Source organism: Magnolia sinica, chromosome 4 (assembly GCF_029962835.1).
Source record: "Magnolia sinica isolate HGM2019 chromosome 4, MsV1, whole genome shotgun sequence".
Classification (NCBI taxonomy): Eukaryota; Viridiplantae; Streptophyta; class Magnoliopsida; order Magnoliales; family Magnoliaceae; genus Magnolia; species Magnolia sinica.
Genome location: NC_080576.1, coordinates 14,218,632 through 14,341,319, shown reverse-complemented (window position 1 = coordinate 14,341,319; position 122,688 = coordinate 14,218,632). Strand labels below are relative to the sequence as shown.

At 40.3% G+C, this 122,688-nt stretch overlaps 2 protein-coding genes and 1 long non-coding RNA gene across 7 annotated transcripts; 2 read left to right on the top strand and 1 right to left on the bottom strand.

Moving 5' to 3' along the window:
- Positions 1-25,982: 25,982 nt before the first annotated feature.
- On the top strand, positions 25,983-34,159 carry LOC131242525 (beta-1,3-galactosyltransferase 7-like). The gene is made up of 11 exons (XM_058241223.1): positions 25,983-26,299; positions 26,704-26,800; positions 26,918-26,976; positions 27,071-27,276; positions 29,195-29,258; positions 32,345-32,417; positions 32,513-32,633; positions 32,793-32,880; positions 32,962-33,087; positions 33,184-33,293; positions 33,383-34,159. The coding sequence occupies exons 1-11, from the start codon at positions 26,208-26,210 to the stop codon at positions 33,529-33,531; spliced, it is 1,185 nt and encodes a 394-aa protein (XP_058097206.1). The 5' UTR covers positions 25,983-26,207; the 3' UTR covers positions 33,532-34,159.
- A 16,345-nt stretch (positions 34,160-50,504) lies between these two features.
- Positions 50,505-54,004, top strand: LOC131242524 (uncharacterized). Its single transcript, XR_009169652.1, has 2 exons — positions 50,505-51,351; positions 53,622-54,004. It is a non-coding gene; the product is annotated as an uncharacterized LOC131242524 (long non-coding RNA).
- A 7,346-nt stretch (positions 54,005-61,350) lies between these two features.
- Positions 61,351-105,360, bottom strand: LOC131242522 (phosphatidylinositol 4-phosphate 5-kinase 8). Of its 5 annotated transcripts, XM_058241220.1 has the most exons (11): positions 105,173-105,359; positions 92,287-92,401; positions 91,804-91,944; positions 90,552-91,637; positions 82,883-83,050; positions 72,709-72,874; positions 71,958-72,068; positions 71,689-71,876; positions 66,131-66,285; positions 62,783-62,951; positions 61,351-61,828 (listed from the first exon to the last, which is right to left on the bottom strand). In XM_058241220.1, exons 3-11 carry the CDS (start codon positions 91,818-91,820, stop codon positions 61,549-61,551), a joined length of 2,340 nt encoding a protein of 779 aa, XP_058097203.1. In that variant the 5' UTR covers positions 91,821-91,944; positions 92,287-92,401; positions 105,173-105,359; the 3' UTR covers positions 61,351-61,548. The 5 variants fall into 5 exon arrangements, 4 of the variants coding, with proteins under 4 accessions (XP_058097203.1, XP_058097202.1, XP_058097204.1 ...); XM_058241219.1 differs by lacking the exon at positions 92,287-92,401; XM_058241221.1 differs by lacking the exon at positions 92,287-92,401 and having other exon boundaries at positions 91,804-91,847.
- Between the last annotated feature and the right edge of the window lie 17,328 nt (positions 105,361-122,688).

Genomic DNA, 122,688 nt, shown 5'->3' with positions numbered 1-122,688 from the left:
GGCTTGTCTTCCAATACGACCTGTCTCAACCACTATTTGCAATAATGAATAGGCTTCGCGTTTACATGCTTGGAATGCTCATCTGATATTGATATGGACCAGCAGTAACGATTGAGGAATTTTAGGAATTATATACTTTCATGATTTTCCAGCAACAAAAAACATAAGATTAGCTTACCAGAAATAGATTAAGGTTTCCAGAAAGTCAATCAAGTTTCATGGCAATTGCCACAAGATATCTAGCTCTAGACTCTTTTGATTAGTGCTTTTTGCAATTTTCAGATATCTTGAGGAAATAAAACTAACTTTTCATAGGAATCCATGATAAAGAGATTCAGCACCCCACTTTTCAAGATATCATGAGGAAATAAAACCAACTTTAAGGTGTATTTTATGTAAATTACATATCTTGTTTGATAAACACAGTAGGGTTGGACATCTAACCCCACTAGTCTCTCCTTTCCTTCAAAGCTTTTCTACTTACACAGAAAATAGGAGCTTTTAATGAACATCCAATCCCACTCAATTTCCAGTTTGGCCCACTCATTTCCTCGTTTGCCCCGCTCAATATCCAGTTTGAACCGCTCGTTTCCTAGTTTGGCCCGCTCAATATCCAGTTTGTCCCGCTCATTTTCCAATTTGGCCCGCTCATTTTCTTGTTTGGCCCGCTCATTTTTCAGTTTGTCCCGCTCAATTTTCAGTTTGGCCCGCTCATTTTCGAGTTTATCCTGCTTAATTTCCAATCTGGCCAGCTCAATTTCCAGTTTGGCCCGCTCAATTCCCGGTCACTTCACGGTCATTTCCATGCATTTCACGGTCATTCCCGGCGATTCCGTGTTGATTCACGATCATTTCCATGCATTTCATGGTGAATTCCCTTCACTTCATGGTCATTTCCATGCATTTCACGGTCAATTCGCTCCACTTCACAGTCATTTCCATGCATTTCACGGTCAATTCGCTCCACTTCATAGTCATTTCCATGCATTTCACGGTCAATCCCGTCGATTCCGTGTTGATTCACGGCCATTTCAATGCACTTCACGGTCATTTCCCTTCACTTCACGGTCATTTCCATGCATTTCACGGTCAATTCCCTTCACTTCACCATCATTTCCATGCATTTTTTTCTAAACAAACAAACTGAAGTATAGGACTACTCCATTACAAGTTGTATTTTCTATCAAGCAATTTATTTGGGAGAGGGAAATCCAGCATATCTTGTTAGCTTGAGGGGAGGCATTGGAATTTCCTTTGCCTTCAACACAGATGATCTGCACTCAATTATAATTAATTTATAAGAAACTTATATATTAATCGAGTTTGTGTTGGGTCAGGCAACCCAAGACCTCAATCCGAGCTCAACCCAAGTTTTATTAGGTTGGTGTTTGTATGGCCCAACCCCAAGACCAAACTCGATACATCCTGCCCAAGCCCAACCCAATGTTGGGTCGGCCACAGGTTAGTCGGGTTGAGCCCGCCTAACTTCTAGCCCTATAATCATATACGGTATGTTAAGTAACTAATTTTGGTTTAGAAGATATTCTTGTTATATGAATAAAGAAAGAAATTTTAAAAAAAAAGTGATAAATTTTTTTTTTTTTGCATATGCTTATATATACATATTTATATAAATGTTATCTCAGCATCCTCTACCAAAACCCCAATCAACTCAAGGCAGCAAGGATTATGTACAATAGCTAAGATCTGCACATCTTTCTATTGGTCAGAAAGGAATGAAGACTAATCGAGCAAAAACAATGTATTTTAAATTCGCTTCACTTCACGGTCATTCCCGGCAATTCCATGTTGATTCACGATCATTTCCAGTTTGTCCCGCTCATTTTCCAGTTTGTCCCGCTCATTTTCTAGTTTGGCCCGCTTATTTTCAAGTTAGGCCAGTTTGGCCCGCTTAATGTTTAGTTCGCTCAATTTCTAGTTTGGCCCGCTCATTTTCCAGTTTGGCCTGCTTAATTTCCAGTTTGGCCCGCTCAATTCCTGCTAAATTCGCTTCACTTCACGGTCATTCCCGGCAATTCCGTGTTGATTCACGATCATTTCCATGCATTTCACGGTCAATCCCGGCGATTCCGTGTTGATTCACGGTCATTTTCATACACTTCACAGTCATTTCCTTGCATTTCATCATTTCACGGTCAATTTCCTTCACTTCACCCTCATTTCACGGTCATTTCCCTTCACTAATTTTGGTTTAGAATGTATTCTTGCTATATGAATAAAGAAAGAAATGAGACAAAGTATAACCGTAAATTTTTTTTAATATGCTTATATATATATACATATTTATATAAAATACGTGTTAGAGAAAAATTGTAGGTAGAATAAAATTTTACATGTCAAAACAGGAATACGACTATAGCTACGGTTATAATCCGTAGCCATAGATTCGGCGATCAATCGCGAATCCTACGATTCCGCCCCAACTCGCTGTCCCATTCGGGGATCAATCGTAGATCCCACGATTCCACCGCCTAACCCGGCTCCGCCCCGCCTCCTCAGGTGCTGCCCTCCTCTTTCCCATGAGGGAAATGATCAACGAAGAAGAGAAGAATGAGGCGATAGCTCCAAGAAGGGTCATTTTCTTACAAACTCAAAGGTGAATGATGCAAGGGTTGAAGCTTGGATAGAGGGATTCCACCGCGATTTGACGATTTGGGGACTTGAGGATTTCGAAGTCAGTAGGATTTGGGGATTGGAAGATTTCAAAAGTAGTAGGATTTGGGGATTTAAAGATTTCAGAATTTTTGTAGGAGTTGGGGATGTGAGGATTTCAAAATTTGTAGGGTTTAGGGATTCGAAATGAAAAGAGGGTGAAAGAAGAAGATACGATGGATGTTGAAGTGGGAATGATGTAAGGGATAATGAGATGAAAGGTGAAATGGATGAAGGCCTGGGGATTCCGATTTGAGAGGGTTGAGGGAAGCAAAGAGGGTGAGAGTAGTGAGGAAAAGGAGAGATTTGAGTGAGTGAGTGAAGTAGTGAGACGCCCCACTCACGTACTGACTTAAATGGGGGGTGGCCTGATCGGCGATTAATCGCGGATCCCGCGATTCCGCCCCCACTCCCTGTCCCATTCGGGGATTAATCGCGGATCCCGCGATTCCGCCCCCACTCCCTGTCCCATTCGGGGATCAATCCCGGATCCCGCGATTCCGCCCCCACTCCCTGTCCCATTCGGTCCCATTCGGGGATCAATCCCGGATCCCGCGATTCCGCCCCCACTCCCTGTCCCATTCGGGGATCAATCCCGGATCCGGCGATTCCGCCCCAAATCGCTGCCTCGATCAGCGATCAATCGCGGTGGGCCCCACTTTGGTGACCATGGGGGGAAATAGGATTGTGTACTGAGTTACTCAGTACGCTTTTATCGTACTGAGTAAACTCAGTTGGGCCTAAGTATGAATGTATGTGGGTTATCCACGCCGTCCATCCGTTTTTCAAGATAATTTCAGTGCTTGAGTCTAAAATAAAAGTATTCCCAAAGCTCAAGTGGACCACACTATAAGAAACAATGGGACTAATTGCAATATCATGGGTTCCTGCATAAATATCTGCTCTGCGGCATAACAAAGTTCACCCATTTTGTATGAGTCCATAAAGAAGTTTCCATTCGTTGGAGCTTTCCAGTTGGGAGGCCTAAGCAACATAGATATAATCTGCAAAAAAGTGAATCGTAATAAACAGACTGCCCCTTGCTTAAGAGAGCCATAAAATTAGATATATTCCTGATCATGCTTGCCTTCTTGTGCAGGTCCTGAGGAGACTTCCGTCTAGTGAATAGCATTTTGTTAGGGTATGCCTGATTAAAAACCTAGATGGAACCATTCGTCTGCTTTCAATCTCGAACTGATCCAATGAAAGTTGCCTCACTAGCCAACCCAAGCTACCAGCAGCCTCTTTAGCAACCACCACATGTAGCATCGTGATTGCAGCTTTGTTAACATGAAAAGGATGGAAGTAACTAAGAAACAAGCAAAATAGTGTATGATCCATGCTTCACAGACATTGTGTGAAATGCCATCCACACCACACATGGATGTGGTTGGGAGTGTTGATCTAGTGACTATTATATGGACAGGCAATAAGACAGAAATCATAGTGATTGGCAACTCTGGACAATTGTTGTAGGTTTTGCTCATTGAATGTTGCTTGTTTGAGCTAGCAATCCCCTTTTTAGGCCACTGATTGTATGGCTAGCACAGTTCGATTGATTTGCTTTTCAAGATACACAACACTCACATGGTTAAGCTTTGACTGGTTAAGCTTGGAACTTGCCATAGTTGGAGTTCTATAGAAACTGAAGATGGGAGAATTAACTTCAGACTGAAGAGGTGAATTTTCTGCGATTAGAAGATCATCAAGCAGTACATCTGCAAAAATAGCATAACAGCATTGGACAGTAACTCAAGAAGAATGGTTAATATACAAATTTTCTAGACCAACGTCATTCAAAATGAGTGGGCCAAATCGAAAATTGAGCAGGACAAATTAATTAAGCAGGCCAAACTAGGAAATGAGCGGGCCAATCTAGAAATTGAGCGGGCCAAATCGGAAATTGAGCGAGCCAAACTGCAAATTAAGCGAGGCAAACTAGCCTAACTGGAAATTGAGCGGGACAAATCGAAAATTGAGCGGGGAAAACAAAATGAGCGGCAAACTAGAAAATGAGCGGGCAAACATGGAAATGAGCGGACAAATCGAAATTGAGGGGGCCAAACATGGAAATGAGCGGGCCAATCTAGAAATTGAGCGGGCAACTAGAAATTCAGTGAGCCAAACTGCAAATTAAGCGGGGCAAACTAGCCTAATGGAAAATGAGCGGACAAATGGAAAATGAGCGGACAAATCAGAAATGAGCGGGACAAATCGAAATTGAGCGGGCAAACATGGAAATGAGCGGGACAAATCGAAATTGAGCGGGCCAAACATGGAAATGAGCGGGCCAATCTAGAAATTGAGCGGGTCAACTCGAAATTTGGCCGAATCGAAAATTAAGCGGGCCAAACTAGCCTAACTGGAAAATGAGCGGAACAAATGGAAAATGAGCGGGACAAACTAGAAAATGAGCGGGCCAAACAGAAAATGAGCGAGCCAAATTGGAAATTGAGCAGACAAATGAAAATTGAGCAGGGGAAACATGAAATCAGCGGGGCAAACCAGAAAATCATTATGCCCACCTTTTCCTGTGGTATGATCCACTTGATATTTTGATATGCTTCAATTTGGGGCTCAACCCCTTAATTAGATAGAAAAACAGATCGACGGCGTTGATATACTACATAAAACGGATTGACTACTCCCCCTACCACCAGCTAATGGCTGGTGTTCGGTGCTCTGTGGGCCCCATCATGATGTATGTGTTTCAACCATGCTGTCCGTCTTTTTTTATATATCGTTTTATGATATTATACAAAAAAATGTGGTATATCCTGAAATCAATTGGACCACATTATAGGAAACAATGTTTAATGAACATCGACCAATAAAAACCTTTTGGTGGCCATAAAAGTATTGGATCAAGCTGATCTTTGTTTTTAGCCTTCATCTGGGTCTTTATGATGTAATAAACAGATTGGATTTCAGATAAATAGTACAATTGGCCTCAGGAGCATATAAATGATGGATATCCAATCACTATTGTTTTCCTGTATTGTGGTACATCTAAGATTTATATCCCTCATATTTTTAGGAAAAAGCCCTGAAATGACAATAGGGAAGGATGAAGATTTCCTACTAAGCAGTTTCAGCAACATAGCCATTAGAATGTTGTCTATGTAATGAAGGACTTGGTCCCATGGCTGGCTAGTGGTAGACTCAGGACATGATTTAAGGTCTAATTTGAGGCCCACATATCCAACCAAATTCCATACACATATCCAAGCCCATGCGGTTGTACATAGAAGAAGTAGCTGAGTGAGTTTTTAGAGTCATTAAGTTGGGACCTCTTATTAAATTTTCTTTCCTTCATGATGGATGGATTAAGTCGAGTTCGACTCGAGTTAAGGTGGGCCAACCTCGGCTTGACTCGTCCATGCTGAGTCAAGTCGAGTTCGAGTTGAGTCGAGTTGCAATACACCATGGTCGAACTCGGCTTGAACTCAACTTTACTCGCCTCGAGTTGGCCTTTCATTCCGAGCTGTCTTAAGTTTGATATAAATTTTGTAGGAACTGTATATTGTTGTGAATGATGTCTTTACTTCACGGTCATTACCATGCATTTCACGGTCAATTCCGGCGATTTCATTTCATTTAACGGTAATTTCCATGCATTGTTCAGGGCTGTTCATGGCTCTGGAGGTGGATGGCCCACTCATTTTCCAGTTTGTCCCGCTCAATTTCCTATTTGGCCCGCTCAAATTCTAGTTAGGCCCGCTCAATTTTCGATTTGTCCCCGCTCAATTTTCGATTTGTCCCGCTCATTTTCTAGTTTGTCCCACTCATTTTCCGGTTTACGGTTTGGCCCGCTCAATTTCGATTTGGCCCGCTCATTTTCCATTTGGCCTGCTCAATTCCAATTTGTCCGGCTCAATTTCCGATTTGGCCCACTCAATTTTCACTTGTCCCGCTCGATTTCCAATTTGTCCCGCTCAATTTCGCTTTATCCCGCTCAAATTCGATTTGGCCGCTCAATTTCTGTTTGACCCGCTCATTTTCCAGATTTGTCCCGCTCATTTTCATGTTTGCCCGCTCATTTTCATCTTTGTCCCGCTCAATTTCTAGTTTATCCCGCTCAATTTCGGTTTGGCCCGCTTAATTTCCGATTTGTCGCTCAATTTTCGGTTTGTCCCGCTCATTTTCAGTTTGGCCGCTCAATTTCTAGTTTGTCCCACCCAACTTTCGGCCATAAAATCCTATATGATACGTCAAGTAACTAATTTTGGTTTAGAAGATATTCTTGTTATATGGTTAAAGAAAGAAATGGAGAAAAAAAAGATAAAATTTTGTTTATATGCTTATATATACATATTGATTATAACTATGTGTAGGTGGAATAAAATGAAAAAGGATGAAAACTAAATGCAAGGAAAACATTAAATTCCACTTATGTAAACTGAATTAATGCTCCAAACAGTGTTCCCACAAACAAATTTTCCGAAAGGACATTCATCCAAACATGCTATGAAATAAATTTTCAGACTAAAAATTTATTTTCGCTTGGCCTGGGCCCGGCTCATTGACAGTCCTACATGTGACCAACAGGCAACAAATGAATGTGCGTATTTGAATGCAAAGACCTTTTGGTAATGAATTTGTCTTTTAAAAAAAATATTCAATTTGTCTGGAGGCTGAATTACTTTCATTAAACCAATGTTTTCTAATTCATGTTTACTTAATGTCATTATTACATTGTAGGGTGCCATGAAGAGACAGGAAGCCTCCAAAGATATTTTCAGGCCACAACAGCAAAAAAAGGCCAGGATCTTCTAGAGTATGAGATTTCAGCAAAGATGATATGACTTCAGCAAGCAAGAAATGTGCCACTTGTGTAGAGAAATAGAATAATCATTCAATCACCTATATCTTGTTTGTGGAATGCCTAGGGATATGGAACTTCTTCAAACGCTTTTTAATTTGTTGGGTTCTCCAAAAAAGTGGCCTTGGTCGTAGGTGGGAGGATGAAATTGTTGTTTAATCAAGTAGGGAGAATTTTGAGGATGCTTTCATTTGACATAATCTGGTAGATCTGGAAGGAAAGGAATAAGAAATTCTTTGAAAACAGAGTATCATTAGAAGTGAGTGAGAGACATGATTAAGAATTTTTTATCAGTTGGTTGAATTTAGTGAAAATGGGTTTTGTGTCACTTTGGCATCTGTATGGAAAGAGCTTGAACAGTGACAACATAGACAAAAAAATTTAGTTGATGTTATGAGAAGTGACTAGGGAGAAACAATATGGTGTTTCAGACCGGTGAGACTCCAACAAGGCAGGTGAGTCTCATTTATATATAAACACTTCAATAAAAGTGGAACTCATTGTTATAGTACTTAAAACATACAAGATTCAGTTTATTTAACTTTCTGTAATCCAGTCAGATTGAACGGGATCCCACAACATTAATAAAGATGATTTCAGAGCCCAAATGAGAGTGAAATGGTAAATTAGTCATTGTAGAGAGAGATTTATGATCAGTCATTTCTGAAAGTTTGTATTTTAAAATGGCTTGCTAGTTCTACCAGGAGATAGATACATGTACAGCCAACTCTCAGATTGCCCACTGATTTGCATGACCATTCCTTCAAAACTAAGAACTGCCTTTGAAAACTACCAAACCTCACCAAGATTATATGACCACGATGCAACCAGTAGTTTAGATAAACCAGATGCAACTGATAACTATTATAGTTTCATTCCTACAACCTACATCACACAATGTTCCTCATATCGAAGCTCCATTCTAAATAAAATCTTTGAAACAATCAGTGTAATGATAAAAAGAATAAACAAAATTTATAATAGAAGCAAAGGAAATAAGCACTACCAAATGATAGAGCAAAGGTTAGTGCATTATCAAAACTGATTCAATCTATGAGATTCTTCTCCTCCTCATATATACTAGCCTGAACAAAGAAAACAAGCCCACAAACATGAATGAATTTGTCTCATGACTTGAACTCATTTAACCTAGAGAGCATCCAAGAACCAAGGCCCAGAAGTACATATCAAGTTCAATATTGTGCTAAAAGTGAAATCGATCAATTTCTGGACAAAACTAATAGGAACAAAAAAAATGGGAGATTTAATATTGTTGCTGCATTTTCTTAATGATCTATATGCAGCTAGCACATCCGTAGCTGGCTCAGATCAATAGCCTAGCTCACCAAACCATGGACTGCTTTTGCATCTTTTTACTGACCAACTATTTTCTTAACTGATGGTTTGCAAACAGACGATTAAGAAAAAGCTGAAACAAAAATCAAAATTTGATAGAAAAAAGATAAAGATTGGACCTATTTACAATAGTCACTTGCCCATCAGTTGGGTCAGCTTAGCATCAAATTCCTTCTTCAGTTCCACCTCTTCTTCCAAATACCTCCACTTCAGCTCAGTCTTCTCATCTTCATACAATCGTATCAGCTTCTCTCTCTCTCTCTCTCTCTCTCTCTCTCTCTGCTTCAAACTCTTTTATCTGATTTGACTGGCTATCAATGAATTGAGCAATCTCCTTAAGCCTACTTTAAGGACTGTTTGGATTTGTGGATTTTTTATTTTTTATTTTTGAAGAAAATGGAGTTTTTTGGGAAACTCCATATCTTGAAAACAATAAGAAATGAAAAATTGTTTCCCATGATTGTCTTTCAGCAAGATTTTCTTGAAAAAATTTCATCGTTTACAAATCTATATTCATGGAAAATTTGTTACCAGTCTAGGTAAGGAAACTTAAAGGGGGCATTTTTCAGGAAAGAAGCTGATACGAATGGATTGGCATGTTTCATCGTTTACAAATCTATATTCATGGAAAATTTCATCGTTTACAAATCTATGACAATAGTTTTGCAATTTCAAATACCAGCTTCTAGATTGAGCAACTTGGATTGCATAAATGATTGAGTGAACACATAGCATGTAAAATAGGAACTATAGGCATTAGTGAGCAGAAATGAGCAAGAATGAATCAGGCATTTCATCGAACACATGGACTACAATGCATTTCATAAAACATATCATTTGAAAATCATTTCAAATAAATAGCACAACAAGTTCTTAAGCATAGATCGCAACCCGTGATCATTATCTGGGCCCTCAGGGGCCGATAAAACGGTAACATAGGGTTCAAACTTGTCGGCGGTTTCGAAGTAGGAGTTCGACACAGGGCGTAAGGATCTCTACAATAGACGTATTCTATTAGCAATTGTGAAAAAAGGGTTTCAATAGTCTAGGTTTTTAGGTCGAGGGTTGGATCTCACCTGTTTGTGGTCCCGCTCGTGGCACGAAGTCTTCTCTCATTGTTCAGGTCTGTTCATGGCTCTGGAGGTGGATGGCCCACTCAATTTCCAGTTTGTCTCGTTCAATTTCGATTTGGCCCGCTCAATTTCGATGTGTCGCTCAATTTTTAGTTTGTCCCGCTTATTTCCATGTTTGCCTGCTTGTAGTTTCAGTTTGTCTCGCTCAATTTTGATTTATCCCACTCGATTTCGGTTTGCTTTACTCGATTTTGATTTGGCGCTCAATTTCGGTTTGTCTGCTCGATTTTCGGATTTGTCCGCTCAAATTTCAGTTTGGTCGGCTCAATTCGTTTGCCTCGCTCAATTTTCGATTTGTCCTACTTCCATGTCTGCCGCTCGATTTCCAGTTTGACCCGCCTGAAATTCTAGTTTGTTCCGCTCATTTCCATGTTTGCGCGCTCAATTTCAGTTTGTCCCGCTCATTTTCGGTTTGGCCCCCTCATTTTCGATTTGTCTGCTTTCAATTTTCAGTTTGGCTGCTTTCGATTTCTAGTTTGTCGCTCGATTTTCGGATTTGTTACGCTCAATTTCAATTTGGCCGCTCAATTTCGATTTGGCGCTCGATTTCTAGTTTGTCGCTCGATTTTCAATTTATCTTGCTTATTTCCATGTTTGCCCGCTCATTTCGGTTTGGCGCTCAATTTCTAGATTGGTCTGCTCATTTCCATGTTTGCCCGCTCAATTTCCAGTTTGGCCCGCTCAATTTCCAGTTTGTTACTTCATGGTGATTTTCATGCATTTCAAGGGCAATCCCGGCGATTCCGTTTCATTTCATGGTCATTTCCATGCATTTCATGGTTAATCCCGGCGATTCCGTTTCATTTCACGGTCATTTCCATACATTTCATGGTCAATCCTGGTGATTCCGTTTCATTTCACGGTCATTTCCATGCATTTCATGGTCATTTCCCTTCACTTCACGATCATTTCCATGCATTTCACGATCAATCCCGACGATTCCATTTCATTTCACGGTCAATCCTGGCAATTCCGTTTTGATTCACGGTCATTTCCATGCATTTCATGGTCAATTTCCTTCACTTCACGGTCATTTCCATGCATTTCATGGTCAATCCTGGTGATTCCGTTTTGATTCATGGTCATTTCCATGCATTTCACGGTCAATTTCCTTCACTTCACGATCATTTCCATGTATTTCACGGGCAATCCCGGCGATTTCGTTTCATTTCACGGTCATTTCCATGCATTTCACGGTCAATCCCGCGATTTCGTTTCATTTCACAGTCATTTCCATGCATTTCACGATCAATCCCGGCGATTCCATTTCATTTTACGGTCATTTTCATGCATTTCACGGTCATTTCCTTTCACTTCATGGTCATTTCCATGCATTTCACAGTCAATCCTAGCGATTCCATTTCATTTCACGGTCATTTCCATACATTTCATAGTCATTTACATGCATTTCATGGTCATTTTCCTTCATTTCACGGTCATTTCCATGCATTTCCTAGCGATTCCCAAGACTTCAATCCAAGCCCAACCCAAGTTTTATTGAGTAGCTGTTTGTATAGCCCAACCCCAAGACCAAACTCGATACATCTTGACCAAGCCCAACCCAATGTCGGGTCGGTCACAGGTTGGTCGGGTTGAGCCCGCCCAACTTTCAGCCCTAAAATTATATATGGTACGTCAGTAACTAATTTTGGTTTAGAAAATATTCTTATTATATGAATAAAGAAAGAAATGAAACAAAAATAGATTTTTTTTATATGCTTATATTTACATATTTATATAAATATGTGTTAGAAAAAAAATGTAGGTAGAATAAAATTCTCTATGCAAAAAAAAAAAAAGAAAAAAAAAAAACAAAAAAAAAAAAAAAAAAAGAAAGAAAGAAAGAAAGTGTGTTGGGATAAGGCTATAGCTACGGTTATAATCCGTAGCCATAAATTGGGGGTGGAATTGCAAGGTTCACTATTAATCGCCGTGTTGGGATACGGCTATAGCTACGGTAATAGCTACGGTTATAATCCGTAGCCATAGATCGGGGGGTGGAATCGCAAGGTTCACGATTAATCGCCGATAGGGACAGCAACTTGCGGTGGAATGCCGACTTACTGGTATAGCTACGGATTATAACCGTAGCTATATCCGTATCCCTATCTACACACCATTACCATTCTACTTGAACGTCTACCGTTGAAACCCTTTTAGGGGCCCCACAAGTTTTGGATCATTACGAAAATCGTTTTTCCTCTTCATCCAGGTCTTTGTGGCCTTATGAATAGATTGGATGGAAAATAAATGTTATGGTGGGCCCTACAAAAGTTTTAACGATGAAAATCAATTTTCCGCTGCTCTGTGTGGTGTGGCCCAGTTGATCATTGGATATGATTTTCCTTTTTTTGGATAATGCTCCGAAATGATCTCGAAATATGGATGAACGTTGTGGATATAATAAATACATAGTTGTGGGGCCATGTAACTTTGATCTCTTTTAAGCCGTTCGTACAACTGTCAGTTGGAGGAGCGTCAGCGCTCGTCTTCGCAGTGAAAAGGAGGGGTAGTTTCGTCCTCAAAGTCGCTGTCCGCACGTGCTAGTCTAAGTTGGTCACTTAAGTTTGTATTCTTTCATAAAAACCGCTGGGTAAAAGGTTTTGTCTACAGTGGTCATTTTCTCCTACAAGAAATGAGAGGGATATAAAGATTTGGTGGACTACACCACAGGACAACAATAGTAATTGAATATCCACCATAAAAATCCTCCTAAGGCTTGCTGTCATATTTATTTGACATCTTAGGTCATACAGACCTAGATGAAGGGGAAAAACAAAGATCAGATTGATCCAAAACTTTTATTGGCCCCAAAAAGTTTTTAATGGTCGACATTCATTCAACACTGTTTCATGTAATGTGGTCCATTGGAGATTTGAATATATCTCATTTAAAGGTTCATACCCTAAAATGATATAGAAAAATAGATGGACGGCACGGATAAAACGCATTCTTCGTGGTGAGGCCGACAGAGCACCGAACACCATGGCAAGGGGAGTAGCCAACCCGTTTCCGGCACGGAGATACCCCTGTGTCGAGATCACAAGCAATCCGCTCTCCTCTTTGACTCGTCCGTACAAGCTCCCTCAAATCACTGGAAACGGATTGGCTACTGGTCGGTGCTCTCTGGGCTCCAACATAATGCAGGTGTTTTATCCATGCCGTCCAACCATTTTTTCAGATAATTTTATGATACGAATCCAAAACCGAGGTAGATCCACATTTGAAGTGGGCCACACAGTGTTGATTGAACTCTCACCATTAAAAAATTCTCGGGTCTACAAAAGTTTTGAATCAATCTGATATTTGTATTTTTACCTTCATACAAGTCTTCATGATATAATCTACAGGTTGGATGTCAAATAAACATTACAGTGGGACCTAGGAGGTTTTTAATGGTAGACATCCAATCACTACTGTTTTTCCATGGTGCGGTCCACCTAATATTTTGATCTGCCTCAATTAAGGTGTAATGAATTAAAATGATATCTAAAAATGGATGGACGGTGTAGATAGGACATTTATACCATAGTGGGGCCCACAGAGCACCAATCACTAGCCACCGGGCTATGGGCAGCGTTACTAGCCAAACCCGCGTCCTAATCACTCTCGTGATTGATGGTTGTATGTCAAACCAGCAATCATTTCTCCACCTAACCGTTGGAGAAAACGAGAGCTAATCACATACACTTGGACGTATGTATACTTGTCATGCAGGCTAATTTTTACTACCAGCATGCCTCTCATGTAGAAAATCTGTCCCATTCAAATGATAGGCCCCACGGAGAAGATCACTTGACACAAAAATCAGGCTGGTACCACTCATCAGTTAGACTATGTTGTTGGAATCAATGGACAACTGATGGTTTGACTAAACATAGAAATATCTGCATCTAATGAGCTGATCAGCCTTATTTTCTAGAGGGACAATCTTCTATAGTGATTTCTACGGTTTGGATGGCTCGGATGGGCCACGGAAATGGCATACATGCAGGAAAGATGGGCTGCACTATAAGTTAGCATTCCTCCGGTTGCAGGTGATTAGTTATCAAAGATAATTCAACGACACGTGTTGTTAATTTTTCTCCTATATTTGTCAGCAACCCCATTTTAGTGTTGAAATAAGCAGGAGTGAAATCAGCCATAGGAACAACGGTGAGATAATTATCAAGAAAATAATTATTATATATTTGCAATGTATTTACTATTACTTTAGGTAATCAAACTTACCCCGTGAGGAATATTGTGATGTTTGGGTTATATAACTTATTTCATCCATTACACTAGCTCATTTAAGTCATGAGTCTACATATGAAGAAAATTCAAAACTCAGGCAGGCTTGTTGAAACCTTATTGAGGTCACAGAAGTTTTGAATTAGGCTGTTATTTTTAATTATTTTACATCTTGGTGGTAATCACCTTATATGTCATCCTCCTTAAGGCGATTCCCATTAGAATGTGAGGAAAACACAAATATCATCCTATCATAAACTTATATAGCCCTAGTGAGGCTTCAATGGTGGGCGGGCAAACCTACAGTTTCTTGTGGTATGGTCCACTTGAGTTTTAGATATGACTCACATTCAAAATGATCTAGCAAAATTAAAATGGACGGAGTAAATGTCACACCAACATTATGGTGGGCACCATAAAGCTCTGGGTTACATGGGCTTCATTAAACAAGGGTTGCATGCAACATGCATCCTACTTTAACAGCTCTCCATGAAAGATAACAAGAGTAAATTCATTCCTAGCAAAACACTAAATTATCATTTTCAAAAGCTTGTTAAATCCATCACTTAGCCTGATTTGTCCATATATTGAAATATTAGGCTTTATTTGAAAATAACAAAAAAATAAAATAAAAATAAGCCCTTATTTTGAATTCCACCTAAAGACAAGCACTTATATGGTAAACTTCTTCTTTTCCAGCAACATTACCTCTCTATTGAAATTGATGAATATTAGCTGTCTATTGAAACAAATGAAGCAAAGATAAAGAAAGCTTAGGGGTCGTCTGGCACCGTGGATCGGAGGGGAGTTGAGGGGGTTTTAAATCCCCTAGTTGTTTGACAACATAAGTTAACTAGGGGTTTCAAATCCAGGGATTTCAAATCCCCTCTTTAAGGGGTTTGCAATCAACGGTGAGAGCTTGGATTACACCTAAATTAAAGAGGTTTGCAATCCATGATGAGAGCTTGGATTACACTTAAAATCATTTCAATAATTGCAGGTGTAACATGTGTGTCACCATACACTATTATTCTATTAGGCACATGACCCACTAATGATATCAGCACTCTCCAAACCTTGTCCATGTAAATCAACGAATAAAAATTGTTGGTTAGTCACTCAAACATGATCTTGTGCTTGTGGCCCATCTGAGACTTGGAATTTCATTATTTTCGGGCAAAGCGTATATTTCAGCAGGCTTATTATAACCATTGTGTCAAAAATTACATATCTCACAAATTAGAGATATTAAAGTTATTTTAATAATTAAATTTAAATCCTTGTAAATATACCATGCGTACGTACTTTTATATTAAAGTTGATTCACACTCTAGGTACCAAATACATTGGGAAGATTTCAAATCCAGGGTTTCCAAATCCAGGCTCTCAAACAGGCTCTCAAACAGGCTCTTATATGGCCAGATGTTCTACCGTTAATCTTTTAGTCTTGTGCATGTGCCAATGTAAATATGCACCATTAATGCTACAAATGTAACCATTTATCTTAAAAGCTTTCTTAAAATCCTTGTACAAATAATGATTAGAATTGTTAGTCAGATAAATAGCATATCTAAGATATCATGACCCAAAACAATTAATCCTGCACCGTTGAAGAAGTTGGCATCATCTCGATCCATCCCCTGTTGCCTTTTATTTCCTAGGATGGACCGAGATGACGCTGACTTCATCACTGGTGCTGGCATTGAATGGTTCAATGCTATGTACCATCCCTCCAATGAGCCCCACCCGGACAAGACGCAATTCTGGACCGTCCAATTAGTAGAATTATCACCCATTGGTGGGCTTTGAGAAAGCTTTCAGCACTGCTTGACATTGGAGATGATTTTTCAAAATTATAATTTTCCAACAGGACACGTGATAGGGTGTGATGTGAAAATCATGTACACCCATATGCAAAAGCCCTGGCATGTATGGTTTGTGTTTCAAAAGTCACTCATATTGGACAATCCTATCCATCTAACCGGTGGCCACTAAAGTAACGGTGGAAAACAAAAACAATTAACACTGAAATATGTAGTGGGATAAACTGAATAAAAAGTAATGGATAGGATTATCTCACATGTTTTATTTGTAAAACATAAGCCATCCATCTTACCGCTGGTATTCAGGTGGACCCGTTAGATACGTCACTTTTCTGCGTGTCGGTTGGGTATCAGTGAGGCCCTGACGTGGTAAGATATGGAAACGGATTGGCTACTCCCCCTGCCACTAGGCCGGTGGCTGGTGGTCGGTGCTCTGTGTGCCCCACCATGGTGTATGTGTTTCATCCACGCTGTTCATCCATTTTTACAGATCATTTAATGGCTTGATACTAAAAACGAGAGGGATATAAATCTCAGGTGGACCACACCACGGGAAATCAGTAGTGATTGGATATCCACCATTAAAATACACCTAAGGCACACTGTACTTTTTATTTGACATCCAATCTGTTGATTAGGTCATACCATCCCAAATGAAGGGAAAAAACAAAGATCAGCATGCCCAAAAAGTTTTTAATGGTCGACGTTCATTCAACACTGTTTCCTGTAATGTGTTCCACTTGAGATTGGGATATACCTCATTTTTGGTATTATAATCTAAAATGATCTAGAAAAATAGATGTACAGCATGGATGAAATACATACATCATGGTGGGTCCGATAGAGCACCGAGAACCAGCCGTTGGCTGGTGGCATGGGGAGTAACCAATCCGTTTCCGTAAGATATGATTGGGCTGTACTCGACCCATGTCACACAGGGCTGGACCCACCTTAATGTTTTTACCTTACATCCATGCCATCCATCCATTTTGAAAGATCATTTGTGGGAATGATCCCAAAAATGAAGTGGATTGAAATCTTAGGTGGACCACACTAAAGGAAAAAGTGGTGATTGAATAAAGCTGTTAAGAACTTCTTGAGGGCCATCAGAATGTTTATTTTCCATCCAACCTGTTGATAAGGTCACAAAGATCTGAATAAAGGGACTCAAAAAATATCAGCTTGATCCAAAACTTTTGTGGCCCACAAGAAGTTTTTAATGGTCATTCATCACTGTTTCCTGTGGTGTGGTCCACTGAGATTTGTAACTGTTTCATTGTTGGAATCATGATCTAAAATGATCTTTCAAAACGGATGGACGTCGTGGATGCAAGGCACATGCATCACGGTGGCCCCTCTACCATATTAGGGTTCTTCTTGCTCTCCGGTGTCATCTCCCTTGGTTGATGGAGGAAAACATTAGGTCATCGCCTGTACAGTCGTTGACATGGGTCCCACCTTATGAATGATCTGGATCATTGGAAGATGAGCCCACCTCCTGTATTAAGTTATATGATAGGGAGTGTAAGGATGATAGGGTCCATAGGGATACTCTTCCTTCATGTACACGTGGCATCTACCTCAACTTTGAACGCTAAATAGTGGGACCCACCGATGATTGCTCAACCTATTAAATAATCCTGACTCTCTATTAGTGGACCATTGTTTGTTGAATTCGGATCTTTCACCACTCTGCACTAATTCAAACATAATCTGTCTGCGTCTGCAGGGGGCATAGCATAACTCCACCTTGGGGTGATCGTATTCGAGGCTGATTGCTTGTTGACTTGGTATTCGTCCAGGTTTCAAAATGAACAACGACCATATAACTTTCAAACATGCATTATGTGGGCTCCATAACTTCATTGTAGGGCTGTATATCGGGCCGAGCCAAGTTGAGGTGGGCCAAGCTTGGCTTGACTCATCCGAGCTCTCCTCAAACTCGAGCTTACCACTGGAGCTTGGCTTATTTGCTAAACTTTTTGAATCGAGTTTGAGGCGAGCTAGTAGATCAAGTCAATGCAAGCTTACATTGTGTTGAATCACGCCTATTCCTAACTCGATCTAACCTGGCACCCAACTCAACTCTTAAATCAAATATTCATATATATATATATATATATATATATATATATATAATTCTAGAAGATTTATAAAGGTACCTTATTGTTGGTGTTGAGAGATAGAGAGAGCTTGAGCGAGTGCAGGCGGTACAGTTGAGACGCGTCGTACAGACGCTAATTTAAGCTTGAGAGAGTGACTAAGTGGAGAGAGAAAGAGAGAAAGAGAGGGGGGGTGCACGGATTGAGTAAGTAAGAAAAATGATAAGAAAGAGACAAACAAATATAATAGAGTTTAAGTTTTAACTTTTTTATTTTTATTTTTAAATATAATTTATATATAGCTCAACTCGAAAATATATATATATATATATATATTCTCGAGTTGAGCCGAGTTCATTCTTGAAGTTCGAGCTTAGTTAAGATCAAGTTAAGCCGAGTCTAGGTTCACTAGGATTGAACTCAAATTATTTTCAAAACGAGCTGATTTATATGAAGCTTGACTCGCCCCGAGTCATTGTCAAAACCGAGTCAAGTCACGCTAAATCGAGCCGAGCGGGCTTGGCTTGTATACAACCCTACTTAGTACACCTAATCAAATCTTGCCACGTGGGTGGGCTTAATGGTGATCTATAGTGACCCATTGCAGGATTTGACTCGGTCATGTGCCCGTGACCTAATCAAATCCCATCAGGTCAGGTGTAGAATCTGTAGTGACTGAGGGCGGGATTTGATTGGGCCACATCAAGTCACACGCTGATCCATCCTATCACTTACTCCATATGTACATAAGGCATACCTGTAACTTAAAATGAAACCGTCCTGCTGGGCCCCACTTCAGATTCGTCGTAGACCAACCAACCTGTTGTCCGAGTAAACTTGTCAGTAGGCATCTAAGGGACGGTTAAAAAAAAGGTCAATGGTCTAAAATCAATAAACGAATGTCCCTTAATAAGTCGCCCAATCAATCCCATCTTAGGGTCATGGTCTGCCTACAGTGGGTCCCAGGCGCAGGGAGTTTAAATTGGACCCGGCTTGGGTGGGTGAATCCCTCGTGTAGGGCCAACCGTGATATATGTGCCCTATATCTATGCCGTCTATCCGTTTTGAAAGCTTATTTTAAAGCATTATCCAAAAAATGAAGTAGATCCAAATCTCAGGTGGACCACACTACATGAAAAAGTAGTGATTGACTATTAAAAACTTCTTATGAGCCACAAAAGTTTGGGATCAAACTGATATTCCTGTAGTCCCTTCTCCGGGTATTTGTGACCTTATCATTATGTTGGATGGAAAATAAACATTCCGGTGGTCTCTAAGAAGTTTTTTAACGGGGATATTCAATCACTACTGTTTCCTATGCTGTGGTCCATAACTAGTGTTGGATCTGCTTTATTGTTGGGATCATGCTTTAAAATAAGCTTTCAAAACAGATGGACGGTGTGGATGTAAGTCACATACATCAGGATTGCCCACAGTCAGGGCTCCGGATCCACCCAAGCCGCCCACGTTTAATTTGCGTTACATACATCCACGTGTATAATTTCTAAGTACATCCACATGAACCATTACAGTAGACCCGAGTAACAAATAACATGAGATTATTGGGTAAATTCTCTGGAACCTTACTAAGGTAGGTCTATCTCTCAAGGACACACTTGGAAGAGTGACTAATCAATCGGGACCGTCCATCTAGTTTCCTATATTTTAGATGGCAAATATGTCAAAACAAACATCCGCCATCAAATGATCCTATTCATCTTATCACTCCGAATCGACAGTAGTAAAAAAAAAGGTTAACGGCCAACATTAAGTGCTGGAAAGTGAATAGAAATGATGGATATTATTGTATATAAATGTGGTTTTTTAAACATGGACCATCCATGTTGGTATCTCTAGAAGGACGGCTCTGATTAATGGCTTTCGGATTGACTGTGACCCAGGCACGGATATATCTCTGTGGAACCACACAGCCCCCGGCACAGGTCTTGGATCTGCCTTATTTTTAAAATAGGACACTTCCCTATTGTGGTCCTTGGAAACAGATGGACGGAGTGGATTTGTCAGAGATATCTCTATGGTCCCACACAGCCCAGGCACAGAGGGGAGCGGATTGGCCACTCCTCCTGCCACTAGCCCGATGGCTGGTGGTCGGTGGGCCCACCATGATATATGTGTTTCATCCACACCGTTCATCAATTTTTACGTATCATCTTAGGACTTCATCTAAAAAATGGGAGGGATATAATTCTCAGGTGAACCAAACCACAGGATAACAATAGTGATGGGATATCCGCCATTAAAATCCTCCTAAGGTCCACTGTACTGTTTATTTGACATTCAATATGTTGATTAGATCATACAGCCCTAGATGAAGGGAAAAAACAAAGACGAGCTTGATCCAAAACTTTTATGGCTCCAGGAAGGTTTTTAATGGTTGACGTTCATTCAACACTGTTTCATGTAATGTGGTCCACTTGAGATTGAAATATACCTCAGTTTTCGTCTCGTACCCTAAAATGATATAGAAAAACAGATGGACGGCATGAATGAAACACATACTTCGTGGTGGGGCCGACGGAGCACCAACCACCGGCCATTAGCCGGTGGCAGGGGGAGTAGCCAATCCGTTTCCGGCACGGAGATACCCCTGCGCCGAGGCCGCGAGCAATCCTCTCTCCTCTTTGACTCTTCCGTACAAGCTCCCTCAAATCACGGATTGGCTACTGGTCGGTGCTCTGTGGTCTCCAACATGATGTATGTATTTCATCCATGCCGTCCATCCATTTTTCAGATAATTTTATGGTATGAACCGAAAACCTAGGTAGATAAGAATCTCAAGTGGCCATACAGTATTGATTGAACTCTCACCATTAAAAGCTTCTTGGGATTACAAAGTTTTGAATCAGGCTGATATTTGTTTTTTACCTTCATCCAGGTTTGTATGATCTAACAATAGGTTAATAAACATTACAGTGATCTCTAGGAGGTTTTTAATGGTAGACATTCAATCACTACTGTTTTTTCATGGTGTGGTCCACCAAAGATTTTGATCTGCCTCAATTATGGTGTATAGTATTATAATGATTTCAAAAAATGGATGGACGGTGTAGATAGAACACATATATCATGGTGGGGCCCACAGAGGACCGACCACTAGCCCGCTAGTGGCAGCGTAACTCGCCAAACCGCGTCGCAATCAGTCTCCCGATTGATTGTTGCATGTCAAAAGCGCAATCATTTCTTCACCTAATCGTTGGAGAAAGCGAGAGCTAATCAGATACACTAGGACGTTTGCAAACTTGTCATGCAGCCTAATTTTAACTACCAACATGCCTTCGTGTAGAACATCCGTCCCATTCAAATGATAGGCCCCACAGAGAAGAGAAGATCACCTACAAAAAATCAGGTCGGTACCACTCATCAGTTGGGCTATGTTGTTGGAATCAATGGACAACTGATGGTTTGGCTAAACATAGAAATATCTGCATCTAATGAGCTGATCAGCCTTATTTTCTAGACGGGCAATCTTCTATGGTGATTTCTACGGTTTGGATGGATCGGATGGGCCACGGAAGTGGTATGCATGCGGGAAAGATGGGCTGCACGACAAGTTAGCATTCCTCCAGTGGTAGGTGATCAGTTCTCAAAGAGAATTCAACGGCGCGTGTTGTTAATTTTTCTCCCTAGATTCGGCAATTTGCTGAATTTTCGTTGCATCTCTTGTTTGGAAATGGACGGCTCCCTAACCTCTTTTTGTGTGGGGCTTTCTTGGTTAAAATTCTCTCTCTCCGTAGGATCTGAGCCGTTTATTTGGCAGGATCTGTGATATGTTTTCGCACGTGGTTTAGTGACCTCCCTACTTTATGGATGGTGTTGTGTGTGTGTGTGTGTGTGTCTATATATATATATATATATATATATATATATATATATATATATATATATATATATAAAAGCTGCCTATCAATTTTGGATTATTATTTCAAGGTATTATCCTAAAAATGAGGCAGATGACTATGCCTCTTGAAAACAATGGTTATTAAATGTCTACCGATAAAAATTTCCTATGACCCACTGTTTTTTCACTATTAAATTAAACACAAGGTTACAATTGTATTAATAAATGCCTATATTCGATCAAATATGTGTGGTTAGAATAATGCGGTTGTACAAGAGTTATATATACTCAACTTGGGTTCGATTGAACCTATCCTAGGTGCCCAAATAAACGGGTTTAGATTGAATTTACGTGATTGGCCACCTTCGTCAATCACTTATTATTCTAGGTGATTAAGTAATTTTAGAAGGGGTGAGGTTTCTCCTTTTGAATGGGAATGTTTTACCTTACATTCAAGACATTTCTTTCGAGTTGGTGATTAGAGGCATTTTATTTCTCAATAGAATAATGAGGAAAAGAAATAAAACAAAAAAGCTAATATATGGTGTCAATTGTATTGATTTGTATTTGAAGTTTAGTACAATTAACCAATATACAAAATAAGTTGAGAAATAAAAAATAAATATTTATAATCGCTTGTGTGGACAAACAATCAAGACAGATGTAATTAGTGGTTTAATCTTCCAAGTAAAGATTTGATTGATCTAGAATCCAACGACGGTAGAGTGGATATTAATTTATACTACTTTTAAGCATATTATAGCGTTGTCACTAGACAATAGCAATTTAAATTAGAGACATAAACTCTGGACATTTTCTAGTGGGATTGGAAAGAAGTGAAAGAACTATAAATTGAGATAAAGCAACGTTGTATAGTGTACGGGAGATTGTATTTTATGTGGGCCTCAAGTTCTTCATCATGTGTTCCTTATATAGATTGGGAGGAGACAAACTCTCATTAAGTTTAATTTCTTGTTGGTCTAGGATCCTTAGTGATCATGGTGTAGAGTTATTTTCCGATCTTTCCAGCCTGGTCAAAGAGATCTTTGATGGTTATAGTATCAAACTGTTTTCATGATCTCCTCGCCAGCATGACTACAAAGATCCATAGAAGTTGCAAAATTTGTACTCGAATTCCTCATGACGCCTTTTGATTTCTTTTGTTTTAATAAGAGTCCGCTTCATGAATCTTCATTATCATTGCAACGAACTTACTGGGCATATTCAAATTGCAATAGGATCCTTATTTTGATGGATCTTATAAACTTGTCAAGCATGTTGCTTTGATCACATGTGCTACTTGTGTTAAGATTATATGTCACTTGTCACAGTGTCTTATCTGCATACGTGCATATAACTTTTTATTGTTTTGCTTTTGCCAGGTGATATGCTACCTAAGGATGTGGCAAAAATATCTTCAATACAAGAGTAGTATTTTATCTATCATTTAACAGGTAGCGCTGACACGTGGCAAAATCTTAATAATCTCAATGGAAATACCATGATGTGTGTAAATAGACTATAATGCTTATTTGACATCCAACCTATTTATTATGTCACATAAACTTAAATGAATGGAAAACACAAATATCAATCTTGATCCAAAACTCTTATGGCTTCTGGGAAGTTTCCGAGGTTGATGTTCACCACAATTTCCAGTAATGTAGTCCACTTTATATTTAGATCTATCTCATTTTTGCTTTCATGCCCTGAAAATGGATAGCCACACATACATCATGGTGGGGCCCACAGAGTGCTACAGGCGGTGTCAGTATGCAATCCGCGTCCACTGTTTTCTCTTGTGAAAATTAGTGCACGTGCCAATCTTAAGTAGGCCACACATGGATCGACCAATTATTAAAAAAACTCTCTTTCTTTTTTCCCTGGGTCACTCACAAGGAGACGGGATGGGCATGGAACATGCTGGGACCCACTTAATGAATGGTCTGCATCTCTCACACGTGCTGCGTTGCACACGACTGGAGAGTAAAATCCTACTACACTGTACTGAAGAATGGAGAGTTTGGGTCAATCTGGAAACCCGGAAATAACAGGACGAATTATCAACTTGGACCCGATTCATTGACCCGAACCGAAACCCGAGCCGACCTACCTCGTCCAGACATCTAATAGGCATGTGACTCAAAGCGAGAAATTACAGGAACTGAGAAAACCTGCGCGAGTGTACTTTTTTTTTGAAACTCGCTCATCATACTCATAGAACGCAGAAAACCTGTGCGAGTGTACTTTCTTTTCAAACTCGCTCATCACACTCACACGTGGCAGCATGGTACACGTTAGTGAAATCCAAGCCGTTCACGGAATATTTAAAAACTACCTGGTCACAGCTATTTTTGGTGGGACTTTGCACATGGTAGCAAACCAATGCCAGCAAACCTCTTCCCAAAATTCCTCATTCCATCACCTACATTTAAAATAGCGTAAGGCTGCAATGATAGTTTGCACCATCGAAGAAGTGGTGGTGTCTCATCATCACATGTGGCGTTGATGTACAGTACAGCTACCAAGACCATCCAAATTATTGATGGATCAATATCTAAAATCAAACCGATCAGGTAGCCCTAAGCATCCAATTAATGGTTATCAAAGGGATGTTTAAAAGTAAAATAGTAAGTGGTTAATATTTGAAGAGAAGAATCAGATGGTCAATATTAACTTATAGGTGGATTTTTTTAGTCATGATCCATATCCACATTTGAAGTGGTGATTTGAATGGTTTGGATTGCCGTAAAATCATACCATGGGTACGTTTGAACAGGCATCACCGTTTTTAAACGTTGCAAAACTAGCATAGAAGTCTTTCGATTTGAAAACGGGAAACCTTGTGTACCTTGCGGTAGATACCTACAGGGGCCACTTTCTTTGACGTGAGGAAAAATAATTAAGGTACACGAAATCCATACTGTCCATCAGGTAGAACAACTATTTTTTGAACTAATTATAAAAATCAGGATGATTCAACACTCCTTTGGGCTATCCTGCCAAATTATACCTTCAAACTCTAATTTCATACGGCATCTCCCAACTGAGATTTGGAATTCTATGATTATTGGAGAATTATTTCATCTCCATGAGTTCCATCAGATTAACGGGTTAGATGGGAGATAAACAGGACGGTGGACCATATAAAAACAAAAAGTGTGCGTCTCATCCCAAGATTAATACCTCATGGTGTGGCCTATATGAGATTTAAATGATAATGATTTTTCGGTTCCAGAATGAATAAAAGTCAGCGTGCCTGATGGAGGGTGTGGATCTTATCAAAGTTCCACCCACGTGGCGTTTAACGAAAGTGATCTACCGGAAGAAATCTACGCGACGTACTTTAGCGCAGTTCTGTGAAAACGTTTCAACCCTACCAATCTACGTGCATTCCACGTTTAAACGGCCAAACCAAACCGAGTCCCGGAAAATTCAACGCAAACTATAAAACTCAAGTCAGGAGCTCCTGTCGTGAGTCAGAGGAGTAGCCGTCACGGAGCTCCTTCTGTGAGATCAACGGTCGTTTTTGCGTCCCAACCCACGTGGCACATGTGTACAAGATCCAGGCTATTTGTTAGGTCGAATCAATCGTGCACATTACATGGCCCGAAGGTACCCGATCAACTGTCAAGTGAGTCAGGTTGTATTTTGAATTCAGACCGTTGATCATATTAATTCAACCGTCCTAAATGATAATTAAAATCATATGATTTTCATTAATATACATGTTTTTGACAAGAAAAATCTTATGAAAGGACTAGATCTTTTACACGTATGACAAGGTAGAATGTAAAACGCGAGGTAAAGACTTAAATCTCACGCGAGCAAGTTTCGTTGACAGGAGTCCAGGTGAAGACGAGACACAGAAGGCAGTCAGTCTCGAGTAGCCACGTGTCAGATGCTGTTGAAAGAGGGATCCGAACCCGAAAGCAACCATACTAACGGTAAGAAGTGATAGATAACGGCGTTACGAAGATGGCAGTGTTTTGCCGTAGCCTTCTTCACCGCTTAGTCGTCAGTTTTGACGGAAAAGACCTCCCTACTTACCTCCCACCTTCGCTTCTTCCTCCCCTCTCCATATATATCCTCACCTGCTGAAATCCCACAGATAGAGAGGGAGAGAGAGAGATCCTTCCATATATCTATCCTCACCTGCTGAAATCCCAGAGAGAGAGAGAGAGAGAGAGAGAGAGAGAGAGAGAGATGAAGAGCCGGAACAACGAGAGAGTATCGGCGACATGGATTCTCATTCTCTGCATATTATGCTTCGCTCTCGGAATGCTGTTTACAAACAGGTTTCTCTCTCTCTCGCCTCAAATCCATGTGTGTTTTTTTTTTTTTTTTTTAAATTTTAATTTTAGTTTTTTTTTTTATAATAATTTTCTCGCATTTTATCTTCTTCTTCTTCTTCTTATTTATTTATTTATTTATTTATTTTACATTTATTTCTAATTTTGGCATTCGTTGGTTTCTCTGGTGCATAGAGAAAAACGTTGATTTCCCCCTTTTGCATTTGATTCCTGAAATTGAAATAAAATTAGGGGAAGGGTTTCCTGACGATATGTTCTTATTTCTTTCATGAATATTGCCAAGTCTTTGTTTTTTCTCCTAAGAATCATTCTTTTAAACTGATAGTAAGGTTATAAAGATTTCAAAATTTTCGACCGTTGGATTGAGTATGTTTTCGATTGTATTGCAGGGTATCGGCCCCACCAGAATCGAATAATCAGATCATCTCGCGGCAGAGGAAAGAGCAGGAGCTACTGGTGGTCTCTGAGGAACGTGAGACGAAGAGGGTTAGTATGCCATTGGTTTTTTTTTTTTGTTTTTTTTTTTTTATATATATATAATTTTATGGCGATGATTTTTCGCCTTGCACAGATTCCCTTAATCTTGTTTTTTATTTAAATCAGACTCTTGGGAAAGATAAAGATATTATGGGGGAGGTTTTCAAGACCCATGAAGCAATTCAGTGAGTAGCGGATTTTCCATCCATTTCTTCGGATATTTATTAATGTATTCTTACAATTTCTTGAAAAATAATTTATTTCTGTGCTTAATTTCAGATCTTTGGACAAGACAATTTCCACGCTTCAGATGGAGCTGGCTGCTGCTCGGAGTTCTCAGGAGATGGTGGGCCTTGGCAATTCTCCTGTAGCCTCGGACTCTCGTGAGGCCACGAGGAAGAAGGCATTCATTGTGATTGGAATTAATACCGCCTTTAGCAGCAGGAAGAGGCGGGATTCAGTCAGAGAGACTTGGATGCCTCAAGGTTGATTTTCCAACCTTCTCAGTAGAATATGTAATAAGTAAGTTACTTTATGATTGATATGTCTGTATGATCATTTAAAACTGACAATTCGATGAGTGTTGGCTGCAAGTAGTCCCCCAGTATCCATTCCGTTCTTTAAGCTGCGTTTGGACTCACCATTGAATTGGACTCTGTTATAATTTGTTCAGTAGAGCAGAAATGACCAAATTGTGATTACCTTCCTTAGCAATTTTAGCTCATATTGTAGTCGTATTTGTTTGAATTCCAACATGGAAGTAATGTTTTTATGACATGGAGCCTGGTCATTCAACATGACTACTAAGGAAGGTAACTGCAATTTGGTTGTTCAATTCACTACTGCATGCCTATGCAGCATTTAAGTATCAACTGCCCATCTCAGCTCTTCATTTTTCGACTGATTGTTGAAAACATGATCAGATGAAAAACGGATTTTCTTTGCAACTGGTTTCAACTTGCATTTGGTACGAGTTTGAATGACAAGTGGCAGAAGTTTCTGCTATAATTGGTGCATGTTTCAGCTATTTCCCAGGTTTTAGTTATAGTTTGTATGGGGTTCCTATGGTAATTTAGATTTATTCAGATAAATTGTTTGGATTTAGTTGGGTTTCTTGTTTGTTTTATAAGTGTTTCTTTTCTAGTAAGTCTATGTTCTTTTTTCTTTTGTCAAGCAGGACTTTTACAAACTGATCCATCCACAAAGAAGTTTGTAACAGTATGTCAAGAACACAACGTTCAATGCAAAAATTTGCAAATCTAAACATGTGTTTCCCTAATATAAGAAAATCTTCCAACTAAAAAACAAGGGAAGAAAGAACCACCATGTTGGTGGGAGATTGTCCCTAATCTTATTGCATTCATTAACACCTCTTGATCTAGAGTGCTGCTTTCGGGAGTTGCAGAGCCGTGCTAGGTACCTACCGGGGTTGCTTTTGCAAACCAAGAGCTAGTGGTGGAACTTTCAAGAGATCCAACCCCATCCTTCAGTTACGCTGTGTCATTTTAACCATTGAACCCAAAAATCATGATTATCCAAAACTTAGATAGCCCACGCTACAGGAAACAGTTGGGATGAAATGCCCATCATTAGTTTTGTGTAGGACCCACGGCGGTGTTTTATATGCCATCTCCATTCATTCGATGTGCCTTATCAGGATGAAAGAATTAACCAAAAAATCACGGTATTCTAAAACTCAGGTGGACCATACCACGTGTATCTTCTTGGATTATGGCATTTTCGCCCAATACATTATTCATCGGATGTTCAAACACTTCTTTTAATGAATCCTGGATTTGTTCTTTGAAATTCTCAGATTCGTCATAAAATTCGAGTCGCTAAAGGTTTACATCACCTTCTCCCACACAAGGAGGCACTCCTTGATGTTGTGTCGATGTTATGAAATTATCCAATCGGCCTAAAATCTCATGGAGCAATCCCCACAGACTACACCTTTTCTTTTATTCCAATTTCATTTATCATCCGTTCACAAGGGACACTAATTATCATTACTGATTCTTGTGACTTTATAGGTTGCAATGTCAAATCTAGTTCTCTTTTATCGGTAACAGGATAGCATGCTCATAGTTGAAGGGAAATGTCTTGCACTTTATGCAACTTTTGGCTATTCTGGGTAATATAACAATCTACTTAGCTAGTTTAGTAAGAACATGTTATTAGCATACACATAGTTCAAGAGAAATGTCTTGCACTTTATGCAATTTGGGCTACTCCAGTTAAGGTAACAATCTGCTTATCTAGATTAGTAAGAAATCTTATTGTCATATTGACTGATTATTTTGAATTCTCAGGCATATTGATGTCTATAACTTATTAATTTGTTAAAAGCCTTGCATTGATCTTCACTAATATTTGGAGCTGCTTTTTATTGGGTTCAATTAGGAGAAAAGCTCCAACAACTCGAGCGAGAGAAGGGAATTGTCGTTCGGTTCATGATTGGCCACAGGTACATCTTAATTAATGCCAAGACCGCAATCTCAAGCCTTAATGTTACTTTGCTCTTCTCATGGGACTGCACTCTCTGTTTTATTTATTTGTGAAATGAAAACGTACATCCAGAGAGGGAACGAATCAGCCATACAAAGCTTACTTTTGGATAACGCCTTCCTTGGCATAGGAAGGATTTCTTATGTGCAATATGCTGAGAATCACTACTAGGAATCATGGTTACCAAAGAGCTTGACATAGAAATACAAAAACTTATCGCCCACTTTGTAAAATCTAGCATGAACCTTTGGATAGGCTCTCTAGGATCGACAGTAGTAGCTGCACGGAGTATGGTAGAATTCCCTGGTACAATCATTCAGAGAGTCTCTCCCAAGGATGATTCCTATACAGTTCTAAATGGTACTGCTAGCTGTAGGAACCCAATGTGACATGTATTCAAGAACTTCATTCTCTTGTTACTTGATCTAGTGCAGCTCCTCATGGACAAATCTGGACATGTTGCCTCTTTTCTGAACAAAATATTTTATAAATTTTAAATAAATGGAAGAACCTTATTTGTAAATTAATCTGAAAAAAAACATCTTTATTTTAGCCGTGTTGTTTGTGTTTGAAATTAGAAATGAATGGAGAGGTTAGAGTGGTCAACTACTCCTCCAATGGCTACATACGGTGTAATCTACCTCTAAAATGGATGATTGTGATTGGGTCTAGGACAACAGTTATGTGTTTGGTTGATTGAAATCAATTGGGCATCTATCCTACTTGATGAAGGAAAGGCATGCTTTAGGTTTCAACAATCCTTGCATTGGTAGACTGTGTAATAGCATATGGATGGTTTTTTTTTTTTTTTTTAACACACGCACACACACCACCACACACTCACGCCATGGTGGGATTTCACCACCTATGGGTACTCGAACCCTCAACCAAGTGTGCCATTATTCTCTTACCTTTGCCAAGAGCTCTATTGCAACGCATCTATTCAATGTTTTTGACGATTCAATTTTATTTGATTTTTTCTGAATGATCCGTTTGTTTTCTTTTTCTTTTTTAGTTTTAAAATTTTGAGGATAAAAAATGTACCATGGTTGGGCCCGTGGCAATTTCTTAGTAAAGCTGACCAAGCCAGTTGCTAGCACGGTTGCAAGACTCATGTTGTATGCACCATAGCTGATCCATATTGCAAAATCTCTAGAATATTGAAGTGAAATAAGGCAGGGGAATGGAAATTTGACAAGGAAAGTGGCTTTCAAGGTGCGTTACGAAGTCACTTTCCTTAACGCAGTATCGACCCCCACTATGGACAAAATCCGAGTGTGCAACTAGGTTACTACAATCCATGCCTAGGATACAATGAAGCTTAGGGTACCCGTCTTTGATCTCCCACTCAATTGTGTTGGTTGATTGAGACCCCAAATACTTCTTAACAATGAATGTAAACAGAAGCTGTATCTGTAAGTCCATTTCCTACCTCTGTAGTGGCAAGATAACAAATTAAAGACAACGAAATAAATACAGAACAATGAAGGCTTCTAGATAGAGTTTTGTGAAAGAGAAGTTGTAGAGAAAAGCCAAATGCTGGAATGTACAAAACCCCTCATAGGACCCTCCTTATTCAGAGGTTTTGGTGTGTGCAATGGGTCCTGTACCTATTTTGAATAGTTATATCATTGTTCAATGGACCCTCCTTATGTAGAGGTTTTATTGTCTTTTGCAATAGGTATTGTGCCTGTTCTTAGTAGTCATGTGATTGTTCAAGGCACCCCCTTCTCACCCAGGCAACCGTTCCAACAATCCAGTCATCTTGACACATCCTCAGGACCACGTAACCAACACCACCCTACAGACCATCTAACTGCCACTTGCGTGTAGCACGCCAGTTAGGGAAAAGTTTAGGGCACCTTGAGATGATGAATGTGTGCGAAGTGAAAGCTGCATCAAGTGCTTTGTGCCCAAGGGCCAAGTCTTTGGCACACATGCACGAGCGGCGTGAAGAACCCCTTGTTACTGTTCTCATTTGGTGTTCTTGAACATGATTTCATGGAAATGAAATCCTTTAAATGGGTGTTACATTCCTCATCCATTTTCAATGTGGGACTAGAACTTGTAAATTGTAACATGTTTTGAACACTTCTAAAGGGAACTTAGTAAAATTTTCAAAAATTGATTCTCATCAAGTTGCTAACTTTATAATGGAATAAGATGTTTTCATATGAGAGAAAAGGTTAACTTTTGCTACAAAATATGTCAAACACAGCGTTGATAAGTTAACCGATATATTTGATATAAATAGACCCAGAAAATACTTCTATTTTGATAATTCCCAAAATTGAGATGTTGAACCTTTGATCTTGTATTTGGATAAGATCCATCATTCCGGATTTGAGATGAAAACTACAGCTAAATAAACATAAATTCAAGAGATATGATTTCAAGAGATGTAGCCTGATGGCTGCAATATAAAAGAAGAAATGATCTTTGAAGCTAACCGAACCTTGTATTTTCCGTTAAAAAAGAAAAAACTGAACTCTGTATTTTGGCTTGTCATGGTGTTCCTGATTCTGTATCTTTCTTCTTGTTGGAGCTTCCAATTTCTTGTCATTATGTGTAAGGGTGAAAGTGTGCTGGGGTGGCCTGGCCCAGCTCAATTTGGGCTAAGCCTAAATGGGTCAGGCATGAGCATTAGTTTTCAGGCCTGGCAGCTAAATCGGTGTAGTTTGGGCTTGAGCAGTTGCAGTTATAAATGCCTAGAAAAATGGCTGATGTAGCCTGACTTAGCTCATGTATCTGACAGGGTACTTGTTTAGCTGCCTGAACCAGTCATGGACCTGACCCCTTGGCTAGCTGGTGGGGCTAGGCCTGGGGAGTATCTAGCTTACAGGCTGGGCTTGGACATGCCTACGCCCCTAATTATGTATGTGGATGTTACAATGCCCTTTTTAGTCATGGTTTTATTTTGTGAAGAGTGGTTAAATACCATGCATCTCTCATATGCTCTCTCCTGAGCCTTCTAAGATGGCAGTAAAGGATCAAGATGGTTTTTAGAAGTGGGAACTGAACGAGATTCTCAATTGTTTCATGCAGTGCTACATCCAGCAGCATTTTAGATCGGGCAATCGATTCAGAAGAGGCTCAGCACAATGACTTTCTTAGGCTGGTCAGACATTTTTCCTTCAAATTGAGTTGAAATCTGAGATTTATGATATTATGAGGTTCGAAGTGTATTTAATCCCTTTGTTGTCTTTCTTGTAGGAGCATGTTGAAGGGTATCATGAATTATCTGCAAAAACAAAGATCTTTTTCTCTACTGCAGTTGCCAAATGGGATGCGGAGTTCTACGTCAAGGTGGATGATGATGTTCATGTCAATTTAGGTATGTCGGTTCGGTATTTGAAAGTACACTTCATTTTGAACTTAGCAGAAATATGAGTCTGTGAAGAAAATGAAGTCCAAATGGGGTGGGTTTTCAGTTTTCCATTTTTCAGCCAACAAAAAGTAAATTCCATTGAACTGTTTTGGGTCTGCAACGCAGGTATGCTAGCTGCAACTCTTGCCAGACACAGGTCAAAGCCCAGAGTGTACATAGGGTGTATGAAATCTGGACCAGTTCTTGCACAAAAGTAATCATCTTCTCATGTGAACAGTTTCCTTGAGCTGACATTTTCTAGTATTTGCAATTCTAATGTATAGTTTATTTGTAGGAATGTCAAGTACCATGAACCTGAATACTGGAAATTTGGAGAGGAAGGTAACAAATACTTCCGGCATGCAACTGGGCAGATTTATGCTATCTCAAAAGATTTGGCTACATACATATCAATCAATCGGTAAGATATAATGTGCTAGTTTCTGTTATATGATTTATATATGGTCCATTTCTGACAAAATGTGCTGATAATTCGTGCTGGGGGTTGTGGTTACAGGCCGATTTTACACAAGTACGCGAATGAAGATGTGTCGCTTGGTGCTTGGTTTATTGGATTGGAAGTCGAACAAATTGATGATCGGAACATGTGTTGCGGAACTCCGCCTGGTAAGAGGAAATTCCTTTGGTTCCTGTCTTTTGAAATAAGAAAACTGCTATGCTTACTGTGGAGTCATTTGTTTCTTGTCATTCTACAGATTGTGAGTGGAAGGCACAAGCAGGGAATGTGTGTATTGCATCCTTTGATTGGAGTTGCAGTGGCATCTGCAAATCGGTGGAGAAGATAAAGGATGTTCATGCAAGGTGTGGTGAGGGAGATGGAGCTGTTTGGAGTGCTTTGTTCTGAAGAAACGAGATGAAGGGTTGTTAATGGTTTGATTGGAGGGTTTTCTCCAAGGCCTAGCGAAAGTGACGAAATCTCTTGAGAAACAAAGGTGGCGAGTGTGAATTTAAACAGAAAAGCCTCGTTATGAATCTTATCAGGAAACCATGCCTGTTTGTTTTTTGGAGAGACATTGGAAAAGCGGACCTGAATGCTTGAGCATGAAGATGAGTTTCAAGATGGTGGATTGCTTTGATGAGATGTGTAGATTTTAGAGGTGGGTGTTTCTGTATTTAGCTTTTGTTGGGTTTTGAGGGCATTTTCAGTATACAGTGAGAAATTGATTCTTTGGGCTAGTGGCTGGCGGTGTCTCTGACTGTTAGGTGTAAGATGAAGGGGCCGTTTGGTATCTCTAATAACAATAGCCTATTTGCTTATTCTTTAAAAAAAAATAAGCTATTATTTTCGAAATGGACTGTGGGATAAATCTAAGATTTTAGGGCACCTTCAATATTCTTTTATAAACTACTCAAAAAGCTCTCAAAAGATATGTGACGACGAGGTCATCTTTTCTTTTAGACTTTATTTAGCTTAAGCTGGTAGACACTTTTTTATATAAAATTTTGGATAAGTTTATCCTTGATCCTTTTAAGTAATTCTCAACTTACCCTCCTCTTTTCTCTTTGGAATCTCTCTAAGGTGGACCTACATGATGAGTAACTCATATTGAAGGTGAGGCTCCACATCAAGTTGGGCTCACATAATGCGCTGTCACGTTAAAGGTTGGCCCCATATGATGGCTGTCTCACATTAAAGTGTGCCCCACGTGATAGATGGTGGACAGTGAAGGTGGGACCACATGATAGAAGGTTGACATCAAAGGTGGGCTAACATGATGAACGACCCATATTGAAGGTTGGGCCCACATGATAGAAGGTTGATATCATTGAAGGTTGGGCACCACATAATGGATGGTTCATAGCAAAGATGGGACCGTCCACATGATGAATGGTCCACATCAAAGTGGGGATATATAATGCACGGTTCACATCAAAGGTGGGCCCCACATGATGGATGGCCCACATCAAAGTGTGGTATGACATGATGGACCATCCACGTTAAGTGGGCCCCAGTTGACGGGCAGTCCACATCAAAGGTGGGCCCATGTGATGGATGGTGGACATCAAAGGTGGGCCCACATGACGAACTATCCGTATTGAAGGGGGTTCTCATAACGAATGGTCCACATCAAGGTGGCCCACATAATAGACGGAGGGGGCCACACATGATGGGATGGCCCACATCAAAGTGTGGCCCCTTGTGATGGACAATGCACATTAAGTGGGCCCCACCTAATGAATGGTCCACATCCAAGGTCTTGCATGATGGATGACCCATATCCAAAGTGGCCCAACATGATGGATGATCCACATAGAAGGTGTGCCCCACATGATGGACAAACCATTTTGAAGATGGGGTCCACATGATGGACACATCAAATGTGAATTCCACGTGGTGGGTAGTGGACATTAATTGAGGAGCCCCACATAAAGGACAATTAGAATTGATGGTGGGCTCCACATGATGGATGACCTACATCAAGGTGATCCTCACATAATGGATGGTCCATGTCAAAGGTCAACCCCTAATGATGAATGGTGCACATCCAAGATAAGCCTTGCATGATGGACAACCCACTTTGAAGGTTTGGCTCACACGATGGATGATCCACATCAAAGGTGGGCTTCCATATGATGGTAGATCCACATCCAACGTTCGACATAATGGACGGTCCAAATGTCTTAAAATATGAAGGTTGTAGCCATCAATTCTTTTGCCATTTGGGGCAGGATCAATTTATGATGAGATTCACCAAAACAACCGTGTGAATTGCTTTTATAATGGAGTTGCTGTAATATTTAAAAATGACATAACTACCTCTATAAAAAGGAATTGTTTGAATGTTTTATCAAACATACTTATTTCATATAAGAGCTTTTTTGAGTTTTGAAAACCTACTTTTACCGAATGAACTCATTTGAAACAAAAGCTAGAATAAAAAAAAGTTTATTAAAATAACTTTTATTTAAAAAGCTCTTATTAAATTAGAGTAGAGATGCCAAATTGCTCCATTTTCTCGGAGAAGATAGTTGATTTTATTGTGTAGGAAGGTGTATGATAACAATTATCTTTATATGTTAATGTGTATTTAGATTGTAGTTGTTTTAATTCAAATCATGTTCCATGACCAATGTCAACAAAATTGTTATTGTTTCACGAATCATAATGGTAGTTGAATCGTATTATAAATTATGATACTTTTTTTACAATTTTAATACAAAATTGAAAAAAAAAAAACAAATAAATCATAAACAAATTTAAAACTCATCGATCATCCTTTTGCCATGAAATATACACAAGTAATACCATGTCATGATGGTGTTAAAGGATTCTTATTTGTCCTTTATTTTTTGTCTTTCAAAACTTTTTCCTTAAAAACCACAAAGGGTCCTTTAATAATTTATGTTATTTCTATCTTTTTTGAATGTAGAATCATGTTGAAAAAGCAACATTAGATGTTGTAGACTATGAAAAAAGATATTTTGATTTCTAAACATTATTCCACAATATATAAGTCAATATGATCATGACCATCATAGAAACATTCTAGAAAAGTCATACATCAATCTTATAAATTTTTTTTTTTTTAAAACAAATAAAATAATTTATCTTTTCTAAACAATTCTTAAAGATTTCACCAATTTAAAAACGTAAAATGAGAGCCAGCCAAATGAAGCTTAAAATAGAAGAGAACAAGTATAATTGGAATCTTAAATCATAAGATTCAAACAATAAAATTATAAAATTTATATAAAATGGGATTCAAGGTAGGTATTCAAATTGGTTTTTTCTTAAGATTCGACTCAAATTGTATATCTTAAGACCTAAGATTTTAACAACACTACATACGGCTGGTATCTAAAGGCCCTGATTTACACTATGGGTGGATTATGATCAACTGTCCATCCATAGATCAGGTGATGAGATGATCCCTGTTTGCCTTGATCTCGTGGTGGTATCAATTGGATTCTATTGTGATAAAATGGTACAATAGTAAACTATTGTTGTGGGTGTTTATTTTATTGCGAAAAAAGTGTGTTGAGGACATAGGTTGTCCGTCTTGCACTGATGCTCTCTAATATATTCTAATTCGACTGGCTCTACTGTAGCATCCATCTTCATTTGATTATTTACTTGCAAGATATTTATCTTCTGTTAGTTATTATTGGCCGCATTTGCAATACCAATATTGATGCATGTATTATATACCCTTGGGATAAAATAAAAAAATATTGGTATTGCATGGGCAACATTGCATGCATAAGGAAATGTATTGTCGAGGAAGCATTGGGAAAATGGAGTTTGTCATAAAAGTAAGTATGCATAGCAAGTTACCATATATTGTTGAATTATGTGTTTAGACATGTGAAACAATTATATTAAAAATGAATTTATATAATTCATAAATCATATAATACAAGTTCAAAAATATACACATGAATTAGACAATTTAGCTTGATCAATAATATATATATATATATATATATATATATATATATATATATATATATATATATATATATGGAAAATATACTATGAGATTGACCTATGCAGGCCCCATCGCGATCTATATCAAACATCCACCCCATCAGTCAAATGCACCTGTCCATGGTGGGCAACGAGCCTAAAAATAGGCTAATCCATGACTTAGGTGGGACACACCATAGACAACAATTGAGAGTAGATATCTACCCATTGAAACCTTCATGATCATTTATAAGGCCCACTAAGATGTGGTTCAAAAATCTAGCCCATCTATTGTGTGTGTCCTACTTGGATAAGGGGTGACACCAAGTTTCAAACATATCCAAACTCATGTGGGCCCCAACAAGTCCTTTTAGAGGTTTTACACATGATTTCACATAGTTTCAGATGGTGATATAGCTGAATTTTGGCATAGCCCATATCTTAGAGGGGACCCACCAAATGCACATTGTGGATCTCCGATACATATCATGGTGGTCCCCTATAGAAAATAATTATATTACCTTTTCAATGACCCTAAAATCAACCCAATCCGACATGTAATGAGGGATTTTTGAGCATTTTCATTCGATCACGTAATTTTGAAGGATTAACTATCGAGATTGAAGAATGATAATCGAAGAATTCTAGGGTGCTTTTGGGATGTCGAACCGTTTTTGAATTATGCGATTCTTGTCTCATTTGAAAGCTTGTCAAGTTACTTTTCCAACGAGCTAAAAATCGTCCAAATCTAACCTTTAATGAGGGAGTTATGAAGGTTTTCGTGGGAAGAGGAGATTTCAAAAAAATTCAGGTCCGACAAACATGACCCCGCTTTTGGATACCCGAATGAGTTCTGAATGTGACGATTCCAGTCAGGATTAAAAGAGCATTGAATTACCTTTCCAATGACCAAAAAATTGACAAAATTGACTTGTGATGAGGTAGTAATGAGCGTTTTTGTTAGATAACGTGATTTTGAAAGATTAACAATCGAAATTAAAAATAACAATCAAAATTTTTTAGCGCGCTTTTAGAATATGGAACAGTCTCTAAATCATTTAATTCTTGTCAAATTACCTTTCAAACAAGCTAAAAATCGTTCAAATCTAACCTTTGATGAGGGAGTCATGAGGCTTTCAATGGGAAGATGAGATGTAAGAAAAATTCACGTCCAATGAAATTAATCTTACTTTTTGATATCCAAATGGTCTCTGAATGCGAAGATTCTGGACAAGATTCAAAGAGTAGTGAATTACGTTTCTAATGATACTATGCATTTGGTGGGTCCCCTCTAGGTTATGGGCATCTATTTGCTGGATTTTTTGACATTTTTTAAAAAATCTGTCGTTTGCTGAAAGTCAACATCTTCTTCTAAAATCTTTGCATTTGCTAGTATTTTCTCAATTAACAAATCCTCTTCTAAGGAGTTGTGGTCACTTATATCTTCTTCTAAAGAGCTACTTTACTTGGTTTTGACAGTGGTTTTCGTTTATCTTAGTCAGTCTGCATACTTGGACTTAGAGTGACTATTTCGGCTTTCGGTTTCTTGTTCAAGTTATTAGTCCATGTCCAATTTTGACCAAAGGCTTGTTGATCATATATGATCGATCTCTCTAATCTATTATGGGTCTGATTTCGTCTTTCCGTGAAATTCTTTTCCGCCTTTTGTCATTGCTAGCATTTTTTTAATCCTTATCATTTCCTGCATGTGTGGTGAAAATTTGGGATGGACAGCCCTAACCCATCGATTGACCTTAGACATGGCTGATTTGGCTATTCTTGGTCATTTTCAATCATAAGTTTTGGAATTGGTCAACTGATTCACATCTAGGACGACCTTTTTAGGGTGACCAATTTGATATTATCAAATGGCATTACGACCGAATTTATTACATTGTCTCTTCGGCGCGTGGAATGCTTTTGTTGAATGTTGTCATCGAATATCTTCATGGCATCTTTCGCACAATATATTTTTCTTGACCATTGACTCATTACTAGAATAATCCTGCCCCCTACTGTTTTGTCAGACTTAGCTCATTTACTGGCATAATTTGGTTGATGACCATGTTACTCATTGCTGATGCAAGATCTATTTTCTGTCTTGGGGCATTTATGTTTTTCATATCGTGGTGACCATGTTATTTTCATGGTTGGAAGAAATGGGTCGGTGTTGACTAATATAGCCTTATTGTCTCTTTTTGGAAAAATGAGCATTCCGAAATCTATATTGTCTTGGATCACGTTTTTAAAACAATTTCTTGTTGAATTAGATCATGAGTCATGCCATTTATAGTACTATATTTTCTTCAATTCTTCTAACAAAGGAATTCTTTACTTTGGCGGAAGTTTTATGAGTTTGACAGCTAATAAAAGATCAAATATATCATCATCTTTCGTAATATCAAAGGAATATCGCCCATTTTGTTTGACGATTCCTTTGATTGGATTGGAGCCTAAATGAGATGATTCATTATCGGCCTTCGTGAGGGCCATACAAACGAATGATTTGTTAAGGTTTGTTTCAACCAATGCTATCTCGTGGTTTACATCGTGATAATAAGTTCCTGATGATGAAATATTCTTTTGGTTATTCGCTCGTAGATGTCATTCGTATTTGGTTGCTCCATTCGATAAATTGACCAAATCTTCAAAGTCCATTCCTTCAAACTTTTTCCAAAGTTCAATGTCCAATCTTTCAACAATTAGTTTAACAAATTAATCTTCTGGAAGGAAGACTCAACGCTTATTGTTCACATTTTTTAATCGAGTTATGTATTTCTCAGATAGTTCGTTGAGTAGCTTCCTAAGGCAAGATAAATTGGCTAACAAAAAATTCAGGTTCAGTTCGATATAATTGAGCATGAAACATTTCTTCCATATCTTGCTAAGAGCAAGATTGAATTGAATTAGCCGGTAATACCATATAAATGCAGTGTCGGTTAACGAATTTGCAAACCATTTTAATTTCACATATTCGATGGTCGAAAATTCACTGCATTGTACAGTAAAATGGCTAATGTGTTCTATTGTGGACTGACTTGTATCTTTAGAAAATAAAGAAAACTCTAGAATTTTTGTAACTCTTCGTATCTTAGTAAAATGACCGACTCAATCTGGATGCAACTTATGATAAATAGGTCAGTTACCTCATTTATCAAATTAATCAATTTATCCTAATTTGCCAAAGGGAGGTTGGGATTAATTATTGGAGGCAACTGTATGCCCCGGGTAGGTTGCATCATTGGAACTTGCTTTCTAAGTGTTTCAAGTCCTTGCTCTTGCTCCGATGGTAGACTCTTAGGAGTTTCAACACCTGGTCAAGGGTTCGAGTACCCATAGGTGGTGAAAACCCACTACAGTGTGAGTGTGTGGCAGTATGTGTGCGTGTGTTAAAAAGAAAAAAAAGGTATGCCATTATTTATATCATTTTCATTCTAGCCATTGAAATGGTAGTTTCTTCTATATTTCCTGATGCCTATCAAATCTGGGTATGGGTGAATATTATGTGGAAATATAATCGACGGTTCTAAGGGGAACTTTGCTGAATTTAAATACTTCCTGATTATGCCGATGGTAATCGGACAACCTATTTATAGCTTAAGTCTTAACCTCTAGAGTATTCGTCCTGCACCCTTCCTTGTTCAATTAGTTCTCATAAACTAACATTAACACTTCTCAAAATTCCATTAAAACATATGGAGCTGTTTTGGAATGTTGATCCTACTTCCAGAACGGCTGAAAGTTGATGGTTAGGGATTTCTTGTTCAACCTACACTGGAAATGCTTTTGAGGCTTGGTTAAAATCTTGATCTTTGATATTTCCACTAACTCAAGTAGATTGCTTATTCACATAAATCGCCTACTTATGTTGTTAAATATTTCAATTAACAACCATACACATTTTCCATGGAGTGTGCTAAAATAATATTAGTGTCGATTTCCGCCACGCGAAATACATGTGTAAATTTCGGACATGCCAAAACCGACTGGCTAAGATATTTTAATATTAGATATTTTAGGGGTGTCCCACCGTCGATGGTGGACCCCAACTGGAAGCATCGGGACACTATTCACGTTCTGATGAATCAAGACCATACTTCCTGTGATTCGATAATACCTATCAGGTGATCCAAGCTATTCTTAATTATAACTGATCTGGACAGTCTACTTTGCAATTTATGAGGGAATATTGGGATTGTCCTCTATTCGATCATTCACGTGTATAGAATATCCCATGTGCACGAGATGTACCGAATGCTCCCACTATCTTTCGTCGGTCTTAAATGAGCCAGAGTGGAACGAACGTGGATGGAGTATATCCATGCCGTCCATCCGTTTTACCAGCTCATTTTTGGGCATGATTGAAAATGAAGCAGATTCAAATCTCAGGTGGACCACAGACCACATGAAACTGTGGTGATTGAAGGACGCGGCTTATGTGGATCCCTGATTGTGGGGCCATCACAATGTATGTTTCTAATATCCATGCCATCTATCTATTTTTCCCTATCATTTTAGGTTATGAGCTCGAAAAATGCAGCAGACCCAACACTCAAATCGACCCTCCACAAGAAACAATGGTGATTTACCATAAAAAGCTTATTGGGAATGACAGAAGTTTTGGATCAACCTGATATTTGTGTGTTCTTTCTTCTAAGTCCTTGTGACCTTATCAATAGGTTAGATGGTAAATAAGCATTCTGGTAGCCCTGGTAAGTTTTTAATGGTGGGCATTCAATCACCACCATTTCCTGTTGTGTGGGCCTAACAAGTAACAGTAAATACTTCATAGGGAAAACGTAATTTTTATTTGTGATCCAACCCGTTGATAAGGTCACACCCAATGATACCAGCTTGATTCAAAAAAAATTTAATGATGAACATTCAATCACCATTATTTTTAGGGGTGTGGTCCATCTAAGATTTGAATCAGCTTCATTTTGTATGGATAGCATGGATATACAACACATGCATCAAGGTGGCCCATTGGAAGTGGATTGTCAGTGACAAATCACCGGGAATATCTCCAGTGACCCAACATTATTAGATTTGTTTGGGTCACATGCCTTTGTTAGATCCCAAATAAAGCATGTTAGAAAGTTGTTTAGCATGGCTGAAGCCACAGGACCATTATATAATGTTTAAGAGAAATATATCATTTCTTTTTCTGTTTTTTAAGCTTATGTCATGACAGGAGCTTAAAAATAAGGCAAATTCAAAATTCAAATGGGGCACGTATAGGAAACAGCGAGGATTAAACATCCTTAAAACATTTATGTGCCACAAAGGTTTTGGATTACTTAATATTTGTGTTGTATGTTCATCCTGGTGAAAATTAGGTTAGGAACTGTCTGAAGGGCATATAGAGAAGGTTTTAATGGTAGTCATTTTCTTCCTACCGTAAACATAATGCCTCCAACTACTTTTCCATATCATTTTATGGAATGAGCCAAAATATAAAGTAGATCCAAATCACAAGTTGACTACACATAGGAAACCGTGGTCATTGGACAATTGCCATTAAAAACTTCTAAGGTCCACCTAATATTTATTTTCCATCCAACCTATTGATAAGGTTATACAGGCCTGGATGAAGTGTCAAATATCAGCTTGATCCAAAACTTTTGTGGCCCACAAAGATTTTAATGGTCATTCACCACGCGTCCACATGAAATTTGGATCTGCTTCATTTTTGGGCCCATGCCAAAAAATTATATGAAAAAACCGATAAACGGAATAGATATACAACTCCTACATCCATGTGAGCCCCAAGGTCAGGGTCCCCTCCACGTTACTGTATCCAGGGTCTCAGATAAGTGGTCTTCTCATAATGTCCAAACGCCAAAAGGTTTGGGCCGTTTGGCATCTTCTCCCGTTCCGAATTTCAATTTTGGAACATTGGTATCATGAGAGAGAACGATCAATCATACACATGCCCAATATAAAACTGGCTTATACAGACATCAATCCAAACCGTCCACATCATAGATAGAGTATGGATCTAAAATCCAATTAACTCGATGATGCTGATCTTAATTTAAATAACCTCCTTTTCTTTTTCTTTTTTTGGAATTTGGACGACTGAATTTTTATTTTTTTTTCATTTTAAGAGTTCATTTATTTGTCATTGACTGTATGATGAAGATAATCCGTTGAGTGTATTGTTGGAATCTGATCCATCTACGGACTACAATGGAGGCCCCAATTTGGACGGACTGGATTGAGGTAACTGTGTGCCATGTGAACGTCACTATGCTGTGTTGATAAATTCATGGTTGATGCCGCAGTAAATCGGTAGACAGGCAAAATGTACGGTCTGAAATTGATTTATGCCCAACCATCTCCACTGTGGGCCCACCCTTAGACATTGAATCCAATTTAATTTGAAAATAGATTCCGCATTTACGCATCCAACCTTACTTTCTGTTGAATTTTGTGATCCTGGAGTCGAGGACGTGTGGAGCATCCACGAGCTTAGATTTTGTGCAAGTGGGGCCCATGGATCAGTGGTTCAAACCGTTGATTTGATGGGTCCCACGTATATCTCCACTAGAAAAATCCTAACCGCTTAAGAAGCGGGAAGTAACTATATGGTCAATAAGGCTATAACAAGGGTCCAACTTCAATTCAATAGAAAAGCCAAGGGAGTGGATTCTAAAATCTTCTAATTTCTGAGATTTTTAGATCTCTTACCATCCATACATGTTAAAAAAATATTAACGGTTAAGATCATCTTAAAATTGTCCTTATTTGTACAAACTCAGCGTTACTGGTCCCGCGCATATCCTTAGCTCGAGGATCATCTGATTCTCCTTTCCTCCAGTGCGAGTTCGAAAGGAATTAAATGGGCCTGCGTACTCACAGTACGCTAGCGTTTTCGTTTTTGCAAGTGGGGCCCATTGTACCGTAATGCATAGCATCTGTCTGTTGGTCCCAACGGTCAATGGACCATGTCCCAAAAACTCCTCAACGTGGCCTGCAAATAGCGGTCAAGATGATAAATACAAGAACAGTCCATATTCAAGTATAAGAAAGTGGGCCGATATCAGTGGATAGGATCTTTTAATCCATCTTATGTTTCGCATATGTTCCATCCAAATCGAAGCCTAACGGATCAATGGTCTAGATCAAAGAACCGTGGCCTCACTTCTACGAATTACAAACTACTGACCACAGGATACTGTTCATATCCTCGGATCGAGATTATACAATTCCTCCGAGGTACTTGCCACGATATATTCACCAAAATATCTCGAGAAAACTTCAAGGATTCTACTCAGATTCGAGAACTCGCCAATTTATTGAAATTCTCGTCTCCTGACCCCACCAGGACCGACATCTCCTTTCTGGCTTCCTCTACTGCTTTTAAACCCACATCATTAACGTATCATTGCAGTCTCTGTGGCCCACAAGCCACCCAGCCAACCAGTTCACACCACGTAGCCTTATCTGCAACCGATGGGACGGACTGGAATCGTCTACAGCACCTGTCTGAGGCAGTGCGTAAAGATCCCTAGTATGTGGGCCCTCCATGTGGTATTTGTGAAATCCACTCCGTCAATCAGGTTCTATCCTCTATTTTAGGCTCTGGGCCAATACGAACTGGGATTCGGTAGTGATACCGCCAGTACCCACATCCGTACTGATTGGTGTTGGAAAAGCACTGTGAGCCATCTTGATTTATGTGTTCTATCCACTCCGTTCATTCATTTTACGATATCATAGTAGGTCATGAGCCCAAAAACGAGGTAGATCCAAATCTCAAGTGGACAACACCTCAGAAAACAATGGTAATTAAACGTCCACCATCAAAAGTTTCTTAAGGCCCACCGTAATGTTTATTTTCCATCCTACATGTTGATTACGTTACACAGACTTCGATGAAGGGAAAAACATAAATACAAGCTTGATTCAAAACTTTTTCGGCCCTCAAAAAGTTTTTAATGGTGGGCTTTCAAAAACCACAGTTTTCTATGGTGTGGTCCATATGAGAATTGGATCTTCCTAATTTTTTGGTTCTCTTCCTAATATGACATCTAGAAATGAACGGACGGAGTGGATTAAACAAATACATTATTGATAGGGCCTAGACAGCTTTTAAAACAGCGACCATTATCCAGGTGGGTAGGGGCGATGTTACACGTAGCTCGCGTCCGGGCCATCCCTTAAGAAATCCTTGGTACTCCTCAGAGTGTAATACTTCATACGCATGCACTGATAAGCTATACACGTGGCACAAAGGTAACTCGATCTCCACCATCTGATTTGTGGTACCCACTTTAGATGGGTCATTAAAAAAAGGTACATTTAAATGATTTACTAGTTGACCCATTGGCAGATGTCTAACGGACAATGTGGAAGAAAACAATTCAGCCGTCAAAACAGTAGGATGAATGTTCGTTGATTAGAGAGTAGCATTTTCAACTTAAGTCAATCACATTCCGAGATTGTGATAAGTGGTCCCTTATTTGGACGGTCTACTTTGAGTTATAATTGTACAATTCCCGAGCGCATGCATATGAACTGTCACACTCTGCCAGCGTATCAAACAACTCCCCTCCCAATACGTGCGTGGGCCCCAACGCCTTGGAAGGGGCCCTTTCAGCATTTAGGATGGTTTTGTTCGAACAGTACGCCCCGGCATTAAGTTAGAGCACGTGGCGTAGCCTGCGGCGTACGATGGGGGCGAATCTGGGCCGTCGATTTTGGGCTGTCGCCGAGTACGATGCCGTGGTTGACTCGTGAGGGGCCTCTCTAATAAATCCAGTGGCAGTGAGCGGTGTTCGAAGCGTCCACGTCAGCAATTAACTCGTCCTCTGGTGGTTTCGTTTTCCCCTCGTGACTCGGGCTCCCTCGTTTCCCGATCCTCCGCTCCCGCTGACACCGGCACATCCGGTACCCGGTCTCCCCACATCTGGCCGTTCGTTCTCAACATCTGATGGTCCAGATCTCTCCTGTCCTAACTGCCGGATTCTCATGGACGCGTTTCCCGGAAGACCCTGAAGCTAACGACAGCATGCAAACACTGGAAAGTTTGAAAAAGACCGCGAGCAACGCTCGCCCTCTTAAGCGCGCCCAACCTGCTCGCTCCCTCTGCTCCATCATGTGATGATCCAGACCGTTCACGTAGAAGCTCTGAAGTATCTCACTGATGTTAACATCTAAACGAACGGAAGGATTATCACATGATGGAGAGAATGGGTAGAGCAGATTAGGCGAGCCTCTTAAACGAGAGTCATGCTTCTTTTGGTCCTCTGGGAATCACCAGGCCTTCAATAGTGTCCTGATTCCCCAGTCCATACTACCCGTGACTTCGTTTCGAAATCCAGACCGTTGAAGTGATGGGTCACACCGTCGATTCAGGATGCCCTAAAAATTTCAAATCTTTCGATCAGAAGGCTACGAGAAGTAAACACACAATACGACAATAGACCCTAAAAATCCCAAACTGGAAGACTTTTGGGGCTCCCAATATCAGTGATGGGGCCCATCAAATCATCCGTTTGGATAAACGAACCATAAAAAAATGAAATAAAAAAAAGACGGACGGGGCTTCGGTGGGTCGCCGGATCCACCGACGTCGGTGGATCCATGACTGTGGGGCTCACATTGATGTATGTGCCTTAAATCCACGCCGTCCATCCGTTTTAGCAGATCATTTTAGTTATCATCCCAAAAATTAAGCAATAAAAATATAAAATGGACCACACAACAGGAAACAGTGTTGATTGACCATTGAAAACTTGTTGTGGGCCAAAATTTTTTTTAATCAAGCTGATGTTTTTCTGTTCTCTTAATCCAGGTCTTTGTGAAATTATCAATAGATTGGATGGAAAATAAACATTCTGGTGGCCCCAAGAAGTCTTTAATGGTGAGCAGTCAATCACCACTGTTTCTTGTTCTGTAGTCCACCTGAGATTTGGATATACTCCATTTTTTGTATCATGTCTTAAAATGAGCTTGCAAAACGGATGAACGGTTTGGATGTAAAAAAAATGCATCACTGTGGGTCCCACAGTTATTGATCCACCAAACCGCGTTAAAAAAGACATTTGAGTCTACTGGTACGTCTCAACACAAAATTTCTGTTACGATTTTGCCACTGTTCGTGAAAATAATGGGGACACGGATACGTGCAGTACATGAGTGAATGCTTTTGCATCCACCAACGATATAACGAGGAACCACGTGTATTGGTAGTCTCATGATTTTGGCCTACTAAAATGTGTGGGCCCACACGTGATGTTGATGATAAATCCAAACCGTGCATCTGGTACCTTCTCAGGTTCTCCTTACATCCCAGGAATATTTTAGAGAGAAAGTTCAGTCGGGACAGACCACAGTAAGCCATATACAATCACGGCTAAAACCTATAGCCTCTTCCCACCTGTTTTTAATGCCCCCTGTATCCCTTCATTCTGGTAGGCTCACCTGATGAATGGGTTGGATGACATATAAAGAACATGGTGGACTCCACATTTCATATGAAAGTTGTTCCCTTTGGCGTGGCCCACCTGAGTTATGGATCACATTTTATTTTCGGATTTAGTTCTAACATGGGTCGTAACATCTAATGGACGGGTTGGATGGTACTCACACATCTTCACTCCTTCTCTGGGACTCACCTAGCTTCCCTCATTGGAAATTACTGATGAAGTTTTGCCAAGCAATCCACATCCCGTAATTACATTACATTTCAATATGGTCCCACAGTTTAACGATCCAACATATTGATATCATGTGTTTCACTATGGATGATGCTTCATGAAATCTCACAAATTAGAAGTTTTTAACCTTGAATATGTGACATTTTAATAATTGAACGAGAAATGTTATCTAATTTCTTTGTTAACAGTCTATTTGCTTGTCATCAAACGAATGGTTAGAATTTTCAAATATGAGATATCAATCAATTGTGTTTGGTCTAATCAACGGTGGACCTTATGGCATAAAATGTTTCAATCAAAGAATCTTGGGTCCCAGTTGTAAAAACTAAAAAAATGGAGCATACCTCGGGTGGAGAGCATTGTACGACACCTCGAAACTAAAAACCCATTTTGTAGTTTTGGAAGAAATGATGCGGTGGAACTAGACGAACCTGAATATCCATCTTTATGCAGTGTACGTGGCATAGTGATTGAAAATCGGGTCGGTCCACATGTAAGGTCATAGAAAGGATGATTTACATGTCAAAAATAAGACTTATTAGACAATCCTATCCATTCAATCTGTCGACATTAAATTAACGATGAAAACAAAATATTAATGGTAAAAAATGCTATAGAAATGCCACTGGATCGAATGTCTCATGAGTTTTATTTTTAACCATTAATCCATTCGTCATGTTCAAATAAGTAGACCCTATCAATACATGACCCTAACATGTGTTCTGTAGATAAATGGCTCTACAGAACAATTCTTCTTATTCTCCGTTATCATTTTTTTTCGAAAGGCCGGCCAGTAGGGCTGTCAACGGCCGGCCAGGTCAGTCTCGGCCCCGAGTTTGAACTGTTTCAGGCCCGGCGGTCATTGCGGCCTTGTTCAAAATTCTGATTTTACAGGCCCGAACTTGGCCCATTGACACCCATACCGGACAGGCTATCAAATTAGCAGGTTTATCAATGGGCCGGGCCTAGGGTTGGTCTCATCCATGATTTTGAGCTATTTCGGGCCGGGCCTGTGGCCGGACCTATTCAAAATTCAGACACCACGTTGAGACCCCTACAAATTAAATTAGTGGTCGCTAGGCTCCTGTTAGTGAATAAAAAAGGGACCAGGTCTCGAATGAAATGATAAAACCACCCATTTTTTGTGGCCTACTTAAAAAATAAATGGGCCACATCTGGGCACAATAGAAGTCGAGAGGACCACCTATTTTGGTGGCCATGCACCGTTAATCAAAACGATTTAGTGAACATCGGACCAACCGAATTGGTTGTCTTCCACACCTTCCATTGGCAGAGATCTAATGACCAACTCGTGTATTACTCGGGTCTTAGTTTAAAATGTGTGGGTACCTGCCTCTCTGGATTCATCTTCAGGGAGCGATTAATTTCATGGTCTGCGGACCACCGAACTATACTCCTTTCCAGACCTGAATGGAAAACAACAGTTTAAAAGAGAAATTGGCTCTCTACTCTGCGAGGATATGGGATATCAATCACACGCAGACACCGACAATCCACGTGGCATGAACGTACCTCCATTGAAAATCTAAAATCTTATAAAATCATGAGTCAACGGTGGATGTGATGTACAAAAGTCACATTGATTGGACAATCTTAACCATCTAAATAATATGCAATTAGTCTCTGACATTGAAATGCAAACAGTTCCTACCAACACTACTTTTATACTAAATAAAATGTAGGAACTTTAGGTTGATTTCTGATTTCAGGTTAGTCCAGTGGACCTCACTATCTAAACGGTCCGGATTAACTCAGATCCATGCCAGATTTAGAATCGGCGTGAGTACGACTAAGATATTCCATAATCCAGCTGAGTATAATATATTGTAATTCCGCTGCGGCGTTTATGGTCAACCGTACACGTGAAATAGGAACAGTGCCTAGAAAGACAAGCGCCAAAATAATAAGGTAATGATGGAGAATCCGCATTGAATTGGATTAAAGAGGAGAGAGAGTTTAATAAACAGGTAGTCTGCGGACTACTGAAGTTAAATTGTATTTTGCCAGCTGGGACACGTGGATCAGAGTAATATCTACTTCAAGATATAGGACCCACCATGGATAGTCCATGAACGGTCCTCTTCTTCTGTAAATATTACCAAAAATGGATTTGAACCGTCGAAAATTGTGTGAATGTTTTTTTTTTCAGTTTGTAGATCAAACGGCTAGGATTCTTTCTGGCAACTCAAGATTTTCACATAGACCACTACTGGTGACCCCACCTCCACCCATTGGACAGTTCCAGATGTTAGATGATCATCCACTATGTGACTGTGGACTCACTTCAGTCGTCCCTCGGACTATGAGAGTGGCCCTCTTTAAGAAAACAGGGAGTAGGTGTTTTTGTCTGGTTGTTGGGGGTGAGATGATGTGGAGCAGGTAACGGGTTGTAAGGTTGACCGGCTACTGCAGGTGAGTGAGTCGGACCTAGGAAATGAAAGACAAACAGATAGATGAGGGGAGGGCGTACGGTCACGGTAAAACAGCCTTTCCTTAGGTTTGTTTTTGTTAGTAGATGCCATTTGGGAATGCTAATAAATCCCTATTAGCCTCCTGGAGATGTCTTCAAATTGAGCCCTACCCCTCCTCTTCATTTCCTCCCTCTCTCTCTCTCTCCCTCTTTTTCTCTTCTCTCTCTCATGTCTATGTATGTATACATGGAAAATGGCATGTTGAGGGGAATGTTGGCTGGCTCGAGGCGTTTGCAGTTATTAGGTGCGTAGAACATCTCGGACCAGGCTTCATTCCCCTCAAAATCGCATTTCTTCTCACTTCCTTTTCCTCTCTTTTCTCTATTGGGATTCTTGGATCAGCTTCGTTGATGTTAGGTTGTGGGGAATGTTGTCTGGCTCGCGGCCATGGGGGTTAATTTATTGGCCTATATATCGAGCCTTTTAGAGCCATTGGTTCTATCCTACATGACCTCGGACCAGGCTTCATTCCCCTCAACCAATGTTCGCCAATCTTCTATTGTGTATGGTTCACTCATGCATACCACACCAGGTTTGTTCATGCACCGCATTAAAACATATGTAAGAAATCGATTGCATGTGAGCCTTCTAAGTACATAGATTCCATGGACCAGGCGTCTTTGCCCTCAACCAAGTTAGCCATTTTTCCTCCATGTGTGTAGTTCACTCGCACATACCACACCATGTGTGTTCATGCATAACATTAAACATGTGTGAGAAATTGAGAAATAGATTGCATGTGTTGTATTGTCATCCTAGCCTTTTAAATATATGGGTTCAACCCTAAATAACCTCGGACCAATGCTCGCCATCTTCCTTTATGTGTGTGATTCACTCACACATACATCATATGTATTCATGCATGACATTAAACATGTGTGAGAAGTCACTAGCTAGCATCTGTTGTTCTGCAAGCCTTTTAAGTATATAGATTCAACCCTAAATGACCATGACTTCATTCTCTTGAACCAACACACACCATCCTAGCTTTTCCTATGTGGGTCACTTACACATGCCACACGTGTTTTCTGCATGTCACAAAAGTACATAAAAATTTACAACAGCAGGAAGAATAGTCATATGATTTCCTGGCAATGGTATGTTTTCTTCTTTTAATATTGTTTAATGCATCCCTCAAATATGTATCTTTTATTAGGTTTCCTTACTTTAATATGGCACTTGTAGTACGGACTTTGTAATGCATTATTTCTATAATCACAGTAAATCTTTATGGATTTGATTTTTTTTCTCTAATCAGCAAACATGCATGTCGACACTTTTGTCTCTCAGTGACATATGCATGGAGGCTTTTCTTTTTCTTCATTTCAAGATCTCATGTCTCAGCTTCTCTAATTTGAATGGGAGTATTGATTTATTCATTTAAATAAGAGATTTGTGTCCTTTTCAATTTCTGTCCTTTTGTTTTTTTCCTGATTTGAAATTGGGCCCAATGCTCTCATTTCAATTTTCAAGGACAAGATGCATGCTACTGTAAAAATGTGTATATATATAATATAAAATTGAGGACACTTGCATGCTTATCTAAGCCTAGGCATCTGTAAGGCTATTGTGTTTTCAGCTTTTCAAATGTACCTTTTCACCAACTTGCCACCGCCGGCCCCCACCTCTCTCTCTCTCTCCCTCTCCCTCTCTCTCTCTCTCTCTCTCTCTCTCACACACACACACACACGTATAAACACACACACACACGTGTGAGAATTATAGTGGATTTGCTCCCAGCTTTTCAAATTTAACCTCTACTAACTTGCCACTCTCTCTCACACACGCGGACATACACGTGTGAGAATTATAGAGGATTCTCTCCACGTGAGGCCCATGGTCTTATGATCTCAACGTTGATCTGATGAGTCCCACTGTGCATGCTGAGTTAGAGAATAGCAACCCTGCAATACAGTGGCCTGAACGTAGACGTGGAGGGAAAAAAAAAATACCATATCGAAGGGTTAGGATCTTCCCATATGGGAGATATCCAGAACATCCACTATCCATGGATGAACTATCAGACAACGATCTGGACCACATAACCATGTATGCATCACGTACACAATATCATCTATGGTCATGATCTATCCGTACGTGCTAATCTAACGGTTGAGAATCCCATTTTTCAGTTGAATGATGATGCATCAATCAGGACTGGCCATCTAGTGGGTCCTATCACGGATGGGCCATGCTTCAAAAGTCACATCCATCAGACAATTCTAATTTCCATCAATTTCTTCACTGAATCTCAACCGTTATTCATTACCCTCGATTTCAACGTCACTTTAACAGATGCCTATATTTAGGGTTTGCAGTTGGTAGTTTGTCCAAGTGGGGCTGTTCGTTCAGCGATCAAACTGTTGATATGATGGACCCCACAGTGGATGGCTGATGTAATGAAAATATCCCACGTTGGAAGATCCTATCCATAGAATGTTTGGCCTTTTTTCTCGTCGAATGTGAACCGTTGCTGTATTTTCTTTTATTAGCTGCCCTATTTGGTATGCGGCTTGGGGTTGCTAAAGACCATCCATGCAGTGGGTCCTGTCCATGAACGATCCAACAAGAGATTAACAATTAGTATACATGTGTAATGCTTGCACATGGATTGTGTAGTGACGAAATGCTCTGTGGGCCCTACGTGATGTATGTGTTTATCCACACCGTCCATCCTTTCGCTCATATTACGTTTCGAGCTCAAAATTGAAGCATATCCAAAGCTCGAGTAGACCACACCACTGTAAACAGTGATGAAGGAAAACCTTCCTAGGGCCCACAGTAATGTTAGTTTGTCATCCAACCTGTTCATCTGAATTAAGGAAAAATACAAATATCTGCTTGATCCAAAACCGATGTTGGCCTCAAGAAGTTTTCAACGGTCATCATTCAATTTCTGCTGTTTCCTGTGGTGTGGTCAACTTGACCATTGGATCTGTTTCAATTTTAGTATCATGCACTAAAATGAGCTGGAAAAACAGATGGACAGCGTGGATAAAACACGTACATAATGGTGGGCTCCACAGAGTATCCAAACCACGCTATAGCGTGGTGAGCACCTCAGTACACAATCCGCATCCGTTTCAACAAGTGCCATCTACGGGCAGCAGCCAGTCGTTGAAAGGACAGGATTCACCTACAAAGGATCGCATGAGATGGGCTGGGGCTGTGTCATACGTGCTTATATAGCTCACGTGTGCAAGATCCGGGCCAATCTTAAGGTAGACCGCATTGTGAGCGTGCTCCATGCATAAAAGTAGGCAGATCTGCTCTTTTTTTTTTATGGCACATGAATTCATTAAATATTAGCCGTCGGTCACTTTCTAACCTTTCACTTCTCTCATGCTCGTGTGGCTCTTACGACTAGTCTAATTTTCAGGAAAAGATGAGCTGAGTCTCTTACCTACTTAATGAATGGCTCTGATTCACACGCGTGCCACGCCCTTACGTTTTCATGCGAAGTGACATATGAAGAGAGACGTGCATAGATTTTAACGAGAAAGTATCGTATTCTCCGGTTTCCTTGATTGTCATGATTTTAAAAGGTTTGTTAGAATACATCTAGATGTATTGTAATAGCGTACGTCGAGATTTTTGCCTTTGTATTTGGATCATCTTCAATGATCCAGATCGCTTATATCATGGGCCTCGCTTTGGATGGGAGATATCGTAAACAAAAATCTCTTTTATTGTAATAATTCGAACGGTTGATCATTTAACTCTTTTCCTTTGAACATGGTCGGTTTTCTTGGCTCTTGAGGGTTGCATTATTTCATCAAGAGAGGTTTTAGGGTATCCACCGTTCGCTCTGAGGCGGACAATATGGCCGGTTTAAGTCATTGAAAAGAACCGTGATACAACGGGAGCTGATTAATTGCGGCCCTGACAGTTAGACCCACTTGGATATGTGTGTTGCATATCCACACGGTCCATCCGTTTTTACAGCTCATTTTAGTGCATAGGCCAGAAAATGAAGCAGATAAGAGTCTCAGTTGGACCACACTACAGGAAATGGTGCTGATTGAATGCCCACCATTAAAAACATCTTAGAGCCTATCGTAATGTTTATTTCCCATCCAAGATGTTGCTTAGGGCACGGAGACTTAGATGAAGGAAAAAAACAAATATCAGCTTGATCCAAAACTTTTTGTGAGCCATAAAAGGTTTTTTATAGTCACTATTGTTTCCTGTAGTCTGATCCACATGAGATTTGGATCTGCTTCATTTTTGGTCTCATACCCTAAATGACTTGAAAAATAAAATAAAATAGATTGACGACTTAGATATGCTACACATCAAAGTGAGCCTCACACTTAGGACCGCACCGTATTGGGTGAGGCCTGAGCCACAGCTAATCGGCTCCCCCTTCACAGGTAGGTGTGTCACTAAAGGTGGGCATTGGTTCGGATCGGATCGAATTGTGACCAACTCGATCTGATCCATAATTTCAATGCCTTGAATCGAATTCGATCCGATCCATGACCGGATCTGGGTCACCTGACTCGGACCGATCCGTTGCATGGTTGGCCTCACCCGAACCGAGTCCGACTCGATCAAGAAAATCGAGTCGGATCAGGTTGGGTACGAATCAGATTGTATGATTTAATCCAACTGATTCATGTGGTGTGATCCACTTCAACCTTTAATATACCTTGTTTTTTGTTCAAGGACTAAAATGATATTTCAAAATCGATGAACGACTTAGATAAAACATATACATCAAGGTGGGCCCCACATGGCTCTGAAATAACATTCCATCTACCGTAACCATATTTTTACCGAATCGTTGACGTGCACTGCACGAAATGGCAGTGACTTACTCCTTACGCAACCACAGCTTGCATAGTATGACATTTGTATCGACGTTAGCAAGTTCTGTGGGTCTGATCATTGGGTATGTATTATATCCAAACTGTCCATTCATTTGGCAAGCTCGTCTTAAGGCTTGAGACGAAAAATAAGACAGATCTAACTATCAAGTGGACCACACGAATTATTTAATAGTAAAAATCATTCGCTGCTGCTATTTATGGTGTGGTCCAAATGATCTTTGGATATTATTAAATTTTTTTATGGTGCTCTATAATGATCTTTAAAAATAAATGAACGGTGTAGATATAATAAATACATCACTGTGGGGCCCAAATAACTCTGATCTTCTTTGAACTGTTCGTACAACTCAGAGCTCGAGGAGCGCCCAGAGCTGGAGGAGTGCCAGACACTAGTACTGGAAATTGGCTACTCCCCTTGCCACCAGCCAATGGCTGGTGGTCGGTGCTCTGTGGACCCCACCATGATGTATGTGTTTCATCTATGCCCTCCATCTATTTATATAGATCATTTTATGTTATGCAAAAAAAAAATGAGGTATATCAAAATCTCAAGTAGACAATGTTTAATGAACGTTAACCATTAAAAACGTTTTGGAGGCCACAAAAGTTTTTGATCAAGTTGATATTTATTTTTTCCCTTAATCTGGTTCCTTATGACTGAATCAACAGATTAGATGTCAAATAAACAGTACATTGGGCCTTACGAGGATTATAATGGTGGATATCCAATCATTATTGTTTTCATGTGGTGTGGTCCACCTAAGATTTGTATCCCTATCGTTTTTTTTCTAAAGCCTTAAAATGATCTGTAAAATGGATGAATGGAATGGATGAAACACATACATCATGGTGGGGCCCATAGAGCACCGACCAGGGGGAGTAGCCAATCCATCTCCGCCAGTCTTCGCACACGACACGTACCTACAGCAACTATATAGCTGGTGTGTGGTACACCAGCAAATCCGCCTTTGTTTGGTACTGAGTAAACTCTGTTGGGCCCACCATGAAAATGCATGTGTTTATCCGCTCCGGACTGGGTCGGATCGGATCGAAACGGATCCAATGGGATCGGTCTGAGTAAGCATGGATCCGAATCCGACCCGAAAAATCTTCGGATCTGAACTATCCTACTTGATCTGCACCGATCCAAGTCGTCGGATTGGGTTGGATCCACCAGATTGAGTCAAGATTGCCAAGCTCTATGTGTCACTAGGCTGGGTGCACCCAATGAGTACCAGAGCCAAGCCCAATGTGGCCAGATAAAGGTGTGGCTAAATGGTTGTGGGCTTGAACATGGGTTTGCATGTATTCTTTTGAGCCGAATCAATAAATGGGCTAGGTCTAGTATGGGTATACCGCAACCCATGCTCACCCCCCTAAACCAATTTATATAATTAAATAATGAATAGAATTTACATACAAAATCAAGATTCATGATAAAATAGGGAATCATTTGATAGGCAAATAATATTTCAAATTAAACCAAGTAATTTATGGAAATCATTGATGCTAAGGGGGTGTCTGGATTGTAACCTCGCAAGTATCTTATCTTGGTTTCTACTTATTTAGCAAAAAAATATGTTTGACAAATAACATATTATGAGCCAAAAAGTAGAAAAGCATATTTGGTTCTCAACGTCATAAGTATTTATCACTCATGCCTGCTTGTTCCCCCTCACATCCATCATCCATGTGGGCCCCACCTTTGATGTAGCCCATCCATCATGCGAGGCCCACCACGATGCAAGTCATTCATCATTAGGGACCAACCTAAATGTACACCATCCATTATGTAAGGCCCACTTCGATGCTAGTCATCCATCATGTGGGACCCACCATTAATTTTATTGTCCATCATATGGGGCCCACCTTCAATATCCACCGCATATCATGTGGAGTCCACCTTTGATGTGGACCATCTATCATGTGGGCCCACCTCTGATGTGGGTCGTCCATCATATGGCTCGCCTTAGATATGGACCACTCATCATTAGGGCCAACATTGATGTGGACCGCCCATCATGTGGGGCCCACCTTGATATGGGCCATCCATCATGTGGGGCCCACCATTATTAATTTCCCATCATGTGGAGCTCAACTCTAATGTGGATTGTCCATCATGTGGGCCCCAACTTAAATGTAGATCGCCTATCATGCGGGGCTCGCCTTAGAGTAGGCCATTCATCATTAGGGGTCAACCTTTGATGGGGGTCATCCATCATATGGGACTCACCTTTGATGTAGATCGTCCATTGTGTGAGCCCCACCTTCAATGTGGACAGTCCATCATGTGAGACCTCCTTTGATATGAAGAGCGAGAGAGGTGAAAAGTTAAAAAGCTAAAGAATAAATTAAACTTATGAGGATAAGTAGGTCTAAGGACATAAGTTACTTTTACAATCATGTTTATCAAACTAACCTAAAAAAACAACTTAATAACATAACTATAAGCATTCCACCCCAGGCCCACAAGCTGATTAAGTTGGACCAAGTCAACCCTACCTTACCCTTAATTAAATTAAAAACTCTAATCCAAACTCGTCAACTCAACCCAGTTAGTGCACCCAATCAAACCTAAACCTGCCCCTAGAACCTAAAAACCCAGTCAAACTCATCGAGTTGACTCACTAAGTTAACCCACCTAGTTAAACTCACCTAATCAACCTACCTAGTCAACTCATCTAGTTAAATCAAGCTCTAAACCAACCTTTATCCAAGCCCATTCAAAATTCGAAGCACTAGAGGAGTCACAGCCTCCACACATGTATGAGAGCTCATCTGCCAATCAGAGATCTTCATGTGGCTCTGGCATCATGTAGGGTGCCGCCAGCCATGTGGCAACACTCCTGTCTTGGTAAAGGCATAACGCATGTGAGTTATCTCCTTTTGTAATGTTTAAACGGGTGACAACATGAAATGACTCTGATGCTTATCCCTAGCACCAAAATTACAACATATGCCATCAAATCCAACCGTTGAGATCTTGCCACATAGCAATTTCAAATTTAAACCATTCAAACCCCTTTGAGCCTTGCACTTGCCAAGAATTATAAGAAAGATGCAAGTATGGGTCGTAAATAGCCCCATTCCCTTCTCATTTCAACATACCTTTTCATTTTCAAGCCTTCACCACTTAAGGAGAAACCCCTTAGCCTTAGCCATTTCATCCCTCCACCATGGAGAGGAAAGAGTAATAGGAGGAGAGTCAAGCCAAGGTCAACTTGGTCTAGCCCAAAGCCTTAGTCACCTGAGTATCCAATGCCTCAATCCAAGCTACTTAATTTAATCCTTGTGCCGCCATTATCCATCCTATGAACTAACTTTCAATTAGCTTTAGCCATATTGCTTAAGCATCACGCAACTTCTACTCGTTTCTTCACCTCTTTGCTTATCCAACTCATAGCTTTGCATCACATAGAATCGTGCACTTAATTGACTCTTAGCATATGTTCTAAGGCTTGATGATATAATCGGATTCTACCCATTAGAAATTATGGTTGATTAATTCCTGATTTGGCATGTGAAAGAGTCAAGATGGGTTTATCCATTCGAAAATTCCGCTTAAATTTGTCCATCAAAGTGAGCTAATGAAAATGATGGATGTGAATTTCCCAAAAACATTATAGTGGGACATTTAAATTTGTTGAGCTCCTCCATTCTAAAGTGGGGTTTAAAAATACTTTTTAAGTTGTGGCCCACCTGAATTTTGAATCTTCACTATGTTTGGACAAATCGATTAAAATGAGCTGAAAAAACTGGTGGATGTAGTGGATTTCTCAAAAACATCATAGTGGGCCACATGATAATGGGCGCAGTTTCAATGGTGGGTGTTTCAATACTATTTTTACAAGTTGAATCCTTACTCTTGCTCAAGTAGTAGACTCTCAGAGTTTCAACACCCGGTCATGGGTTTGAGTATCCATAGGTAGTGAAATTCCACTATGGCGTGAGTGTGTGGGGTGTGCGTGCGTGTTTTATAATTTTTTTTTTTTTTTTTTTAAAGCTACTTATTAGGTGGTATCCAAACGGACCCTCTAGGTCTGATCTGGAGTCCTTAATCTGCGCAGTTCATGTTTTAATTAGTTGTACTCTACATATGCAATTTCCACATGATAGATTTTAGATTGTAACAAGGTGATAGATTAAGAATAGCAGTAAAAAGGCTCTTTTTTAAAAAAAAAGTTTTTTTAAGTCAAAATAGCATGCTATCATACTCTTATTATTATTATTATTATTAAAGATTTTGTTCAAATCATAGTTTTTAACTTTTTCTATAAAATTTAATTTTTAATTTAATAGTATTTTATTAAATTTTAAACATAAATAGGTACTGATGCCACATTTAGTAAATCAATGGGTGCCATCTCAGGCTAGACATGGTGTGAGCACGGTGCAGTATCCATAGGAAGATGCGGACATGGATACACGACACCGATTGCTGAGACACCAGCTCAGCATTTCTTGCTCTCATAAGCTAGGTGGGGTCACCGTTTTTGCAGATCATATCAGGACATAAGCTTAAAAATGAGGTAGATCTAAAACTTAAGCAGACCACAACAAGAAAAAGTAGATAGGAAAATATCTCCCAGTGAAACCTCACTGGCCCACCGTAATATTTATATGCCATCCAAATTCTTCGTAGACTCATTCCTAATAGTATGAACCGAAAACATAGAGATATTAGCCTGATCCAAAACTTCTATGACCCCACAAGTAATTCTACGGTGGAAGTTCAATCCTGACTAGTTCCTATCGCACGGCTGACTTGAGTTTTAGATTTGCCTTATTTTTAGGCTCTTGTCCTAACACGATACGGAAAAACGATGTACAGTGTGGATTTCTCATAAATATTACGGTAGGTCCCACCTAGCTTGAAAGCGACGGTTTTCCTGTGATGTGACAGCATGGATACTGTACATCACGCAAAACCTAGACCATTGACACACGTGTTTGAATAGCCACCATTAAAAGCTTCTTGGGGCTACCGGAACGTTTGTTTGCCATCCAACCTGTTGATAAGGTCATACAGTTCTAGATGAAGGGACCACACAGATCAGCTTGATCCAAAACATTTGTGACCCATAAGAAGTTTTTAATGGTCAATCACCACTGTTTCCCGTGACGTGGTCCACCTGAAATTTTGATCTGCTTCATTCCTGGGATAAGCCCTAAAATGAGCTGTCGAAACAGATGGCCGTCGTGAATGTAAGGCACATACATCACAGTGGGCCCCACGGGGATCCACCAAAGCTGCCCCGTTTTTGTTGTTCATCCATTATACAACCACCAGATGGATGGTCCCTAATGATACATCACTAGAGCTTGACACGAACCAAGCTAGCTCGGTTAACTCAGCTTGGCTCGAAAGCTTCTGACAAAGCCGAGCTGTTTAATTGAGCTCGAAAAAATTTCAAGCCAACCACGGGCTACCCGAGCTCAACTTGACTCATTTGAAACTCAGCCAAACTCAAACTTGATTTGGCTTGAGCCAATTCTCACGTGAATATATGAGCACTTTTTGATACATAATGTGAACGTAAAATCTGAACGGTCCAAACCTCAAAGGCTCACCTGCACACCTCTGCACGTGTCATGGTCCCAGAATCTGAACGGTCCACGTGATGTGGCACCCCTTGAAACTCTATTGGCCCAATTTTCAGGCTGATCTAAAACTCTAGTTGGTTACAGCAAAGAGAAATGCAAATCAAGGGAGGAACTGTTTCCTTTTGTCATGGCCCACCAGAGTTTTGTATCAGGCTGAAAGTTGGGCTAGTGCGGTTTCAAGGGGTGCCACATCACGTGGACTGTTCAGATTCTGAGACCATGACACGTGTGCAAAGGTATGTATACACACACACACACCTTAAACAAAAACAAAAATGCTCCTTTTAGTTTTCGTACTAGCCAGTCGAGCTCCCCCCAAACAGATCAGCTATGAGGTGAAATAGGGCGATATCATGGTTTTATTGAATCAGACAGAATGGGCCATGGGCGTAAATGTAAGAAGAGCTGTAGCTCGCTCTTTTTATGCATTGGTCCACACACACACACACAAAAAATAAAAAAATAAAAAATCGAGGATTTGGGTGTAATAAGGAAGAGTTGTACTGCACTAAGCGCAGCAACTGACCCACTGTACACATGGCATACATACAGACCAAATTTGGACCGTCAAAATAGTGGGTCCCATTGTGGACGCTCTGCCTAAAATTCACATGGATTGGATGATCTTTCAGGACCCACCTCAAGAAGAAATGAGAGAGATTTGAAAAAATGATTGCTATTCTCTTTGATTAGAATACAGTAAGAAAGTTTTCAGGTAAACATATGTTTACAAGGACTACCAAAGAATGCGTTCTTTTCTTCTTATTTTTATTTTTTTTCCAAGCAAGTCATGAAGCTTACATCCAAAAAGAATTCAACAATTGAGTTGTGATACAAGAGACTTACATGCTATTTCCTTCAAATTTCCTCGGGAAAAACTTTCTCCAAGAAATTGATGAATCGCCTCGAATACATTTTAGGTTCAACAGCAGATATCGTGAGAGGATCGAACTGCAGTGACTTGTAAGCATGCTCGATTTTCTTAGTCATGTTGTATTCCTGCAATATGTCGATGATGCCAAGATAAAGAACAACATCATAGACTTCAAAGAGATCAACCTCATTCGATTCCGCACCATTGAGTGGAAGCTTTCGATTAGCTTGAGCGGGCATGTTTACTCCTAGTTGCACCCGCAACCTGCAGCGGCAAGCAGCAATTGAGAAGACAGACCCAAGCCAAGTACACTACTATTTTGAAGATACATGCTTGAAAGGAGATGAGAGTCCTTGTTGCATATTGCTAAAATAATATTTGATTATTTGATTGCTATGCCTAGACTGAATAAAAGCTGTGTTTTGACTTCCAATTGATTAAGGACTGATTTGGATGTACCCAGAATAACAATTGGTTGGTGATTTTTTGACGATATGCTGCACGTGTTGTTTGGGTCATACAAAAAATGGAACCAGCATCAGGCGGGCTTCACTTTTCCCACTTTTTTTCTGCCCCAACCAACAACTCCATTAAGAGCCAGTTCTTATCTCACTCATGATTTGGATGTAGCACATCCCAGACACCCCTAAAAGAAGATTGCAATGGTACATGTATGGGAGAAACAAACAGTACTTATGTTACAGTGGTATATTTGGAATATCTGGGTACTTCCAGAGCTAAATCCAATTCCGGCATTTGGAATATATATATATATATATATATATATATATATTCAGCATTATAAGTAGAAAACACGACAGATCATACTGACATGGTCCACAGCTACAATCTCCATTAAATTCAGAATGAAATCGCTAGCAACGTTTGCCAAAATTAGTTTGCAGTTGGGTTTCAGAAACTTAGTTTGGAGTAGATAGTTGCCTTCAGGTGTCGGGTTTCAATGATCTACCTTTCAAGTTGAATGCTCTAAAAGGGCAAGGGGAAGAAAGGACTTGCATGGTGGTAGTAAAAAAACAACTGAAGAAAACTGAAGTTACAGCCCTTGATAGAGTGGAATGGTGGAAAAGGATTCATGTAGCCAACCCCAATTAATTGTGACAAAGGCTTAGATGATGATTTAATGAACTTTCAAATTCTGGAATCTGTGAAGACAATTATTCTTCTATTGGTGTTGGAAAATGGGAAGTAGTAAGCTACCTTCCAGTACCCGGCAGAAGAAGGTCGACTTCTTCATCACCTGCAGCTGATGCTCTCAACGTGCTACCTCTAATGTGAGAACCTGGCAAGGCACTGACAGAGCCTGGTTCGTGGGCGACCAACAACAGACCCTTTGGAGGAATCAGAAGCTCACCTTGTACGGATGCATCTAATGCACCAGACAGTCAAGGAAAAGGTAATCAGTGCAATATTCATCAACTCATTAGCGAAGAGATCATAAAAGGAAATTATTCAGCACACAAAGCTGCATAATAGTGAATAGAAGACATTGTAACAGGTAGCCACTAGCATGCGCATGCACACGTGCATGTTTATATGTATGTATGTATGTATATATGTATATGGGAAATGTTACTCTCCCTCCTTCAAGGGGACATTACCAACATCCTCAAAGCCTTCAAGTGAAGAATGTGGAGGAGAGAGAATCATCGACCCAGATTACACATTTACCCATTCCACACGGCAAACATGGTGCAAAATATCACACCAATCCAACAATCCTAAGCATTTCAGCGTGCGCCATTTTTTAGCACCAACTTTTTCTAACGAGGCACAGATTGGATGGTCAGCATCATCAAACCAAAGCTCTCCTTTTGAATCATTAGCAATCCATAGTGCAGATAGACGTTTAAAGATGATGATGGGAATTATTTTGTTCTCCATTTTCCATGCTATCAATTAGATGTTTAGTGTGTTGTCTGATCATTGTGATATTTGTAGCATGGCTTGCCCCTAGAAGTATGAATGAATGGACAATCAGCTGATGATTGGACCGTCCCATATGTCAATTAAAAATTATAGGGATATTGCTAACATTCCTATGAGGGTGGGGATATTTACATAGATACACACAAATGTCATGCATACCGAGGGTCAATTCGTGTTGTGGCCTCCTTGAGGATGGGGCATAGAGTAAAATGAGACATACAGATTTGTCTTAAAATTTTGACTTCACCCATTAACTGGAAGATTATGACATCTAATCAGTCTGGTTTTCCGGCCGTGTTTTATCCACGTTGGTCCCATCATTTAGATGACTTAGAACCTGATCTTCACTGCATGTGGGGCCCATGTGGGGTAATTGGAACTGTTCACAATGAGCTTTATAATGACCATTATAATGGAAGTGGTTACTCTTATGTTGTGTTAGCCAACTACAAAGGCCTGTGAAAACAACGATCATTGTCTAAACAACTACCACTATATAACAGGCCATCACTTACACAGGACACGGTCCTATATAATGCCGTTAAATTATGGAATCTATTGCTGCTTTTCCATTATAAAAAATAAATAAATAAATAAACATAGCTGTTATATTTTCGTGGACCCAACTTGTTCTATTTTACCATTTTCACATTTCTTCCATTCATAACAGGTTTTATGTTATATATGGCAAAGCCAGTCTATAAGGTCTCATAACAAAGTGTTTTTAAACCGTGTCGTTCAGTCAGTCACCTCAATATGGATGTGTCATGGTACAAAAAATTGCATTGATATGACTGCATGGTTAAATGGTTATGAGCACCATAAAACTGCCAATGTGTCATGGTGGACATTGGGTTAGGGTACCTGCCTTCTCCCGAAATCATTACCTACGGAGAGAGAACAAGTTGAGCACACATATGCATCAGAGAGTGAAAGACGGATATACTGCATATAATCAAAAGACTACCAATCACCCTCAAGCCAACGATGTTAAAAGCACCATTCTGGATAGAAATCACGCAATTCAAATTAAATTGTAAAATACATATTCAAGATTAGCACTTGCATCAGTTTTATGATAATCATATGGAAACAGATGTAGTACACCATTCAAATGGTATGATCCCATTATTCACATCAGAACCACACAATTTCTGTCAATCTTCCCTAATATCACCTTTTAGTATTCAATTTCTATACGCTCATTTGCTTTGGCATGATCATTTTGGACAGTTGAAACTATTATCTTCTTCCTTATTTTTAGAAGATTTTCCTTAATAAAAATATTAAGTAGAGAAAGAACATTACAGGATGCTTATGGTCTCTTTCTTGCAGATGAAATTTGACCAATGAAACTACAATTTCAGTCCAACAGATCCCTGATAATTATTCTTGGTTCTATTAAACAATGACTGTGATTGAAAGCGAGGAGCTTTTTCTATTAAAAATAGAGTGATTGGAAGTGGGAAGATATCAACTGTGTTGGACTCACTGACAAGCCACTTAGTTTCTCTGACTCATTCAACCACTCAATTTGTTGTCACTACTCAGTAGTAATGAGGCACACCCAGCGGCCTGAGTGATAAATCGCCTCGATAGGAGGAACCATGGGGAGCTGGCAACTTAAATACAATACGGATAGCTGGAGAACACCAATGGGAACTAGCCAAGTATAAAGAGATCATTGGGTTTGTATCGTGAATGCAACTTGTTGATCTTCCTTGGAAAGGGAAGTATGCCTGAACCACATTCAAAATCCCCCTTTGTGCATAATGTGTCATTTTATGTTGTTGCTGAAATGAGAGAAATGTTCACTTTTCCCTTCCTGAAGATTTAAACCATCTCATAGCACTAGGCATGTATGTCAGAACTGGAAGGTGATCTGCAGAAGCCACTGCCTCTCCATTTTGAATAAATCTGACTTCCTCATGACAAATGTTGTTGTCATCAGAGCTTCAGTCCAGAAGCTAATAGGTACAAATACGAAGCAGAAGTATGTTGTAAATCTCACCATGTAACATAGGACCATCAATGGGATGGGCCCAGGCCATACAAATTCAAATAGTTGAATAAGCCCGGTCAAACAGGCCTTGCATGACTGATCCAAAATTTGGAACCAGACCAACCCGAAATGCGTATAATGTCTAATTGCATCCTACTGCAAGCCCATTTTGCAAAGGCATATAATATATGGTGGTCTTGTATTTACACTACTCAAAGAATTCATAAACCATATAAGATGGAATTCACTGTTCATATCAATTAATTCTAAGTACATGGCCACGCACATTGATAATCATCAACAAAACAAAGGGGGAGAAAAGAACAATTCTACTTCTTGCAGTCATTGGACCATTAGCTAGAATGAGCAAAGTAGCCATTGGATTGCTACGCTTTATAAATGTCTATTGTAAAAAATATGTACTCAGTGTGGTCATTGCATTATTGTTTTAGGCAAAAGTTTGTGCGTATTATTTTTCCCCGAGAAATCAAAGTAATGAAGGTGCGCGCACACCCACACACGCACACCCACATGCGCCCACACTCAAGCCACACACACGAACCAGGGTTCTAGAAAAGACAAATGAAGTTATACTCATATTGATAAGAGGTGTTTACCATCATCGGCTGGTGAAATGGAAAGATCTTGCGGTGTATCTTGAGGCTCTACAAGGGTCTTCAAATGTTCAGGAGCTCTAAAATGTAGTCCCAGCAACAGGCTATAATCAATTATGCACTGTGATTCTAGAAACATACAATCCAGAGAGATTTGTCTGCACATAATAAACTATAGTGATAATAATGAAAAATATCTTACCCACAAGAATAGAATCCAGAACAAAACTATATACCTGCTCGCAACAAAATAATCCTACTTAATTGATGAAAAGACCACAGGAAATGCATCATCACATGTTAGAAAAGCATGTTAAAAACCTCAACAGGTGCTAGTTATGATGATCGTGGGAGACTAAACCATTCCACAATATGCGCTGTTGAGAAGATAACTGAGTTTGGTCTTTTGTTTGGAATAAGATGGATGCGATTTAGGCCCATTTCTACATACTTGATCAGTGTAAGAAGATGCTTGCCATTGTAAAACTATCCATAGCACTAAATCATTTGTTAGGTGTAACTCGTAAAACATTCCAAAATATGCACTGCTGAGAAGATAAGTCAGTTTTGATGGGGGCCTTAAAGTCTACAAAAGGAGAACCAAGGCTGGGGTGGGGCCCACGAGTCTCCTCTAGGCCCCACAGGTTAGCCAGCTGCTTGTAAAAGCCAAGATAGGTGGTGCTGTTGGGCCTCCGTGAGCCCAACAAGCGCACGTGTTTTTTGTTAAGAAAAGTTATTGCAGGGGAGTATTTTGTAATAAGTATTTTAAGTCAGCCTAGTGGCTTTCTTTGGGGGGAAAAGAGCAGATGGAGTTGTAACTTGGCTTTTCTTTTGGGAAGAAAGAAATGAACTTTCTTAGGACTGGAAGAGGTGTTGATTCCTCTGCCGCGTCTTGGTGCTGATTCCAAGATCTTCACTGGTGCTTATTCCGGTGAACCCTATCTCTATTCTCTCCACTAATCTCTTGCAATCTTCTTCTTCTCTTCTTATCTTCACATCTTCATTTTTAAACCTTTGAATCCCACCTCTTTCTCTTATTTCTCCTTTCCCTAGAGCCCCAGTCCTACTGCATCCTGGAATTTCACATTTCTTTATCTTTGTTATTCCGTGTTGCCTGTCCACTATCAATTTGGTATCAGAGACCTAGGTTTGCCAATGTCAACTCGCATTGGCATATCCTACAGTGGGAGATTTATGGATGTGCAAGGGATGACATGCTTGCACACAAGGCGGATTAAATCGACTACTTCATGCGTCGCATGGATGCATTGGAGACGAGTGGAGCGATTGGAGTTAAGAAATGATGGAGATCGTGCACCTGCAAACCCTACCCATGATGCGCGAGATGGTGAGACTTCAGGACGACGTGTGGCGAAGGAAGAATGCGAGGTCGATGATCTTCCTCGAGAGCATCCCTTGGCACCTGCTGCTTTAACTGCCAATAGAGCTGCTCCGGAGCGGGCCAAGCGGCTCATTCCTCCACGAGGTGTGATTATGGAGACTGAACCAAGGTATTTCGGAGGAGACCGATTGGAACGCAACTATGTGGCTGACAATATTACGAAGAAAGTGCGAATAGATGTACCTGACTTTATTGGCAAGTTGGAGCCGAATCAATTTCTTGATTGGTTGATAGCGTTGGAGGATTACTTTGAATAGTACGACATGGATGATGGCCGTTGAGTCCGATTTGCGAAGATGAAACTTAAGGGGCATGCCCATGTTTGGTGGAGAAGTGTGGTAGACCATATGCATCGACTAGACCAGCCACCTATTGTTCATTGGGAAGAGATGAAATTGAAGTTGAAAGAGAAGTATCTTCCTCTTGATTATGAGGAAATGCTTTATGGGTAGCTGGTCAAACTTTGACAAGGGAACATGACTGTGGAAGAGTACATGGAGTGCTTCAACGAACTCATAGTCAGTTGTCAAATTAATGAGGAGGAACATCATGTTCTCTCAGATCTGGAATTCAAAGAGAGGTGATTACCATGAGACTTTATGGGATAGATGATGCCTTCCAATTAGCTCTGGAAATTGAGCAGCAACTTAAAACAGTCCGTTGGGAGAAGATTTGGCGCCGTTATCAGTGAGTTGGTGAGTCGAAGAGATGCTGAGATTAGTCAGAGAACAAGGGCTCCTGATAATGTAACAACCAGCAAGCCTGCAAGTTTAAGGCCACCTCGTTTGCTGAAGAATAAAGGCAAGGCTCCTACAGGAAGTAATTCGTGCAGGGATATGAAAGACGTGGATTGCTATAGTTGTGGTGGAAATGGGCATTATGCAGCACGTTGCCCTTGGAAAGTTAATGCTATTTGTGTGAAAGAAGAAGATAATGAATCCGAACGGGAAAAAGATCCATGAGAGGCAAATGAACAGCAAGAAAACACCTATGAATGTGGCTCGGAAGAGAGAATATTGGTCATTGTTTGGAAAGTACTTGTAACCCCTAAGAAGGAAGAGACTGAAGATTGGCGATGAATTACTCTTTTCCAAACCAGATTTAGGTGTGGTGATAAGGTATGCAACCTGATTATTGATGGGGGAAATTGTTCAAATGAGGCATCTCAAAAGCTGGTTGAGAAGCTACAATTACCAGTGGTGGCACAACCACACCCCTACAAGATTGCACAGGTCAATGACAAGACCATTCTAGTATCCAAGGGGTGCTTGGTGAACTTCAAGATAGGCTACTATGAAGATTCCATCTAGTGCGATGTAGTTCTCATGAACATTTCTTATATACTTCTTGGGAGGCATTGGCATTCTGACCGAAAGGTGTTTAGTGATGAAGAGGACAACATATTGACCTTCAAATTCAATGGCAAGAAGATTCTCCTTATGCCTATGAAAGCAAGTGAACCAATGAAAAAGAAAGTTGAGCCAAAGAAGTCATCCAATGTCTTATGGCAATTCAAAGAGAGCAAAGGGGGAGGTGTTATGCATGCTCCAGTGACGCGGGAGGTCAAAGACGAGGTCTCGACAATGGGGCAAGTGATGAATCCACGAGTAGAAAGGTTAATGTCGAACTTTTCAGATCTGGTATATGATGAATTGCCGGATGAGTTACCTCTTATGAGGGACATCCAACATGTTATCAACCTCGTCCCGGGGTCCATGCTTCCTAACCTACCAGCCTATAGGATGAATCCAATCTAATATGCTGAGTTAAAGAAGAAGGTTGATGAATTGTTGCAGAAGGGCCTTATCAAAGAAAATTTGTGTGTTGTCCCGGCCTTGTAGACACCAAAGAAAGATGGATGTTGGAGAATGGGAGAATGTGCGGACAGTCGTGCAATCTTACAACTGTGTTATGCCTCTGATGGCCAAATCAGCACCTCATACACTAAGCCCCATGGAATTTTACATCAGCTTCCTCGACAGACTGTCCAGAAGCCTCAAGACATGTAATGCAGGGGCATTTTCACACTGGGCTCGAGTGGAGTAGCCCGTTGGATGCGGGGACACACTCAGGGTAGGTGACCCATGTGATTTAGGGCCCACGGGGTAGATCTCGTGTTCAAGACTCCTCACTAGGGGTGATTAATGTGCATTTCACACCGGGCTCGAGTGGGGTAGCCTGTGAATGCGGGGACACGCTCGGGGTGGGCAGCCCATGTAATTTGGGGCCCACGAAGGGGGTTCGGCCGAGGTCCTAACCCATGCGATGTGGGGCCTGGGCTATGAGATAAATGGATTAATTCACCATCCTCTAACAGTTCCAGCTTTTAGAGCAAATGGTTAATTGTCCTGCATCAAATTGGTATCAGAGCAAGAGGTCTCGTGTTCGAGACTCCTCACCAGAGGTGATTAATGCAGAGGCATTTTCACACTGGGCTCGAGTGGAGTAGCCCGTGGGATTCGGGGACACACTCGGGGTGGGTGACCTATGTGATTTGGGGCCCACGGGGGAGATCTCGTGTTCGAGACTCCTCACCAGGGGTGATTAATGCACATTTCACACCGAGCTCGAGTGGAGTAGCCTGTGGGATGCAGGGACACGCTCAGGGTGGGCGGCCCATGTGATTTGGGGCCCACGAAGGGGGTTCGGCCGAGGTCCTAACCCATACGATGTGGGGCTTGGGCTATGAGATAAAGGGATTAATTCGCCATACTCTAATAGTTCGAGCTTTTAGAGCAAATGGTTAATTGTCCTGCATCAACATGGTAGTTATTCAGGCTTGGAATTTCCAACTACGGAGCATCAAACCATTTTAAGAAACCATGCTCCAAGGAGGAGTCCGAGACACATCGGGCATTTTATGCAGAAAAAGGGACAGCAATTGCATGCCAGAGAAAGCAAAAGGAGAGAAACGGAGGAAGAGAAAGGCATAGGAGGAAGAACTTGATGGAAAACGAACCTGGATCTAATCTAAGATACAAACAGCAAGAAAGAAGACAGGCAGACACAGGACATACGAAGGGAAGGGAATGTAGAGCAGGTGCTGAATGGAATGTCAGCTTTTTGAACATTAAGACATAATGAAGCCCACCATTCAAACCAAGTCCAACAGCTTGAACGCCACATGACATAGCTGCATAGTCAACAATGGAATCTGGGGAGCAACAATTCTCAAAGATGCCAAGAAGCAGGCAACCAGGGAAGAAAATTATAGAGCAACCTTAAATAGTAGAGCAACCTTAAATAGTATATTTTCTTAATAAAATTATGACATTAACTCATTCCTCATTCTATCATATGAGGCACTTAGCATGGCCATTCACAAAGTTTAGTGGACCTTATAGGATTGTTCTGAAGAATTTACCAATGATAACTTGGCTTACGGAGTTGAACTGCAGAATAGTGTTTATAATCCATGCAACACTGCAATATAACAGGCTTCAAAGTAAACATAATATTTGGGTCAATATTCCATATGAGTGGAGAGATTAAGATAGATGTTGCTCATAGCATTAGAGCTCAGGGTGTGAAGTGGAAATGTGCCTCTGGAGTTTTGAGTAAGGCATAGCAATTGAACAGAAGGGGAAATTAATAGGATAGCTATAAGACCAGTCATACTTTTTGGGACTGAATGTTGGCAGTTGGGGAGCAACATGTTCATAGGATGAGCCTAGCTGACATAAGGATGATAATATGGATGAGTGGAAAGACAAAGAAGGGTAGAATAAAACTGAATGAAATTAGAGGGAACTTGGGAGTAGCAACAATAGGTAATAAGATGAGGGAAAGTAGACTTTGATGGTTTGACCATGTCCAACGAGACCAAGAACTGCGCCAGTTAGAAAGAATGAGTTGGTTCAAGTTGAAGGCTCTAAAAGGGCATGGGGAAGGCCTCGAAGGACATGGGTGAAGGTAGTAAGAAAAGACTTGATGTCCTATGGTTTAACTAAAGATATGGTCCTTGATAGTGGAATGGCTGGATAGGACTTTGCAAACATGGCGGTCAGAATAAAGGGATTGTAAGATTTCAGGTTTCCCCAGATTTGTAATATCATTCACTCTAGTTTGAATAATAACTGGTACTTCACCATAGAAAGAAATAGTCAAGTGAAAGATAACAATGGTGGCATTTCACAAGTCAATCAAATCAATATCTTACTTGAAAAGGGAATCACGCCAGGATTTTTCCAAATGAAATACATATGACAAATCAAGATCTTTCAATGTGGTGCACTCGTCAATTTTACACTTGTTTGTAGATCTTCCTTGAGATGATCCTTTTAAATCATAACGACGGTGGATTCGCAGTTCTGTGCAGAACATATTTCCCATCACTACAAAACGGACCTGCAAAAGATAGGTATGTATAAGCAATACCAATGCTGATCGCAAACCAAATATATAGAGTTAAAATAATAGACTGTATACCTTTCGTCCACCTCTCAGCATTATTCGATGAAGCCCAAAAAATTTTGTTATCAGGGTATTGTCATAGGTGCCCACATGATTGTAATAGTTAGGAAGCATCTTCAATAGAATCTGCACAACAAAAATTATCAATCAACAACCTTTCAAGAGTAAGGCTATCAAGTCAAACTCTGAACTATTGATTCAAATTTCTATCTTATATTCCAGTAAAAATATGAAAAAAGGAATGACTAAAATCAATTTAGCACACATTTAAATCTTACCCATGATATTTGTTAAAATTACATGACAATAAAACAAGAGATCATTAAATGATGCATACAGGAAACCTTGTGATGTGGAAGGTTAAGAAGCAACAGCTTCAGCATGATCTTGAGTGGGAGCAGAATATGGAGCTAGACATCCACTTCTTGTGAGACTTGAGGCCCTCCAAAATCCAGTGCGATTGTGGTTTTTGGCTCATTTCTTAGGCATTTGATTGCTGGATATTTTTTCGGAGCGGCTGATTTGCCTTAATTTGTTCAGATATTGATTTTAATGGTTCATTGTCTTCTTCTCTTAGGATATTGCTCTTATTCATATCTCGACATTTGATGCCTTAAATTATGGAAGACTGTAGTCAATTGAGGTTTTTAAATCCGCTAATTAGATCAAAAGATGATACCATTATTGTAATAACAATAACTGTTGCAGAGGCACAAAATTCTAATCAAACTTATTGCAATAAAGAAGCTTCTGAATGGAGCCAAACCTTAAGTTCAGATTTTCTCAAAGTCTTTATCACAAATCTTTCGTCTTGTGAGAGATAGAATATGCTGCCACTTTTCCCTGGGGAAGAAAGCTCTCTCAAACCATCACAACCACATATGGACATCATGTAATCTGCAGCATCTATCTTGAACATTTCTCTCAGATTCCTGGGGAAAAAAAAAAAAAAGATGCTTTTTTCAAACACCTTTACATGCAATCCTTCTAACAGATTGCCAAGTTTTCTCAAAGTTGCAAAATGAATTACATAAATCTAAACTCATTCGAACTACATATCTGAATTAAGGTCCTATTTGTTTGGGAGAGAAGTCCTACTTTCTTGGATTTTCTTTTTATAAAAAGTACTAGAATCTAAAAGCTAGGGGGTTTGGATTCTCCAAAGCATCCCTTGTGTAAACGAAGAAGTGCAATTTTCCAATGCCTTTCTTTTCATCTCCAACTCGAAATGAAAGGGACAGGGGCTATGCTATCTGATATGAGCAGAGCAATGTCCATTCAGTGAGACCATAAAGGATTAAACAATGTTAGTAGAAAGACCATAAAGTGGAAACAGTTTACATGTAGATTGTGAAGAAAAAAATGTGAGGATTGCCAACTAAAAATGTAAATTAGACAAAATTAACACCCCTGAATATACACGATATAAAAATGTTAACTGACCAAAGCTAACTGCTTAAAAAGAAGATAACCATGTCAGAAGATGTCTAAACTGAACCAATGTAATATGTAAGTATCCAGGGCCTACTGCATGAACAATTTCAGCAAGACACTGTAAAGAGGGCATCTGAGCACCTAAACGAGTTTATCGAAGGAGGAGGAGAGTTGAGGCCTCAGCCCCAGCTTCATTATAGTTGGATATGATCATTACATGGGGCCTAATGGACCCAATTCGAGTTCTTAGCCGGGTTAAAGACCCCACACGCATGGTTGTGCATCTTTGAAGACCCCACACTGGGAAGATGCGTGTGGGTTGCTTATTTGGAACTAATTGATACATCTTTGGACTATTTAGACGTCACCCAGCCTGACCTGGACCACATATGGACATTACAAACGTTAGAACATGCCGTTGGATATATTGGATACATCGGTTTGATGATCCGAACCGTTAGATATGTTCATAGACTCAAGTTTAGGTGTATGGACACTCTAGTCTGCACATCCGAGCCATAGACATGTTGGACTACATTCATAAAGGCCATTGATCACGTGTGGACACACCTATTGCACATTAGAAATCATCTTTGTGTCATATGACACACATTTATTTCTACTTTATTTTTCAGTTTTATTTCAGGAGATTTATGTTTTGATCTTGACCGTCAATAAATTCGGATGGTCAAGAATAGTTATAGACTTAGGGTTTGCTTAGGTTTTCTTATATGTATTTGTTTGGGACTTGAGACTTGGAATAATGGACATATTGACTGAGTTGGAAACTTCCCTCCATGCAAACCATGAAAAATTTAGAAGATGACCAATCCCAAGCGGGAGGTCAAGGTGGAAGACGTGAGAGAGGGTGTAGCCGAGGTGTTGGCCGTGGTGGGGGGTCGTACCCAACCGCCCCTTGGATAGTACTGAACCCACCCTAATCTCGATGAGCGAGTGATGAAGAGCGTAAAGATTGAAGCGAGTTATGACAGTCGCTTGGACCTAAAGGAATTCTTTGACTGGCTTGTAGACACGAATCATTATTTTGAGTGATACGATATGTCTGATAACCGTCGGGTGAGGCTCACCAAGATGAAATTGGTGGGCCAAACCAAACTGCTTTGGACAAATGTTGAGCAGAAGATTGGGTGGTCTGGTGAAGATCCAATCTCACTATGGACAGAGATGAAAGAAATCTTAAAGGAAAAGTATCTTCCCCTCTTACCACCAAAGGCTCGTGGATCAGTAGTAGTCCCTCCATCAAGGATCTATGCCCGCGGTTGATTACATCGCAAAATTTGATGAGTAGATGATGTGATGTAACATCAGGGAGGACCAGTTAGTGACCCTTTCTCACTTCAGAATGGGCCTCTGACCCGAGCTTCAGCATGAGCTCATTCCTCACGACATCAGCACCTTGGAGCATGCATATCAAGTGGTGCAAGAACTCGAGCGGTATCTAAAACCGCAATTCGTGAGGCGATTCAACTCACGCGATTCTAATGTCAAGGCCACTCCCAAGGGAGCGAGGCCTAATTTGGGGAGTTATTCTAAAGCCCCTACTAGCACTTCGTCCAACAACCGATATGTGAAGGGTAAATGTTTAGCTACTAGTAGCTCAAGGGGAGGTGAGCAAGCGCAGTGTTATGACTGTCAAGGATATGGCCATTTCGCATACCAATGCCCTACGAAAGAGTGAAATAAGGCCCTCATGATTGGCAAGTTGGATAGGGATGATCAGAGCAATTATGAAGAAGAAGTATATAAGGCCGAAGTTGGCACTAGTGATGAAAAAGCTAAAGAAGTTGAGGCCGCACCACTTACAGTTGTTAGATGCACCTTGTCCCAGGCCAAAGAAAGTGATGATTGGTGCGGGAATTCAATTTTACATACTTACACTAACTGTGGCGACAAAAACTGTAAAGTAATAATTGATAGTGGCAGTTGCACCAATGCGTTCTCCGCTAGCATTGTATCTCGTTTGGGTTTAAAGCCCGTCCATCACCCTCAGATCTATCAAGTTTCAAGGGTCGATCCGTCCTCGGTGCTGGTTTCTCAGCATTGCCTTGTTCCCATTCAGTTTTCTTCCTACAAGACACACTGTGGTGTGATGTTTTGCCAATGGATGTAGGCCACATCATTTTGGGCAGACCTTGGTTGTATGATCATGATGTGACACTATTCGGCTGTTCGAATACATGCTCTTGTGTTTACGAAGGTAAGAGGATTGGGTTAAATCCTCTCTAGCCCAAAAGCGCCTCGGAAAAGAAAGAGGACATAAAGAATGGTGACTCGAAAGATGTGAATAAGCCTCAACATTAGTCTCTCCACATAATAACCACCAAAGAGTTTGAAAGAAAGGCTAGAGTTTATTCGATAGTTTACACCCTCGTGGTGAGAGAGGTTACCTCCGAGGTTAGCGTAGAGTTGTCACCTGAGGTGATTCTCGTATTGGAGGAGTTTCATGATGTTTTCCCAAAGGATCTACCGAATGAGGTTCCACCCATGAGGGACATTTAGCATGCTATCGATTTAATCCTCAGGTCGACTACCAAACCTCCCCTACTACCGAATGAACCTTGTGAAGCATGCAGAATTGAAAGGGCAAGTTGATGAACTTCTTAGGAAAGGGTTCATTCATTAAAGTTTGAATCCATGTGTCGTGTCAACCCTCCTCACACCTAAGAAGGATGGCATGTGGCACATGTGCGTGGACAGTTAGACCATCAACAAGATCACGATCAAGTATTGGTTTTGATGCAGGACAACCAACCACTTGCTCTAAAAGCTCGAACTGATAGAGCATGATGAATCAATCCCTTTATCTCATATCCAAAGCCTCACTTCCCATGGGTTAGGTCCTCAGTTGAACCCCCCTCGTGGGCCCCACCTCACATGGGTCTTACCTCACATTGGCCGCCCAACCCGAGTGTGCCCCACATCCCACAGGCCACCCCGCTCGAGCCCGGTGTGAAAACGCCCTTGCTTTAATAACCCCCTGTGAGGAGTCTTAAACATGAGACCTCCTGCTCTGATACCACTTAGATGCAGGACAACTAACCACTTGCTCTATGCCAAATCAATCCCTTTATCTCGTATCCTAAGCCCCACTTCCCATTGGTTAGGTCATCGGCCAAACCCCCCCTTGTGAGCCCCATATCACATGTGTCTCACCGCAAATGAGTCACCCGCCTCACATGGGCCACTCACCCCGAGTGTGCCCTTGCATCCCGCAGGCCACCCCACTCGAGCCCAGTGTGAAAATGCCACTACATTAAATTTTCTGTATTGTGTCTTGACGACACTTTGGATATGATGGCCAGTGCCACAATCTTCTCTAAAATTGACTTCCAAAGTAGGCATCATCAAATATGCATTCGCCCAAGAGATGAATGGAAGACAACCATCAAGACGAAAGATGGGTTATACGAGTGGTTGGTCATACCTTTTGGCTTGACTAACGCTCCGAGTACATTCATGAGAGTAATGACCCAAGTGTTGAGGCCTTTTATGGGTAAGTTCCTTGTGGAATATTTCGACGACATCCTCATAGTACCTCCAAAGAACAACACCTCCACCATTTGAGGCAAGTTTGCGGGGTCCTTAGAAATAGGAAGCTATATGTCAACATGAAGAAGTGTTCTTTCATGTTTGATAAAGTTATCTTCTTAGGATTCATTGCTTCATCTGAGGGCATGTTTGCGGATCCCAAGAAAGTCAAGGCTATAGTAAGTTGGTCCGAACCGCAAAACATTCATGAGGTGCATCGCTTCCACAGTTTAGTTACTTTTTAAAGGTGAATCATTCGAGGCTTTAGTTCCATTATGGCTCCTATTATGGATTGCCTTAAAAAGGGAGAGTTCAAATGGACTAATGTTGTCTCCAAAGCGTTCAAGGAGATGGGCTAAAATGATTGAGGCTCATGTCATGCACCTTCCTAACTTTTCTAAAGTTTTCGAGGTTGCGTGTGACGCATCTAGTATAGGTATAGGTGGAATGCTTGGCTAAGAAGGGCACCCTATTGCCTATTTTAGTGAGAAGTTGAATGAGGCGAAGCAACGTTACTCTACCAATAAGAAGGAATTCTAAGCGATAGTCCAATCCTTACGACATTGGAGACATTACCTACTATCACAAGAGTTCGCCTTTTTTCTGATCATGGGGCCTTGTGATACCTCATACCTCAGCTCTCAAAAAAAAATAAACCCAAGGCATGCCAAGTGGGTTGAGTTTTTCTAAGAGTACACTTTTGTTTTGAAACACAAAGCCTGAGTCGAGAACAAACCTATCAATGCCCTTAGTCATACAGTAGCGTTAATTCAATCCATGAGCGTGGAAGTCAATAGGTTTGATCAATTGAAAGGAGAATATTTTGGGTGCCCAGATTTTGGGATGGTGTACACATCACTTTTGGGTGACTAGTCAAGGAGTGACCGTGGGTTTGTCCTGATTGATGAATTCTTTTTTAAAGGTGATAGACTCTGCATTCCTCGTACCTCCCTGTGAGATTTTCTAGCTTGGGAGCTTCATGCCGGAGTAGTCGGTCATTTTGGTAAAGATAAGATTATTGTCCTTGTTGAGGATAGATTTTATTAACTCGGTCTCAAGCGAGACGTTACCAAAATTATTGGCAATGTAGGACTAGTCAGTTGGCAAAGCAGAAAAAGTAAAATATCGGGTTATATATGCATTTGACAGTACCACACACTCCTTGGCAAGATATCAGTATGGATTTCATACTTAGGCTACCTAATACGAGCAGAAAGCACGATTCCATTTTTATGGTGGTGGACCGTTTTTCGAAAATGACTCATTTTCTTGCATGTTTCAAAACATCTGATGCCTCTTAAATTGCCAAGCTTTTCTTTGGAGAGGTGGTTCGCTTGCAAGATTTGCCAAAGACCATTGTGTCTGATAGAGATGTGAGGTTCACGAGCTATTTTTGGAAAACACTTTGGCATATGATGGGTATGAGACCAATTCTCGACGGCATATCACCCTCAAACTGACAGTCAAATGGAAGTGATCAATCGAAGCTTAGGTAATGTATTACGATGTCTTGTGGGTGACCATATTAGGACTTGGGATTCGGTTTTACCAGTTGTGGAGTTTCTTATAACAGTTCAATCAATAGATTGGTAGGCATGAATCCTTTTGAAGTAGTTCATGGTTACAAGCCTAGGAAGCCTATAGATCTCATTCCAATGTCAGTCTCCTATAGGCCATAAAGTTTGCATATTCATTTGCACATCATATTCATGATTTGCACAATAGAATTAAGAAACTGATAACCATGAGCAATGAAAAGTATAAAATATTTGTTGATTCTCATCGCAAGTTTAAAGAATTCTAAGTAAGAGATTATGTGATGGTTTGAATAAGGCCAAAACGATTTCCGCAAGGGGCCATGAAGAAATTAGAAGCATGTAGTGTCGGACCTTATAAGATATTGAAAAGATTGGGTTTCAATGCATATTTTATAGATCTTCCACCTGATATGGGCATTAGTTCTTGATGCAGGACCGATGCATGAACTAAGTAACATATAAGATCAAATATCCAAATTAAGATATTTAACAAAAAAAAATACAAACATCGCTATAATCATCACAAATATCATGAAAATCAAAAGAAAATCATGCATAATCCTGACCTAAGCTACCAATATCGTAACACAAGATCATTAAATAAAAAAGAAACTATGATCTAATGGATGTAGGGACATCCAATTAGCATAGGGTATAGTCTATTTCAAAATAGAAAACCTAATGCAACCTAGGGTGAAAATTAGGGTCTGAGTAATTTGGGAAAGTAGAAAAATTAGGAATTTTAGGTTTAGGGTTAGGGTTTGGGGGATAGAAGAAAGGGGTTTTGATATAAAAATGGTGGGATTCACATGTGTAGTCGTATGGTCACACGTGTGGCATGGGAAGATGGGTTTAGGTCAATTAGGTTTTGGATTGTAGATGGGTATGAGGAAGTAGGGTTTAGGAGAATACGAAAATCTGGGATGGAGAGAATGAAGAACCTAAAGAAAATACCTGGATGGGGGAGAAAAGAGAAATGGTGTAGGGATAGATGGAGACCTCGCACCTCCATTAAAGAAGATTAGCCTCGCACCAATCTTCCTTCTAAATTACATGGAAGTATCTTCAAATCGCATGAAGATGAGAGAAGAAAGCAAGAGCTTTTCTCTCCTTTTTTAATCACAAAATCCAATAGGAGAGAGGTCACACGCCCCCCTCTTTTTATAGATCCAAGAAGTTTCAAAAATTACAATAATCCCTGTCTTGTGAATCTTAACAAAAATAGCCCTAGTCTAAATAAAATCAACCAAAACGCTCATAATATGTCCAAATATAAAAAATAAAAATAAAAACTAAATCCTAAAAGATGATAAAGTCTAAAACTGATGTGGACGATCAACGATCAATGGCCCGATCATGTGATCAATGCGATCCAATGGAGCAATCGTCGCGTCCCACCGATCCAACGGTCTGGATCACTTCATAAAGCATCCCATGTGCATCTTCCCAGTGTGGGGTCTTCTAAATGCTCACACATGCACATGGGGTCTTCAACACAATCACGAGTACTCACCTAGCCACAGGGAAATCGATGCAGCCCACCTTCTCTGATACGTACGTAAGGGTGTACGTTATGTGATGTCCTCATCAGTACTACATTCAACGTAGAAGATCTTGTGTCATTTAAGGGTCTAACACTTTCACCCGTTGACCCTTCTCCCAACCCTCACATTGACCCAAATAGTGGTGCTCCCGATCCATTCCATGACCCGTGGCTCTTACCAAACCAGCCTTCTCATTCTTTGCCTCATTTACCATCCATACATACCAAAATAGATGAGATAGAAGGTATCTTGGATGAACAAGTGGTTTCCAACAAACATGGAGGTTTTCAAAAGTATCTCGTCAACTGGAAAAACAGGTCAGAGTCAGATAGCACTTGGAACACTGAGAATGAGCTTCAGAGACTAGATTCGGCTCTTCTAAAGCGTTATCGCAGTTTTATTTTGCCAAAAGTGAACTCTTCTCAGCCGAAGGGAGTTGATGAGGGCATCCGAGCACCTACACGAGTTTATCAAAGGATGAGAGTTGAGGCCCCAGCCCCAGTTTCATTATGGTTGGATGATCATTACACGGGGCCCAATAGACCCAATTCGAGTTCTTAGCCGCGTTAAAGACCCCACATGCATGGTTGTGCATCTTTGAAGACCCCACACTAGGAAAATGCATACGGGCTACTTATTTGAAATTGATTGATACATCCATGGACTGTTTGGACATCACCTAACCTAACCTGGACCACATCTGGACGTTACAAACGTTAAACCATGCCGTTGGATATCTTGGACACATCGGTTTGGCTATCCGGACCGTTGGATATGTTCGAAATCTCGGGTTTACGTGAATGGACACGTTGTACCACATTCATCTAGGCCATTGATCACGTGTGGATGTGTGGACGTACCTGTTGCATGTTGGAGATCATCCTTGTGCCATGTGGCACATCTTTATTTCTGCTTTATTTTTCAATTTTATTTTAGGTTATTAGATATTTATGTTTGATCTTGACCATTAATAGATTTGAACGGTCAAGAATAGTTCTAGACTTAGGGTTTGCTTAGGTTTTCTTATATATATTTGTTTGAAACTTAAGACTTGAGATAATGGACATATTGAATGAAATTTCTCCACATTGCTTCTTTGAGCAAGAAAACTTCCTGTGAATGGAATTTGGTGTGAAGCCATTGGAGTGATTCCAAGTTATCTTTCTTATTCCTATCTTTCTTAGTGATATGATTTTTTTCGTAAACTTACCGTTTGTTCGGTCCTTGTTCACAAGCACCATGCATGCAACTGATGACCTGATTTGTTGGTTGGAGGTAGAACAATTCTCTTTCACTACGCCAAGTTCCATCTGCAACTCCAGAGAAGTGTGCGTGTTTTGGTGCAGACATCATCCATCAAATTACTTGGGCTAACTTCTTTCTTCTACATATTTGTTCCAAATCCATTTGATTTTTTTCCTCATGGCAATTTTTATTTCAATGGACTTCAAAATGCATTATTTTTGCTAGATTGGATGGCAAATATTATTTCCCATGGCTTTCTATATCCAGAATTTCTAACAAGACATGATTTTGGCTTTATATCCGGAGTTTCTAGTTTTGGTGCTGACGTACAGACATCAGCCATTGAATTACTTGGCTAACTTTTCTCTTCTGCATATTTTTCCAAATCCAATTGATTTTTATTATTATTATGTTTTTCCGTCATGGCAACTTTTATTTCAAGGCCAAGGGACTCCAAAATGCATTATTTTTGCTAAAATGGATTTCAAATATTATTTCCCGTAGCTTTCTGGAATTTCTAACAGGATATGATTTTGGATTTATTGTTTTCAAACCCAATGGCAACACACTAATTGGATTACAAATAATATGAGATGTCCAATTCAAATCTGAATTCTTCTAATTCTCTGGCACAACAAATCTTACTCAATCTTCAACCACCAAAGGAAAAAGGGTTTTCTTGAAGCAGGTCTACATGAATCCAATCATGACCAGTTATAACTACCTGAACAAAAATTCATGTCAATGCATCAAAGTAATAAATCAACCCAAGCGCTTTTTGCTGCATATCTTTAACGTGGAGTGGGATGGCAAAGATGTAAAATTCAGTCCTCGTACGCCATTTGAATTCACCTGGAGGCACAATATAGAAGCCAGCACATTATACTTTTTAACCACTTCCAACCTCATTTTGAACATGTTGGAGCTTCCTTATTGCCAAGGTCTATTCTTCCAAATCTAATAATGCTTCAATTCAGTTGTTGATTGAGGAGACATGACTAAAAACTTAGGATTCTCAGTGCCCAACCCAAACCTTTCTACAGTCTGCCTTAGTTGGGACGGACAATAAATCAAAAGCGAATATTCTGTTGGAGAAGCATCTCCAGTGTTCAGCATCTCTTGACTGATCATTGGACTTCCCTCTCCCTTTGCCTTTCCCTTCTTGTCTTCTATTTGAGCCTCAATGTCAGTTATCCAAGGAAGGTAATGGGATTGATGGAGATGGTATAGTGTATATGTCATATTAATCCTTAGTTAAAGGTTTGAGCTTGTCGTCATCCCCTAATACTACTTCACTGAATCCCCTACCATGCTCTGCCATCATTTATGGATGTTTTGAAAGGTGGGGCATCTGTTTCTTGTTCACAGGAACTGCCGTTAGTATTGAAGAAACTTGCCATGATGAGACATCCTGCTGATTCCGGTCAACACCTCAAACAATCCAGTTTTCAAGTTCTTATTGAAAGGTTCAAAAATAATTCAGGACTAAGCATTCTGTCAATGTTTCAAGGCTTTTTTCAGCTACTTAGGGCCAAGCATTGTTTAAATGTTTACATAGTGATGAACAAAGAAGCTTCGAGTTAGAAGTACCACATGAACCAACCATAATGGTTCATAAGAAAGGTAATACCTGAAAACCATTGGGCAGTAATCCTTCCAATAGAAACCAATAGAGTAGTGAGGAGGCGTATACTGGGAACCTTTTTTGGGAAAGTACATCCGTATTCTAGCTCGAGGTCCAAAATCAGAAGATCGAACTTCACGCATAGGGACAGGTGTGATCTTTCCAACAGTGTACCTGTAAACTTAAATGAGTATTTCCTTTGAAAAATACCATAAGAAAAATAAAGAACAAAAAGAATCATGGGTTGTGGAAAATGAGCTGGTGTTATGTTGAGACAATTGGTTAATCCAATTAGTCTTATTACATGCTTAGACAGAAATAAATCACAAAAGAAGACAAGTTGCGTTATAGTGCAAAGTACAAACTTATGCATGCAAAGAAGAACTACGTGTCATGAAAAATATTAACTCGTGACATAAAAAATCTTAAAGAATATGTATAATTGAAGAAAATAAATTGAAAAGGAAAATGCAGAGGATCCAGAGATTATAAACAAAAACTCTATGAAAGAAATGGTAAATTGCAAATACAGTCTCCCATTGAACAAACAGTAGCTGGGTGGGAAACCTAGTAGCAGGCTGGCAGAGCAAGAGCAACAGTTCTCAAAGACTGCAACGAAAAAGCACATGCATACGTGCGATCCTGAGCACAAACACTAAACAATGGGCAGATAGAGACATAAGATAAAAATATATAATAAAGTTATATCGTAGTGTAATTCTCTTTTATAGGAAATAAAACAATGATAATAGGTAGCATAATAAAAGGAGCCACTAGTTCACCACTCTTATTGATAAATACATCTTTTCACTACAGCTTTGCTAATAAATGGTAGAAAGCAGTATTATTATGTTACCAAAAGTACAAAATAAATTATTGAACAACTCGCATGGGGATAGATATGAATGTCCTATATAATATAATATCCTATGCACGTAATATGTAATGTTACATTTATTGTTTCCAAAAGCAAATTTGCATATGTATAATATATAACAGTTTAGCATGCTAAATATCATCATCATATTTTTTTCCAAGAATTGTCGTCATTGTCATCATCATCGTAGCCTTGTCTCACATAATGCTAAATATCATTTGTTGAGTTGTAAGGGTATTTTTGGGTGTATTTGTCTAAGTTAGTATGGGTACATGCGTGTGAAGGTATTTATGTGATTTTCTGAACATTTCTAATAAAATAAGGAGGAGACGTGAGAGAGTATTCATGTTTTTTTTCCTTCCATTTTCTCCCATTCTCTTCATTTTCTTCTTCTTCCTATCTTTTCATTCATTCTTTTAAAGTTTTTAATGTTTCATCTTGGTATCAGAAAATCGAGATCTTCATAGGAGTTTAACAAAGGAGGATCAAAGGCGACTCGAAGCGTTGTCTGCAAGCGTTGACATCATTTGGCCGTACTACGACATTAGCAGCCGTACAGTCAGGATGGTCAGATCAGAATAAAACCACTACCACCCAGATCGTTTTGATTTATCATAGTTTTTCGTGATTTTTTTCATTTTTTTTAAAGCATCTGATGGTGTATCGAGGCAGTCCACAAAATTTTTTGAAAAACGTGGGTTTTGGAACCAATTGGATGGCTGCAATCCTACAAGGTGATTTTCATAATCAAAGTTAGTATTGTTTAGTATTGTTTGGTTCAGTTTTTTTTATTGGAGTTGATTGGAAGTGGTCTCATGTTGATCGGATCATTGTGGAGAGAAAAATCACAAATTTTCTACCCGAGGGTGATGCAGGACAATTAATCATTTCCTCTAAAAGCTCGAACTGTTAGAGTATGGCGAATTAATCCCTTTATCTCATAGCCCAGGCCCCACATCGCATGGGTTAGGACATCGGCCGAACCCCCTTCATCAGCCCCAAATCACATGGGTCGCCCACCCCGAGTGTGTCCCCGCATCCCACGGGCTACCCCACTCGAGCCTGGTGTGAAATGCGCATTAATCACCCCTGGTAAGGAGTCTCGAACACGAGACCTCCTCCGTGGGCCGCACCCACCCCAAGTGTGCCCTTGCATCCCACAAGCGACCCCACTCGAGCCCAATGTGAAAATGCCCCTGCATTAATCACCCCCAGTGAGGAGTCTCGAACACGAGACCTCCTGCTCTGATACCAATTTGATGCAGGACAATTAACCACTTGCTCTAAAAGCTCGAACCGTTAGAGTATGGCGAATTAATCCCTTTATCTCATAGCCCAGGCCCCACATCGCATGGGTTAGGACCTCGGCCGAACCCCCTTCATGGGCCCCAAATCACATGGGCCGCCCACCCCGAGTGTGTCCCCACATCCCACGGGCTACCCCACTCGAGCCTGGTGTGAAATGCGCATTAATCACCCCTGGTAAGGAGTCTCGAACACGAGACCTCCTCCGTGGGCCGCACCCACCCCAAGTGTGCCCTTGCATCCCACAAGCGACCCCACTCAAGCCCAATGTGAAAATGCCCCTGCATTAGAGGGAGTGACATCACCTAGGATTTTTTGGGCCTTTTTTTGTTGGAGGTGTATGAACCAGATCAGATTCAAATTTTCCACATTAACTTGACAGTTTTTTTTTAAAGTATCTGGCTATGTGAACACCCCTTAGTTGTCTTTTGGAGTAATTTGTGGGGGCCAATTGGTGTGTACCTAAGCCCAAGAAGAGCCTAGAAGCACTGTTTAAGATAAAGAAACCTTTTTTGTTAGTCAGAATTGACGTTGTTCATCTGCAAGGACGTCAAACAGCAATAATACTGATGTTAATTCATATTCCACTGGAGGTCCATCCCTATATAATTTGGGAACACAAATGATGACAGTGAAGTTAAGTGGCCCCAATTATTTACAATGGTCACAAGCCACGAAGATGGTTATAGGAGGGAAGAGGTGAACTTGGATATATGACAGGAAAAACAAAGGAACCAACAATCATTGATCATTCTCATGATAAGTGGGAAGCAGAGAATTTGTCAATTATGGCCTTTTTTATCAATTCTATAGAGCTAGATGTGAGTAATGGGTTTATGTTTCTAAAAATCGCCACCAAAGATATTTGGGATACTACAGCCAAAACTCATTCTCAGGTGCAAAACTTTACTTAGATTTATAGACTACGACAGGACATTGCTCATTTTGACAGGGGGAGAAAACTTTGGTAGCCTACTTTGCAACTTTGAGGCATATGTGGGAAGAGTTGGATTTCTATGATCCATATGAACCAGTGTGCACTGAAGATGTTGTGATGTATAAGAATGGAGGGAGGAATCGCATTATCGATTTTCTGGCTGGTCTGAATCCAAAATTCAAGTTGATTAGAATATAGTTACTTGGACGAGATCAATTGCCCTCTTTGAGTTAGGTATACGCACACATCCAGAGTGAGGAGAGTAGGTTGGCTTCCACATAACAGTATAATAATGTGACTATAGATAAATCAACCATTGCATCGAGTGTTGGTTTCCATAAGGCAGATGAGAGAGGTGATAAGAAGCCTACCAAGGAGAAAAAGAATTTGAAGTGCACACATTGTGAAAAGACCGGGTACATTTGCAGCCAATACAGCGTCTACTGCAAAAGGGTCCACATCCACTAGCATCACCACTCCCAACTCACGGTCTACTCCTATTAAAACCCTGCTGGGAGCTAATCCCTCACCAAAGATGGTCTACATGTTAGAAGATGAGTTGGAGAGCCTGAGCCATAAAGTATCATAGTTAGAAAATCCATCTTCCTAAGCTTATGCACAAACAGGTATACCTGCGTCTGCATTCCATACCGATACATTTTCTTCCTCCACTTCTCTGTCGTGGATCATTGATTCCGGTGCCTCAAATCACATGACAAGTCAGTCTTCTATTTTTTAAAGTTACACTATTTGTTCTGGAAAAGAAATTTAAAGTTGCTAATGGTTCGCTTTCTTCTATTGCTGGAAAGAAAAATGTCTTTGTTTATTCCCATTTGTCCATTTCTTCTGTGTTACATGTCCCAAATCTCACCTTAACTTATTGTTTATTAGCAGTATCACAAAATCCTTGAATAGTAGTGTAACGTTTTTTCACATTCATTATGTGTTCCAAGATCTACATTCAAGAAGGACAGTTGGGAGTAGCTGGGAATCTAATGGCTTATACCTTCTCGAGACTCCATCAGCTCAGCCAATGGCACATCAATCCTGCATTGCTACTAATAGTTCCAGTAGTAGCAATAAAGACCAGTTGTTTCATTGGCACTTACATTTGTGACATTTATCCTTTTCATATCGGAGTACATTTATTCTGGACTTAAATCACATTTGCATAACCATGGGATTTACATCGGACCAAAACAAAACGGAGTGGCAGAGCGAAAGAACCGTCACCTCCTGGAAGTGACAAGAGTTTTGTTATTTGATATGAATGTCCCAAAGACTTTTTGGTCTGATGTTTTTCTCACTGCAGCTTTCCTAATAAATCGCATGCCTTCTTGTATTCTTGACTTTAAATCCCCCGTTCAGGTCCTTATCCCTAGTCATCCGTTATTTCCAATCCCACCTAGAGTCTTTTGCGTGTGTTTTGTCCATATTCAAACAATCACATACTAAATTTGATCCAAAGGCCCTTAAGTGTGTCTTCCAAGGGTACTCTGCCTCTCAAAAGGGATATCAGTGTTATCATCATGCTTCTCAGCATCGTCTTGTATCCATGGATGTTACATTTCATGAGTCTATTCCTTTCTTCGCTTCTCACGGTGCCTCTCTTCAGGGGTGAGTGCTGGTGAAGAGAGGACTGACTCATTGTTTCTTCATGTTCCTATACCACCATACGTTTTTCTACTGGTTCTAGTGGTACTATTAGCTTATAGAATACGAGTGCACTTGCTAAAGAGTTACAAATTGACACAAGACGGAAGCCAAAAGAGAAGCCAGAGGACCAGCCACCCCAGGAAAGTCCTTCCTTGGATGCAGATAGTACTACTACTCCCATTATCACATCTTCTTCTCCTAATTTTGTTCGTGTGGTTGATAGTATTGATGATCTTAATCTTCCTATTGTTGTTCGAAAAGGTAAACATTCTCGTACTCAACATCTCATGACAGAGTTTATTTCTTATAGGTCTCTTTCACCATCTTATCGTTCTTTCCTGGCTTTTATTTCCTCTATTTCTCTTCCTACTAGTGTTTCAGATGCTTTGTCCAAACCGCAATGGAAAGATGCTATGTATGAGGAGATGAAAGCACTAGAAAAAAATGAAATATGGGACTTGGTAGACCTTCCTAGAGGGAAGCATCCAGTGGGGAGTAAGTGGGTGTACACTGTGAAATGCAAACCAGATGGATCTATTGATAGATATAAGGCCCGCCTAGTTGCCAAAGGCTACACACAGACATACAGTACTGACTATCAATAGACTCTTGCACCGGTGGCAAAGATGAACTCTATATGAGTAATCATGTCTATGGCTGCAAATTTGACATGGCCACTTTATTAGTTGGACGTGAAGAATGCCTTTCTTCTCGGTGATTTGGAGGAGGTATATCATGTATACCTCCTGATTATTTGTATCATAATACCCATGGAAAGGTTTGCAAGCTGAAGAAGGCCTTATATGTTCTCAAATAGTCACCTAGAGCATGGTTTGAGCGCTTCAGTAATGCAGTAAAAAGCGCTGGCTACACACAGAGTCAAGCAGATCATACTTTATTCATTAGACGATCCCAGGGGAAGACAATGGCTCTCATTGTTTATGTAAATGATATGGTAGTAACTGGGAATGATGAGGAGATTTTGAAACTCAAGAGGTACCTTGGAAAGGAGTTTGAGATTAAGGATCTGGGCAAACTAAAGTATTTTCTTCAGATAGAGGTGGCATGTTTAAGGCAGGGCATCTTCATCTCTCAAAGAAAGTACGGCCTAGACTTCTGAAAGAGATCAGTAACCTTGGAGCAACGCTAGCAGATACTCCAATTGAACAAAATCATAGATTGAATGATGAGGATGTTCAACAATTAGTTGATGCAGGGTGGTTTTAGAGGTTACTAGGCCGACCAATTTACTTGTCTCTTATTCGGCTAGATATCGTTTATGCAGTGAGTGTTATTAGGGTGCGCACAATAGACAATCTTTGGAAGAGAGGAATGGCACTCTTGAATGTTTGCCTCCTTTGCTTGAGGGATGTGGAGTTGGTAGATCATTTGTTCATTCATTGCCCTTTTGCGAGGAGGATTTGGGATTCTTTCCTTCTGACTCTGAATGTTGAGTGGGTGATGTTGGCCTCTATCCCTTCCCTAATGGCTTCATGGGACGAAGGAGGGGTGGGTAGAAAGTAAGGTGGTTTGGCACTTGGCAGCAATGGCTACCTTATGGGTTGTTTAGGGTGAGAGAAACAGGAGGTGCTTCAAGAACAAGTCTGAAGAGGTGAATCGTATTTTCCATGAGGCCATCTCTTGGGTCCTTGAGTGGGCCTCAAGTTTGAAGGATTTGGATCCTTGTATCATTGCAACCCTTTTGGGGCTTTAGTCTTTCCTTTTCCTTTTGTTATTTTGTATTCTTTTCCGCTTGGTTAGCGGCTTTTAATAAAATTGTGTTACCTCTCAAAAAAATATTAGTCAGTTCATGCATAATCCAAGGACAATACACATGGAGGCAACTCATCAGATTCTTAGATATCTGAAATCATCTCTTGGGAGAGGAATATTGTTTGCTAGACATGGTCACCTAAGGGTTGAAGCCTATACTGATGCAGATTGGGCCGGTTCAGTTACTGAAAGACGATCGACTTCTAGGTATTGCTCCTTAGTTGGGGGGAACTTAGTCACCTGAAGGAGTAAGAAACAATCCATTGTGGCAAGATCTAGTGCATAAGCAAAATTTAAATCCATGGCTCATGGTGTGTGTGAGATATTATGGCTTCGATCTCTGTTATCAGAGTTGGGATACAACACTCCAGGACCAATGCGTCTATACTGCGACAATAAGGCTGCCATAAGTATTGCTCACAATCCTGTTCATCATGATCGCACTAAGCACATTGAGGTGGACCAGCATTTCATAAAGGAGAAGTTGCTGGTTGGACTAATTTGCACTCCTTACATTTCTACATAACTTCAATTGGCGGACATTCGTACTAAAGGAGTTTGCAAAGCTAGATTGCTTGAAACTTTTAAGCAAGTTGGGCATAATAGATATGTTTGCACCAACTTGAGAGGAGTGTTGAGCTGTAAGGGTATTTTTAGGTGTGTTTGTTTAAGTTAGTATGTGTACATGTGTGCAGGAATTTATGTCATTTTCTTATGATAAGACATTTCTAATAAAATAAGGGGAAGACATGAGAGAGTATTCACATTTTTTTTCATTTTTTGCCCATTCTCTTCATTTTCTTCTTCTTATCTTTTCATTCATTCTTTTAAAGTTTTTAATATTTCATCTTCTTCTTCTTTGTCATCATCATCATAGCCTTGTGCCAGACAATACTAAATATATTATTCTAAAAAGTTACTTATGGGCATTCTTTTTAAAATTCGAAGATAGCCTTACACATATGGAATGGAATAACCATTGAAGACACCTTAACAAAAGCAATAAAAGACTTTCATGGCAGCATGCCTTCTGTAAGCATAGATAAAGCCCAGCTTATATTGTATATTGGAACACAATAGCAGTGAAAATCAGCTCTGCAAGTTTATTCTAAGAATAACACCTTTACCTGATACCAAGTTGCAGACTGAGCATCAAATAGTAACTCCTATGGCCTTTCCTAATGGTTTCACCTAGTTTCTTTGCTTCTTTTGATTTCTGTTTACGACGTTGTTTATTTTTGTGTGGCACGGATTGCACACTATCCAGAATCCTCTCCGAGATCAAGATTCCTTGCATGTATTCTCTTTCATATGCATGAATGCTGCCATCCTGTGCCTCTTGTTCATCTTTGTATGAAGAACATGACAACATATGACCACTGTCATGCAACGGCATCTCGCGAACAGAATCACCAAAGCTCCAATCTGCATCCAATGATAAAGCCCTATGTGATATTCGGCCAGAATTTCTGAAAAGACCACGTAAGGACCATCTCTCAGAAATGGTTCTTTTAATACTCAGTTTCCGAGTCCCGAATTCTTCCAAATTTGATGATGCAGAATGACGCAGAACACTTTGTTTGCCATCATAATATCCAATTGAGTCATACCACTTTGTTAGATAAGGAAGGTTGCTTCCAGCAGGATAAAATGTTCCTTGTCCATCCTTTAGCCCCTTACTCCATATCCCAATATAGTGCCCCCCATCAGCAAACTTATATAAACCAGACCCATGTTTCAGTCCATCCAACCAAAGACCATCAAACAAATCACCATTTGCCCATTTCATGACTCCCCTTCCACACATCTTCCCTGCTTTCCAGTTCCCGATATATGTATTTCCAGTACCCCACATATATCTACCAATGCCTTCCTGTACCCCTTCTTTCCAAGAACCCTCATAACTATCAGAATTACAATAATCTTTTCTTCCCAGTCCATGTTGTATATTCATCCGCCAGGCCCCTTTGTAAATAGAGCCATCAAGTCCGACAAAAGTGCCACTACCATGAAGGTAGCCTCCAGAGAAGTCACCTTCGTATATTGCCCCTGATGGCCAACACATCCGCCCTCTTCCGGTCATTTTGCCTTTCTCCCAGTTACCTTCATAGATTGTTCCATCTGACCATGTATATTTCCCCATGCCACATGGAAGCAATCCATCAAAGTTACCAACATAGATGTCTCCATTCGGAAGCACCTTTTCACTAAGCCTGAAAAGCAGAACATACTGGAACTTCAATCAAAAGATCAACATCCTGACTAGAATAATATAATGAACTGAAACCAAAATGATTCTGGAGGTGATATTTAAATAATGCAACTGATCTCACACTCACACACACAAAAAAAAAAAAAAGGGGGGGGAGTGAAGAACACCTTTCACCATCTGCCATAGCTCATCTCAGATACATGGTCTGGCACTGTCAAAATTATTCATGAATAAGAGTAAACACAAGACATTCTTCCTCCACAACCTAAATATAGGAAAGCAGAATCTCATATTCTGATAGTGAAACCCTGCAAGTAGCAAAAAGACAATTAGCGTAACAGAAGGGCCACACACATTCAAATGAAAAGATAATTGTCCTCATTCATTTTCTTGTCAGTAATTGGCTACATTCCACTCATCCTTCACTGTATCAAAGAGAGGATACCAGATATTCCTTTTCATCATATTGATTTAAGGTCAGGAATGATGCAATTCCGTCTGCACCTTTAGGTACAAAATACAGGTCAGAAAAGCTTCAGGACAGACAATTCATTGTTCAATTAGTACACGCTCAAGGAGACAAGAACGAAATTTATTTTGGTAGCAAATGTCTATCACGTAATTTCAGGAGGAATTATAAGATCCCTGACCTGAGGCTATGTACAGTGTACAGGGGTCTTCATTTGTCCAATTGGGTCCCATCCTGTGTAGTTAAGGCGCTAGGCACACCTGCCCCTAAAGCGCCCAAAACGCCTAAGCGCATCCCTGGAGATTCCACATGCAATTTTTCAAGTTTATATCAAAATTGTTCTTGAGTGGGATTGAGAATGAGAAAGAGAAAGAGAGTGAGGGAGAATGAGTAGCAAGAGAAAGAGAGGAGCTCAATAGGTGGTGACACCCCTAGCCTCTCCTCATCTTCTTATTAGGGTTTTCAAAATGTAGACACATAAATTTCTGGACCGTGGGCCCTCTCTCTCTCTCCCTGGACTGTGGGCCTTCTCTCTCTGGACCGTGGGCCTTCTCTCCCTAGACCATGGGACATCTCTTATTTTCCTCTTATTTCTCCTTTTTTTTCTTTTGTTTTTTTCTCTTTTGCCCTTGGTTCCAAGGGTGTTTTATATAATTTGGGATATCACTTAGTATAAACAAGAAAGGAGGTTGGAATTCCAGCTCTAGTTTCCAAAGGCTTTTTTCTCTCTGAAATGGTATCGAAGTAAAAACCCTTCTAAGGTTTTCTCCTCTTCCTCCCTTCTTGATCTCCCTTTCTCTTTTTCCTCTTTTTTGTTCTTCTTTCTCTTCTTTTCTTTCTTCTTCTCAGATTTTTATCTCGGTTTGAGAGTCGTTGCAGCCTAATCAGTGACAATCAATGATTCATTAGCTTCTAAGTTTTTTTACACTCCGTTTATAAAATTCTTTGTTATCTCTAAAATAAAAATAAAAAAGAGGGATTTTGCAGCAGTTTCTAATTTTTAAAGGGTTGCTGGACGTTCAGTTTTGATCAAGTTTTCAGGGCATTTTTCTTCCAGGTATTTCATAAACTAGTTTGTGGCAGCTAGGGTTTGCTAGATATTTTCATTTGGACAATTTTTTGGGTTCTTTCCATCCCGATTTACAATGTTTGCCTTGCAATCAGCAATCAGGTATTTAAGATTTGTTTTTATCTTTTTGAAGGTTATAAAGATTTATTAATATCTGTTGAATTTAGCCATAAGATTCCCTTCTTGTCTTTGGTGGTTGATTTGGAACTACAAGGATTGCTGCCTTGTGAATTTTTTTAATCTTTCTTTGGAGACTTCCAAAAGCAATAGTTGGTTTTTTTTTTTTTGGGGGGTGTGAAGTCTTGATATGTAGTACTATTGTTTAGGATTTAAATATGACTTCATCATCAACATATGAGACAACTGATCCCATCACATCCAAGATGGAGAGGTTGATTGTTCATTCTAAGAATCTTGGGTTGCAGATTATAAGTCATAAACATAAGCCCGACAATTATCTTCGATAGTCAAAAGTTATTAAGATGTTTGTTGGAAGAAAACAAAAGTAGGAAATGTAAATTGTAGTACATCAAAACCTCATATGACTAATCCTTCTTATGGAGAGTAGAAATCGAACAATTTGTTAATTATTCTCTGGCTCCCGAATTCTATAGAATTATAGCTTAGTGAATGACTTTTTCTATTGTCCATTGCGCATGAGATTTGGTTGATTGCTTCTGAATTGTATATTGATCAAAATAATATGGTCCAAATTTACAATATTTATCAGGAGATTAGTCATTTGATATAGGAGAAGAGATCAGTGTCTAATTATTATACTAAGTTTGGTGATTTGCGGCAGGAATTGCCTTTCCTAGATCTTCTTATTTGTTCTACAAATGCAGGGACAAAAAAAAAAAATGTGTTGAGAAGAAAATGCTATTGGAATTGTTGGTGGGTGTTAGAGAGTTTGAGCATGTTCAAGCTCAAATTCTTGGTTCGCCTACTTTACGCTCACTTAACAGTGTATATGTTTTGCTTTTATGTGATAAGAAACGTTGTACAACTATGGGATTGATTGTGGTTGCAAAATATGCCCTAGTAACAAGATTCAAGAATTTTGTTAATGTTGGTGTTGGGCAAGGTAGAGATACAGGAGAGGAGGTCATGATGGTGGCCGAGGTCGTGGCCATAGTATTAGCCCTGATCATAGTATGGATTGTCTGCGCACTCATTGTAGTAGATATGGACATATTGTTGACTATTGTTAGGTCCTTCATAGTCAACCTCAAGGCTGAGCCACTAATTCTACAGCTACAAGCTGTAAATATTGTTAGAATACTATTGGGGACACTCTGCCATTAATAAATTCACCTATGATTCCATCAACTAGTGATGTGGTTCATCTCTCGAAAATTATGATGCCTTAATAAGGGATGACACTCAAAATAAGGTCTTTTCATCTACATTTTAGCTTAGGCAGGTAATACTTTCACAGCCTTTCACATTACTTCTGCATCAAGTCATTGGATAATTTGATTAAGCACTACTGATTATATGACAAGTACATCTATTTTTTTCACTTACTCCTTATCTTAATTTAGATCATGTGGAATTAGTAGATTGATGCAGGACAATTAACCACTTGCTCTAAAAGCTCAAACTGTTAAAGTATGGCGAATTAATCCCTTTATCTCATAGCCCAGGCCCCAAATCTCATGAGTTAGGACCTCGGCCGAACCCCCTTCGTGGGCTCCAAATTACATGGGCTGCCCAGCCCGAGTGTGTCCCCTCATCCCACAGGCTACCCCACTCGAGGCCGGTGTGAAATGCACATTACTCACCCCTAGTAAAGATTCTCGAACACAAGACCTCCCCCGTGGGCCCCAAATCGCATGGGTCACCCACCCCGAGTATCCCCCTGCATCCAACAGGCGACCCACTCAAGCCCAGTGTGAAAATGCCCCTGCATTAATCACTCCTGATGAGGAGTCTCGAACACGAGACCTTCCGCTCTGATACCAATTTGATGCAGGACAATTAACCACTTGCTCTAAAAGCTCAAACTGTTAAAGTATGGTGAATTAATCCCTTTTATCTCATAGCCCAGGTCCCCCATCTCATGGGTTAGGACCTCGGCTGAACCCCCTTCGTGGGCCCCAAATCACATGGGCCGCCCACCTTGAGTGTGTCCCCGGATCCCACAAGCTACCCCACTCAAGCCCGGTGTGAAATACGCATTACTCACCCCTGGTAAGGAGTCTCGAACACAAGACCTCCCTCATGGGCCCCAAATCGCATGGGTCACCCGCCCCGAGTGTGCCCCTACATCCAACAGGCGACCTCACTCGAACCCAATGTGAAAATGCCCTTGCATTACATATGGTACCCTAACACCTATTGGGGAAAATGGTATTTTGACGCAGGACAGCCCTAATTATGATGCATGCTCATGGAGATAATTAAACAGCGGAAATAAAAGGAATAAATGATCTAAAATTCTAACAATAATCATCATAACTGAGAAAATCATAAAGGAAACATGCAATGGAGCGGGCCATCACTACAACCATGGAGTATGGAATTCAATTACTACTTAGGTTGGATCCGGCGAGGGATGAGACCTCCCGATCTTGCATGGTCACACCCAATCGATCAATGAAGATCACTAGTCCGAAGAACCAAGAAGTTTCTCGGATTAGGGATTTGAGAATTTGGGGATTTAGGGTTTAGATCGGTTCTCAAGATTTTGATCGAAGAGGAATTAGCCAAAACAAAAAAAAATAGAAGAAAGAAAGTTATTACCTTGAGGAAGTTGGAGGGGCACAAGAAGAAATTAGAAGAAGAAGATCAAGGGGAGAGAAGAAGCACCATTAGAGAGAAGAGAGGAAGGAGGCAACCAAAGGGTTTGCTTTTCATTCATCAATAGTTGAAATTCGTGTTTAGGGCTTTACCCCACTTAAATAAGCACATAAAGACATAAAATTACTAAAATACCCCTAGGATAAGCAAATAAAGATATAAGATTACTAAAAGACCGCTAACTAAGTCAAAAAACGTGCAAATAACATAAGTATGGGAAAGTTTGGGCGCTCGGTCCTCTTTCTCCAATCTTCCTTCACATGTGTCTTCCCTAAGTGGGGTCTTCTATATGTCCAATCACATGTGAAAGGTCTTCAGCTCCTCAATATTCGCCTATCCACAAGGACGGCACTTGTGGTTGGCGCTTTCTTCGTTGGTACACCTTGAATGCACCTGTGTCGCAATCAATTCCCCTCGGGTGAGAAAACTCGACCCCGACGAGTTGAAACTTTTGTAACGCTCAAGTAGATCTGGATCAATACCCTGCAATGCGTCGCCCGACAGCCACGTAGATTCAGACGATGGTTTGTTCTTCCACTTTACAATATACCTTTGTAAACCCCCATCTCTCGTGTATACTATCTCGTCATCCAATATTTCCTCATTTGCTTCTTTTTGGTTATTGGGTGGTGGTGGGGGTGGATGGGGTTGGGTAGCAAACTCAGAAAAAGGCCATGAAAGGGATGATGTATCAACAATGGGAGTATGGGCACGGACTAGATCTTCCACATTAAAAGTTGGATTAATGCTCATTTCAGATGGAAGGTCAACCCGATACGCGTTGGACCCAACCTTTTGTAATATCTTGAATGGTCCAACAGCACTACGCGCTTGTAATTTCTTTGCAGATCCTTGAGAGAATCGCTCTGGCCTTATTCGCACCATTACATAGTCTCCTTCTTGAAATTCTTGCACTCTACGATGAGAATCAACTAAAACTTTATAATCATCATTGCTCTTATTTAACCGCTGTCTAATATGTGTATGCAAATCATGAATATGCATCGGCTGACTCAGAAGACCTTTGGGTAATAGACATAGGTAAGAGATCTATGGGCATTCTAGGTTTATAACCACTTACAATTTCAAAAGGACTCAACCCCGTAGATCTATTAACTGACCCATTATAGCAAGTTCAGTAGTTGGTAAAATTAGGTCCCAAGTCTTAACATGTTCACCCACTAGACAACGTAGAAGATTTCCAAGGCTACGGTTTACCACTTCATTTGACCATCTGTTTGTGGGTGGTAAGCAGTAGAAAATTGCAAATGAGTTCCCATAATGTGCCACAATGTCTTCCAAAAATAGCTAGTAAATCGAACATCACGATCAGACACTATGGTTTTAGGTAACCCATGGAGACGCACCACACCATCAAAAAAAGACGAGCAACATGAGACGCATCCGACGTCTTCGAACATGGGAGGAAATGCGCCATTTTAGAAAAACGGTCCACAACGACAAAAACAGAATCGTGCTTTTTATAGTCTTGGGAAGCCCGAGCACGAAGTCCATACTAATGTCCTGCCACGGAGCATTGGCAATGGCGTGTACAACCCGGTATTTTGCTTTCTTTGCTTTGCCGGTTGATAAGTCCGACATTGCCCTAAAACTTTGGCTACGTCTCGCTTGAGGCTTGGCCAATAAACGATCTTCCACGAGGGCAATGGTCTTATCACGACCAAAATGGCCACTATCCCTCCCGAATGAAGCTCCCAGATGAGGAATTCACGAAGGGACATACGGAATACAAAGTCTGTCTCCCTTGAAAAGAAAGCCATCTTTAAGAACATATCCACCCATAATATGCTGGTCACTAGAGAGCGACATGTAAGTACCCCCAAAATCAGGACATATGGGGTATTCATCTTTCAGTTGTTCAAATCCGACTACCTCTACACTCAAAGAGTTGAGCAACGCCACTCTCCTACTAAGGGCATCCGCTGGTTTGTTTTCAACCCCGGCCTTGTGTTTCAAAACAAACGAATATTCCTGAAGAAACGCTACCCACTTGGCATGCCTTGGGTTGAGTTTCTTCTGAGAATGCAAATATCTCAAAGCCTCATGGTCAGAAAACAAAACGAATTCTTGCGGTAGGAGGTAGTGTCGCCAATGTCTCAGGGATTGCACTACCGCATAAAATTCTTTGTCGTAAGTGGAGTATTTTTGTTTTGCCTCATTCAGCTTCTCACTGAAATAGGCCATTGGGTGTCCTTCTTGACTCAACACTCCACCTATACTGACACCAGACGCATCGCACGCTACTACAAAGACTGTAGAAAAGTTAGGTAGACGCATGACAGGAGCTTCCACCATCTTGCCCTTAATTTCTTTAAAAGCCTTGACGGCCGCTTTAAACCACACGAACTCTCCCTTTTTCATGCACTCAGTAATGGGAGCCATGATCGTGCTAAAACCCCTAATGAACCGACGATAAAAAGTTGCTAGGCCGTGAAAACTTCGCACCTCATGAATGTTCCTTGGTTCTGGCCACTCAACTATGGCCCTGACTTTTTCAGGGTCTGCGCGCATCCCTTCAGATGACACTATAAATCCTAAGAACACAACTTGGTTAGACATGAATGCACATTTCTTAAGATTAGCGTACAACTTTTCCTTCCTAAGGACACTACAGACCTTCTTTAAATGTTCAAGGTGTGATTCCTTAGTAGTACTATAAATAAGAATATCGTCAAAGTACACCACTAGGAATTTTTCCATGAACGGCCTCAAAGCTTGGGTCATCACCCGCATGAAAGTACTGGGTGCGTTAGTCAAGCCGAAGGGCATGACCAACCACTCATACAACCCATCGTTCGTCTTAAACGCCGTCTTCCACTCATCTCCTGGGCGTATACAAATTTGGTGATATCCACTCTTGAGGTCTATCTTAGAGAATATAGTGGACCTGGCCATCATGTCAAGCATATCATCAAGTCTAGGTATAGGGAACCTATACTTGACAGTAATTTTGTTTATGGCACGGCTATCCACACACATGCGCCACGTGCCGTCTTTCTTTCGCGTCAAACAATGCAAGCACGGCACACGGGCTCATACTCTCTTGGATGAAACCCTTTTGCGAAGCTCATCAACTTGCTTCTTCAACTCGGCATGCGCTGCAGGGTTCATCCTGTGGTGAGGAAGGTTCGGTAGAGTAGACCACAGGACAAGATCAATGGCATGCTGTTGTATGTCCCTCATAGGTGGCAACTCATTCGGTAAGTCTTCGGGAAATACATCACCGTATTCCTTCAGGACCGAGGTCACCTCACCAGGCAACTCTGATGGAACCTCAGGTGTAATTTCTCTAGCCACAAGGGCATACACCACAGAATCCTCCTTAGCCTCTTTTTCAAACTCTCTTGCGATGATTATATGTAAAGACTTAGGTTTGGATTTCCCCATTTCTCTAGGGCTCACTTTCCTTCTCATCCTTCTTCTTTCCTAGTGTATTCTCAGGTGGCATGGGATTAAGTTTGATCTTTTTACCATTATACATAAAAGTACACGCATTCGAACGGCCAAAGATCGTGACATCATTATCGAATAGCCACGGTCTACCTAGGATAACATGCCCCACATCCATAGGTAAAACATCACACCACAGGGACTCTTTGTATGACCCAAACTCGATGGGGACTAGACATTGCTGGGTGACAGGTAGGGATGTCTTGTCAACCCAAGAAACTTTATACGGGTCTGGATGAGGTGTGGATTTCAGTTTTAAGCGATCTAAGGTGCTAGTGGAAATCACATTCTGACAACTTCCACTGTCCACTATCTCCTTACAATTCTTTTCACCACACTTGGCAATAGTGTAGAAGATAGTGCTTCGACGCCAGTCAGCACTACTTCTAGACTGAGCTAACACACGCCTGACTACTGCAAGCGTTGCTTCTCCATCCACTTCTTCATCAGTAAGTCCTCCTTCAGGGTGATACTCTTCAACTTCATAATCACCCTGGTCATCTCCACCCTCGTGGGATTCGCCTATAACTAAGGCTCTCCCACGGCTCTTCGTAGGACACTGATTAGACATGTGGCCAAGGTTGCCACACTCATAGCACCTCACTTGGCTCATGTTACTAGGACCGGCACCAAGAACCCCTTTGCCCTTGTCCTCCCTAGGCCTAGGCCGAATGGTCGCCTGTGCCCTAGGTTGATTATCAATATTAGGTCTAGTTCCTTGGGAACTAGATCTAGTTTGGAGTCTCGGGACTCAAAACGACGAACGACAGGAGCCTTCAGATACTGCTCTAACTCCTGCACGACTTGATATGCTTCATCTAAGTCCGTTAAGGGCCGAGTGATAAGCTCGCGCTGAAGATCCGCACAAAGGCCCGTCTTAAAACGCGAGAGCGTTACTAGAGGGTCTTCTCGGATATCACATCGCATCACATACTCTTCAAATTTAGCGATGTAGTCAGCGGCAGACATTGACCCTTGGCGTAAGGATTGCCATTGGTCAAGGAGCTTCTGACGGTATGAGAGAGGAAGGTACTTCTCCTTCAACTTCTCTTTCATCTCATACCAATGTGTGATAGGGGCTCTACCAACTCTCTCTACCCTACGCTCGGTGTTGGTCCAGAAGAGCTTGGCTTGACCCACAAGCTTCATCTTAGCAAACTGCATTTGACGGTTTTCTGACATGCCATACCACTCAAAGTAGTGGTCCATGTCAACCCAACCTAGTCAAGGAATGCCTTGGGATCCAAGCGTCCATCAAAACTCGGGGCCTCAACTCTCACACTCTTCATCGCACGCTCATCTGGATCATAACGGTCTTGATGACCACATGTGGTTCGTGCCTCTCGCACCACACCACGACTGTTACCACGATCTCTATCCTCACTACCACCACGTGTGGCAGCACGTTCTTCAATGATTCCTTCCACTTGGGAGTGCGCATCTTCCCCTACAGCGGGGTTTTCCTTTTGGGACGCCTCTAGTTGCTCCACCTTAGTCATGGTGGTGGTAATTTGGTTCTCAAGGCGGGCAAACTCACGCCTTTGACTCGCTTCTAGGGCGGTTATCTTTTGTATCAATTGAGCAAGTTGCTCAGATAACTGCTCGTTATTCATGGTAGGTTGAAGCCCGAAACCTCTACCTCTTCTCGTGGGCATACAATGAAGACTTGAACCAAACTCTACCTAACTAGACTACTAGGTGTTATGACTTTCAAGATGAATGCGATGAATGCAAAACTACTATGAACTGACACAATTAAGTTGAAACAGGAAACAACTCAAATCTGAAAATTTTCCAGATTAGAAACTTTCTAAAATTGGAAAGTTTCGAAAATTGAAAACTTTCTAAACTTGAAACTTTCCCAAGTTAAACCTAAAAATCAAAACCCTAATTTGATAACTCGATCTAGACAAAAACCATGCAAGCCTAGGCTTTAATACCAAATTTGACGCAGGACAGCCCTAATTATGATGCATGCTCATGGAGATAATTAAACAGTGAAATAAAAGGAATAAATGATCTAAAATTCTAACAATAATCATCATAATTGAGAAAATCATAAAGGAAACATGCAATGGAGCGGGCCATCACTACAACCATGGAGTATGGAATTCAATTACTACTTAGGTTGGATCAGGATGAGACCTCCCGATCTTGCATGGTCACACCCAATCGATCAATGAAGATCACTAGTCCGAAGAACCAAGAAGTTTCTCTGATTAGGGATTTGAGAATTTGGGGATTTAGGGTTTAGATCGGTTCTCAAGATTTTGATCGAAGAGGAATTAGCCAAAACAAAAAAATAGAAGAAAGAAAGTTATTACCTTGAGGAAGTTGGAGGGGCACAAGAAGAAATTAGAAGAAGAAGATCAAGGGGAGAGAAGAAGCACCATTAGAGAGAAGAGAGGAAGGAGGCAACCAAAGGGTTTGCTTTTCATTCATCAATAGTTGAAATTCGTGTTTAGGGCTTTACCCCACTTAAATAAGCACATAAAGACATAAAATTACTAAAATACCCCTAGGATAAGCAAATAAAGATATAAGATTACTAAAAGACCGCTAACTAAGTCAAAAAACGTGCAAATAACATAAGTATGGGAAAGTTTGGGCGCTTGGTCCTCTTTCTCCAATCTTCCTTCACATGTGTCTTCCCTAAGTGGGGTCTTCTATATGTCCAATCACATGTGAAAGGTCTTCAGCTCCTCAATATTCGCCTATCCACAAGGACGGCACTTGTGGTTGGCGCTTTCTTCGTTGGTACACCTTGAATGCACCTGTGTCCGCATCATATTTTTTCCATTTCACCATCTTATCCTTGTCCTCCATTTTATTACTTTATAATATTGCTTCTAATTTGTTATCCATTAGTGAAATTACAAAGAACCTAAATTGTAGTGTAATAGATTTTTTCCTAATCATCGTCTTTTAAAATCTAAGATGAAGCAACTACATGGTGTTGCCCGTGAGAATGATGGATCATACATTTTTCATTTCAATGCTTCAAGTCAATTTAATGGATGTCTTAGTGTCAAAAAGAACAACTTTATATTTAGCACTATCAATTTGGTCATCCTTCTAGTTTAGTTTACAATCTTTGTTGCTCAGTCGGTTGAGTGCAATGACATCAAGAATTTACAATGTGAGACTTGTATTTTAACCAAATATCATAAGTCTATTTATTATCCTGTGGAGAGAAAGTCTAGTAGAATTTTTTCTTTGGTTCATTCTAATATTTGGGGTCTAATTCTCATTGCTTCTAATGGATTTTAAGTTTTTGTCTCTTTTATTAATGATGTTTTCTTGTTATGACATGGATTTATTTGATGAAAAATATAGATGATGTTAGCTCTATTTTCAAAGTGTTTCATAGTTGGGTTAAAAATCGATTTAATACAAATATTAGTATTGTAGATAATGCAAAGGAATATCTTTCCCATTCTATGATGTCTTATCTTATAAAGCATGGAATTAGTTCTCAAACACTTGTCTGTATGCATCGCAGCAAAATGGAATTGCTGAAAGAAATAACAAACACCTCCTGGAAGATACTTGTGCTTTTCTCATTCGTATGTTTGTTCTTAAATCTTTTTTATCAAATGTTGTCCTTACTATATGTTATTTGATTAATCGTTTGCCTATCAAGGTTCTTTCTGGTCAATCACCTATTTAATATTTTTCGGCGTTCTATCCTATCCTTGAAATCCCAATGTGAGTCTTTGGGTGTGTCCAATTTTGCCAATCTCCCTAAATTTTAAAAATGCTATATAATCCAATCTTTCAAATGCCCACATCCTCTAACCTAAATTTTCCAATTCCCCCCAAATCACCTTAAATGTACAACACCAACAAAAGGTCAAATTGCTTTCAAGGAGCCCAATGTGATGACCTTGTTACACTGTTAGAAGAAAGAAATCAAGAAGAAAAAGAAACTAAGAAAGTTTTTGAATTTTGAGAAAATAATATCTCAAGCTATAATCTCAAAAGAAATGAGAGAAGTTGTTGAATTTGGGCATAGAAAGCCCTTTCTTGTCTTTTTTCACCCTTAATGGGTGGTAAAAAGAAAAAAAAAAAACCAATAAGGGCACCTCCCTTGAAAAGTTGCAGGTGCTTCGAGTGTGCCCAAGCGTACCCAGGCACTAGGCGCACGCCTAAGGTAAATGCCCAACACAGGGTCCAAGTGAGACACAACAGGCCCAAAATGCCTAGGCACATGCCTAGAATGCCTTTGAATACACCGGTCCCATGGTCATATGCAATTCTAACTGTGGGTCAGTTGGGCACGATACCTCAACTGAGAAACTCGTCCCCTCAATTTGAGGCCAGCAACAGATGGTTAAGAAGAGATACAGGAATTGTCTGCAGATGGTTACGAATCCTCTTTCACCAATCAATCCAAAGCCATATCCACGGTAATTGAACAAGCATTCATATACCTCCTCACCACATCAATCCTAGTCCTTATCTTCCTTGCATCCTCTTTTCAGGCCTTTCAACCCTAATCAAAGTTCCCTTTGTTAACAGAACCATCTCCAGTCCTTAAACATAACCAGACCATCTCCATATACTCTCCATCATTCTCTCTCTTATTGTGAAAACTCCTGAACTATTGCTGATGACCTTACTCTTAGTCCTATCCTTCTAGTCCTTCCACAAAAACATCCCAACATCCCCATCTCTGCAACATTCGATCTTTGCTCATGGAAGGTTCAATGTTCTCAAAAATGCCGGTTTAACATCAGACCAAAAAAAAAAAAAAAACAATGGATGTTGGTTCAGGGCATAAAATGCACAAAACACGTATCAAAGAAATGTAGCTCCCTGTTCTCCGCTCTGCTCCAAAATCACAGCGGTGGGGATAAGCATCTGTTCCACTTGAGATTTCAAGTGCATCCAAAAGCACCCTGGTATTGGATCCAATCCTCAGTTACTTGACAGACCAATCCAATTCTCGTGGTAGGAGAGATTCTTTTATTTGTTTATTTCCACTTTTATTTGCTCTACTATATTGAGAAGAAAATCCACTTCAAAATCTGTCACTTTTATCAATTTCTTCTGCAAGTAGAAAACAAACAGAGAAAGGATCATCAGGACACTGGACACTTGGAGTTGATCGATCCAGGCTGTCCATTAGGTTGAGCACACAGATCGAATTACCCAATTCATCCCTAAGTTGTCCTCCTAGTTGTAGTGATCCATTTTCCAAAACATGGATCGGATGATCAGGATTTCCTGGTAAAAGTGATTCCTCAGGACCAAAAGCGATCCATTATAAACCCCAACAAATTGATGGCTGGATTTATAAGACCACTTCGTTTATAAGTTTTATAGGTTATTGATCATTGGCCAGAATCGTCCAACTGATGTGATTTTTGCATCACCGCCATGAAATCCGTGCTGAACCCAATGGAGGTTCCGGATCCATCATTTAGGCTGTCCAAGCATCCCGATGCAACTAGAAGCACTGTTACGGGTATGCTCTTAGAGCATTAGGATCATTCCTCGAACAACAAAACCAAAGAAGGAGGATCGAAATTCGTAAAATTAAAAAAAAATAAAAAACATAAAAAAATAAATGTGAGGAATCCACCAAATCTTATTTACAGACGAAGAAATTCACACGACTCAGAATCAAATAGTGATGGGAGTTGCATACAATAACATGAATTCAACATCGAGAGAGAGAGAGAGAGAGAGAGAGAGAGAGAGAGAGAGAGAGAGAACTCACCGTGTTAGATGGAAGAGAGAGCGAGAGACGAACCCTATAAATTTCAGAGAGTGAGAGGATGGGGGCGTTGAGAGTATGGATTTTGTACAGGACATTCCTCCGCCCTCTCCCTTAAAATCCGCCCGAAGCTATTTTACACGTTAGATTTTTTTCTTTTTTTCTTTTTTTCGTTTTACAGGCAGTTGAAATGAAGACGACGCTGTCTATACTCTGGCGGCCTGTGACATAATCATACATATGCACTACCAAAATGTAAACGTGGCGTATGGCCCACTTAATATAAACCGTCCAAATGTTGAAAATAATAGTGATGACGATTGAATTATTTAAATAGTACGGTGAAATAAAACTTTATGAGTCGATATATTACATTTTAATGGACGGATAGGATGAGATATGGTCAGTTAGAAGTATGAGGTTATGGTCTCTAAAGCAACAAGATATGTAATTTTCATCTACTCACAAAGTGACCTGGAATTTGGACGGCTACGTTTCTTGTTATATGACACGTATACATTTTTAGTGCATGCGTGTTACCATGAGACTCTGCCAGAGTATCAAAGAAATCCACTGAAATGAATACGGTTACAACTCGTGCCGTCCAAAGATCGTCCAGTGGGCCCGCCGAAGCATTCAAAAGCGATGAATTATATAATAGGTGGTTCGTATCTTGCTACAGTGTGCATGGGCTTTCAATTCTGACAAGTGAGGCCCGTGGTTTGTAATCTAAACCGTTGATCTAATTTTTACTCCGTGTATTAGCTAATGAGAACATATATTATAAATATATTAATCTTAAACTTTTGAATTTATGGTCTACTGTTGGACGGTTAGAAGAGGAACGCAGCAACGTTCTACATTCAGCCGAAATAATTCATGACACTGATTGTCTAGATCATTCAATCAATGAACTTTCTCTAAAAATATCCATCAGAACTGGGTCCTTAAAAAAACCAATGGTCTAGATTAGGCAATCATCTGGCTCACTTCCAAGAACTCGTAACCCGTGTATACTGTTCATCTATGCGGCCAACGTATCCTATCATATAATTCACCTGAAAAGTACGTCCCCGGTATTTTGTGCTGGCGAGAAATACACCCGGTTCGGCTGTTACTCTTCCATACGGACCCCACAGACAAATTATCACGATATATACGATAATTTACAGTATCGATATTTTACTGTTCTCCGCTCGGACAAGTTAATAAAGTAGTATATGATACTCGGGCAGTGTATGATGCTTGATGCACAGGCACTCAGAAATTGTACACGTGGTGTACATTGACTCAAATTAAACCGGTTAAAGTGTGGTAGCCACTGTCTGTAATTCACATTCCTAAAAATGGATTGTTTGAATGATATTAAATTCTGATTTTCGGATGTTTTTTTGAGGAAACAGTACCATTGCATATTTTTCATTTTAACCGTATAATAATTGTTTACTGATTGACATTTTAATTTGACTTGGATGTCACACGTGTAATTCTCTAAATTCTCTACGTGCCGGCGCATCATCCATCACACTCTGCAACAGTCAAAGATTTTGTCTGAGGAAATAACCATGGGATCCTTACTCTTGCTAGGGTGTAGACTCTCGGGAGTTTCAACACCCGGTCAAGGGTTCGAATATCCATAGATGGTGAAATCCCACTAGGCATGTGCATGCGGGGGTGAAAACCAGTATGTGACTTACATCCACAATTCTTAGGTGGGCGGGCCTCACAACAGGAAACAGTGGTGATTGGCCATTGAAAACTTTTTATGGGTCACAAAAGTTTTGGATCAAGCTAATATTTGTGTGCTCCCTTGGTCAGAAGTTGGATGACAAGTAAAAATTTCAGTGGCACCCAAGAAGTTCGTCAGGTTCTTTGTAACCTTATCAAGAGGTTGTCACAAAGAGGTTGGATGACAAGTAAAAATTTCAGTGGGACCAAAGAAGTTTTTAATGGTGGGATTCAATCACCATTGTTTCCTATGGCGTGGTCCACCTGAGATTTGGAACTGCTTCATTTTTTACATTATTTCCTAAAATAAACTTTCAAAATGAATGGACGGCATGGATGTAATATGCACACAGCAAAGTGGGCCCCACAGAAGGGGATCCACCCAAGTGGTTGATCGTGCGGTCATGCCCATAAGCTAGTGGTTCGCTAATCCAGACCATTAACGAATGTGTTGCGTCCATCGTGACTGTACTCTCTCCTCAAGACTATCATAACCTCTTCCATTCATGTCGCCCATCAATGATGGACATGCACGACTAAGAACTTATATACCATAACATTCAATATGGAAGACACTTGGCTCATGTTCCATTAATTAACGTGGGACTCAAAAGGCCCATGGTTGAAGATTGCTGGACCATACCCCTGCTTAACAAAATTAAAGGCGTGTATACCATGCAAAGATACTGGCCAAATATAAATATATTATTTAAGAGAAACATTGATACTCTGGTAACCTAATCAATGATAAGTAGGCATGTAGAAGATGTTAATCAATTGCATAAGTAGATTCTATAAGATTAGGTATTGAGGACAATCGTTGCTGCAGTAAAAAAGAAAAAAGAAAAAAGAAAAAAAAACTAAAGAAATTAGGCCGGAAGGTTCATATAATATTTTTTTAAAAAAAAGTGTAATGCACCGTATAGTTCCACCCGTCAATATTTTAAGATTGGTTATCAAATTTTAGGAGTAATGTGTAATAACCCTTAATAACCCTAAATTTTAGTGCATTAAAAAAAATTAAAATAAATATTTATATATTTTATTTTTAAATAAAAAATAAAATAAAATAAGTCAATAGTTGAGTTGATAGAGACATTATTAGTTGAGAGGGAGGCCTAGAAATTAACTCTTAAAGTAGTAATAATAAATTTTTTATCAAATATTATAAAAAACAATTCAAATTTAAAATAAGGGAGGATATACTTATCTTATCTACAGAAATTTATTTGATTAAGTAAGTTTAACCCTTATATTTTTTTAATTTTTTATTATGCTGTTAGTTTCTTCCTGATCTATATAATGGATGGTATGAATCATCTACAGAATCATTGTATAGGTGTGTAAATAATATTTTAATAAAGTGATGCTTTATGATTTCAAATTTGTTCAGTAGTATTTTAGGAATAAATTTAATGGATGGAATCTGATTGTGTCAAGATAGATTTAAATGAGTCATTTGATCCTAAGCACCAATAACGGTGCCTTGACTTTCAGATCGATCTAACCATCGAATTGGTCACACTAGTCAGATATATAAATGTTTAATAAGGAAAGTTTAGATTTATGCATAACTGATTGGTATCACTTAGCATATAAAGTCAAGATAAGTCATCGATGTATATGTAGTTAAATCCACACCATTCATCTAATGTGTAAAGGTAAAATATGTCAAGACTTCAAGAATCTGGATGATCCAATCATCCGATGGGCCACCCTGATTAATCATTTAACATTCAATTTAAAGATTTTAAAAAGAAAATTTAAATCTTGATAATTAAATTTAATAAACATATAATTTTCATTATTTGATCATTTATAGTTTGGGCACCTAGAATGTATATCAAAGGTTGGCCCCACCGTGTAAAATAACCAGATGAATAATAATGTTGTTGATATAGTTGATATGATCTCTAAATTCAAACCAACTTAATTACCTTATGGATTCTACACTACTAGACTCAGGTGAGTAACCCAACATGCCTCATGATTCATTGGAATTAAAATAAATTATTTGTGATTGTTTGATTGATTGATGTACTTATTTGAGTGTTTTGTTGTAATATTGTATATTACGGTAAATCACTTGTTAATTTATACCAAACTATATGACTATGATAATTATACATTAAATTTACATATGAATGTTCTTATCAAGACAAATATTTATGATAGTTATGAAAATGATACATTCATACATTATCCATCATTCATTGCATTTACATTGTCGATCCTATGAGCTCTCTCTGTAAGAAATGTCGATCATGGTAAAGCGTTACCAGATGCAGGCTATGCCCAAACCTACCGAAAAGGTGAAAGCCTACCCAACGGGTGGATGCGGTTAACGACCTCCAACCTAAGCAAATGGACGATCATCTCATTTGATGCATTCATACATCATTACATCCATATCATTTTACATACTATATTTCTATTATATTTAAATTTCAATAAGCATGAACCATATGGGTTATTTCACTAAGCTTGGCCAGCTTACATTTTTATTAATGGAAAAACTGTACAGATTAGCAATTAGCTGATGAGTTAGCGCAGGAACAAGAGATTGTGACTGAACTGGTGCACGACACACATGAGACGTAGTCATATCTGTCGGGAGAGGAATCGACCGCATTTGGACCGTTCCTAATTAATTAATTAAAATTTACTTTGTTATGGTGATCTGATTTATATATAATGAATAATGGTATTATTTGTAAGATTTTTAAATATTTAATTGGTTTTATTTAATTAGATTGTTCTAAGTTTGTAGCGAGTATTCATTGGTAAGCAGTATGGACTAGTAAATGATGCTTATTTATGCTAATTAAATGTTTATATATGATGAGAATGGACAAATGTTGATGCTTAAACTATTTGTGTGAATGAACCTAGTTGGAATGTTTAAAAAAATAATAATAATTTACTTTTGTCTCGTAATAATCATATAATGGAACAAAGTTAGTACACTTTGTGTACAAGTTATGACTCGAAACTCGGGTCTGAGGGTACACACTCTGTACTCAAATTTTGAGGCGTGACATAATGTGTCATTGGAAAGTTGTTCATGCCCTTTTAAGTCCTGCTAATTAGCTATTGGATGGCTCTGAAAAATTAAATCATTTTAAAGGTCGAATTAAAATATAAAATTATATTTACTACATTATCATTTAATATCTTTTAAGTCTCAAATGACTTATTTTAAGTGGGAGTTTGGATCTTATGTTACTTAAGTTCCTTATTTCTCAAGTAATTTATGCATATAAGTATATATGGTATAAACAACATACTTATTAGCTTCTTCTCTCTTTCATCTTTCTTGATTACAACTTATGAAATAAGTTATTTATCTACTATTGTAAGTAAAAAAAAAAAAGTAACTTATTTGGTAGTATCCAAATGGGCCCTAATCAAGAGTGAACCATTAGGGTCGTTTGACACCGTGGATTGTTGGGGATTGGAAAGTACTTGACACCCTGTTTGACACCTTGGATTTGGTAGTAAATGAACGTATTTTAAATCTAAATAGTTGTTTTTTGTTTTTTGTTTTTTTATAGGTATCCTGGTATTTGGAGATAAATGGCATCGGAAGTATTCCAAATTTATCTTTTTGGTGTGTTTTGAAATCTTAGCAAGATATTAAGATTCTAATATAATTTAAAGGAAATGCCTTCTTTACCTCTTTTTTAAGGTATAAGAGTCACACATATTACAAATGTGTCTCTAGATTACTAATTTGCTAGACATATGACATGCTAATGATGCTACAAAACAATCCAATTATCAGCTGCAACTCTAAAATCACATTAACATAATAATTAAAATCATTCAAATATTGGACATCTAAATGGATTGTTAGAAAATGTCGATGAGTTGCTTATTTATGATCTTTACATCTATGGCCCACTCAAGGCTTGGAATGTCACGCCCCAAACCCGGAAATCGAATTCACAGGAATCCCGATTGTCGAATCCGGTGCTGACAGCCTCCGTAGTACCCCATTCTCGGCTCCTTGTGTCCATACGCCATATTCTAATACTGGGGTCCTACAAGGAGGGTTTTTTTGTACATTTAACTCGTAATAAGCATAACCACAAAATTAGCCAATTCACAAAGGCAACATCATCATCACATATCCACTAATATAATCATTTGAGTACAATGCTGAAAGGGAAATACATAAATCGAAAATCAAGCACCAGAAGACCGCTGCATGCTCCAAGCTCAACACTGCTGCAACCTAACATCACCTGCACGCATCTATCGTGCATAAGCTTATGGAAAGCTTAGAGGTTGGTGTAAGTGTGTGCATAAGGTAAGTGTCAAGTATTCAATATCAGAGTAATCAGATTAAGCGAAAGTACTGACAAGTCCATGGATCATACAATATCAGGGTACACAATACAAATCAACTATACAAATGAGGAGTCAAAGCGAGCCAAATATTAGATGCCGAGGATACAATGCCATAAATCACACAATATCGAAAGTACTGGTAATCCATAAATTGTATAATGTCGAAATAAACAGAAATACTGACAAGAGCATGAATTATCATAGTAAACAGAATATTGACAAGATCATAAATCATACGATAACAGAGTAAGCGAAAATACAGACAAGTCCATGAGTCAATTAATGTTAGAATATTTAATGTAAAACAACTATGCAAATGAAGAATCATAGATAGTCAAATATCAAATGTAATACAACATACATTCCTGATGAATAACACAAATAGCGTCAGCCGTACTTAGGCCATATAAATGCAGAGACACAATAACCCAAAATGTCGTATGCCGCGGATGTTATGCAATATGCGGTGCGAATGGAATGACCATACTGGAGTGTGAAGTCGGGATGATAGTACGTAGTATCGCATGCTATGGGGTCCATCACAAGGGACTTCTATTCAAACCAGTCCCATACCTAAATTTGGATAGTCAGACTCAATGTGGTAAACTCGTGATTTTAGGTTAGTCGCGCGCCCCAACTGAAATCCTGGCCATTGCGAAGGCACACATAACAAATAGTTGCGCATCACCAACCCGAGTAGATAGTGAATGAATGAATACATGAATGAGTATGCAACTCTTGCTCACTAAATCCACACATCAGTACAGTTCATCTCTGGGATCATCACCGGGGTTTAGTACACTCCAAATGGCACTATCGCTCTGCCAGCCGCATAGTCCAAGTGAGTGTAAGAAACCTCACTATCCGCTTGGCCAATAGTCTGCCAATACCTATCCGGCACGTCGATAGCGGACCCATTCACGAGCTAGTCAAACTCAGCCTAGTATTGCCCCCTACCCTCGGACGAGTAAGGCCATACCCCCTCCCAACCGACCACGACACAGTGGGAGACGATGCCTCCTGGTATTCGGCACTCGGACGCTCATATATCCACTCGGTCTCGACATTGGGGCGTCTCCTGGCCACGGAGGTTTAGAAATTTTCACCCAGGGATATTTATGACGCCCGTATGCTAGAACCAAATATTTTCGGTGTCCCATTTGGCCATCCATGATATGCCTGTGGAGGCTATGGCCCTGGTGTCGCTAAGGCGTACAGTAATCATAATGCGAGATGCATGAGTCATACGATCCAGTCATGCATCAATCCTACGCATACCGTGTGTTCATGTGAGATAACCTCCGCCTATCAGGGAGTCTCATAATAATATGCTCACTGACATATGCAATGATTAACCACATCTCATAACAAACATGCAGATGATGCGTATGAGCATGTATCATGATGCTAAGCCGTCACATACTCATAATCGGTATCAACAACCGGCATCGATAATCGACCTCGACAATGTGGACATTTAACCAACATTGCCCCCAAGGAATGGCCCACATAGAGCTAAACATATAATGGGCCCACGACCTCACACAAAGGCCTGATATACAACACAGTGGGTCTTACTCAAGGGCCACATATACACAACAGGCGGGCCCTGCTCATGGGCCTCAAATACACAACATGTGGGCCCTACACATGGGTCTCGAATACATCAAATGGGTCATGCATACATCACAATGGGCCTTTCTCATGGGCCTAACATACATCGTAATGGGCCTTTCTCATGGGCCTAAAATACATCATAATGGGCTCCATAGCCTGGTCATCAAATGCATCTCAATGGGCCTCATTGCATAAGCCTCATATACATCATATTAGGCCTTAAACACGGCCTGAATGCACATCACAACGGTTCTCAAATACGAGCCGCATATACATCGCATTGGGTCTCAACAATCGGCCTCGATATTCGCCCTCAATAATCGGTACCGATAATCAACATCTATAATCAGCACTGACAATCAGCATCGATAATCGGCACCGACAACCAGCATATATAAACAAGGCGGGGTTCATAAATAGACAACCAATCAACAATAATGTAAAGATCGGCTCTCGGCCGTGGTTATATCAATCTGATAGCACGGGAGCCATCTGTCTATGGCGAATGGGGCCCACTTATTTGGGTTAACCCATAAAGAGAATGGGCCTAATAAGGCCTAAGGGAAGGTTACAATGAGGACATCTAATCGTCATTGCCCATCAATGTGGATATTCAACCAACATTACTCCCAAGCAGAGGCTTATGTAGAGTCAAACATAAGGTGGGCCCAAATATCCAACAGGTGGGCCTTACACATGTAGCACGTGGGCCTACACATCACGGTGGGTTGATACATTGGGCTCCTCCATTTGCCTAATATGCACATCACGGTGGGTCGCATCATTGGGTCGCATTAATGGGCATAAATCCGACAAGTGGGCCGCATCAATGAGCCGCACTAATGGACCTTATACACATCAAGTCGGGCCTCGATAACTGGGCTGGAAATATGTCATAATGGGACACGTCATACGGGCCGAAAATACGTCGCAATAGGCCTCGACCCATGGGTCGAAAATACATCTCTGTGGGCCTTACCAAATGGGCCATAAACAACCATTGGTCTCTAACATATCACAACGGGCCTTGCATCAATAAGTCGCACTAATGGGGCTCATGCACATCAAGTGGGTTGCATCAATGGACCGCATTAATGGGCCTCCACACATCAAGTGAGTCACATCAATGGGCCGCACTAATGGGCCTCACACACATCAAGTGAGTTACATCAATGGGCCGCACAAATGCACAACAGTTAGGCCCTGCACATGCAACAGATGGGCCCCACCAGATGGTTAGTGTGGATATAGAAGGCATACATCGTGGGTCACACATCCCACGGATGTTGTGAATAAAAAGTACATCGAGGTTGGCCCTATATAACCTAGACGGTTAGGATGGAACATATGAGGTGGGCTCTGCTCACAGGTTCCAAATACATTACAATGGGCCTCAACTCACAAGCCCCAATACATCACAATGGGTCTCAACCCATGGGCCCTAATACATCACAATGGGCCTCAACCCATGGGCCCTAAATACACTACAATGGGCTTTACCAAATGGGCCGAAAATATATCACAATGAGCCTCAACCCATGGGCCCTAGTACATCACAATGGGCCTCATCACACGGGCCTCAAATACATAACAGGTGGGCCCTGCACCTGAGCCTCAAAACACGCAGCAGGTGGGCCCCGCTCATGGGTTGAAGATACACCATGATGAGTCTCATTTATGTTAAAGTGGGCCTCTCGATTAAGCCACAAAATACATCAAGCGGGCCTCACAGATGGACTATAAAAAAATACATCAAGGTGAACAATCTGCCCACATGTTCAAATAGTGGACGGTGTCGATGTACATCAATGTGAGGTCTGCTGCCAACAAAGAAGCAGCTAGATGGCTGCTGCACAGGCAGCTGGCTGCACTTAGGAAGGCAACGGTGGGTACCACGTAGGGCCCACCACCATGCATATATTATTTAATATGTAATATATAATATATAATACATAATATATAATATATAATATAATATATTATTTAGTAGTGGGACCCACAACACTTGTCATCATATGGTAGTGGGTCCCACCACCAAACAAATGGACGGCATGGGGGGATACATACATTATTGGGGTCCCACCGTCCAGTGATGTGGACGGTGAGGACAGAACACATGCACCATGGTGGGTTCTACCGTCCCACGCTGTGGACGGTGGGATAAAACACATGCATGACAGTGGGCTCCACCGTCCGCCTGGATGGTGCGAATGAAATACATACATCACTTTGGGTCCCATGTGGGGCCCACCATAATGTTTTTATGCCATCCAACCCGTTCACAAGGTCATGCATACCTGGATGAAGAGTAAACACAAATTTCATATTGATTCCGAAACTTCTGTGGTGACCCAAAGGGGTTCCAAGGGCATACGTTCAATCAACACTGTTTCCTATGAGGCGGGCCACCTGAGTGTCATATCGGCCTGAGCTTTGGAGGGGGTCCACTGCAAGAAGGGGTCCATCACATGAACGGCGTGGATGAAGAATACACATCATGGTGGGGCCCACGGCTGGGACCGTGGGTCCCAGGTCGTCCGCCAGCCAGCGCAGGATGCCTGCGCGTCCTCTCTCTCTGTAAGCAGCAGCAGCAAAGCTACTGTGTTTTTTTTTTTTTTTGAAAAAAATTGGTTTCTTGCCGTTTTTCATAGGTGAGGTCCGCATCAGCAAAATCCACCCCACCCTTTAGATTCTGCAGCCCATAACAAATGCAACAAGCCCGATATTGAACATTTTTCAGTGTATAGAAACATCGGAGTGAATTTTAACGGTGAAGGCCACTGTTTTCTATGTTTTGGCCCGCCAAATAATCAGATTGGATTCATTTTTCGGCTCAACGCCTAAAATGAGCTGTAGGATGGAATAAACGGCGTGGATTAGATTAATGCATCAAGGTGGGGCCTGTAGGAATGACCCTCCCAAAAGCCTTAAGAACCCTTTCCTTCCCTTTTTTTTACTGCTGCGAACCACGTCCAGCGTCCCTGGACGTTGGACGAACAACGTTGATATACAATCCTTCAAGGTGGGTCCCACATGGACGTGGCCCACCTGATCAATTGATATTTGCATTTTCCCATCTCTCTAAGGTAGGGCCCATGTGGTTTGGACGGTTGGATAAGACATACATCAAGGTGGGGTCCATCCGAGTGGGCCACATCACACAAAAAAATGAGAAAGAGAGATAAGCACCCACCTCTAAATCGACTCCCTCCTCAATTCCTAGGGTCCTCAAGCCTTTTAGGATCTTTTTCAACGGTGGAGATGAGCTTCTAATGGCAGGATTGAAGGGGATTTAAGGTGAATGTGGCTAGAAATGGGAGGGCTGCCATGAACATTTTCACCTTCTCTCTTGCTAGGGGGAGAAAATGAAGAAGAAGAAGAAGAAGAAGAGAGAGAGAGAGGGAGAGAGAGAGAGAGTAATTAATTCATGTAAGGCCATAAATGCTAGGGTTGACTCATGGGGAAAATAAATGTCATAATTGCTTGTAAGCATTTATTACTTGGCATGGGGTGATGACATCACCCATGATAACCTAGGAAATGGTGCCATTGTGATATGTGGGCCCCGTAAATGTGTGGTCCACAGCTATTACAATGTGCAAGCTACATCTCATGATCTAAGCGTCGCATTGACGCACGAGACGCGGCGTCGGCGCGGTTGCAATGGTATAAGTCTCGGGTTGAGTCGACTCAGGTCGACGAGTGTGACTCAAGATTGCACGCAAATGCCGATAATAGACCGTGGGTCGCCGAAATTTGATCGAGAGGACCGCGGAAGCCTACAGAATGGTATGGGGTAGGATATAGGTCTTACATGGACCTTCCTCTTTTTTTGGCCAAGCTATATATTTATTACAATTATTCTAACACATATCACATATATATACTAATTTGGGATATGAAAACTGATTTAGCTAATCAAAATAGGTCCTGTGAATATATTTAAGAATTCCAATGCACACTAAATACAAGCTTTCAAACAAAAGATTGGGATTCCAGTGCATTTCAACCAAACATAAAATCAGAATCACCTTGATTTCAATGTAATTGCAATTTTATTCCAATGCATTTCAAATCTAAGCTCCCAAACAGGTCTCGAGGTTATTCAAAATCCATCAGTGGTTTGGTAGCATGGATTGATATTTGCCATCCAACTTGTTGATAACGTTACACAGACATGGATGAAGGCAAAGCACAAATATCAGCTTGATCCAAAACTTTTGTATCTCTCAGGAAGTTTTCAACAATAAAAATTTAATTTCCATTGTTTCTTATGGTATGGTCTACCTGAGATTTGGATTTGCCTCATTTTTAGCACATGCCCTAAAATGATCAGGCAAAATGAACACACAATATAGATAAAACACATACATCATAATAGGGGCTATGGAGCTTTGAAATCAGCCATCAACTATCTAGCTGTTGGGGTCACTAGCCAAACTGTCATATGAGTTTGGGTGAGAATAGATATCTTTCATTATTTTTATTATTTCTAACTAATTTGTCAAAGATTTATAGTTTGTTTGAGTTCAATTAGGAATGGTGGAAGTTTTTCTTTATATAAGCCATACCAAGTATATGTAAACACAATTCGTTCCTTAATATTATTAGTTTAGAAGTTTTCTTTCATTTGTGAATTCAAAGGCTTTCTCATATTACAAAATTGAGATTTTTTTTTTCTTTATTATTGATACAGAAATCCGGTTAATCCTTACTAGACCTCCGAGTATCTGCACAAGAAGAATACAAAGGAGACCCTGACTGTAGCAGGGGACCCTCCGATGCTTAAGTCAGAATCGAGTAATCTGGAACCAGTAGAGTTGAGGGTTTACTGGTGTGTACCTTTTACTGTAGATGGGGCCTTTATTTATAGGCCACGAGTCGATTACGTGGAGAGAAACGTTTTATTAATCATAGGTGTACGTTTAGCAGACGTTTCTCAACCGTTTTGCGAGATCCTCGGTGATGATAAGACCAAGCGGTCGGGGTCGGAAGGCATATCAAAGTTGAGCATCCGAGCTGACCTTTACAGCCGTCCTGAGGGAGAGCTCCCCGAGCTGGGCTCTTCAGTGGGATATGGTCGAGCTTCCCTTTAATATTTGTAGTTCGTGTCATGGGACCAGATCTTTGACATTGAATCCTTACACCTCGACCAGGTTACCGACCTGCTTTTGAAGGCTATGTTTGAGCACTGAAACCGAGCTCCCTTGGTGGAACATGGGCAACATCGGGGATGACCATCCTTTTCATCTTATCATACGGTACTTGGACTCTCTTACAGGCCTCCAAGCGACACCAATGCAGTAGCTCCATGCTCGGTCCTACACGGGATCGCTCTTTAGAGGATTCTTTAAGAGATCTAGGCAAGAGCTCGGAAATGGATGGGATAGTGGGAGAGCTCGATGCTCGTCCTCTTCTAAAGGAAGTAGATGTACTTCATCTTTTGGTGGCCAGGGCCGTTGGGCGGATAGATCTCCGCACAAAGGATTATCGCTTCTCGCCCGTTGAGGAACTCCTTGGTCATGATTGGTACCAGCTAATCACACGACGTGCACGAATATCCGTGCCGACCTCATATTTCTGACCAGTTCAATTTTACCCATAACAGTAATCCTTCTACTTCCAAGCTGACTACATAAGCTTGGGAAGTAAGTCGGTGTGATGAGGTCGGATTATTTTGTGCATGGGAGGTCGAGTCAATTCGTCATTAATGCAGAGAGGGGCGGTAAGCGTGGAGATCGATGATGATTTACAATGATGGTATGACATGCTCGAGGAGGCATACGCTAGCAAGGTACCTATTCGATTCCCAACCCATGGGACATGGACGCGTGGTGCTAGCTGGGGAGTCAGGTTGCCTATCAAGCAAGAGGCCTCGACGTGGCCGCGCGCACATGTCGAGGAGCCTCTTCAGCTGTTGCATTAAATGCAAGCAATTAATGCCTACGGTTAAGCTACGTATAAAAAAGGGGGAACACTAGCTATTCCAGCCATTTGCTTCCACTGCATTATGCATTGCCAGTGTATTTTCCCATCATATGATTTACAACTTTCAGAACTCACATGCAACTACACGCTCCATCAGACATGACTGGTACATTCAAGCAAAGGTGTTAAAAAGGCTGGTCGCATGGATCACCTTACCCGCCTGAGCATTAGGCATGTAAGAGCAAATTATGTGAGGCCCATGCCTTACCAAAACTGGTAAGGCTATGATGCAATGAGATTTGATTAAGTTACATGTCACTCTTAGATAATGTGAATGTTTGAAAGATGTATAGTCGGATATTGCCGGGTCAGGGTGAGGCCTCGCCTTACCTAACCCCTCATTGGACAGACAACTACGCAATTAATTTTCCAACCCACCCATTGATGTCACACATGGGTGGGAGTGTATTAGGTGTTACTTACCCTTATCATGTATGGCCCACCTTGATGATTTTTTTGTATATCCATGCTATCCATTTCAATTTTTTCAGCTCACTTTATATCTTTATTCCTAAAATTTAAGTTACTGGAAAAAGCCGTGAATGACCATTAAAAGCCTTTTGTAGGTTACAGAAGTTTTGGATCAAGGTGATCTCTGTATTTTTACTTCGTCCATTTGGTTAACCTTGCCAATTTATTAGATGTCAAATAAACAGATATACTTATAGTGGGCCTCAGGAAGTTTTTAATGGTGTGCATTCAATAACCACCACCATTTCTGTGGTGCGGTCCACCTGACATGTAGATTTACTTAATTTTTTTGGACCGTCTTAAAATGGGCTGCAAAAATGGGAAACCGGACGAACAGTGTGGACATACAACACATTATCAAGGTGGGCCCAGAGTAAGGATAAACACCCACTATCATGTTAACTGGGTAACACCTAATCTCCGCTCCCACATACATGGCCCACCTGATGAGTTGACCTATGTGAACCATTCGACGGGTCAACGATGCAGTGGAGGTCGTCTGAAACACGATACACATGTAAAACAAGGACTATTATTGCGTCCTACGACGCCGTATCTAGCCACAAACGGGCAATACTATCAGCGTTCCTTCCGTGATGTATATGTTTTTATACGCTATGAATGGCGTGGATAAATAGGTACATCACGGTTGGCCCGCCCACAGAACTGACCGTTCGTGGCTAGAGAAGGGCGGGGTAGGACGGGAACGGAATGGCTACCCCCTTGACACCAGACAATGGCTGATGGTCGGTGATCTGTGGGCCCCACAATGATGTATGTGTTTCATCCATGCTGTCCATTTATTTTTACGGATCATTTTACAAAATGAGACCAAAAATAGGTATATCCCAATCTCAAGTGGACCACATTACTGGAAACATTGTTGAACCATTAAAAACATTTTGAGGGCCATAAAAGCTTTGGATCAAGCTGATTTTTGTTTTTAACCTTAATCTTGGCCTGTATGACCTAATCAACAGATTGGATATCAAATAAACAGTACAATGGGCCCTGAGAGGATTTTAATGGTGGATCTCCAATCACTATTGTTTTCATGTGGTGTGGACCACCTGAGATTTATATAACCCGAATTTTTGGGATCAAGACATAAAATGATCTTTAATATGGATGGACGGAATGAATTAAACACATACATCATGGTAGGGCCCACAGAGCACTGATCATCAGCCACGGGGCTAGTGGCAGGGGGAGTAGCCAATCCGTTTCCGGGTAGGACGCAATCCGCGTCCATCACGCATATGCCATGTCCTCCGTGCAGCGTGAGTCAGTCGTAGACATGGGTTCCATGTCGCGCACATGTGCCCCTGGGTCAGTCCAACAAAAGTGTCAGGTTTTCACACATATGCCAGCCTGTCGCATCTGGCCCTGTGGAGGTGCTTCTCTGGGAAAGAGCGCGTGGCCTGGCAAATACGCAATTTGAAGCAGGTTTTTCACGCACGTGTTAGTGGAGCGTGTGTGGGGGACAATCCAGCCTTTCATCTAGAAGAAACCCCTATGTACGTGCCGTGGACCTGAAAGGTGAACTCTTAAGGAATGACCAATGGACCACGTTTGATACATACATGGCCCGGCTGATAAACGGACTTAATTGCGTCGCATGGCACACAGCATGACTTGGGTGCCTTGTGCTACTTGAAAAGCTCAGTGGCCCCACCATAATGTATCTGTTTTATCTACGCCGTCCATCCATTTTTCAAGCTCATTTCATATTATCGCCAAAAAAATCAAGCATATCCAAAACTCAGGTTGACTACACCACAGGAAGCAGTGGTGAATGAATGCCCACCATTAAAAATCTGATCCGACTTGGTTTCCTTGACTGAGTAAGACTTGGATCGGATCAGGCCAGCAATGATCCGAATTAGTTCGAGTCAGCTGTCCTGAATTCAATCCCAGATTATATTGAATTCAGGTCAGCACATGTAAATTTCGAACCAAATTGATTTAAACCTAATCTAATCTGACTCCCTCGGATGCCCAACTCTACCCTAGGGGTCTGTTTGGGCGGTGAGATTAGAAGGGATTAGGTGGGATGGGATTCATCTGGTCCAGTGCCAATTCCACTCCATGTTGGGAAAGAATGGAAAAGTTTGGAATTACATTAAATAGGATTGCATTGGGTCCTGTGCCAATTTCACTCAATGTTAGCAAGTTGTTGTAGGTCCTACCATGAGGTGTGGGCTATATCCACACTGTCTATCCATCTATCAAGATTAGTTTAGAGCATGGACCAAAAAATAAGGTAAATCTAAAGCTTAAGTGGACCTCACCATAGAAAGCAACGGGGATTGAATACTTACCACTGAAAACTTCTTTGGGCCCACATAAGTTATGGATCTACCTCATTTTTATGCCCATGCCATAAAATGAGGCTACAAAATAAATGAACAATTTAGATATAACACATGTGTGTTATTCTAAGTAATTTTAAATGATGGTGGGTATATCTATTCAATGAACCATCCTACTATCAACAAAGTAGGGGCATTAATCTTATCCCATGGCAACAGGGGACAATCCCCGCCAGGGGTAATAATTATATTTTTTGAATCCCAAACCACCTAATCCCTTCTAATCCCACCGCCCAAACAGAACCTAGAGTTTACTTAGTACGCTCAGCATACTGAGTTACTCATTACGCAATCAGCTTCCATATCTGGGACCTACGTACGTTTTTTTTCTTTGGGTTAGCTTATTAGTGCACCCCACTATCAACTGACACTTCACTGTTAGGCGTTAGCCACTGCCACTAGGGATCCATACCAAGACCTCAGGGTTGAAACCAGCTATGGATCAGGGTGTGGGACCCACATACCTAAACGTGACGTGGACATTGATTTCGTACGTATGGCCACCTGATCACTGACCAGCCAGAGTTTTGGTCCAGGTCATCTACAGAGCTGAAGCACGGCTGATAATCGCCACTAACGCTAAATTGGCACGTGTGGGCGCCTTTACAAGTGCGAGCAAAGCTCAAACTCAAAGCTTTTGTTTTTTTCAGCGATTTTCACGTTCGGACGACTGAAAAAATAATAATAATAAGGGAAAGTAATGAAACAACAGCAAAAATCTCGTTGACAGGAATTATATGTTACGTGCACGGATTCTCTACCAAGAGGGGTTCATTTTTCAGTAATCCAGGCCATCTGAATGTCTCACTGTCAATGAGTTATCTTCGAAATTCACCGGAGATTACCATCTTCAAATCTCGATTCGTGGTCTTAAGATAGGATTTGTAGAAGTGAAATCCAACAACGGTACACATTTGAGAAATTTACCAGTGTACGACCCATTTATGTCCCATTTACCTCCTTAAGCCCACTTCTTTTTACCTCACCAGA

Bases quoted from the DNA above. Each gene is read 5' to 3' on its own strand.
- LOC131242525 (XM_058241223.1), top strand. From the start codon at position 26,208: ATGAAGAGCCGGAACAACGAGAGAGTATCGGCGACATGGATTCTCATT. The intron at 29,259-32,344 runs GTACATCTTAAT...TGTTTCATGCAG, and splicing joins CGGTTCATGATTGGCCACAG to TGCTACATCCAGCAGCATTT. The intron at 33,294-33,382 runs GTAAGAGGAAAT...GTCATTCTACAG, and splicing joins GTGTTGCGGAACTCCGCCTG to ATTGTGAGTGGAAGGCACAA.
- LOC131242522 (XM_058241220.1), bottom strand. The intron at 72,875-82,882 runs GTATTACCTTTC...TTTTTTCCCCAG, and splicing joins TACTGCCCAATGGTTTTCAG to GAATCTGAGAGAAATGTTCA. The intron at 72,069-72,708 runs GTTTGGCTCCAT...TTTGTTGTGCAG, and splicing joins TGAGAAAATCTGAACTTAAG to ATTCTATTGAAGATGCTTCC.